General features: G+C 46.1%; 1 protein-coding gene across 1 annotated transcript; it reads left to right on the top strand.

The window, feature by feature from the left end:
* The first annotated feature begins 30,216 nt into the window (after positions 1 to 30,216).
* IGFBP2 (insulin like growth factor binding protein 2) lies at positions 30,217 to 136,117 on the top strand. The gene is made up of 4 exons (XM_077830357.1): positions 30,217 to 30,598; positions 121,810 to 122,033; positions 127,923 to 128,063; positions 135,950 to 136,117. The coding sequence occupies exons 1-4, from the start codon at positions 30,217 to 30,219 to the stop codon at positions 136,115 to 136,117; spliced, it is 915 nt and encodes a 304-aa protein (XP_077686483.1).
* The last annotated feature ends 8,062 nt before the right edge of the window (positions 136,118 to 144,179 follow it).

The raw sequence follows: 144,179 nt of genomic DNA, 5'->3' as shown, positions 1-144,179 counted from the left end.
CTGGGGCTGGTTTTGTTCAATATCTTCATTAATGATCAGGAGGATGGTGTGGATTTCACCCTCAGCAACTTTACAGATGACACTAAACTGGGAGGAGAGGTAGATACGCTGGAGGGTAGGGATAGGATACAGAGGGCCCTAGACAAATTAGAGGATTGGGCCAAAAGAAATCTGATGAGGTTCAACAAGGACAAGTGCAGAATCCTGCACTTAGGATGGAAGAATCCCATGCACCGCTACAGACTAGGGACCGAATGGCTTGGCAGCAGTTCTGCAGAAAAGGACCTAGGGGTTACAGTGGACGAGAGGCTGGATATGAGTCAACAGTGTGCCCTTGTTGCCAAGAAGGCCAATGGTATTTTGGGATGTATAAGTAGGGGCATCGCCAGCAGATCGAGGGACGTGATCGTTCCCCTCTATTCGACATTGGTGAGGCCTCATCTGGAGTACTGTGTCCAGTTTTGGGCCCCACATTACAAGAAGGATGTGAAAAAATTGGAAAGCGTCCAGCAGAGGGCAACAAAAATGATTAGGGGTCTGGAACACATGACTTATGAGGAGAGGCTGAGGGAACTGGGATTGTTTAGTCTACAGAAGAGAAGAATGAGGGGGGATTTGATAGCTGCTTTCAACTACCTGAAAGGGGGTTCCAAAGAGGATGGATCTAGACTATTCTCAGTGGTACCAGATGTCAGAACAAGGAGTAATGGTCGCAAGTTGCAGTGGGGGAGATTTAGGTTGGATATTAGGAAAAACTTGTTCACTAGGAGGGTGGTGAAACACTGGAATGCATTACCTAGGGAGGTGGTGGAATCTTCTTCCTTAGAAGTTTTTAAGGTCAGGCTTGCCAAAGCCCTGGCTGGGATGGTTTAGTTGGGGATTGGTCCTGCTTTGAGCAGGGGGTTGGACTAGATGACCTCCTGAGGTCCCTTCCAACACTGATATTCTATGATTCTATGATAACCTCTTCCATCGCGGTAGTAAGTGTCTACACTACAGCGCTGCAGCTGGGCCGCTGTGGCATTTCTAGGGTAGACAGACCTTCAGACTGAACTCCCAGGTGATATTGAATTCCATAAGCCCTTCCCTGTGCTCACAAGACGGGTTTGCAACTCTTGACTACAAGGGCAGGTACCTCCATAGAGTGATCCCCTCCCACCCCCGCCCCTCAAATCAGTGGGAAACCCAGGGAGAGTCAGCTTGTGAGTCAGCTTCTTGTTCTCCAAAGCTATTTCCAGGCCTAATTCTGCTCTCATTGAAGTCAATAGCAAAACTTCTAGTGTGTTCAGTAAGGGCAGGATTGGAGTCCTTGGGTTTTGGATAAAGTTTGGAAATCATCTGAACTTTGGAGGTTGTAGCAGATAGGAAAATCCAAATGTTTTGAGGTTCACCCTTCCCTAATTAGAGATATATAAAGTCACTAGCGTTTAGGGAGACTTTGGGCAAGTGGATGACACCATCATCATAATTATTAATTTAAGTATTTGTTTCTGCTAGCACCCAGAATCTACCAAGCATTGTGGGAAACATAACAGAAGACACAGTCCCTATTCCAAACCAAGTCTCCTTTAAGTAAAATATTTATTTCCCAGCCATTGTGCAGATGCCAAAGTATTTGTAGTTTAACTGGGCTGGCCCTAGTGCAGCATGATGATGGAGCTGATGGTTGGGATGTTGTACTCATGAAAAGGACAACATGAAAGGAGGATTTAAAATAGTGGTTTATGTGTATTTTTTTATTAATGTATATGGTGCCTTTTGCAAAGTATCCAAGCGCTGCTCAAACCACAGCACAAAATATTTTAAAAATCTGGCCAGAAAGCCAGCCAGCCCCAGGGCACACCCAGCCAGCCTCAACAAAATCTGGCACCAGAAGGAACCCATTTACCATCTGGCCAGCTACCCACCGCCAGAGGGATCATTCTGCACTGGCAAGCCATCCCTGAGCAGAGGGATCCATTCCACACAGATACGATGGGATGGAAGGAGAGGGAGTAGCAAAAGCCAAAAACAGTATGCGCGCAGTGTAGCCCATAACAAACCAGAGAGAATAAATGGACCCTACATGGTGCCCTAAAGACAGCTGAGGTTGGATTCTGACCCGCAGAGTCTGTCCAGGTGGGAGTTCCACAAACATAGAACCTCCTCTGAGTCCTCTTCCTAATCTGATCCTGATTGCATCTGGAGACTCGGAGTTGCCTAGGCTGGTTGACTCTAATTGCTGGGATGACAAGTAGGGTAGGAGGTGATTGCTTAGGCCCTAAGGGCTCTAAGGGTTTTATGTGCTGGCACTAAGGTCTTAGAGTAACAGACATGTTAGTCTGTATTCGCAAAAAGAAAAGGAGTACTTGTGGCACCTTAGAGACTAACCAATTTATTTGAGCATAAGCTTTCGTGAGCTACAGCTCACTTGCATCCCATGAAGTGAGCTGTAGCTCACGAAAGCTTATGCTCAAATAAATTGGTTAGTCTCTAAGGTGCCACAAGTACTCCTTTTCTTTTCACTAAGGTCTTGAGTATCTTTTGCAGATTGGCAGCTGGTGCAGATCAGGTAGGGTGAATGTCACAGACCCCCGTCACTCCTATTTGAAGGAGCAAGTTAGCAGCCGTGTTCTACAAACATTGCTGCCTCTGGACTAGTTTCAAGGGAAGCCCAATTAGGAATGCGTTACCGTCATTTCACCTAGATATGACAAGGTCACGGATGACTTTGTTGAGGTGCATGTCAGAGAGGATTTTCTGCCTCTCGTCGTAAGGTCAAAGTGAGTCTTGATTCTGGCCCTGTGTGTTGTTGACGGAGTGTTTCAGTGGGATATGAATAGTCTTCATATCCCATTCTAAACTGATGTGAAGTGTTGCTCAGCGCTGTGAAACCGCTGCTGCATTCCACCCCAGAAGTGGCTGCACTTCAGTAGCAGTAAAATGATTCTGGTATATGTAATCTGAGAAACGCTTTGGGCACCTTTGGGACGAGAGGTGTGATAGAAATGTAAGAAACCATTCATAATATAGAATAGTATACAATAGCAAGCTGAGGGAATAAACTTTTGAATGGCTGACTGTTTTTAGGCAGGCTTATGACGGAACCATTCTGTGCAGGGTTTAACTGACTCGAAGGGCAAGTAAACACCTCAGAGTGAAAGTGCACGATCTCTATTATATACCTTTCTCAGCTTGCCAAAATTCCCACCTGTAACAAAGAGCCAAAAATGGGGACACGAGAAAAAATGCCATGCTGACAGCTTTAAACCTTGCAAGATTCATTTCCTTAGCATAGTCAGTTTCCTGATTCAGCATTTTTTCTGTAAATAATTACAATAATAAAAGTAAAAAAATACCAGGTCTGTGGAGGCAGAGATAAATCTGCTGTAAGCCAAGGGGCATCTCTTGGGAGAGGTGGAATAGTGTATCCATAACATATTGTTGCATTATTGCAGAAAAAATTACTCACCAAATACTTAGCTAAATATATTTAAAAGGATAATTTCAGCATAAAAATCACACTTTGACTTGAACAGTTTTTACAAACTTGTTACAAGTGGCACCTAAGATGGAGAAAAGGGAAAGAGATTAATATTTCTCTTTGTTTACTCCAGTGTTTACTTTCTCCATTGGACAGCTCTTTGTGCATAGTCAGTTTTATTGTTTCCCCCTGCATAGTCACTTTCCCCTCTTGTTTGTTTTTTTGCACAGCAACAGGGAGAGAGAAACATTTGAAAAAAAAAGGAAAATTTGGTTGTAAAACCACAACAATTGACAGCCAGGACTCAGGATAGGACCTCAAACTCCCTTTAACTCGCTCTTTTGTAAACTGACTAGTTTTGAAGTCAACAATGTGCCTTTTAGCTGCATAAGAATATTCGTAGCATAAGAAGGCTTCAGGAAATGCTCATACTGGAAAAAAGGCATCACACAGTTGCCCCTATGCTATAGTAAATATCTAGGGCTTTGTAGGCAGGTTTCTCAGTGGAAGAGAAATCAGTGATGCAAAGTCAGAGTACATTCTAAGAGCAACTTATTTATTTACATATATGCACCAGTCCTGGAACAGAGGTGGTCACAAACATCATGCAGGGATCCCTTCTTTCAGAAATCACAGCCCAACACCAGTGCGCAGGGAGCTACTCTGCCACCAGAACTGATTCTAATCAGAGACCAAGGCAGAGAGCAAATTGTCCTGCCACTCACACCACTCCCTTTGCTCCTGAACTTTGCATAGTAACACCACACAGCATGTCTTTCCAAGACTGAACATTTGCTTGCATGCTAAGAAAAAGAACCTGGAAGACTTTATGTAACAGCGCCACCTGGTGATGCGTCTTATAACCGTATGGCTTTTGTAAGTATGGCTTTGAAGTAAGGCTTTTAGCACAGTTCCACATGACACTCTCATAAGCAAAATAGGGAAATGTGGTCTAGATGAAATTATGTTAAAATGGGGCAACACTGGTTGCAAGACCTCACTCAAAGAGTGATCAATTTTTCACTGTCAAACTGGGAGGGCAAATCTAGTGGGGTCTGTCAGGGATCAGTCCTGGGTCCAGTACTATTCAATATTTTAATTAATGACTTGGATAATGGAGTGGAGAGTATAAAAATATAAAATATAAAATCTTATAAAATCTGTGGATGACACCAAGATGGAAAGGGCCGCAAACACTTTGGAGGACAGGATTAAAATTCAAAATGACCTTGGCAAATTAGAGAATTGGTCTGAAATCAACAAGATAGAATTCAATAAAGACAAATGCAAAGTACTACATTGAGGAAGGAAAAATCAAATGCACAATTACAAAATGAGGAATAACTGTCTAGATGGTAGTACTACTGAAATGGACCTAGGGGTTATAGTGGATCACAAACTGAATATGAGTCACCAATGTGATGCAGTTGTGAAAAAGGCTAACGTCATTCTGGGGAGTATTAACAGGAGTGTCATATGTAAAACATGGGAGGTAAATGTCCCATTCTACTTGGCACTGGTGTGGTCTTAGCTGGAGTATTGTGTCTAATTTTGGGTGCCACACTTTGGGAAAGACGTGGACAAATTGGAGAGTCCAGAGGATAGAAACAAAAATGAGAAAAGGTTTAGAAAACCTGACCTATGAGGAAAGGTTAAAAAATCTGGGCATGTTTCATCTTGAGAAAAGACTGAGGGGGACATGATAACAGTCTTCAGATATGTGAAGGGCTGTTCTAAAGAGGACAGTGATCAATTGCTCTCCATGTCCACTGAAGATAGGATAAGAAGCAATGGGCTTAATCTGCAACAAGGGAGATTTAGGTTAGATATTAGGAAAAATTTCTAACTGTGAGAATAGTTAAGCACTGGGACAGGTTACAAAGGGAGGTTGTGGAATCCCCGTCACTGGAGATTTTTCAGAACTGGTTGTACACACACCTGTCAGGTTTACCTGGTCCTGCCTCAGCACAGGGGGCTGGTCAAGATGACCTCTCAAGGCCCTTTCCAGCCTGACATTTCTATGATTTTATGTTCTGTGCCCTAAAAGTGAGGGCATTTCCCCAAGAATGTAATAGTCTGCAGTCCCCAAAACGTGAGAGCATGTGCCCCCTCCTCGCCAAGTAAAAATAGCTGCCAGGGGGCAACCCGGGATCAGCAGGGCGTAGGAAAGCCCTGACTAGGTTCCCGACACCAGCAACACGGAAGTGGGGTGATGTAGGAGTTGCTGCGCTGGCTCTGTGCCCCCAAGGAATCGTCCTACCCTGGGGTGATCTCTCGAGAGCTACAAGGACATGCCATTCGGAAGCCACCAGGGGTGTAGCACAGAGAGAGCTGCCATGCCCCACCCCTGGATCCTGGCCAACGTTCATCCAGTTCTGTGAAGATGAAAGGCACTAGAGAAAGGTCACTTTTTGGTAATTTATGTAGCACCACAGATGTACGTGGCACGCTGCAGCTCGTCCGGTGATCGGAGAGACTCAGATGGAAGGTGCTAGAGCAGGGCAAAATAGCGAGCACTGTTAAGTATTGTTACCGTGAAATGTGGGTGAGCCCGTTTGGATACAGTAAGTCTCAACTCTGACTTTTGCCTGGAATTCAAACCACCTTTTTCCTTTTTTTTTTTTTTTTGAGGTTTGAAAAAATTCCTCTGTCTTATTTTAAAAAATATGGTTTTCATTTGCTCCCCTCTCCGACCAGGTCTAGCTGTGTTGGAAAGGGGTGTGATGGTGTGATCCCTGACCGACCGAGCTGGGCCAGCACACCCTCCTAGTGTAGGCACCCTCCTAACTGTGCTTTTGCCAGCATAGCGTATTTCACTTGGGAGGGGAGAGAGGGGGAGGAGGGGAGCTGGAATAAACTATGCTGGGAAAAGTGCAGTTCTGCCAGAATAAATTGCATCCAGACGAGCAGCATTTGGTTGGTATAGGATATGAGTAGAACCATACTGGCAAAGCACTCCTGGAGTCGACACCACACTCTGTGTAACCCACCCACAGCATCTGTGGCTCAGACACTAAAAGGGACACTTAGCACACACGGATCACACAGCTGCATCCCTCTGTGCTTCCTGGAAGTCCAGCAATGCAGAGCCAGATGTTTTGGAGACAACCTGGATACGTCTCCAAACCAGCGCCCTGTAGCTTTTGAGCTCTCCCCACTGCTGGCTAGTTTGCACCAGTCTGACTGTGTTAAACACATTTTCACATTTTTTGTTGCTCTTGCACGTCCTTGTGTGACTATTGTTCTTGAGGGATCACATGCTGGCTCCAGTCCCCCACAGAGCATGCTGCTCCTTTCCGGGTGCTGCGGTAATGGACATGCAAAATGGATAATTGGCAACATGCTCCGGGAATAGTAAAGAGTCTCTGTAATTGATGGCATGGGTGAAAGCACAAACAACCCGGTTCCAGTGCAAATTCCTCACTCTCTGCTGATTCGGAAGCTGAGAATATACACATTGTTCACTTCAGAGTATGCCAGTGTGCACTTTTCCGTTGGAGTGTTCCTACTTCAAGATATTCTGACTAGTGACAAAAAGAAAAGGAGTACTTGTGGCACCTTAGAGACTAACAAATTTATTTGAGCATAAGCTTTCGTGAGCTACTGCTCACTTACTGCTTATGCGCAAATAAATTTATTAGTCTCTAAGGTGCCACAAGTACTCCTTTTCTTTTTGCGAATACAGACTAACACGGCTGCTACTCTGAAACCTGTCTAGTGACAGTAGGCTTGATCTCTCATTGACACCAGAGTAATTCCATCAAAATCCCATGGAAATGAGAATCAGAATCAGGTAAGATGTCATGGGGATGACCCAGGCCTCTGGAGAAAGGGAACAAGAATGACATTTTGAGCTAAAATCTAAGAACCAGCACTTCCCCTGACCAACTGTTATCTCTAAGGTGACAGACCAAAGTTCAGTTCAGTTTCAGTGTGTGAAATAAGGTTGGTCCACCACATTCCTTCACCCCGAGAGTGTGCACCTTGGCACACTCCCCTTGCGCTCACTTGCATTCCCAGCACTGAGCAGGGGATGCCAGTTTCATTCTTTAGGACCCGGGGCATGTTCAGTGTCTCCTGGGTAGAATCCCTAGGCCTTGTGCATACTAACCCTCTCTCTGAAAAAATTCCCAACTCTGGCTAACACTGGTTCACATCCACCGGCATTAGCGGTGTTGGGAACACTAGTGTAGACCAGGCTCCTGTGGCCACCAGCTTATGTCACCATGTCGTGCAGACTGGCTCTGAGCAAGGATCGACGGTACAGTTGTTACATCCTGGGCAATCATCTGGACTCTTCCTTATCCTTGAACTCCCACAGCCTTAAACTGTATTGCCTTGCTGCACAGGGCTTCTGGGTCTTCTGAACCCTTCAGGACCAACTCTCACTTCTGGGATGGAAGGTTCCGTCTGCTGTCTTGCTCCCTCCTGCCCTCGGGCTAATGCCTGGATTTCTCTGCCTGTTCCGCAATTTTTGTAGGCTTGATGCAGCAGGTTTTGCGTTATCTCTGGCGAGCCTGTGCTTCCAGCCAGGGTGATTCATAGGCATGCCTTTGGGTTTCTTCATCACCTCTTCAGCCACATGTACTTCCCACTCTACTCAGGGCGAATGCCATCAACTACCATAAGCTTTGGAATGATTTTGCTCCCCTCCCACTCCAGCACGCTCCTAAGGTGGTGATGCCATCCATGCCAGACCAAGGATTTCTCATTGATTCTTAAGGCTGGATTGCACCACATGGAACCGTTCGATATGGGTGCGATGTGACCAGCCAGGATTCTAGCCTCCAGGATGCTTGAGAATTAGCTACCAACACATGAACGACATCCATTTTTTTTACTGGAAGCATCATGAGGACCTTAGAGACATGGGTTCATTTTCACGACACTCCTGCAAGGAAGCTGAGTGTTACAGATGGGGAAACTGAAGCTCACATGGAGGTTAGGTGACCTGCCAAGGCCATACTAGACCCTCATGAATAATTGAAGTACAGTCTGCATCCGATGAAGTGAGCTGTAGCTCACGAAAGCTCATGCTCAAATAAATTGGTTAGTCTCTAAGGTGCCACAAGTACTCCTTTTCTTTTTGCGAATACAGACTAACACGGCTGTTACTCTGAAACCAGTCATTACAGATGCCCTACGATCCTCTGTCCTGAACCATTCGCCTACATGTCTAGAGCTGGGCCTGAGACTCTGCAACGGAGCTGGATTCCGATCTCGGACTCCCCAAAGTTCACACTCGGGGTTTTGGTTTGGCTGGCACATTGCGGGGTAGGGAGGAAAGGAAGGAAAGTTGCAGTGGATCCAGAGGATGCTGGGACCTCTCTGATTGCAGGCCCCAAGGAGACTGCAGGAAGATGGAGTCTAACTAATTGCTCTCTGCGTGGAATGTGCCTGCCTTGCAAGCAGACCTTTCCGGCTGCTTCTCAGCAGTATTGTTGTGGCTGTGAATAGCTCAGCCAGAGAAGCCAGTGTTTCCCTCGGGCCTTGATTTAAATCTAATGGGGCCCTTGTGCAGGCTGCCTCTATTCTATGTACACAGAGACCCTTGTTATCTCCTATGCGGCTTCATGCTGGGAACGGTGACCTCCACCCTGGTCTGTCCGCTGAAATTAGGGGACACAGAAGCTATTTATTAGGGGACCTTTTGTCTTGTTGCAGGGTTGAGTGGGGCAGGCTAACAAAGAGCCAAAGGTTTTGTTTTTGTTTTAGCAGGGGCAGGGGTAGGAGGGGAAAGCCTCAAGAAGTCAGTTTCAATCCAAGCCCAAGTCCGTGGGGACGCGCCTGGGATTCCAGAATGGCTCTGAGCTTCATTTACCCAAGCGGAGGGTGTTCAGCAGAGCACAGCAAGAATTCTCCTCCGAGCGGAGGAGGAGAGGAAATGGGTGTTTTCACCCCATGAGACAGATCCTGGCAATCCTTGATCATTAAAGATCCCAAGAAGCTCACCATAGAACGATAAGGTTAGAAGGGACCTCCAGGGTCGTCTCGTCTAAAACCCCCATCACCAGAGTTGAGGAGTTAACCCTGGCGTCCTGCCCACATTCCAGCGTTTGGACCAGATCAAGCCCTACCACAGAAAATGCCAGTGAGGAAGGAGAACTCTGAGGCTCCCCTGTGCTGAGGCCCCTTGGTAGGAGGAGTATGGCGTGGGCTGTGGAGTTGAGACCACCACACCCTTGCTCAACGCCCACAGGCTTCATGGTTCCATGGGGCAGGAAACGGATGGTTCCTGGCTCCACTGTCTGTCCCCTCTCCTGTCTCTTTGGCAGAGCTGCCGCAGGTACCTCTGGGGTCAGAGATCAGCAGCAATCACACAACACGCAAGATATTGCACAACAGTGGGACAAGGGGAAATGTAGCCAAATGCCCTGGGGCAAGCTCCTTCTCTTACAGAAAGTGCCCTGGGATCTTCACCACGATGAAGAACAAATAGGGCCTCACTTTTTATGGTTTTGCTGGGAAATTTTGCACATGATGAGCTGGGATATTCAGACCAAACATTGGTTTCATGTCGGTTCTAGAAGCTTCACCAATGATAATTATTGTGTAAGGGGAAAACAATCCAGGAGAATTTACACATTGACGTTCTTTTTTGTAATCCTCTGATATAATTTTATGTACGGTAAGGGCTTTTTAATTCAATGTACGTTCCACATATGGGCAAATATTCCCCATTTCATCCGCACCCTTTGTTTAATTTTCTTTTTGTAATCCCCCTGCTCCCCAGTTATTAGTGCAAGCAGCTATTAGCAAAGTAGCGTTACCCTTTAAATGAGCATGTGGAAAGCAAGGCCCTCTGAAAATTTACCTTGAAATAGTGCTGTGCTCTTGCCATCCAGCAGAGGGCAAACAAGTTAGCTGACAAAGCCTCCGTCTGCTATCCAATTCCACACTATCAACGAAATGTACATAATATAGATTCACAGTTAATTAGGCCATAAAAGGTCCCTGGAGAAACGCAGTCTGAGCCACTACATTTTACTAGACATCATCCTTTATCATGCCCATGATCGGCTTCCCAAACCTGGTCTCGAATCTCTGCTGTCGTGGTGCCCAACTGATCTTACTCAAACAGCTTTTAGCTTCTAGCTAGTCTAAATTTCTCCTTCCTCAGCTTGAAATCTACCACAGGTGGATACAAAAACTTTATTCTGTGGGAATGAGCTGGGTTTTTTTTTAAGGGACACAGCTCTTTTTTCTAGCCCTGGTGGGTCATAAGATATTGGATCTTATAAACCAGGTCCCCTGGCAAAGATTCTACTTCCAAGGACATCTGCTGCTGTTTACACTGACATACACTGGTAGCAAATATGGTCATGTTGAATTCAGCCCAGGGTGTGCAAATAAACTTCAAAAATTGTAATTGCTGGTATTCAAAGCCACAGTGCATGTACACAGCCACGTTATCTTTCATCCACTGAGGTTACTGATGACTGGCTGTAGGATATACAGTTTTTCCTCTTTGCAAACTCTCCTTCTTCTCCTGGCTGCACGAGTCTCAGTAATGTACACTACACATCTGCATTTGACACCAGGAAATAAATCCCAGCACAGGTGATATATGGTCTGACTTACAGGCAGCACTTATACAAAACAGCTATTTTCATAACCAGGCAGCCTGAATTCATTGGATTTAAGCTGTGAATAAAGAAAAGGGGACTTTAACTAAAGCGAGTGCTCTTGTCTCATTTATGGTACAACATCTTTATTCTCTGAATAAAATCCTTGGGGTGTGTTATTGGCATTATGTGGTTCTACTCTCAGAAGTCATTATGCAAAAAATAACAGCTCCTTATTAGCCATTCTGCTCCCGGTGGGTGTTCAGAATCAGATCTTGCTCACTGTGAACTGCGATTTTCATAGCAGCCTAAGGAAATTAAGTGCCCAATTTCCACCAAATTTCAATAGTATTTAGGACCCTACATTCTTTAGACTCCTAAAAACCCCAGCCTTAGCGGCCAAGCTAAGTTTATACAGCTTTTTACTCCTGTTAGTCCTGCAGAAGAGGCAGCTTGATTTCATTTTCCCTTGCACCTCAAAAGAATTGTTTGCTAAGTTCTGCTAATTTATGCCTGTGAAAACATATAGAAAGCAATGGGTTTGCACAGGTGTCACCAAAGCCTGTAGAACCTTTCTTTGTGGTAGGGGAGGGTGAGAAAGAAAGAGACCAGAGTGATTCAGAGTTTGCATGATGGGCTGTTATAAAAAGCACATTTGATCTGGAATCACTGAGAGATCATAGAACTGGAAGGGACCTAGAGAGGTCAGCTAGTCCAGTCCCCTGCACCCATGGCAGGAATAAGTATTATCTAGACCATCCCTGACAGGTGTTTGTCTAACCTGTTCTTAAAAATCCCCAACGATGGAGATTCCACCACCTCCCTAGGCAATTTATTCCAGTGCTTAACCACCGTGACAGTTAGGAAATTTTTTCTAATGTCCAACCTAAACTGCCCTTGCTGCAATTTAAGCCCATTGCCTCTTGTCCTATCCTCAGAAGTTATCCTCAGAGAGATGATAAACAGGGAACCAACCCCACAGTTACAGTTTTACAGTCACTTTTCAGAGTGGCACTGCACTACAAATCCATATGTAGTTCTTGAGCCCCGTTCCTGCTGCTTGCTGCTGGATTTCTAAGGTTTATGTTTGTCCTCAGAGTAACATGATAGAATTTGGCCTACTATAAACGTGGCTCAAAAGTCCTGGCCAAATTTCATTTGGTGTAATGCCATTTCACCTAACTACATTCCCACGGCTGTTTCAACTGGATACATTGTTTTTCTTCACTTTGTATCCTCAGCTATTATGTAGCATTTCTGTGCACTGTTAACCAGCAAGCCAGGTTCCAAAGCAAAAGTGGCTGCCTTTTAGTATTGACGTGATTCCTGTGTATAGTCTGTAAAGTCTCTCAAAATGTGAAGTCACATCACCATTCCCAGTAGGACACTAGAACCTTAAATAAAATAGCAAAAGGGTTGCTAGACACTATATGTCCCATGGCACTTTGCTTGTGAAATATTTCATGCTCTGTTTATTACTTGTGTTATAGGGGTTATAGCCTCCATTGTACATTAACTTTGGATTATTTTATATAGATATAGATTGTTGAGACAGGAGTAGCTAGATAGCACTGTTGTGTGTGGTTATGCAGGTTCTTTTCCTTGGTGTGCAAACTGCACTGTTAGTTTTCTGATGCCTTTTGGGGGTGGGGTGGGGGAACTGTTGCCAACAGCAGCAGAGTTTGATCTCTGCCTTATTCTCTCTAACTAGAATCAGCTCTTGGTGCAGAGTTGCTCTCTGGAAACTGGGCATTGGGGTTTGTGCTGAGATTTCTGAAAGAGGGGTTTGCCTGCAAAAAGATTGGGGGCATACAATGCAAATATACATGTTACACCAAGAAAACTCTCAAATTTCACATAACTTATCTCTCCTCCAATTGGAAGCAACCTTGTCATGCCCCCAAATCAGCTCAGCATTGGGGTGATAATATATAATAGTGAATGAGATTGTATGTATCATCTCCTGCCATGACAGGTAGTGTGCTTTAAAGCATATGATTAAATATCCTGTGTTGAGACCTTGTGGCTGTCTGGATAGTCTTTAGCTAAAGCACTGTTATAAGTATAGTGATTATAATACTCAGAAGAGAGAATTCAACTAGTGCAAGTAACAGAAATAGAAAAATAAAAGGAGAGTTTTCAACATTCACATTTGCATCTAAATATTTTTCTTATCAATACTGCTGATGAACAGAGGGGATTGTGCCCGGGTAGATAAAACCCTGTGCACTCTCCTATCCCTGGATATGAGAACTCCATCAAGAATCTGCACTCTTTCCCATGAACTCAACCATTGGGGCAAGAATGAGGAGGAATGTGACTGGTGCTCATCTGAGTCCACAAAGGAGAGAAAACCCAGGGCCCGATTCTGGAGGGCACCTGTGACAGGGCGTCTGCCCCGCACTGGCCCTGATAGGGTTAAAACCCAGCCTGGAGGGCTACAGAAAAACAGCCAATTAGGGCAGTGGGTGCAGCCAATTAGGGCGGTGGCTGGACTAGCCAATCGGGGCCCAGCCGGCCCATATAAAAGGAAGCTGCAGGCTAGCGCAAGGGAGTCTGCTGCAGGAAGCCTAAGGGAGGGGACTTGCTTCCTAGAGCCCTACAGAACTAGCAGTGTGAAGAGGGCTGCTAGGACTTGCAGGCCCAAGGCCCTGGGAAGAGGCAGGAGCTGAAGGTGCCAGGGCTGCAGGGAAGTGGCCCAGGGGAACTGAGACAGACTGGTGGAGACAGAAAGGAAGGGCAGCGGGAAGCTGTTGTTTACAGGGTCCCTGGGCTGGGACCTAGAGTAGTGGGTGGGCCTGGTCCCCCTCTACCCCACCACCACTCAACGCTGAAGAAGTGGCCGGGCGATGGAAGGGGGGAACCTGGACTGTGACATGGCCAGAGGGCTGTGCCATGAAGCAGAGGCAGTGAGTCTGGAACTGGAGGGGGTCTGCAGGTGGACACAAGGACAGAAGAGCCACCCCCACCAGAGGGCATACCTGCTTACCAGAGCTAATTCCCAAAACGGCCAGAAGGTGAGGGACCCTGGGACAGCACCTTCATCTCTCAGTGAAGGTAGCAGGACAGTAGGGCTCTCAGCCACCCATAGAAAGCACTCTGCATCTCACACACTCATGGAATCAGGCCCATCAAGAGTTACAGTCATTCTGGGATCTGGGAAAGAGGATTTGTGAAATTCCACTTTGGTTATGGGAGGTGGGGAAGGGACAGAATTGTTCTACAAGTTTCCTGTTTATGGAGTATTTCCTACTGTTACCTAACAGCTGGGAGACCCAAGGAGGCATGAGTTTTCTTTCTTGGGGATTTAATTTTGTTATAGTTGCACTATGTGAAGTAGTAACAATTGTCTAAAAATTTATGCTGACTTTTTAAGAATTTGTACCCTGAGTTATAGACTAAATAATTAAAGAACTCAGAGGGTCAGGTTGTCCATTCCTTCTTCCCCTACCCTGCCAAATGCAAGACTGATCCCTACATTTTTTCTAGTGCTTTGTCCAGTCTTGTTTTACTTGTTCCAAGAGATGAGGCTTCTACCCCTGCCCCAGGGCTATTATTCCACAACCTCCTAGATCCCACCAGTTGGAAGCTTTTCTTGACATATATTCATCCTATAGTTTCCTTTTCTGAACTTCATCCCATTCCATTGAATCACACTCTGCTGGATTGCACAAACAATTCCATTCCCTATTGTGATTTTCTGCTCCTTTCAGACATGCAGTGACTTTTTAAACTTTTTAGGTGTTGCATTGTTACTCAAGGCAGTATCATAGCTTGAATTTCTATTGCCTAGGAAAGAGGGCAATCCTTATTGCCAAATTCTTATGCCTCTGACTGTAAATGCATTCATCCTGCTCACTTGATCCAGGACTCCCAGACACCAATGGGAAGCTAATGAGCATAAAAGTCAAGAGTGGCTTCAGTTTCCCAAATTTGTCAGATGGTGACCAAGTGATCTTGCCAGTTTCTTACTGTTATTGCACAGGGGAATTTGGGAGACTGCCTTACATGGAGCCAAGCACTGTAGTATCTAGACACCAAAACCTGTGAGTTTGTGAAGTCATGCACTTCCTCTTATGATAAAAGATAAACACCTAATTATGGTAGATGTCTTTTAGCAGTTTTTCCACATTAAAAAAAATCCTCTAACCTTGTTGAAAGGTGCTGGATTGACTGGCCTGGAGCCTGAAGGCCTCTATATAGCTGCAGCCTGGGCAATGGCAGTGAAAACTCAGAGCGACCGGTCTCAAGGTGAGAGGATACTATTGTTCAGTCCCCATAGCCCATTTAGTCTTTTCAGTCTTTGACCTTTCTGCTTAGACTGTCAACAAAGGTCTAGATAGTACCCAAGGTAGCCCGGGGTTTTGTGATCTGTTCAGCTGTCCACTAGGGACTGGACTGAGAATCTACCAACTCATTTCATATAGGCCGTTTGACAACCAGCAGATGATTTTGGTCTCTACTGATACACTGTGGATTGGAATCAGCAAATGAGATGGAAAAAGGTCTGCATCTCATTACCAATCCCTTTAGCCATCCAGTCCTTCAGCTGTCAGCTCACATATTTCAATTCAAGAATCACTTCAAGTAGAGATTTTTTTTAAGCAAGAATATCCTTGCAAAGACACTCTAGGGCCTCGGACCAGAGCCAAGAGTTTTCCTTCCACTCCCTTGTACAACTCCTCTCAGTGCCCTCCTATTCCCTCCTTCAATCGAAAGACATCCGGGAGTCTCTGGAAGTCATTTATGCTCGCTTTGAGAAGCCTCCATGGGTAACGTATGCCACATGTTTATTTCCCTTATAAGCAACATCACTCTGCCTGAGTTCTTGGAACCCAGCTTGTTTGACCTCCCCCCTGCCCCCCAGTGCACTGTTTTGTTGAGACGTGTTCTTTACATTTCTGGCACCAATTAAGATATTTTTGAAAAGCTTTTAGAAATAGATGCTAGACTTTTGCTACTAATAAGAGTTCAAATTCGCAACCATTGCTATTTACTGCACAACCTCCTGACTGACAGGGACCTCCAACCTCCCCTGGAAAGGCTTCATTGCTAAATAAGTGGCGGCTGGAGGCATCCAACCTCGAGGCCTGATTCTCCACTGCCTGGCACCCTGTGTAGATATTTACAAAGTGCTGTGCAAAGTGGCTGAAAATTGCTGGTATTCAGGCTTGGTTACATCTGACACCAACTTGGCCACACAAGGTACAAGATAGTTGGGAAATCAGGCCTCTTGTGTTCACTCATCCCAAGTGATACTTTCTTTTTACCCTGATAATAGCTAATTGATGCTAAAGAAATCTAAATAATGATCTATCCTGTACAACTCTTTGTTTTTTTTTAACTACCGTACGAATCACCTAGACCAGTGGTTCTCAAACTAGGGCCGCTGTTTGTTCAGGGAAAGCCCCTGGCGGGCCGGGCTGGTTTGTTTACCTGCCGCGTCCACAGGTTCGGCCGATTGCAGCTCCTACTGGCTGTGGTTCGCCGCTCCAGGCCAATGGGGGCTGCAGGAAGGGTGGCCAGCACATCCCTCTGCCCGCGCCACTTCCCACAGTCCCCATTGGCCTGCAGCGGTGAACCGCGGCCAGTGGGAGCTGCGATGGGCCGAACATGCGGACGCAGCAGATAAACAAACCAGCCCGGCCCGCCAGGGGCTTTCCCTGAACAAGAGGTAGCCCTAGTTTGAGAACCACTGCCCTAGACTACGTGTTGATGGGTGCCCTAAAAATACCAGACATAGACAGGGTAAAAACAAGAAAATGTCCTACACAACAAACCAGCCTAGAATGGATCCCTCTTCCCCCTCAGAAATAAACTTTAGGTAGACTATGAACAGAGATATTTCTGCTGGGAAAACAGTTTAATGAAAAGCGACTCCGTGGATCTTAATGAAGAGAGATCTAGCTATGAAATGCTAGATTGGAGGCAATCGTGTATTTGTGTATGATTCACACAAAACTATCCAGCAGTGTTAATGATTTCACTTTTATATAGCTTCCTTGCTGCACAGAGCTCTTTATGCAGAGAGCAAACCAAAACCCAAAGAGGAAAGGAAGGTTCTATGAGAGAATTTAAACAAATGAAATGGTGAGAGAGAAAGAAAAGGAAAGAAAGTGGCATAGACAGATAAGCAGGAAAAGTGAAAAAGTGACCTTTAAGCATTAAGAGCCAAGGACAGGGAATATAGAGAAGTCCAAGACTGGAAAAGCATATGACATTATTCTCCCAGACTAGACTATAATCTCATAGCATTTCTGTTGTAACTGCTGCAAGTTATTTCCTGTAGGCCAACGGTGCGGCTCGTCCAAGAAATTATTCGTTACTGAAGCTTCACTTTGGAAGTTGGGGAGAAAATCAGTCACCTCAAGCGTCTCTGTAATAGCCTTCCTCAAGGCTCAGTTTTGGCTCCCCCTCTTGTTCAATTTGTACACCTACTGGTACACATACACAGCATCCACATACTTCCTGAAACGGAAGCCGAGAAGTAGGTGTATGCGGGTGACATCTATGCTGCTGCCACTGGAAATGATCTCCATAGGGCTGAAGGGAATCTCAGTCAAAGCATGGACATCTTGGCTATTTTCTTCCAGCAATGGAGACTAATTCTCAGTGAAACCAAGAGAGTGGCAACTCTTTTCCAGCTAAACAATTGTCTTTTCAATTGCTCCATGTTGATTCATGTACCAGGCCGGTTACTGCCATTCCAACCAGGGGTCACGTATTTGGGAGTAAAACTTGGACTGTAGCCTGACATATTGGTCTCACATAGAACACCTGAAAATGAAGATCTCTTCCTGTATTTCCTGGATATGAAAACTATTGGGAACCTCATAGGTAGCAGAGCCTTGGTTCCTCGTACATCTGTATTGTCCCTGGTGTTTGCACTAGTGGAATACTGCCTTGTGGTCTGAAGGCACAATTGCCACACTCAGCTTCTTACCAAAGAGCTAAATTTGGCCACTTGTATTAGTGGCTGCTTGAATTATACACCAGCCCCCAGTCTATGTGCTAACGCACAGAGCTCCACCAGACCTTTGATGAGATTCCATTACTGTGTCGTCTGCCTCAAGAGCTGTGACAGATGAAATCAACATATTACATCTCTGATTGACTGATGCCCCACTTTCAGACAGAAAACAACGCATAGTGCCAACTCAAAAGGTCTCCTTATATTCAGGGGAGGAATCCCCTTCTGCGGACTAGGGTCTGATACTAAGGCTGATCTCTTGATATGCCTTTGCTACAGTAGCTCACACACTCCTGGACAAGAGTGTTCCTGGCCCTTTACTATGCACAGATCATCAGCGCCATTAGAGAGCTGAAAACTATGTTCTTACAGAGTGGAAGTATCGGGGGGGAAACAGTCTAACACGCTAAGTAAATTCAGGAGTCTTTCACTGCACCTGCCTCCTTGTCCACTTGAATGCAGATCCTGGACCAGGCTCAACAGAGTACTTGGTAGGTAGCCCAGAGGTGCCACAACTATGCATCGTCTTGGCCTGGTTCCTCTCCACAGTGACCGGGGGGCAGCGTTGCAGACAATAACTCATGTGCAGGGCCGGATTTCCAATTAGGCACATGCCTATGGGTGCTGACATTCTAGGGGAGCCTAAAAAGTGAAAAGTGTATTAAAGTTTAAAAAGTTAATACATACACCACCTCTGCGGGTGGGCAGGCTCCTGGTGTGGGTTGGTGGCCGGCCAGCATGTGGGGCTGGAGCAGGGTGATCGTCCGTGTCAGCCCACCTGGGGGGCTGTGAGCCACAGCCAGGAAGGGCAGCAGCTGAAAGTACTAGGAGCGTCCCAGCCTCTTCCCAACCTTGGCCATGCCTCCACCCCATGCCGGGCAGGGAGAGGGAGGATTGTGGCCGGCACCCCATTCACTTGCACCTGCACGGGTAGAGCCGGAGCGAGGCTGCTGAGCGCCGGGCCGCGGGAGGGATGGAAGACACCTGGGGACCGCTCGCAATGGGGAGAGGTACAGCCCCCTCCTTGCGCCACACCTGGGGTGGGTGGGCTGCACCCCAGTTTGGTCTGGGAGCACCAGGCGTGGTGCAGGGTCTTGTGCCTTCCCAGGGAGGCTGTGTTTGTATTTCTTTTCATTTCATTTTTTACAGAAATCATGAAGGTCGGCTGTAGACGGGGGGTGGGGGGTGTGCTGAAGATGCTGCACCTAGAGGCGTGTAAGATGTAAATCCGGCCCTGCTCATGTGGCAGAGGAGTGCCCAACTCAGCATCTGGAGGGCAGTTAACAACGCCTTGATTTCCATCATACTGAAGCTCCTCTCTTGTTATAGAACCTGGATATTTAGCTCTGATATCAGCTCAGGAGGGAGTAGCCAGGTCCCAGCGCTCTGTTAGTATTTGATTTCAAAATGTTATGGAAAGGAAAGGTGTATTTTCACTCAAGGAAATAACCGTATCCCCCCCTTTCCTCAAATTCATAGCAAGTGGCTTCTCTCTCCTCCCCCCCACAGCAACCACGTGAAGCAATGCACTTATCATGAAGGTTCAATTGCAGCTTTATTTGAACCAGCCCCTTTGTGTCTTCATGGGCGGGGGGGGGGAGGGGGGGGATTCTGTAATTGGATTTCAAGCCCATTTCTTTCCTTTTGTGAGAAAGCCTGGTCTAGTCAACTGAGCATGAAACTGGGAGCCTCAAATCGTCTCATCCCAGCTCTCGCACTGATACAGTTTGTGACCTTGGGCAAGTCACTTCCAAGTAAGTCAGGAGGCAGAGAGGAGGGCAGGGGTAGAAAGCTTTCCAAAAGCAACACGGTGCACAGATCCGAAAGAACATTAGTACTTCTTTCCGTGTCTCCAGGAATTCATATTTGAGAAGCTTTCCTTTGGCTTCTACACATCACTGTGTCCTGTGGAAGTGCCTGTCCCTCTTGTTATGTTGATGTCATTTGAGTGCAGCGTTAGTTATAAACCCCTTTTCTCTCATGATTATAGCCTGCAAAGCTTTCTTTCTTTCTTTCTTTCTTTCTTTCTTTCGACAGCCTTGTGGTCAGGAGGTACTGAGCACTGTGTAGGATTGGTCCCCATGTAGATCCCACGACCTTTTTTCTTGTCACCTTTGTCCTTCCCATCCCTGCTACCCTTTGCATGTCATCCTTGATGTGCTTGTAAGCTCCATGTTGCCTGCAAAATATCTTGTGCGCCTAGAATATGGGGGTATAGAAATAACCAATAATAAGAATTCCTCAAGTTCAGGAAAGAAAAGAGGAATAAATACATTTCCTTTCCTGCAGTAGTTCAGAGTCTTTTTTATTCGTTTTGACCAGGAGAACCTCAGCGCTTGGCCTCCACTTTTTGTCTGCTAGTTCATTTTTCTTAATTCGTCATTGACAAACCACAGAGCCATAAAAGAATCAACTGACAATGTCTGTGGGAAAAACCGGCCTTGAAAAGGGTCCTAGAAATACTGTAGCATTCGCAAACAATTCCAGTGGCTAATGCCTCAGTGAGATGCAGTCTCAGTTATAAGTTTTCTTTCTAGGAACAAGCCTGCATCTGTTTGGCAATGCCATATTTTGTAGCGTAAAATAAACCCTTGAGAACAAACAGCCTAGCTTATACGGAGGGTAAACGCCTGGGAACAGAGCTCACTTGTTAATCCTAAAACTGTCAGCAAAGGCCCACTGGAGAAATTATAGCCAGGCACTGGCACTGATTCTGGTCTCCTGTCCCTCCACGCTTCCCCCACCAAATCAGAACAGCTGTAAAATCTTCATTGTTCTTCTAGAGCCCAAGAGATTTAAAAAGAGGTCTCCTATTTTAACTTTGCCTGACTGGATCAATGAACAGCAACATCAGCAGTACAAGAAACATCAGAATCTATTGTGTTTGCACCATTATTCTTTGGCTGGAGCCAACGCAAACAACATAAATAAAAGGAGGACAGTGGCCCGAGCACCTACTAAAAGAGGCATAGGAACAGGAAATTCTGGTGCATTCCCACATCTGATCTGTGTACTGGTTTCGTCCCTTCAGTATCATTATGTTTAATATCATCCTGCAACACAGGCAGCTGTACCTACACTTTAGTTCCCCTTGCTCCTTCTAACAGATTTAAGAAGCACTCTGTGGAAAAATGATTTGTGCACTCTCTACCTAAACAATCGCTCGCCACAGGAATTTGTCACTGCCAGGGGTTATTAATGGCTTGCTCATAAATACCCACGGCAAAATGAACTGTTGCAAAAATTAAGCGTGTGTTGAAAAATTGGTTTTAAATTGTCCCCTGGGTAATGACCTTTTGCCCACCAAAAAATGCAGGATTTGTTCGCTGTATAATTAAGTTCAGGCCATCTCTTTTACAGACACGCAGAGACAGATGCTATCTAGTTACAAGTTAAAGGGCCATACTGCCTCTGAAATACCTACCATATATCACAGCAGCATAACATCTGTAACTAAAGGGATACCACCTTTGAAAACGTTGAAGCCGCAAAATACGGCTTCATTAGACAAGTGAAAATATTTCATTTGACCCAAATGTCAATAATTAGTGAAACCAACTGCAGTTTGTAAAAAATATACAAAAAGACTCTTTCACCATTCCTGGGGAATGATGTGTGGGCAGTTACATTTATTTGCTACATTTTCTATTGAACATCTGCTTAAATATGAACTTTAAATGGGGATTTTGAATAGGTTGCATCTGAATGTTCACCCCCCCCTATGGTTTATGAGAATCACGAGGCAAAAACTGTGATTTGGGGAGCAGTGGGGGTGTTGTTTTTGTTTTTTCTTCTTAAAGAGACATTCTTAAGTATCTTAGGCCCAGAATTCAGGTTTTGTAATTAAAATGGGTTTCTGTAAAATGAAACTTAATAGAAATATTATTTGTTTTTAATGTCAGTGAAAACGTTATTGTTGGCTTGGATTTTAGGAGAACCCCCAGCACTTCCTGCAAACCAGATGTTGCAGTGCAAGGCTAGTGCAAGAGAACTAGAAAATGAAATTGACTCTCCAAGGTGAAACTGAAAAGTCTGGATGCATTGTCCGTGTTGAGTGAAGTGGAAAAAGTAAATGAACTGCATAAATTTGGAAAAGAAAGCAGACCTTGAAACATCTTCCATTTTTAATTATCTGAGGTGTTATTAGTATCAAGGGAATTTGATTTATAGCACTATATAAATGCAACAAACACAGTTAAAATCACAGGAAGAATCATGAAAAACAAAAGTTAAGGTTTCAACAGGAATGCTCTCTTCGTCCCTCTGCACACTGCATGTGTTTTATGGAATATATCTAATGTCAGAGGCCCAGATCTTGCAGACATTGCCCATGAGTAGTCCTATGCCTAATGTTGTGCAGGTGGGTAAGCATTTGGAGGACCAGACTCATAAATAATAGAACACTGTATTAAGCAACCTATTTAATTTGAAAAAATAACAAATATTACATAAGTACAACACAGCTCCTTAATGTTGCTGTTGGAACTAAAATTTCATTTCCTGACTTTAATTTTAACCGTATAACCTTAATATTGTATTAATGGGGGTCGGGGTGGGATCGGGGGTATTCGTTTACATTAAATTTCTTAGTGTTTTATTAAATAAGTGGAAAAAATAAATTGCCTTTGCTTAAGAATTTTACTATTTAAAAGGTCCCATGTAAACTATGATGTTTATACATCACTGAGTGAGCATAATGGGGATTTTTCTGCTGTTTTACATTTTTATGGCAGAATCTTCAAAATGGAAAAATTGTCCCAGCGGAAGCCCTGGTCCCTGCTGAAAGTCTTTCTGCCTGAGCCTGTTCCAACCTGTCATGTGAATATTTGTGACTCACGAGTAACACTTGGTCAAACTGAAGAGCGGTTTGTAATTCACACAAATGTTCATGAACACTGTTTTTTTTCAGCATCAAATCAGTTTTTATGACTAAAGTCCTGGACAAAATGTCTGTTTGTCCTTCATATTTTAAACCAAGATGTACTGCTTTCTCTCTGAGCAACCTGGGAAGCAGTGCCTGCTTTGTTTGTTTGATCTGGGTTTTCAGACACCAGTGCAGACTGGCTGGATAAGGAAAGGCCTTAAAGTGGGACAGGGAATTAACACGTGGGCTCTTTCATGGGCACACTATACTTCCTTTCTGACAGTTGGAGCACTGAGATCTCATTGACAGGAGCTTTGTTTTGGTTGTCCATGGGGAGCACGAGCTAATTAAAGATCTTGATTTAAACCCACTGGGGAAGCACCAAGATCCTTAACTCAAAGGGGAAAATGACACAGTGTGTCTTTTCCTCTGTTGTCAGAGAGACTCACTCTGCTTTCATTCACCTGTGACAGTACCATACATGAAGAAAAGCAGCAACAGCATCTGACTGACTGAATTCCATAGGAAGGGATCAGAGGTTCAAGTGAAACTGTAACTCATTGGTCAGGGTAGGTTGTGTATCCTTCTCTGTGCCTAGGCCACAGAAGATGTGAGTGTTTAGCGTAAGACAAGGCTCTGTCGCTCAGGCTGCAGTGATTTATGCTTTCAGCTCCAGAGGTCCCTGATTTAGATCTGGTCTACACGACGTTAGGTCAGTGTAAGCCACCTTGCACCGACCTACTTGTGCGTGTCTCTACGCTTAAATTTGCCTCCCACTTTGATGTAAGCACACTGTTACTGTGACGCAGTGACATCACCTCCCTGAAGCAATGAGCCAGGGTTGATGTGCTGAGGTTGATGTTGCATGACTATAGATGCTGCAGTACTTACGTTAACCCTAACAGTCCTCCAGCAGCTGTCCCACAATGCCTGACCCTGACCACTTGGGTCACAACTGGGAACTCCACTGCCCAGAAGGCATGGAGACTGGATCGTTCCCTACCCGTTTAAAGCCTTGTGAATTTTTGAAATGCCATTTTCTGATTGCCCAGTTTGGCGAGCACACCTGGCAGTTCTCCATTGTTGTATGCAACTGCCCAGCTGATGACGCCGACAACACATTTGAGATGTGTTCTGGCTTGGAATAGACAGAAAATATTGGATCTCCTGGGCCTGTGGGCAAATAGGTTATGGACATAGAAATGTGGACACCTCTGAGCATTTTGCACAGGAGATGCGGGAGAAGGTGTATGCCAGGGATTAGTAGCAGAGTTGCATGAAAGGGAAGGAACTGCGTCAGGCATATCAAAAGGCCAGGGATCTGAACAGTTAATCTGATGCTGAGCCGAAGACCTGCCGATTTTACAAAGAGCTGCATGTCATATTTGGTGGAGACCCCACTTCCAGCCCATAGACTACCATGGATACCTCTGAGGAGCCTGAGTCACAGGCCCCGAATGTGAACAGTCAGGAGGAGGATGGTGGACATACAATGGGGGGGTCCAGCTATGCTGCAAGCCAGGATCTCATTGAGACTCCAATGCAGTCCCATCAGGCCCAGAATTCAAGTACGGATGAGCCTGATGTAGGGGAAGAAACCTAAGGTAAGTGTGTAATTGTATTTCCCATTACAGTAATATACTGATGGCACCCCCAACTTAACCAGACCCAGCTATCGACTTTTCATTAATTTACTTGTGCTAGAAGAGATAGCAGCACAATAAAGAGAAGTAGTGTTTCTATCTGCTTTTCATTCCCCTGTAAGTTGGGTGTGTGTGAGGGGGACAACGACCATGCGGAGCAGGTTGTTTATGTTCACAGAGATGTGCTTTGAATCCTCCTGAGATCTCAATGAAACTTTCATGGAGGTACTCTGCAGTCTTCTCCCAAAGGTTTCTAGGGATGGCAGCCTTATTTCTTCCTCTGTGGTAGGCCACTTTCCCATGCCAGTCAGCAATAACTTTGGCAGGTGCAGTACACAGGCTGGAAGCATATGGGCCTGGGTGGCTGCAGGACACCAGCAGCAATTGTGTTCTCTGTACCTTTCTTACCCTCAGGAGTGAGATATCAGCTAAAATCACCACCACCTATGGAAAATGATGCCAGTATTCAGACCCATTGCCCAATATTTATAGATTCATGCAACCAAGCAATTCTCTCCTTATTTTCCTCACCCCTGGCTGTGAGTGGTACTGTGCACAAGCACCCCAAAGCAGAAGTGTCAATAAGCATGTCTTGTTTAAAACTTTAGGGGAACCAGGGAAAGGAGTTCTGAATCTTAACTTTCGCTTTCTGTTGTGACTATACCAACAATGGTACTGCTGTGTGTTTTATCTGCAGCTGCTGCCATAGCAGCCTTGAGGGGTTCCCTGAATGCCTGAGCCAGGCAAGGAGGAGAAAGAAGAGAACACGTTCAATGAAATCCTGCATGCCAGTGAGCAGATATTATGCAGGACACACCATAGGGATGTTTCTTTCACAGAGATCCACTCTTGTGGGTAAACAACGTCAGTGTCCCTTCATTCTACCAAAAGCTCATTCAACTGTAATTCTGCCCCTGCTGAGCCAGTAGTTGAATCATTCCTTAGTGCTGTCAAGCTGGCCAGTGAATGGCTTCATGAGCCAAGGGAGAAAGGGGTAGGCTGGCTCCCCAAGGATTGTTCTTGGCATTTCAACATCACCAATGGTAATCCGCCAGTTGGGAAAGCGTAGCCTTTTATTTTATTTAAAGCGAATTTTGTAATGTGGTATTACACCACTGTGGGTTTGGGCTCTGGTGGCTACAGTTTCAAGCTCAACAGAGTGAAAGTCACCTCTGCTACTTGCTTCAGGTTGCGAGTCCCTGTGAACAAATAAAGACCAAGGATAGTGACTATACATACATTTCACAAGTACAAGGTCTAGTCTGTTTTACAAGTTTTATTAACGTTACAGTTAAGTTATGATTACCCAAGCATGTAGAAATTCTATAAAGACCTATGCACAAGTTACAAATATAGTTATACTCACATCCTTAATGATATTCTTGAGGTCTGATGATTGCCTTTCCAATTGATCATCAGTAGAGGGGTAGTTCCTGCTGGAGTTTCACATAGGGAGTTCAATTTTCACAGTCTGGGCACCCTCTTTTTAAAATGTGATTCTGACTATACCTCATTAGCATTTACGCACATAATGCACCCTGCGGTTAGGGTATGTATTAGAAAAATGTGACTACCACGTATCTTGTAAGCGAAAAATTACTCGTACTGTTAATTTTTCGCAATATCACCCATTGGCACATCTTTTCCTGTAATCTTGTGGCATTGGGTCATTCTTTGATCACTTATTTATGTCAAGCATTTCTTAAGCCTAAGGCCTAGTACGACTCAGCCTGTAGGCCTTGCGTTTTAGCTCACCTTACTTAGATATGTAATGCATAATTATCCCTACTAACTAGTGATGAAACTTATATTTCTATCATTCTACGATTTAACTCTATTTAGCATACAATGGTTATATATGACTTAACATGTTTGTTAATCATAACATCACACAACAAATGAACAATAAACTAAAGTAACTGGCTACAAAATAAAGTCTCTCTTGTAGCTTTCTGAACAATCCTGTGTTCTTAAAGATGTGAGCGTCACGCACCTTCCCTGACCAGCCAACAATGACGAAGTGTCCTCAGTGATCCACCAGCTCTTCCATAGCCACAGAAAAGTAGCCCTTTTTGTTCTCTTGAGCGAGGTGGTGTGATGCCAAAATAGGGATGTGTGTTCCTTCTATTGCTCCACCGCAGTTTGGGAACCCCACTGCCGCAATCCATTCATTATGTCCTGCACATTGCAGAAAATCACAGTCCTGTGTAGCTGGAGACGATTAATGGCCCCGCACACTTGTATGACAGTGTCCCCCACAGTGGGTTTTCCAGCTCCAAAATGATTTCCCACTGACCAGTAGCAGTGCGGTGTTGCAAGTCTCCCCAGTGTGTTGCAAGTTCCCCCAGCCTTCCACATCTGAAAGTTCTGTAGCCACTTCTCTTCATCCTAAACCTGCATTATGATGTAATCCCACCAATCCGTGCTTGTTTCTCGGGCCCAGAAGTGGCGCTCCACCATCTGCAGCTGCTCCATGATTGCCACCAACAACCTGGAATTGGTTCTCGCTATGTCTCACAGCAATCTGTCCTTTTCTGCTGATTCGGTTCTTCATATGACTGCAAATACGGGAGGATCATGCATCCTGTGCTTGCAGCGCTCATGACGATAGTGCAGAGCTGTGCAGGCTCCATTCTTCTGTAAGACATGGCAGACAGCAAGGAGAGCCATGTGGGTTTGTGGCATTTTAAAAAAAAGTTGTGAAAATTATGGGATATAGATAACATTATGGAATAGAGACCGTTGCACGCTGGCAAGTTGAACCCTTGCTCCCAGTCAACCCTACTCAACTCATTTCTGCCCTACTATGCATTGTCAAAACTTCCCAAAAGACAGTGCCCTGGACAGGTTGCACACTGCGATACCTACCATGGTGCGCCGCACTGTGTATTGTCACCAGGAGCACCTGTGTCTACGTGCAGTGCCGACGCAAGTATCCACATACATAAGTGATCAACTAACTGCGGTGACCTTACACTAATGTAACTTGCGTCAACCAAAGTTTGTAGCATAGTCATGGCCTTAGTCCCTGATATATTGCCAGGATGGCATCCATCACACAGCCACTCAAGATACATCTATAAGGCAACTAGACGCCCATGGCTGGCCTGTGCCAGCTGGAGTCCAAGGGTCCCAGAGCTCAGGCTGCAGCCCAAGCCTGGAAGTCTACACAGCCATGAAACAGCCCCACAGCCCGAGTCAGCTGGCATGGGCCCGGCGTGGGTTTTTCTTTGCTGCATAGACCTTAAGGGTACATCCCTAACATAGGGTCCTGATCTTGTTGGAAGCCTCTAGGTAGCTACTGCCATAGAAATAGTAATAATGTAGCTGCAGTTCTCACGCCTTCTCTCACTAACTTTTCTTTTATCTGGCTGAACTTACAATTGGCTCCCCTATTGCAGTGCATTGACTTTCCTTGGAGCAGAGAGAAGGATTGTTCAGGGGTTAGGGCACAAGCCTCGAACTTGGGAGAACAGAATTCTGCTCTGCCACGGACTCCCGACATGATCTCAGGGGTGGAGGGATGGCTTAGTGGTTTGAGCATTGGCCTGCTAAACTCAGGGTTATGAATTCAGTCCTTGATGGGGCTGTTATAGGGATCTGGGGCAAAAATTGGGGATTGGTGCTGCTTTGACAGGGGGTTGGACTAGATGACCTCCTGAGGTCCCTTCCAACCCTGATATTCTATGAAGTCAATTGGCTTTTGTGTGCCTCAGATCCCTATATGTACTAATACTTCCCTTCTGCACCAGAGTGTTGTGAGGATAAATGCATCAAAGATTGTGAAACACTTTGAGATCTACTGATGAAAAGCACTATATAAGAAATAGGTATTATTCGATCTGCTGGGTACTCATCAGGAGTAGGGACCAGGTCAACCTCCAAAGGTTCTGAGGTTTAGTTCCTTAAGCATCAATATCTGGATACCTCTATGAATTTCTGGAATCTGGGAAATATCACAAGGAGAGGGTTTTGGTCATGTGGTTTGGCACTTCCAGTTTCATCTGGATACAACTATGCCTTTCTGTTGCACCCTCCATCTGAGAATCATTAAGTGTATTACAAACACTTAGGGACCCATGCAAAGGAGAAAGTAGATATGCAGAATGTACCTCCCTGCATCAAGACTTGCTGAATTGGAACATCTCTCCAGAAACTTATTTAAGACCAGTGATCTTTAACAGCAATTAATGCTGCTTATGGACTAAGGAGGAAGCACGGTTTTGTGGTTAAGCCAGAAACCTGGAAAGTAGAAGATCAGGTTTATATTCCTGGCTCTGCAAAAGACTTGGGATGTGCCCTTGAAGAAGTCACTTAACTTCTCAGTGCCTTTGTTTCCACCTCTATAAAATTAGGATAGCACTTCCCTACATCTCAGAGTTGGTGTGAGGCGCTGGAATAGATGGGGCTATTAAAATAATGGGTATGGAAGTTCACCTTCTTCGGGAAACAGAGGGGTGCTGAGATTTCTCATGTATGTTTCAGCCTCAAACTGATTCTGCCTACTCCTTTAGTAGCCGCTTTCAGTCCTTCCATAGCTGGGATGTAGACACCAAGTGCCTGGTTTCTTTCAATCTGCCTGGCCCCGCTGTCAATTTGCTTCTTCCACACGGAGTACACAAGCTGGGCATATCTCAGCTGGCACGCAGAAGGGGCAGCCCTTGATCCCAGTCTCATTCACCCTTCAAAACTCCAGTCGCTTGGCTGACATGGAAGCAAACACCAGCCAGATTCCTTGGCACAGGACCTGGAGCAGCCCCATAACCTGGCACTGGGAATGGGGAGGGGCAGCCCCCCCGCCTGGAAGCCAGCACTGGGTGGTGGGGGTATCTCAGCCCTCCGGCACTTGGCGAGACCCGAGCCAAGCGCCCTGGGACTGCGGAGAAGGGTCCAGGAATTTAGCCTGCCGCCCCCGCACTGGGTGAGGGGCAGCCCCCGATCCCGATCCCCCCGCACTGGGCTGGAGGGGGGCAGCCCCCGAGCGCGGCCCCCGCCCCCGGCACTGATCTGGAGGGGTATAGCCCCGATCCCGACTCCCCCCGGCACTGGGCTGGAGGGGGACAGCCCCTGAGCTCGGCCCCCGCCCGCCGGCACTGGGCTGGAGGGGAGCAGTCCCCGTTCCCGGCTCCTCCCGGCACGGGGCTGGAGTGGGCAGCCCCCGAGCTCGGCCCCCGCCCCCGACACTAGGCTGGACGGGGGCAGCCCCCGAGCCCAGCTCCCCCGGCACTGGGCTAGAGGGGGGCAACCCCCGAGATCGGCCCCCCACCCGGCACTGGGCTGGAGGGGGCAGCCCCCGAGCCCCCCCCGGCACTGGGCTGGAGTGGGCAGCCCCCGATCCCGCCCCCCCCCCGGCACTGGGCTGGAGGGGGCAGCCCCCGAGCTCGGCCCCACCCGGCACTGGGCTGGAGGGGGCAGCCCCCGATCCCCCCCCGGCACTGGGCTGGAGGGGGGCAGCCCCCGATCCCGCCCCCCCCGGCACTGGGCTGGAGGGGGCAGCCCCCGATCCCGCCCCCCCCCGGCACTGGGCTGGAGGGGGGCAGCCCCCGCCCCCGGCACTGGGCTGGAGGGGGCAGCCCGCTGGCACTGGGCGGGGGCCGGGGTGGGCGGAGCGGGCGGCTCTAGGACCCGGCGGCGCCGCCGGCTCCCCGGGGGGCCGGGAGGAGGCTGCCACCTGCCCGCCCGCCCGCCCGCCGCCCCGCACTCCCGCGACGATGCTGCCGCGGGTCGGTCGCTGCCGCCCGGCTCCGGCCGCCTGGCTCCGGCTGCTGCTGCTGGCGGCGGCGCTGGCGCGGCCGGCGCTGCCCGAGGTGCTGTTCCGCTGCCCGCCCTGCTCCGCCGAGCGCCTGGCCGCCTGCGCCCCGGCCGCCGCCTGCCCGGAGCTGGTGCGGGAGCCCGGCTGCGGCTGCTGCCCGGTCTGCGCCCGCCTGGAGAGCCAGTCGTGCGGGGTGTACACGCCGCGCTGCGCCGCCGGGCTGCGCTGCTACCCGCACCCCGGCGCCGAGCTGCCGCTGCAGGCGCTGGTGCAGGGCCAGGGCACCTGCGCCCGGAGACGGGACGCCGCCGAGTACGGGGCCAGCGCCGAGCCGGGCGCAGGTGAGCGGAGCCGGGGGGGGCAGGTGAGGGGAGCCGGAGGGGGGCGGGACAGCGGGGGGGGGGGAGCGCAGGTGAGGGGAGCCGGGGGGGCGCAGGTGAGGTGAGTGGGACAGTGGGGGGCGCGCAGGTGAGGGGAGCCGGGGGGGCGGGACAGCGGGGGGCCACAGGTGAGGAGGGCGGGACAGCGGGGGGGGGGAGTGCAGGTGAGGGGAGCTGGGGGGGGCGCAGGTGAGGTGAGTAGGACAGTGGGGGGTGCGCAGGTGAGGGGAGCCGGGGGGGCGCAGGTGAGGTGAGTGGGACAGTGGGGGGCGCGCAGGTGAGGGGAGCCGGGGGGGCGGGACAGCGGGGGGCCACAGGTGAGGAGGGCGGGACAGCGGGGGGGGGAGTGCAGGTGAGGGGAGCTGGGGGGGGCGCAGGTGAGGTGAGTAGGACAGTGGGGGGTGCGCAGGTGAGGGGAGCCGGGGGGTGCCGGGACAGCGGGGGGCCACAGGTGAGGAGGGCGGGACAGCGGGGGGGGAGTGCAGGTGAGGGGAGCCGGGGGGGCGCAGGTGAGGTGAGTAGGACAGTGGGGGGAGCGCAGGTGAGGGGAGCCGGGGGGGGGACAGCGGGGGGGAGCGCAGGTGAGGGGAGCCGGGGGGGCGCAGGTGAGGTGAGTGGGACGGAGGGGGGAGCGCAGGTGAGGGGAGCCGGGGGGGCGCAGGTGAGGTGAGTGGGACAGTGGGGGGGGGCGCGCAGGTGAGGGGAGCGGGGGGGCGGGACAGCGGGGGGGGACGCAGGTGAGGGGTGGTGAGGGGAGCCCGGGACACGCAGATGAGGGGAGTGGGACAGCGGGGGGGCGCGCAGGTGAGGGGGGCGGGACAGTGGGGGGGCACGCAGGTGAGTGGAGCAGGGGCGGGACAGTGGGGGGGGCATGCAGGTGAGGGGAGTTGGGGGGGGCGACAGCGGGGGGGGGCGCAGGTGCCCGGAGCCCAGGAGGGTGGGATGGTGGGGGGGGCATGTGAGGGGAGTCGGGCCCCGGTGGGGTGAGGTGAGGGGGTGTGGGTGTGCATGTGAGGGGATCCCAGTGGGCTGAGGGAAGCTGAGATGAGGGGGAACCTGGAGGGGCAAGTGAGGGGAGTCTGAGGGGGCGGGGGCACTCCAGTGGGGCGAGGAGGATCCCAGTGGGGGAGGGGAGACAGGCTGAGGGGGAACCTGGGGGTTGGGTGAGGAGAGCTGAGGGGGAAGGGGACCCCAGTGGGGTGAGGCTGTCCAGGTGAGGGGGAACTTGGGGGGTGAGTGAGGAAAGCTCACTGTGGGCGAGCCAGGGGATGCAAGTGAGAGGGACCCCAGTGGGGAGAAGGGAGCTGAGGCAGGGGGACCCTGGGGGGGCAGGTGAGGGAGATCTCAGTGTGGTGAAGGGAGCTAGGCTGAGGGAGAGTCCAGGGGGGTGGCTCAGGGGAAGCCCGAGGGAGGGGTAGTGAGGGGAGCTGGGCTGATGGGGAGCCTGGGGAGTGGATGAGGGGAGCCGGGGGGCGTGACTACTGAGGGGAACAATGAAACAGCCCCAAGTTGGCTGGCATGGGCCAGTAGTGGGTTTTTCTTTGCTGTGTAGACATACCCTGAGGGTACATTGCTAACACAATGGCTGTGTCTACACTGCCACTTTCAGCGCTAAAACTTTTGTCGTTCAAGGTTGTGAAAAAACACCCCCCCCCCAAGCAAAAAAAGCTTTAGTGCTGAAAAGCACCGTTATAGACAGCGCTTTATCGCCGGGATAAAGCTACCACCCTTCGTTAGGAGTGGTTATTTTTTATCACTGGGAGAGCTCTCCCCCGGCGATAAAGCGCGTCTACATTGCCCATGTCACAGTGCTGCCTGATCTTGTTTGGAGCTTCTAGGTAGCATAAAGTGTGTAAAGATCTTTAGAAAGCCAGAACTCTTGAGAACACTGTTGATGTGAAATCTTGCTCAGCTTAAAGAAAACAAATGTCAATAGTCTGATTTTACACTCTCCAGAAAATTGTGGACACTTAGGTTTGTCATCTTGAGTTGACTTTCCAGTTTTTACTTGTGCTGTTAGAAGGGGGAGGGGGAGAGAAAAGCACAATAACTTCTGTACAAATTTAAGTGTAAGTAAGGGGTTTCCTTACTGAATGCTGTTTTCTTGCATTTGTGGGTTTCTCTCAGAGCTTTTGTTACTTCAGTGGGGTTTTTTGTCTGGTTTTAAGTTTCTTGTTTCCTTGCAGTTTGTTCAATTTTTTATATATATACACACAGGCAGACACAGACACACACACACGCACGCACACACAATAACAAATTTTAAAAACACTTTAGTGCTCTGTATGTGTTACTCTGTAATGCCCATAGGGATAAATAATGGCAAATGGAGCAGAATAAAGCAGGCTGTTTTACTACTCAGAACTGAGCATGTCTTTGCAAAAGGGGTTGGACATCCTCTTGCACCAAACAGAGAAGGATTCAGTCATTTCGAGCTGCATAAGTTTTAACAGGTTGTTGCAACCATTGCGGGGGAGTTCCTAATAGCAGAAAAAACTGTCAGCTTCCCCAGATGTTCTTTTGTTGAAATTCATACTGTACCTTCTAGCTGCAACATGCACCCAAAATAAGGATGGAAGAGGTTTGTTTTTCCATTTCAAACAGTAACAGAGAACCATGAAATTCATTCTGCTCAGTTCTCAAGTTTGAGGAGTTGGGGAGAATCAAATTCTCTTTCAGCCGCTGATGTCAAATAGTTTGAAGCATGCTGTGTTGTGAGAGCAGTTTTCTCTTGCAAAAAGGCAGGTGCTGATCCTTCCTTTTTATGCATTTCAAGGAATTCACCCTGTCTTCACCCTTCCAGTTTGAAAAGTCTCCTTTTGCTGGTTGGGGATTGGAATGTGAAACTCATATGTTGCTCTTTAAATTAGAGGGTTGGCAAGTTATTTTATATCTGATGAGAGGCAGGAAGGTTGCCCAAGTGAAACAAGGAATAAGACTCTGAAAATTCTCCTGCTGTGGGCTCCAGCATTGTTTAGTCTTCCACTTAGGTCTGCGATGCCAATCCAGAAATGGTTGTAGGCAGAAAGAAACATAAACCACCACACAGCTAGGAAACGTGCAGCGCTGCTCGTTGCACAAGGGGTTTGGAGTAATTTGAAGCTGTTGGGAATGTCGGAAGAAAATAGCAGTCAGTGAAAATCTGTGTGAGAATTTATAGATGTACCCTTGGGGCCTGATGCAACAGGGTGCGGAGTGCTCTCAACTCCCACAGAAGCTGGAAGCTGAGATGCTCAGCCCCTTGCAGGATCTGGTCTGCAGCAATAGTTTTGATGCCATTGAAATTGTACTCTTTTTTTACAGTTTATTTTACATCATTTTATAGTAAATTTTACGCTCTGCTCACTGTAACTGTGTAAGCTAGGGAACAAATTTGTTGCCATCTATCTAAAGTGCTTATATGGCTCCCACCATATCTGAGGATCTCAGAATCTTTAACACATATATCCTTACAGCATCCTTGGGAGGTAGTTAAAATGCTGTTATCTCCATTTTACAGATGGGAAACCAAGGTACAGAGAGACTGAGTTGCCCAAAGTCACACAGGAAGCCTGTAGCAGAGCAGGGATTTGAACCTGGGTCTCCCAAAGGCCAATATAGCTAGACCATTCTTATTCTCTGATCGCTGTTCTAAAGACCATATGAAATGATTTGGTGAGTTTCAGTCTATTTCTGAGAGGATGAGTGTCCAGATTGCTGTTTTTATTGAAATGTCTTTAGCCTTCCAGATCTTTCACAGTTTTCCAGAGGCTGTAGCAGCTAGTCTGATTCTTCTTATCATCTTTACAATTCTCATTCTTCAGTACTATTCCTCCAAGGTCCGCAATTTTTTCCATTTCTTCTAGTTCTTTGTCTCTGAGTTTGACCTTTATCTCTTTCTTTTATCTTCCAGTGGTCATAAGTTTTGTCTTCTCTGTGCTGATCTTCAGACCAAATTTTCTGCTTTTCCAGTCTACCTGGTCAGTTGTTATCTGTAAATCTTCCTCGGTCAAAGCTGTGAGGTCAATATCATTTCGTGAATCTACGAACAAAAATCAGCATACAGGAGACGACTGCCATGCTGATAACCGTTGTATCGGTTGGAATGCGGAAGTATGAGGAAAGCAGATGAACGAAAGATTTTGACCGCAGAAATAAGCTGACTTGGGGCATACTGAGAGTTTCAAGACTGTAGGAAATAAAAATGAAGAGATAGGAAAACAGAGGAAGAAATAACACTGTTACAGGAGATTCAAGAAAGATGACTGCAGTGGTTAGGACATGTGCCAAGAATGGACCCAGAAAGGATACCATAGATGGCAATACATTCCTGTGTGCAAAGAACTAGAAATAGAGGAAGACTGAGAAATAGAGGAAGCTGTGAATCTGGCACCAGATAGAAAATGGTGGGAAGATTTAATTTGGCCCCATTGTCACTGTTGAGCTGATGGGTGTGAATCAAAGAGAAAGGAAAGAAGTGTTCAGATTACAAACACACAACTCCAGTCAAAATAATTGTCTTTCTCTTACACCGTTTTAGAGAGGCCAAGAACTGAATGGGCCATAGAGACTGTTCTTTTGCATTTTTGCCCTTAGAGGTGATCACTCCAGGGCAGGGGTGAGGTTCACTGGTAGGAGGCAGTGTAAGAGAAAGCTTGCTGTAATAATTCAGTGCATAGGAGTATGGGAATGAGAAATACTGGTTTTGCCATGTTGAATTTAAATTATTACTGGGACATCTAGGCAGTGTCTTCACTAGGACAAAAGGTGTGTTCCTAATCTGTGTTAGCTAATTTGAGGCAAAATCTTAGCTGGTTTGTAGTTTTCACATGTTAGCAGGTTGAAATAAAGACTATGGGGAGACTAGACTTTAACTTGACCAGCTAACTTGTGTGAAAACTACAAATTGCTTTGTCTTCTTCACTAGGATTTGATCTTGAGTTAGCTGACCCAAATGGAGAGAACATCTTTTTTTCCTTATTGCAGATTAGGCTTTAGGGTTAAACCATGCTTCTAATACTGAAAAGTGGCTTTAAAGATGGTACTCTGCATTGTAGGGTTCCTTGTTTGTGTCTCAATTATTCTAGCTCAAATTTAGCAAAAAGACTGTTTTTCTAACTGCCAGAGCAGCAGAATCAGCTTGGGATCATGGGATGTAAAAGTCAACCTTTGTTTTTTCTGGCTCATGTATCATCACTAGTAATCAGGGCCTTGTGTACTTTGCAATTCCAAGTCCGTAGAAACTGTCACAGAATTCACCCTTTGCCACTGACTTATGCTCCAGAATATCAGCTTTCATTTAAAAATAAGTTTCTAGGTCTTACGATTGCAAAGCAATCCTTCCAAACGTTAACTAATCAGACAGCCTGAAACAATAGGTTGGAAAGGTGGAAACTGGCCCATTCACCTCAATAGGGTGTTAACTTTGAAAGCTAATAATACAAACATCAGCATCAGAATAGTTAACTTTTTCACTGTGGATCATTGTAACATCCAGCTATAGTGCTTATTTGACAAGCTCCAAATGCCTCACATCCTTGAGGGCCAAAGACCAAAAAAATCTCCATCTTCCACCCAACAACTGCTAGAATACAGTTAAGCATTTTCAATCCAGATTTGTATCTCACATTGACAATTACAAATATAGAGGTAACATAAAATAAATTGAATGTACTATTAACTCGAAAAACACTGGGCAATGTAGTGAGGGTGTTTTTCATTTCCATCTTTGATCCAGTGAAGACCTCTGTGTTTTAATTTCTCTCAAGATGCTGCAAAATCTCCAGTCTTGTGCTGAAGTGCTGCAGAACGCAGGGCTCTTGCCACAAAAATTAGGTTACACTTTGTGTGGACCACGCGTGAGTTTCCAGAAATTAAAATAACTTCAAATGGAATGTATTTAACAACTCTGTTGATGATGCATGAGCCAGAATAGAATACAGCTCATTCTCTCATCCTTGCTGTGTGGTGCTTCCAGAAGGTTGGTCATCTTCTTCGTATGGCTGATGTAGAGTAACTACTATAATTTTACATTCAGATGGTTAAGCCAGGTAATTGTGTCAGGAGTACCGGAGTGTATCACTGTGATGTCTCCTTTGTATTCGTGAATCGGGCATTGAGCAGTTCCATGATCTGTTCAGGGTGATTGCAGTCACACACTGGAGAGTCTTTAATTTTCCATTTGTGCAGCAAGTATGCGCATCTGCTACGATTTGTGCAGATGCAGTTTAGGGTTGCCCAGGAGCTTCGCAGGAAATCAAAGCCAGGGGTCTACTGCATCAGGTCTTTCTCAAGGTGTGTATTTGTGACTTCTTGTGAACTCAGTTTCGCTTTCCAAGCTTCATCAGATGTGAAGTTGCGTTGGCGAAGGTTAAATGCATGGGTCCAGAAAGGCTTACATGACTTCAGGTGGTGGTGAGGGGCATTGTTAAGGTTCCGTTGGATGGGGAGATGTTCATTTTCCACGATCCCGAAGGGTTGAGGCATCACGGCGAATGGATGGGGGAGCAATGTGCGACGCAAGCGGCAGCCAAGGTGTTGGTGTCGACTTGAGGGTTCTAGTAATTCACTGCGTTGCAGTGTTCAGTTGGACATCAACAAGTTCTGGTCCATACGGGTGCACAGAACTCGGCTACGGAGTATATCAGGACCATCACTGATCTCCATATCACTGATGCTGATGCTCCCCAGCTTGTGCTTCCCAGTTTCTGGACCAGGTTGACCCCTGTTTTCATGTTGGCGGTTACCTTCTTCAGATGGTCGTGGAAGGTTTAGTGTGCGATCCAGCTTCACTTGGAGCTAGTAGTGGGTTGGTTAATCTATGTGTGCTTTTTTGGAGCAGGATGTGTCTGTACAGGACCTAGCACAATGGGACAACAAATAATAAATAATTATGAAGCAGCTCATTGAATATAACATAACAATTCCTGTCTCCACACACTTTCTCCTCACTGAGGTGACAGTGGTGGTTTGTAGGAAGGGGTGAAGATTTTGAAGTCTTCAGGACGCTTACTAAAGAAGTGTTTTATTTTTGTCCTGTCCGTTGGCAAATGTTCTGTTTCCTCCTTGTCCCAAGAGGCAATTGTTTCTTTTCCTCTTGGTTCCAGTTTGTTGCTAACTAAAAGCGGTATTTGCTGAGGGAATAGTTAGAAGTTCTGGCTGAGAGAAACTTCATGTCATTTGTTTTATCCACATCCAGGAATTGAGCTCGGATAAACAATGAGAAGGGAGAACAGTGAAAAATGGAGCATAGGGGGTGTATTTATTTATGAAACTTTGCACTAGAGATTGTCAAATGATTAGCTGTGGTTTGTTTATCTGACTAGTTTAGCCATTGCATTTGCTCACAAGTTATTCGTGAACATAATGTGATTTTTACAAATTTGTTTTTTTATTCTAATTGTTTACAGACTCTTTTGTACAAACATTTTAGCTGATAGAACTTCTTGTTTATGAATATTCAGAGTATTTGCTATTTGTGTCATATGCTAGCTCTTGTAAATCACATGATATTTTTTCTGTTCTTGACTGGTTGATCTTAGCTTCATGAAGAGGAGGAAGGCCAAATAAACCATTGGCACTTTGATTCTTTCAGAGAAATTATGTGAACACGTTAGGTAAAGAGAGAGAGAGAGAGAGACGCGCACAGATGGAAGTAAAGTTTGAGGACATTGTAAAGCTTTTCTTTCATACTAGAAAGAGCATTGGATCCAGTTATGTACCTAGATCCAAGATTTAAAACCACCTAGGTTTCTTTCTCTGACTGAGAAAGATATAAGCTATATCTATAGGCAGTTTAGCAGACTTTACATGTGTTTGTTTCTTGTCCTAGTTGCACAAAGTAATTGTGTGTGTGTGTGTAGGTAGAACTGTTTTCAAAGGTGTTTTCACACACATTCACCTGGCTTTTCCTTGGTTGCTGCTGTGTTACATGTCTCATGCACAACAGTATTTAATGCATCTGCCAAGAGTATGAATTGAATCCGTTGGTCTCTCTTATTACACATTATCACCAGCTGCTCACATCTGTTAATAGTTGTAGATGTGTGCTCAGGCTTGCAGTTGCCAGTTGAGGCTTTAAATATATTGCTTTTTCTTGTTGGGTTAGCTGTATTAATGGCAGGTCTCTGGCCCAGGTAATCTGGGAAAGTGCTCTATTAATTGCCCCACTCCCAAACAATAACATGCTGTTTCATATGTCTGCCAAATGCACTTATTTGCTCTAGGACTCTCGCACCCCTCTCAAAATTCACAACAATCGTTTGTATCAGGAAAACGTAATCGTTCTTGTACGTGCATGGTCCAGTGTGAAAAGAGTGAAATATCTGTCATAACTGGGGTGTGCAGAGGTTAGGGGACAAACCCCTCCCCTTGTTGTATTGATGATATTAAGCAGTGTCTCATAGTAATTGCCTGGACTGTTTGGTCAAAAGCACGCATGATGAGTAAACAAGGCAGTTATAGCAAAACTAGAAGTAAAGTGAGGTCTGCGATTTCAAAGATTAGTCCCCGGAAAGATACTAGGGGACAACCCGAAGGTGGTCAGTTCCAGGAAAGCGTCATCCTCACACTCTGTTGTTTGTGGTAGTGGCAGAACACAGCGAACTGCTGCCCAGAAATACCAGTCTTATTTGCACAGGTTGATTGTGAAAAGCAGGAAGTCAGAGGCTAGGGGAGCCTTGTTTTGAGTATTTGTATATAGAAGATCTAGCAAATGTTCTTGTCCCAATACAGAAGGAGGCAGCAGAGTGTATCTGCAGCTGAGTCTGGAGGGGGTTAAACTGCTGGGAGAGAGAAAGATCATGTTACTACCACCACAGGGCAAGTTACTCCTAACGACATGAGGGTCACCTGTAGAATGGCCCTGGGAATAAAAATTACGGCACTTGACCTGCTCCCCTTTCCCCATGTGGCGGGTGAGAGCTTTGGGAAGCAGATGGCTGCTGCCTCTCCATTGCGACAGGTTCCAAGCCATTCCTTTTCTCCCCCTCCCCCCGCTTAAAAAGGCTGCCAGAACTTTGCCAAACAGTGCAGACTGTAATATGGCATGGCGTTGGGCAGTATGAGGGCATGCCTCGCAATGCCTATGGTGTATCTGTTGCTGTTATTTAAACACCCTCTAATTTGTCAATACATTTCTAGTTAAGCGTGCAGTCTCACTCGAGCCGTGTACAGAGGTGCTATTCCCCGTCACCCACCCCGATCCAGGGAATGATGCTTCTTTGTACGCATCTCAGCATCACGCTGACATATTTTTGCTGCCATATCACAATGCAAAATTATATCCAGTTTTAGGCCTGTCACCTTCACGCCACCTTCTTTGCCAGGCACTTTGGAACTGGGAAAGAAGCAAGTCAAATGACTACTCCTAAGGCTTGTACAGTGTCTCTCCATATTCAGTCACGTATGTTCTTGCCACATATGTATTGTGGCAATCTCCCTTGAAGGTGCTTTCTATGTGATTCTCCCGTTATTCATTGGCATGAGCAAAAGTGAGCGCCGTAACTTTTCCCCAGAATTTATCCTTTGACCTGATGGTAGGCTGGTTTTCACCACAGGGAGCTTTACAGTATGCATTAATGGCAATTTCTTCACTCCTCAGAGAATTGTGTAAATACAGTACCTCATTCTATGTGATTCACATAATACAGGCAGGTTTTTGGGACTGGGCTTGGAGGAGCAGGAAGATCTCTCCATTTGAAACTACAAAGGGGATTTGAGGGAGACAGTCTGGAGCTTCCTGAGCTGGAATTTGTCTAGGATGCCAAGGTTGATTTTTCATCTCTTAATGTCCCCAAACAATTTATATCTCCTGTAGGAATGGCATATCTAGCAGCAAAACACCAACCTTACACTATCCCCCCAGCCCTGGGGCTACCACTTCAAGCATCTCATTAAGATTTTCCTTTGTGGGTTCCTGTCCAAGGAACTGGCCAAGCCTAACCTTGTTTAGCCTCAGAGCTCTCTTACAGTAACACGCCAAAGTGGAATGGCTGCTGTAACATGATCTAATAAGGGTGAGGTGAAGGTTCCTTTTTAATGTTACTTAGAATTTTACACTCGCTGCTTCAGTTTGTGTGAAAATCCAGGAAAAATTGAAAATGACGATCTATTATTTTATTGTATTTATTATTTGATCAAATCCAGAGGCTAGCAAGTCCTTGTGTAGAGACCAGCAGAAAGCAAGGTCCTTCCTTTATGAGATTGCAATGGAAGTTAGCTATTTTAAAAAGAAAAGAGTTAGCAATCAAGGTACTTTCTTATGGAAAGAGATGGAATATTGGGCTAAATAACAATGATCCCAAATCACTTTTGCAAATGGTACAATAATGTTTCAGCATTTCAGCCATTATTCATAGCAAAGCTGCGTTGTGCCTCTTGGCTGGTAAAATTATGTATTTGCTGCCTAGTCTGTCTAGTCAAAGATTCTTGTGGCGTTAATTCTTTTTTGAGGAGCACTTTCTTTGTATTTGATTACAGAACCAATAACTGGAGTCTGGTCAGTAGTGACGCTCTTTGTAGATTGTGCATGTGGGAATTGGGCTATGTTGAAATTAGTATTGTTTAGTCTTGCAGTTTTCTGTTCATACAACATCTCTGGAGGGATAGCAGAAATATAATGTTTTTCCTAGAAATTAATACTGTGTCCACATCATATTTGTGTTCAAAGACAATTTTTTGAGAATTTTATGTGAGATTTTGTAGCTTTTTCAGGTCATCCAGTAGATATGGCACATATAGCCCAGTTACATATTGTTGCAAATTTTTGGCCACCATGTTTGTCAATATGTTGCAGGTCTTGGCCACTCAGAAATTTCACAAGGGGACAGTACTCAGATCCTCCTGCTCCAAAGGCCTCTGCCACTTTAAATAAAGGAGAATCACCTTTAGCTAGGAGAAGTATTGTATCTGTGATGCACAGTTGAGCAGTTCTGGTTCCATCCATTAGAGAACAGTGGTCTCACACAGACAGATTGAACCCTCTACACTCACAGCCCCTCTCCCAGACACACCAGTCCAGCGGTATATTTACATATTTCTAAACTCATCTTTGATTTAGGCAGCTGTAAAAAATGGCCATTATGAGCAGAATCACTGCCGTATTGGCAGTGTTGGATGCAACGTTTGACTTCATTCTGTTGGTAAGGAGTTAAACCGTGGTGCGGTTTGTGGGGAGATTGCATGCCAGACCTGTATATTTATAGTCACAGAGCCTAGAGAGAGAGAAATCTGCTAGGTCCAAACTAGTCCATCTCTCTGGGGTCAGTCTAGGATGTCCCTCTACAGTATATTCTCAAGTGTTCTGTCCATTCTAGTTTTAATTGCCCCAGTGATAAAGCACTTTTGCAACCAGTCCATCCCAATAGATTCCTCTCACCTCAGTGTTAGAGGAGTTTTCCTGATAACCATCCTACATTTTCCTTTTGCCATTTCATAGTAAGACAGGACGGGCACTTAAGTCCCAAAGCACTGACAATATGCTTGTCTCAACCTGGCCGGACAGTGCAATATGCAGTAGAGTGAGCTATCAAACTAATTTTTGTTATTTTCTGGGTGTCCTTCAGACCCTTATCAGAACTTAAAAGGTGATGCACACGCCTCTATTTCCTCTCTCCTCACCCGTTGCCTCTTCGTCTTCAATCTAGTGGCACTGCATCACAGCCACTTTGTCTGGAGGGGAGTCTCCAGAACCTGTCATTGCTGCTCTGTGAAGTGTGATTATAACTCAGAATGTGATTCGAAAAATGGCATGGTGGGGCTCCATGTTTACTGGATCGATTTTTCTCTGTTTCTAAGTACAAATATTTCTTTTTTCTAATTGCCAGCCCTGCGTATTCCACCTAGGACATGAGTGTCGAGCTGGGGTTTTGCATTGTCACCAGTAATAAAAGATTCAAAAATTGGAACTTGGAGATTTCTGATGTGTTTTCCAGAGTAGAATCCAGCTCCTTCATGCAGAGCTCTGATTACTCTTTAGGGGTAACAGAGTAAAGGTAGTAAAAAATTATTTTTGTCAGTAAAATCAGCAGATTTAACTCAAAAAGAAAAGGAGTACGTGTGGCACCTTAGAGACTAACCAATTTATTTGAGCATAAGCTTTCGTGAGCCACAGCTCACTTCATCGATGAAGTGCATCTGAGGAAGTGAGCTGTGGCTCACGAAAGCTTATGCTCAAGTAAATTGGTTAGTCTCTAAGGTGCCACAAGTCCTCCTTTTCTTTTTGCGAATACAGACTAACACGGCTGCTCCTCTGAAACCAGATTTAACTCAGATTACACATAGGAAGAGTCTTACCGAGTAAGAAGATGCCATTCTGCATACTCGCTTACCTGACAATAACCACAGTTTAATTATCTGAAGGGATCTCTGCTGAGTAATGGGAGGCGCACTACCTTTCTCTCCTTCCTCCTCTGCCCCATTAGTGAAATTACTCTGGATTTATGCTAGTATAACTGGGACCAGGATCGGGTTCACTGGGCCTGATTCTCCTCTCACTTACTGAGTCACGGACTTTAGTGGAGATGCTCCTGATTTGCATTCGTGTCAGTGAGAGGAGAATCAAGCCCATTGCCTCTAAATAGGATTCAGTTCCGTGTACCTGTTCCTTTAGAATACAGCCCTGGTCTACACTAGGACTTTAGGTCAAATTTAGCAGCATTAAATCGATGTAAACCTGCACCCGTCCACACGATGAAGCCCTTTATTTCGACTTAAAGGGCTCTTAAAATCGATTTCCTTACTCCACCCCTGACAAGTGGATTAGCGCTTAAATCGGCCTTGCCGGCTCGAATTTGGGGTAGTGTGGACACAATTCGATGGTATTGGCCTCCGGGAGCTATCCCAGAGTGCTCCATTGTGACCGCTCTGGACAGCACTCTCAACTCAGATGCACTGGTCAGGTAGACAGGAAAAGAACCATGAACTTTTGAATCTTATTTCCTGTTTGGCCAGCGTGGCAAGCTGCAGGTGACCATGCAGAGCTCATCAGCAGAGGTGACCAGGGTGGAGTCCCAGAATCGCAAAAGAGCTCCAGCATGGACCGAACGGGAGGTACGGGATCTGATCGCTGTTTGGGGAGAGGAATCCGTGCTATCAGAACTCCGTTCCAGTTTTCGAAATGCCAAAACCTTTGTCAAAATCTCCCAGGGCATGAAGGACAGAGGCCATAACAGGGACCCAAAGCAGTGCCGCGTGAAACTGAAGGAGCTGAGGCAAGCCTACCAGAAAACCAGAGAGGCGAACGGCCGCTCCGGGTCAGAGCCCCAAACATGCCGCTTCTATGATGAGCTGCATGCCATTTTAGGGGGTTCAGCCACCACTACCCCAGCCGTGTTGTTTGACTCCTTCAATGAAGATGGAGGCAATACGGAAGCAGGTTTTGGGGACGAAGAAGATGATGATGATTATGAGGTTGTAGATAGCTCACAGCAAGCAAGCGGAGAAACCGGTTTTCCCGACAGCCAGGAACTGTTTCTCACCCTGGACCTGGAGCCAGTACCCCCCGAACCCACCCAAGGCTGCCTCCTGGACCCAGCAGGCAGAGAAGGGACCTCTGGTGAGTGTACCTTTTAAAATACTATACATAGTTTAAAAGCAAGCATGTGAAAGGATTACTTTGCCCTGGCATTCGCGGTTCTCCTGGATGTACTCCCAAAGCCTTTGCAAAAGGTTTCTGGGGAGGGCAGCCTTATTGCGTCCTTCATGGTAGGACACTTTACCACTCCAGGCCAGTAACACGTACTCGGGAATCATTGTAGAACAAACCATTGCAGTGTATGTTTGCTGGCATTCAAACAACATCCGTTCTTTATCTCTCTGTGTTATCCTCAGGAGAGTGAGATATAATTCATGGTCACCTGGTTGAAATAGAGTGCTTTTCTTCAGGGGACACTCAGAGGAGCCCGTTCCTGCTGGGCTGTTTGCCTGTGGCTAAACAGAAATGTTCCCCGCTGTTAGCCACAGGGAGGGGGGAAGGTTGAGGGGGTAGCCACGCGGTGGGGGGAGGCAAAATGCGACCTTGTAACGAAAGCACATGTGCTATGTATGTAATGTTAACAGCAAGGTTTACCCTGAAAGAGTGTAGCCACTGTTTTATAAAATGTGTCTTTTTAAATACCGCTGTCCCTTTTTTTTCCTCCACCAGCTGCATGTGTTTCAATGATCACAGGATCTTCTCCTTCCCAGAGGCTAGTGAAGCTTAGAAAGAAAAAAAAACACACTCGTGATGAAATGTTCTCCGAGCTCATGCTGTCCTCCCACATTGACAGAGCACAGACGAATGCGTGGAGGCAAATAATGTCAGAGTGCAGGAAAGCACAAAATGACCGGGAGGAGAGGTGGCGGGCTGAAGAGAGTAAGTGGCGGGCTGAAGACAGGGCTGAAGCTCAAATGTGGCGGCAGCGTGATGAGAGGAGGCAGGATTCAATGCTGAGGCTGCTGGAGGACCAAACCAGTGTGCTCCAGTGTAAGGTTGAGCTGCAGCAAAGGCAGCTGGAGCACAGACTGCCACTGCAGCCCCTGTGTAACCAACCACCCTCCTCCCCAAGTTCCATAGCCTCCACACCCAAACGCCCAAGAACGCGGTGGGGGGGCCTCCGGCCAACCAGCCACTCCACCACAGAGGATTGCCCAAAAAAAAGAAGGCTGTCATTCAATAAATTTTAAAGTTGTAAACTTTTAAAGTACTGTGTGGCATTTTCCTTCCCTCCTCCACCACCCCTCCTGGGCTACCTTGGTAGTCATCCCCCTATTTGTGTGATGAATGAATAAAGAATGCATGAATGTGAAGCAACAATGACTTTATTGCCTCTGCAAGCGGTTATTGAAGGGAGGAGGGGTGGGTGGTTAGCTTACAGGGAAGTAGAGTGAACCAAGGGGCGGGGGGGTTTCATCAAGGAGAAACAAACAGAACTTTCACACCGTAGCCTGGCCAGTCATGAAACTGGTTTTCAAAACTTCTCTGATGCGTACCGCGCCCTCCTGTGCTCTTCTAACCGCCCTGGTGTCTGGCTGCGCGTAACCAGCAGCCAGGCGATTTGCCTCAACCTCCCACCCTGCCATAAACGTCTTCCCCTTACTCTCACAGATATTGTGGAGCACACAGCAAGCAGTAATAACAGTGGGAATATTGGTTTCGCTGAGGTCTAAGCGAGTCAGTAAACTGCGCCAGCGTGCCTTTAAACGTCCAAATGCACATTCTACCACCATTCTGCACTTGCTCAGCCTGTAGTTGAACAGCTCCTGACTACTGTCCAGGCTGCCTGTGTACGGCTTCATGAGCCATGGCATTAAGGGGTAGGCTGGGTCCCCAAGGATACATATAGGCATTTCAACATCCCCAACAGTTATTTTCTGATCTGGGAATAAAGTCCCTTCCTGCAGCTTTTGAAACAGACCAGAGTTCCTGAAGATGCGAGCGTCATGTACCTTTCCCGGCCATCCCACGTTGATGTTGGTGAAACGTCCCTTGTGATCCACCAGAGCTTGCAGCACTATCGAAAAGTACCCCTTGCGGTTTGTGTACTCGCCGGCTTGGTGCTCCGGTGCCAAGATAGGGATATGGGTTCCGTCTATGGCCCCACCACAGTTAGGGAATCCCATTGCAGCAAAGCCATCCACTATGACCTGCACATTTCCCAGGGTCACTACCCTTGATATCAGCAGATCTTTGATTGTGTGGGCTACTTGCATCACAGTAGCCCCAACAGTAGATTTGCCCACTCCAAATTGATTCCCAACTGACCGGTAGCTGTCTGGCGTTGCAAGCTTCCACAGGGCTATCGCCACTCGCTTCTCAACTGTGAGGGCTGCTCTCATCTTGGTATTCATGCGCCTCAGGGCAGGGGAAAGCAAGTCACAAAGTTCCGTGAAAGTGCCCTTACGCATGCAAAAGTTTCGCAGCCACTGGGAATCGTCCCAGACCCGCAACACTATGTGGTCCCACCAGTCTGTGCTTGTTTCCTGAGCCCAGAATTGGCGTTCCACCGCATGAACCTGCCCCATTAGCACCATGATGCATGCATTGGCAGGGCCCATGCTTTCAGAGAAATCTGTGTCCATATCCTGATCACTCACGTGACCGCGCTGACGTCGCCTCCTCGCCTGGTATCGCTTTGCCAGGTTCTGGTGCTGCATATACTGCTGGATAATGCGTGTGGTGTTTAATGTGTTCCTAATTGCCAAAGTGAGCTGAGCGGCCTCCATGCTTGCCTTGGTACGGCGTCCGCACAGAAAAAAGGCGCAGAATGATTGTCTGCCATTGCTCTGATAGAGGGAGGGGCGACTGACGACACGGCTTACAGGGTTGGCTTCAGGGAGCTAAAATCAACAAAGGGGGTGGCTTTACATCAAGGAGTATTTCAGGCAGGACTTCACGGAGGGTTCCAATAAGAAATGGTGCACCTAAGTTATTGTTCTTATTGGAACAAGGAGGTTAGTCTGGCCTCTGATTGATACATGGCTAGATTTACCTCGCTGCACCTTCTCTGTGAGTGACTGCAGTGTGACCTAGAGGAATGAGTCCCCTAGACAGGGGAGGAGGCAAATGAGTACAAAACAAATCTGGTCTGTTTCTTGTTTTGATCCACTCCATCTATCTTTTACATCTTTGGCTGGCAGCAGACGGTGCAGAAGGACTGTATGCCATCCACATCTCATGCCTGCCTGGCAGAAGATGGTACAATATGACTGCTAGCAATCCTCATCTCTTGCCTGCCTGGCAGAAGATGGTACGGTACGACTGCTAGCAATCTGTATCGCCTGCCTGCTCACCATAAGACGGTTCAATAGGACTGACTGCAGGACTAAAGAGAATGACCTGGTCAAGTCACTCCAAATTTAGTCCCTGCGCCCATGTCTGCCCAGGCACTCCCAGCCGACGTGGCCAGAAGCGCCTCGGACACGACGAGGACGGCTACCAGTCGTATTGCACCGTCTGCTGCCAAAAGGCAAGGGGTTGCTGCTACTGTGTAGCAATGCCATACCACGTCTGCCAGCACCCAGGAGACATACGGTGACAGTGAGCTGAGCGGGCTCCATGCTTGCCGTGGTATGGCGTCTGCACAGGTAACTCAGGAAAAAAAGCGCGAAACGATTGTCTGCCCTTGCTTTCACGGAGGGGGGGAGGGAATGGGGGCCTGACGATATGTACCCAGAACCACCCGCGACAATGTTTTAGCCGCATCAGGCATTGGGATCTCAACCCAGAATTCCAATGGGCAGCGGAGACTGTGGGAACTGTGGGATAGCTACCCACAGTGCAACGCTTCGGAAGTCGACTCTAGCCTTGGTACTGTGAAAGCGCTCCGCCGAGTTAATGCACTTAATGCACTTAGAGCATTTTCTGTGGGGACACACACACTCAAATATATAAAACCGACTTCTATAAATTCGACCGTAGTGTAGACATACCCACAGATGTAGGGCTAGATTGTGATCTGAGTTATCCCGTTGAAACTCTGTAGAAGTCCTTGATTGCACCATGTGATAGGAAAATATTGCTGCACAGTGTGCAGGGAATGCCCTATATATTTTAAGACCTAAATATAACTCCTGAGGCCAGTGGAGCTACTCTGGATTTACACTAGTGTAATCGACCAAAATTTGACCCTGTAGAGAGTTACTTCAGAGTCTCCCTCCTTTTGAATGGAATTGAAGGTGTCTTTTGAGTCGTACAGAGCTGAATGGCGGTTGTGTGTGAAGTGTGAGAGGCAATGTGTGCTAACTTAGGGAAAATGGAGACTGACAAATTTATCAGACGGATGTCAGTTCTCCCACACATCCACTCCCCCATGGATGTGCCCACACCTCAATCCTTTCAGTTAGCTTTCCGCTCTTCCTCTCACCTGGTGCCTTTTACCTTAGACCTGGCACTGGACCATTTAAAAACAAACAAGTGAAAATTAAAAAGTATCTCCTAGTAACAAACAAGAAAAGTAGGACAAGTATCAACCGCTTATACTGTGGCCTTTCCTTGCAAAATAGGATGAAACAACAGCTGAGGTCCCTTCTTTTTGCTAGCTGCTCCTATTCCCTGTCAATTCTCTCCCAGCTACTCCCTAGTGTATTTTTTCATTCTTTGCTAAGTTATCTGTCTAACTTAGATTAGAATTTCCTTGGAGAAGGGATAGTATGTTCTTTCTTCTCTGACCAGTGTCATGGACTTTGATGGGGCGTGCACACATACACATATATATAAAGGAGTTGTCGGTCTCTCTTGAAACTGTTCGACTGCATGAATGGTCCCAGGCTTCCTCCAACCTAAATTTTAGCAGGTTAGGCACGTTCAGCCAAGGCAATGTTATACTTGTCTGAATATCCCTTTCCGCTTTTAATGAGATGTTCTGTGTCATCTCACTTGCAGGGAATAACCTGTCACCAAACTAGCCATTCATATGCCACTTTAGAGATGCTTTGTTTCTTTGGAGGTGCAATGAAAGCAGACAAGTGGAAATAAAAATAACAATACTGATACTGTACTGCAATATACTGAATAGCGTGAATTAATCACTATTTCCTTCTACTGGATGGAAACGGAACTACTTGTTTTTTTGTCATATGCTCTATATTGCTAATGGTGGTTCCCCTTTTGCTCAAGTGTTATAGACCTCTTGCTTTGTAGAAGAAGGATCTTACATCTCTCCCTGCTATCGCTGTTTTGTTCCAAGGGACGCATAGTGACAACTATTGTTTCCTAGTTGGCCATGGTTTTGTTTCAGTATTTGCCCCTTAGATAGCATGTTCCATCTTCTAAGTGCCATATAAATGTTACCCAACTAACTAAATGGGGAGCTGATTTCTCTAAATGCGGAGATGACTTCTCCCCACCTCGCTTTCTGGGATGGCATTAGTCCACCTTGTTGCCATAATGCTTTCATTGCCGTTTTAATTGGGTAGTTATTAATCCACCGTTGTCCAAGATCACACATGCTGTGGGGCAAGGATAGAGTAGCAAATGATGCTTGAAACAATTGACTAGCATTGTAGTTAAACACTTTTATTGACCTGAATGAACAATGCACTGAGGTGTGTGGTTGTTTTTTTAGGAATTTACGTGAATTTAGGAATACCTTTAATTCATTATACAGGGGCCTTCTCTGCAGTCTGTTGTCCTTAGAAAACCTAGCTAGATTCCTTTTGCAGCTGGTTGTGTTAAGAAATACAGTTATGTTTTCTTTGCGTTTATTTTTAGACTTCAAAATTGCGAGGGAAAGGAGGGTTACTTTGTTCAGTAGCCACTGTTACAGGTGTCCACGTGGCTTTGTTGGTAGTACTCACCTCTTTTGGGTCGAAAGGTCTTGGCTTCTAGTCCATACCAGGACAGGCTCATACCAGTGCTCACAGCGAAGGATGGAGGTAGATGCTGTAATGTTGGCTCGTTAGGCTAAACCATTAAGCTAAAACGGTCCAAGTGGAAGTTAAAGTGCTGGTCATCTCAGAAAAGTGACCGTGTGAAATATTAGCGAGACAAGGTAGGTGTGGCAGTATCTTTTGCCTTCTGTTGGGGGGTGTGTGTGTGTGTGTGAGAGAGAGAGAGACAAGATTTTGAGCTTACACAGAGCTCTTCTTCGGGTCCAATAAAAGATATTACCTCACCCACCTTGTCTCTCTAATATCCTGGGACCAACATGCTTACAAATACCCTGCATAGATCATGGGTAAAACATCACTTTCTTACTTAACAGACCTGCTGCCTGTGTGTATTCAGAACCATTTTTGCTGATTTTAGTAACTAAAATAAAGCGTTTACAGCATTTTACTCCTTTAGCCCTGCAGAGTCTGCACAGCGAAGAGGGAGTAAGATGGATTTTATTCCTTCCAGTGCACTATCAAGAGAATATGTCACATTCCAGTTCAAGGGCCAGTCGTTACATGTGTTCAGATATATTGGTGGCAAGGAATTGTATTGTAATTACGCCTGTGGCGTTTAGGGCAGTGACGAAGCTCCTCCACTCCTGTCTGTTTCTGGCAAGTCTTTCAGTGGTTCCCCAGCTGTGCCCCAGGTTTTTCAGCTCGGCTTCCACAGCTCTTTGCCATGTTGTTTTCGGGTGGCCTCGTTTTCGCTTGCCTTCAGGTGTCCATCTTATTGCTACTCTGGTCATGGACTGAGTTTCCATCCAAAGCACATGGCCAATCCATCTCCCACGTCTCCTGGCAATGATGGTGTCTCTGAGAGCATAAATGGAAGACAATCTGATTGCACAGGCGTTAGGGAAGGCACAGTTTGGTCTGAAGAACCTTTAATGCCAGAGATGTTTTGTGAGAAAGAAAAAAACCTCTGCTTGGCTCTGGCTTAGTTGGTAGGACTAAGTCAGTGAAAAACATCTTTTTTTCTTTTAACTGAGCACATTTAATCTGGAATCAATGAGAGAACCTGGATAAACATGGCGCTTCATGATGACATTTTCTGAAGTCATGATGGTGTCTCAGTGACACATTTGAAAAGATGTAAGGCTTTGTTAATTGATGTTGAGCAAGTAATGGCACCTCTGACAGTCTGCATGGTCACTGCACATACACTTTCTATTTGGAGCCTGTTCTTGCACCACTGAAATCCGTGGGAAATTTGCTATTGACCAGAGCCAGATTAATGATCAGTACTGGCAGTTTTTCCAGGTGATAAAGCTTTAGCTACTTTGATAGAATCATAGACTTTAAGGTCAGAAGAGACCATTATGATCGTCTAGTCTGACCTCCTGCACAACGCAAGCCACAGAATCTCACCCACCCACCTCCTGTAACAAACCCCTAACCTATGTCTGAGCTACTGAAGTCCTCAAATCGTGCTTTAAAGACTTGGAGGTGCAGAGAATCCTCCAGCAAGTGACCCGTGCCCCATGCTGCAGAGGAAGGTGAAAAACCACCAGGGCCTCTGCCAGTCTGCCCTGGAGGAAAATTCCTTCCCGGCCCCAAATATGGGGATCAGCTGAACCCTGAGCACATGGGCAAGACTCACCAGCCAGACACCCGGGAAAGAATTCTCTGTAGTAACTCAGATCCCATCCCATCTAACATCCCATCACAGGCCATTGGGCATATCTACCATTAATAGTTGAAGATCAATTAATTGCCAGAATTAGGCTATTCCATCATATCATTCCTTCCATAAACTTATCAAGCTTAGTCTTGAAGCCAGATATGTCTTTTGCCCCCACTGCTTCCCTTGGAAGGCTATTCCACAACTTCACTCCTCTGATGGTTAGAAACCTTCATCTAATTTCAAGTCTAAACTTCCTGATGGCCAGTTTATATCCATTTGTTCTTGTGTCCACATTGGTACTGAGCTTAAATAATTCTTCTTCCTCTGTGGTATTTATCCCTCTGATATATGTATAGAGCGCAATCATATCTCCCCTCAGCCTTCGTTTGATTAGACTAAACAGGCCAAGCTTTTTGAGTGTCCTTTCATAAGACAGGTTTTTCCATTCCTCGGATCATCCTAGTCGCCCTTCTCTGTACCTGTTCCAATTTGAATTCATCCTTCTTAAACCTGGGAGACCAGAACTGCACACAGTATTCCAGGTGAGGTCTCACCAGTGCCTTGTATAATGGTACTAACACCTCCTTATCTCTACTGGAAATACCTCTCCTGATGCATCCCAAGACCGCATTAGCTTTCTTCACAGCCATATCAGATTGGCGGCTCATAGTTATCCTGTGATCAGCCAATACACCGAGGTCCTTCTCCTCCTCTGTTACTTCTAATTGATGTGTCCCCAGTTTATAACAAAAATTCTTGTTATTAATCCCTAAATGCATGACCTTGCATTTTTCACTATTAAATTTCATCCTATTACTATTACTCCAGTTTACAAGGTCATCCAGATCTTCCTGTATGATATCCCGGTCCTTCTCTAAATTGGCAATACCTCCCAGCTTCGTGTCCTCTGCAGGCTTTATTAGCACATTTCCGCTTTTTGTGCCAAGGTCAGTAATAAAAAGATTAAATAAGATTGGTCCCAAAACCGATCCCCGAAGAACTCCACTAGTAACCTGTTTCCAGCCTGACAGTTCACCTTTCAGTGTGACCCGTTGTAGTCTCCCCTTTAACCAGTTCCTTATCCACCTTTCAGTTTTCATATTGATCCCCATCTTTTCCAATTTAGCTAATAATTCCCCATGTGGAACTGTATCAAATGCCTTACTGAAATCGAGGTAAATTAGATCCACTGCATTTCCTTTGTCTAAAAAATCTGTTACCTTCTCAAAGAAGGAGATCAGGTTGCTTTGATACGATCTACCTTTTGTAAAACCATGTTGTATTTTGTCCCAATTACCATTGACCTCGATGTCCTTAACTACTTTCTCCTTCACATTTTTTTCCAAGTCCTTGCATACTACAGATGTCAAACTAACAGGCCTGTAGTTACCCGGATCACTTTTTTCCCCTTTTTTAAAAATAGGAACTGTGTTAGCAATTCTCCAGTCATACGGTAAAACCCCTGAGTTTACAGATTCATTAAAATTTTTTGCTAATGGTCTTGCAATTTCATGTGCCAGCTCCTTTCATATGCTTGGATGAAGATTATCTGGGCCCCCTGATTTAGTCCCATTAAGATGTTCAAGTTTGGCTTCTACCTCGGATGTGGTAATATCTACCTCCATATCTTCCTTCCCATTTGTCGTCCTACCATTATCCCTAAGCTCCTCATTAGCCTCATTCAAGATTGAGGCAAAGTATTTATTTAGATATTGGGCCATGCCTAGATTATCCTTAACCTCCACTCCATCCTCAGTGTTTAGCGGTCCCACTTCTTCTTTCTTTGTTTTCTTATTTATATGGCTCTAGAACCTTTTACTATTGTTTTTAATTCCCTTTGCAAGGTCCATCTCTACATGGCTTTTGGCCTTTCTCACTTTATCCCTACATGTTCTGACCTCAATAAGGTAGCTTTCCTTGCTAATCCCTCCCATCTTCTTATGAATTAAGAATTCTTATGAACTGCTTAATTTTTTTATGGTGAACATCCTTGCTGCTGCCCTAGTGCTGCCTGAAACATTGAACAAATTAAACAGAAAAATCCAAATGGTATTAAAAATACTGATTGGTATCTAAATTGTTTGTAAAAGGAAATCCAGGGCACACAGACACATTAAACCAGAAGCTTTCCCTACTACTATCCTTGGATGTTAGTCATGTTTTCAAATAAGACCTAAATCAAAAGTCCTGACCAGAAGTTGCTCTTAAAGATTCCATGGCATGTCCCACAGAGGTTTTAGATCTCAGTGACCTGCGCATATCCCAGGTCAAGCAATCCTGTCCTGCCTTCCTAAATTCCTCCTGCAGTTTCAGGTTGATATGTCATTCAGTTCCTTAGCTGTTGTGCAGTGTTGCTGTGTACTGTTAAAACATCTGCCACTTTCCAACCCAGAGATGGAGCATTTCAGTAACCCGTTGCCTATCTTCCAGGGTTGTTATGTGATACTTCATTAACGTTTGTAAAGTACTTTGAAATCCTCAGAAGAAAGGCTAGTAAGTGCTTAGTATATTAGTCTTAGTAAATTAAATGCAATAAAAACTGGAGCATGAGACTTTAGCCATTTGCAAAATCAGCAAAGAGATCCAGACTAACACGGCTACCCCTCTGATACTAGCCATTTGAAGTAATAGCATTAGATTGAATAGATAGCTGTGGGCTACTAAAGCAATAATTTTGCTATTGTATTACATTGTAGGTCTGTGCACATCTACCCTGTAAGCTGTTGCTCAGCATTATGAACAGATGCTCTTTGCATATTTAGTTTGATTAGATTTCAATCTCTTTTTAGAAATGGCAAAACTTTCTTTTACGTAGTGGAATTGTAGCCATGTCAGTCTCAGGATATTCGAGAGACAAGATGGGTGAGGTAATATCCAGTAAAAGAGATTCTCTCACCTGCCTTGTGTCTCTAACACTTTCTTCTGGAATTTGCATGATATTAAGGGGTATTATGCAAAATGCATCTTGCTTGACCCATCCATTTATGTGTTTGCTATGCTATTATTACTTCGGATACTTGTGTTTGGACAGGAGTTTTCTCCATTTGTGCCCAGCTTCCCTTTCTTCCTAATCCAGCAATGACGTTAAAACCCGTGTTTGTGATATGTCTGTCTGCTTTGCAAATGAAGGTGATGCACCAAGGTCAGTATTGTGGGCCTGCGTCAAGGAGGGGCGGAGCATTTGTAGCTCCTGTTGAATTTAATGAATGTGGTGTGTTCTCAGCCTCTTTCAGAACTACGTTCCAGGACCTCACTGTGAGATCTAGAAGAGAGACCAGCTGGGCTGAGGAAGGGGTGAAATGTAAATCTTCAATCATTAGCAAAATGTGCCCCGAAAAATAATGAAAAATGAAAGTGAAATGATGGGTCTGTTCTAAGATGAATCCATTTGTAAATTTCTCCCAGAGTATGAAAGTCTCTCTTAGTCACTATTAGTTTGATTTCCTTCACCTTCCTCTGTTTTTGTCTGCTCTGTCTCTCTTCAGGATGTTTAGAAGAATATATCACTTGGCCTCAGCTTTATCATTCCAGGGAATCTCCTTGGAAATACTTTACAAGGACTTCAGAACAACGAAAGAGACTGCCGTCCAGAGAATACATCACTTTACGTGGAGCTCAGTGCATGCTGAGACAGGATTTAGGGAATTTAGCCCATGTTGTCTGAATGCCCACGCAGTGTAGATGTCATCAATAAAAGACATAATTATGTATCTCACTACTGGGTCTCGGGGCTTCAGTTCAGGGAGATCCCACTAGCTGGAGACATAACACCAGACAGAAGACTGTTCCTATAAGATTTCCAGTCCAGTTTTCCTGACCGCAGGATGAGCTCCCAAAAAGATTTGTGCGTAACCAACCCCCCTAATGCTTCTGAGGTGGCCCCATAGTAACTTAGCATACTAACTACCTTGACATTGGTCTCCTCTGGAAAGTCTGACCTTCTGCATGTGCAGCAGCCTAACTCTTTGTGTATGAGACCATCTCTGCTCTTTCACCCCCACAACATGTGACTTTGTTCTAAGACTCCCAAACAAAACTGTCTGCACCTGCGGTGCTCTCCTATCTTCCTGTTTGTGCTTTGGGTGCAGCAGGCGTGGCAAGAGAAGGGCAAATCTGATTAGCTGGGCTGTATCTGGAGGAAAATAGCACGAGTCCAGTCTGTTGTTCCCCTGTGTTATCAACTTGGATAGTTTTGAATTCTCAGCTCCAAGGTGTGTTTGTGTTTAACTATGGAATTCTTTCCCGTGAAACTAGCTTTTTCTAGCAGAGCTGAAATGTTCCAGCTGACCTCAAAAACAGCTCAGCGTTAAAATGCGAGGGAGCTCCTATAAATGTTTAACCAAGACTGTATTTTTTATACCTTCACTTCTCTCTCTATCTCTCTCTAGAATATCAGCTGTGTGTAACCCTTTTGTATTTTAATTATACACCTTCCTTGCTTCCTCTCAGCAAAATTATCCTTGTGTAGGACTGATACCAAGCGAAGTGACCCCATTGTTCCTTAGGTAGTGTTTGTGACCTAGTGGTCCTTTCACTACTATCTAAATTATACCATAACAGATGTGCAACACCAAACAGCTGGAATAAGCTATTGTAACTGTCTCGTTGAAATAGGCTCCTATTCTGAACTTAAAAACTCTTTAGATAAGAGATTCAGAGGTTGACCTCGTTTGGAACCGGAAGTACACAATCAGGCAGCAGCAGAAACAAAAAAACAAAAAAAAACCCCCAAACAAACCCCAAAACAGTACAGTACTGTGTTAAATGTAACCTAATAAAAAAAAGGGAAAGCAGTATTTTTCTTCTGCATAGTAAAGTTTCAAAGCTGTATTAAGTCAATGTTCAGTATTAAACTTTTGAAAGACCAACCATAACGTTTCGTTTAGAGTTAAACATTTCAGAGTTATGGACAATCTATTGCCGAGGTGTTTGTAACTCCGAGGTTCTACTGTATGTCCTGATCTAATGCACATTGAACTTACTGTATTCTGTATTCTTTGCCGGTTTTTATATCCCTTTATCTCTGTCCTTTTACCCTTCACTTGGTTTTGTCTATGGTGTTTGTTTTCTTCTTTACAATTTGGTATGTTCTTTCTTTCTTTCTTTCTTTCTTTCTTTCTTTCTTTCTTTCTTTCTTTCTTTCTTTCTTTCTTTCTTTCTTTCTTTCTTTCTTTCTTTCTTTCTTTCTTTCTTTCTTTCTTTCTTTCTTTCTATGCAGAATTACTTTGTATGTTTTCTGTAAATCTCTGACATGCCTCACTCAGAGAGGACCTGCTCAACCTGTTGTTTTGCCTTCTGAGAAAGCAGGACTTCATGGCTACCCTGAGGGGGGAAGGGTCAGGTTCAGTGTGCTCTGTGTGTGCACATTTGTTAATGGTGAAGGTGGCCTGCGTGTTCTGACACCTGGATTCAGCATAAAGTAGCCCAGGTGAGGAATCTGTGGACATCCAGATCAGCCAGTATATACAAGTCAATAAGCTCTTTGATATTTAATGAAAATAATTCTGGCATACTTTGCCCTTTTTTGGTGACCTTTCATGAGGCCCCTTTGCTTTAATCATGCCACCCGTCCATTGACTTTAATGGAATTACAAAAGTGAGTACAGCAAGCAGCATTTGATTCTTGATTGTCTGACTATGCGGATTTAAGGCTTGATCCCACTCCCATAAAAAGCTTTGCCATTGACATCAGTGAAAGCAGGACTAGACCCTTGCACCTCTCTCTGATGAGAAGAAACCTGCAGTATTTTTTTAAGTGAGGAGTCCTACCTTCCTTTCCCTGTGCTTTCAAAGTGGCTGTGTGTCCCAGGATAAGTCTGCACCAGATAATATGGGAGTCCTGTTTTTAATTACACTCTTAAAGGATATTTTCCATTTCTGATTCCTATGCTCTGTGTAGTTTGCTCCTGTTAGTGATCATAGGCCCTATGCTGCACACACTGAGTGTTGGCCCTCTGCACAGGGGGGTGAATTTCATTGAGCTGAGTGGGAGCAGAAGCAGGCCCCTTGATAATTTTATTATAGAAACTTAGCTGCTCTTTGTACAAGAGAAATGTCACCTCATTACCCTTATCACCAGACTCTGCACTTGTTTAAGTTGATCTCTTCTTGTTCTAAAATTTCAATGCGCTGTAGCTTCTAACTTTTCCTACTTCTTGTCTGCTTGAGGTGTGACCCTGCACACCAAAAAACTTGCACTCACTTGAAAAAGAATCAGAAGGATGGAGAGTATAGGTGTGGATAAGAGGAGTGTAGAACTCTTGTGTTGAGACCTTGGTTAAATGGCAGGTCTCCATCTCTTTCCGTCTAGTAAAACCAGTTCTAACTCCAGCTCCGCACATGTACTGAGAGATTTTCACACGGGGTGGTTATCATGCAAATGCGCACTTGTTTTTAAAGACGTGTCCAAAGTGTTTTAACTGTTCACAGCTTTTAGCGCTCACTTGAGAGCCTTTGAGGAGAACTGCTTTGCCTCACTACAGCTACATGTATCTTTTAGTGACGCTCAGCTCCCTTCCTTTATGAATGAGCAAGACAAAGAATTTCAGGCGGCTACAGAGAGAGCAAATACAATTGAGGCAGGAGATGCAAAATGTTATAGGCCACATGCATGTGCATGTTTCCAAACTGTGATGACAAAGTGGGGAAGAAGGAGACAGAACAGGTGTGGGGGCGTGTTTCTCCTAAAACCAGCTGATTTCTGGACACTTGCAGGGGGTGGGATTGTTTGTGTGGAAGCTTGGTGCTTCTGTGTAGCTCACTGGGATGCCTGGCCCCCATGGTGGCATGGCTCCCTGCTGTCAAGTAGGTGTTTCTAGAACCTCCACTCAGACCGTGAGGGCAGAAACTTTACAGACATGTAAGGAAGTTACTAGTGATCTGACCAACAAGAATCAAGTGGAGCATGCGAAATCGAGCAGCAGCTCCATAGCCTCCAGCTGCTTCATAGTAGCCTCTCAGTTCTTCCCACATGGAGAGTCTTTGCTGGTGGGCAGACGGGCATTCCCCCTCCTGCTGTGGATTTGTCCAGGCTTGCCACAGTTTGCTCCCCTCCAAATCTGGCAGTAGTACAGGGTGGTAGCCTTTGAGCCCATGTCTTAATTTATGGATATCGGAGACTACTAAACAAAGCCCTGCCTCATAATTTTGCACGAGTTTGTATGAACTTTTTCCATGATTTAGATATGTAGGAGTTTGCACCCCTCAGAGATTGGGTTCAAACTCCCAAATTAATTCAGCACATTTAAGTTTCACACAGATTTCCATGCAGTCCACACAGAAGCATGAATTTGGTGGATTTGCATCAAAACCGCATGGATCAGTTCAAGTTCTGAAACTTCTCCGTGAATCGTCTGTTTGTTCTGAAACCCAGCAGGTTTGATGGGTAATGAATTTTGAAGGAAAAGTTTCCAAAGCTGGGAAGTCAGCTGATTGCAAATGCACTTTGTATAGAGGGAAGAAGGAGAAGATGCTTTATCTTTAGGTTTGGAAGGATTGGATTTTTATTGCTGTATGTCGGTAAACGTCAATTTCAATATGCACGCACCAACAGATGAAAAATATTTCCATGAATAATAAACAAAATTTACAGATGGGCAAAGTCAGAAAATGCTGTCCCCCCACCTCCCAGTTTCTTACAACTGAAAATGTAAATGGATAAAAATGAAAAAAATGCTTAAAACGCATAATTTCATGCAACAGTGACTATTTAAATCGATAAAAATCAAAACAATGTTTACAAATAAATTATACAGCTGAAATTATAAAAATCATATTCTGCCAAGACTGTTTATTTTATACCTTCCTGTTAGTGTCTTTTTCTGCTACATTCTCCCCCATTTTCTATCTCGTCAGCATGTAAATTACAGTTGTTTTGCATCTCAAAGAATTCAAGTTGGTGAAATTAGGCTACTGTACTCCTCGTGCTGGTTTTCTGACTTACCACTTATGCCACCACTGAGTCTGGCTCATACACTTCCACGGGGCTGGCACCCACTTACACTGGCTCAGGATTTGGCCCTTTGTGTTCAAGCTATTTGCAGTATCTTGTGAGTTTTTACTTCCTTGCTGTGAGTCTGTTTTGTTTCGCTAATGTGAGCCTTTTTCTGGTGGCGAGAGATTTAGGGTTGAGGGGGAGGTGAGAACACTCCTTGTGCTTAGAGAAAAATGATGAATGACTCTCTTGTGCTCTGAACAAAACCAGGATATAGTTTGCTGTTTCTCATCCCCCCCCCTTTTTTTAAAGAGGCCTCCCCACCTCCATATAAGCACTGGCTCCGCAACATCTGGAGGGAAGTGAAGGGGCTTGTTCCCGAGAGAACCCTCACTTGCCACTTACACAGATCGTCTTTATTGAGGGCTATCAGGACTGCAAAGATACCCCACCCCCGCCACCCTGAGGTGCTTTTCTGCCCCAGGAAATTGACCGGCTTAGCTGTAGCAGAATAGACTATTCCACTCCATCTGTGGCGGATTAACTTCCTGGTGTAGACTCTCTATTCTGGATTTAAAGCCACCTTTATTCCAGAGTAATTATGCCAGTTTTGAAGTAATTATCCCAGAATAAGAGCATGCACGTGAGGAAGTGGACAGGAATAGCTTCACACATGGATGCTCTTATTCCGGAATAATTACGTCAAAAGTGACCATTTTATCCAGAGTAATTATATCTTTAATAAGAGCATCCACACAGGGAGCTACTCTGGCGGATGTCCTTGTGTAGATAAACCCTAACAGCAGTTTAATCAATTCATAGATTCCAAGGCCAGAATGAACCATTGTGATCATGTACCTGATTTCTTGTATAACACAGGCCATAGGACTGCTCCAAAATATTTCCTAGAGCAAAACATTTAGTGTAACATCCAATTGTCAGTGATGGAGAATCCACCACAACCCTTGGTAAATTGTTCAAATGATTAATTACTGTCTGTTTAAAAATTCAGTCCTTGTTTCCAGTCTGAACTTGTCTAGCCATTGGATCATGTTATACCTTTCACTGCTGGATTGAAGACCCCATTTTGATTTGAGTAAGTGGCTCTGTGAGCACTCCACTTCAGGTGCGCCTGTGCCTTTGATCGGGAATTTTTGGTAGCCGTGCCCGTTCAGCCTGTGCAGGGGCTATGCACGGTTGTGCTGGCAAACTTCCGTCATTTTTTTTTTCTCAACCTCCTTGAGCCCAGGCTGGAGTCTGTTGTGTGCCCGTTCTCTAACATTTAGCTCTTTCTCAGATAGTTAACTTATAGGTACTTACCTTATAGTGCTATAGTTGTTGGAACAGTTATTCCCTTTGTTTTTCATTTCTTTCTTAAAAAAAACAAAACCATTTTATTTGTAGAGAGATAGGGGTTAAAATTTCATTCTTTTGCTTGGGAATGCCGGGTTCCCTAGGATTCAAAAGGTGCCTCTCCTGTCATGAGACTGTTCTCATGTTGAAGACCTCACCTTTGGCGACTCAATGCCTTTGGTGACTCAATGGGTTCATCTCTCCACACTTTAAAGGACTCGAGCCACACTGTGATTCCTAGGGATTTATGCTCGTGTAAATATGAGGAGATTTAGTAGGTTTCATGCTGCACAAAGAGTATGCCCAGCCCCATATTTAGCATTTTGTAGACCCAAAACACCAAGATACTCAAAAAAAACCAAAACGAAAACAAAAAACAAAAAACCTCCTTCAGCTATGTTTTCTCAGCCGTCCGTGTCCTCCAAGTGAGTTTTGATAACTTGGTCAAGAGTCTCAACCATCCAACCAACAAGGTCTTACAGCTGCAACATCTTACCTCTCCCCCTCCTTTCTGCTGCTGCCTCTCCCGTTTTCAGGATGCATGAGAGCATATAACATTGGACAAAAGGGTTTTGGAAGCCATAACATCTGGTTATGCTGTTCATTTCAAATCTAGCCCTCCTACCCATGCCCCCTCCCTGTTCCTCTTCAGGAACCCCTTTCTCAGTCAGTTGCTGGAGCAAGAGGGTGACCTCTTTTCCACATTTAGCAGCAACAGAACCGGTTCTGTGCAACAGAGGAGAAGGGGATTCTATTCAAAATACTTCCTGATTCCCAAAAAAGAATGGAGGTGGAGACTTCAGGTCTCTCAACAAATATGTAAAGCAATAAAAATTCACGATGGTGACCCTTGCAGCAATAATTCCTTCATTCGAAGTAGGAGATCGGCTTGCGACTCTTGACCTACAAGACGCATATTTTCATGTCACTATTCGCTCTTCACACAAGAGATTTCTTCGTTTCCTGATAAACAATGAGCACTACCAATACAAGATGCTCCCTTTTGGCCTATCTTTAGCACTGAGGGTATTTTCAAGGTCTCTGGCAGTAGTTTCCTCTCACCTGTGTTGTTTGTTTTCCCATAGCTAGACGATTGGTTGATCGGGGCAGGAAGTGTGGACATCAGTAAAGATCACATGTTCCCTGTTTCACAGCCAGGGCCATCAAATCAACCTCAGAAAGTTCATTTTGACTCCACTACAGTGTCTAGATTTCATAGGAATTTTCCTGGATATAGTGACAGGCAGAGCATACCCACCGCTGAGCAGATTTCTCACACTACGGAATCTCTTCTCAAAAATTCAGTACAATCCTCAAGTCACAGTAAGAGACTGTCATCAACTGCTGCGACACATGTCCACTTGTGTCTTTGTTGTGCAGCATGCCAGATTGTACCTCCGAGGTCTACAGAGATGACTTCGAACAGATTACAAATCAAGCAAACCCAGTCTAGGCAGGTAACGGTCTGTTCACCAGTGGGTTCTACAATCACTCAGCTGGTGGAAGGATCCAATCAAAACATGCACAGCTGTTCCATTCTTACAGATTCCCCCTACCATAGTGGTAACATCAAATGCTTCACTTTTGGGTTGGGGGGCACGTCTGTGACCTCACAAGGTGCAGGAAAACGATCACTACAAGAGTAGCTTCTCTACATCAATCTTTTGGCATTGTGGACCATCAAAAATGCTTGCCTGCACTTCTTACTGCTACACAAATTGAAGTCCATTAAGGTAATGAGACATACATACATATATTATATCAATCATCAGGGAGGCACACATTCCCCATCCATCTGTGCCTACGCGATAAAACTCTGAATTGGTGCATGGCCAACCACATAGTTATCTCAGCTTCTTACCTCCCAGGTATTCAGAACACCATGGTGGACGACCGCAGCAGATGTTTCTTTCTAAATTACGAATGGGAATTGAATTCCAGAGTCCTCTACAAGATATTCTTAGCCCGGGGGTGCCCAGTGGTTGATCTGTTTGCGATGACAGCCAACGCAAAATGCATCTGGTATTGCTCCAGCGGGGTGCTCGATTCCCAATCTATAGGAGATGCATTCCTCATCTCACAGATGAAGGGACTTCTCTATGTGTAGCCACTGAGACCATTACTGTTAAAGGCTCCAAAAAAGATATCCAGCCAGAGTCATACTGATTGCACCAATGTGGCCAAGACATATCTAGTGTCCCTATATGATCAGACTCACTCTTGCCCTTTGTGGAGGTTTCTGATTCGTCCTCATCTACTGACCCAGGATGCTGGTCGAACACTTCACCCCAACCTGCAGATTCTGAGGCTCCAAGCCTGGTTCTTCGATGGCTCTCAAAAATAGAGAGATCCTGTTCATCAGAGGTACAATGTGTTTTATTAAATAGTAGAAAAGAATCTATAAGAAAGACTTACCTCCAGAAATGGAAATGACATCTTTGGTGTAACAGTGGTCCGATTTTGCTGACTCGCTCCTTTTCCCAGGGTATTGGATTACCTATTGGAACTGAAAACACTGGGTCTTTCTATGAATTCCATTAGGATTCACTGAGCAGCAATAAGAAAAGGAGGACTTGTGGCACCTTAGAGACTAACAAATTTGTTAGTCTCTAAGGTGCCACAAGTCCTCCTTTTCTTTTTGCAGATACAGACGAACACAGCTGCTACTCTGAAACCGAGCATCAATAGCAGCTTTTCACACACCCATAGGGGGTTTTTCACTCTTCGCTCACCCAAGTACAGTAAGATACTTCAGGAGGTTTATCAAATATCTTCCTACAAATCAAAGATCCTACTCTGAGCTGGGACTTGAATCTAGTACTTAATTGCCTTGTGAAACACCCTTTTGAGCCACTAGCTACATGTTTTTTATTAGATATATTATTGAAGGCAGTCTTCCTGGTAGCAATCACTTCTGCCTGAAGGGTGGGAGAATTGGGGGCCTTAATGGCAGACCTTCCCCCCCATTTATGATATTCACCAGAGGGCAAGTATCCCTATAGGCACATCCAAGATTTTTACTTAAGGTGTCCTCAGAATTTCATATTAAACCATCCATCTCCCACCTTTTTCCCCAAAACTGCATCGGACTACTCAAGAAGCCCTATTAAATACCCTACATATCAGGAAGACATCATTCTACTTAGATAGGACCAAACCATGTAGAACATCTCCTAGACTATGTGTATCCATTGCAGACAGAAACAAGGGTTCGGAAATTTCAAAACAGAGGTTCTCAAAATGGATCTCTGGTTGTGTTAAGATTTGTCATGAGAGAACTCATGTTCAATCTCTTTTGAGAGTGATAACACATTTCACAAGAGCACTGTCTATGTCGATAGCCTTAGGATGTACCAGTTGCAGACATCTGTAGAGTGGCAACTTGCTCATCTGTTTATACTTTTTCTAAACATAATGCTTTAGTACCTACGGCAAGATCAGATGCTGCTGTAAGAAATGCAATTCTCTCCTCTCTATTGGACTCTGCTCCAAACCTTCCATCTCCTTAATGGTGTTACTGATAAGGAGTCCCCTGAAGTAGAGCACCCTCATGGACACTGCTCAAAGAAGGAGAGGTTACTCACCTTGTTCTGTAACTGGAGTTCTTTAGATGTGTCCCCCTGTGGGTGCTCCCCTACCCGCTCCCCTTCTCCTCTGCTTCAGAATATCTCTTGTGGGTCTCTGTGGTGGAGAAGGACCTGAGGGTGGTTTGCCCACGCAGCCCCACATAGCCTCAGTGCAGGGCATAGGGACGCTGGGGTGTATGCATGGGACAAATGGGCACTACTGCCAAAATCTCTGATCAAAGGCACATGTGCATCTGATGTGGAACATCCACAGGGAGACACATCTCAACGAACTCCAGTTACTACACAAAGTGAGTAACCTCTCCCTATTAAACATTTGTTCCCCATGTAGGTACTTACAGACTGTAATCAAGTCACCCTATAACCTTCTCTTTATTAAGCTAAATAGATTGAGTTCCTTGAGTCTATCATTATAAGGCAGGTTTTCCAATCCTTTAATCATTCTCGTAGCTTTTCTTTGAGCCCTCTCTAATTTTTCAACTTTCTTGTTGAATTGTGGACACCAGAACTGGACACAGGATTCCAGCAGCAGTCGCACCGGGGCCAGTTACAGAGGTGAAATAACCTCTCTGCACCTACTCGAGATTCTTCCTGTTTATGCACAGGAGGAGTGTATTCGCCCTTTTGGCCACAGTGTAGCACTGGCAACTCTCATTCAGCTGATTCGTCACCATGATCCCCAGATCTGTTTGAGTCACTTTTCCAGAATAGAGTCTCCCATCGGGTAAGTATGGCCTACATTCTTTTTCTCTAGGTCATAGAATCATAGAATGTCAGGGTTGGAAGCGACCTCAGGAGGTCATCTAGTCCAACCCCCTGCTCAAAGCAGGACCAATCCCCAGTTTTTGCCCCAGATCCGTAAATGGCCCCCTCAAGGATTGGACTCACAGCCCTGGGTTTAGCAGGCCAATGCTCAAACCACTGAGCTATCCCTCCCCAGATGTATAACATTGACGTTTAGCTGTTTTAAAATGTATTTTGTTTTCTTGAGCCCAGTTTATTTACCAAGTAATCCAGATTGCTGTATATCAGTGACCTGTCATCTTCGTTATTTAACACTCCCACAATTTTTGTGTCATCTGCAAACTTTATCAGTGATGATTTTTGTTTTCTTCCAGGTCATTGATAAAAATGTCAAATAGTGAAGGGCCAACAACAGATCTGTGTGGGACCTCACTAGAAACACGCTTGCTCGATGATGAGACGTATATGTTAGCCAGTTTTTAAACCATTTAATGTGTGCCATGTTAATTTTATATAGTTCTAGTTTTTTAATTAAAATGTCATGGGGTACCAAGTCAAATGCCTTAGAGAAGACTGTTATATCAACACTATTACCTTTGTCAACCAAACATGTAAAAAAGATCTATTTTCCATAAACTCAGGCTGATTGGCATTAATTATATTACCCCTCTTTATTTCTTTATTAATCAAGTCCTGTGTCCGTTGATCTATTGTCTTGCCCAGGGTCCTTGTTAGGCTGACAGGCCTTTAATTACCTGGGTCATAATGTGTACCCTTTTTAAATACTGGCACAACATTCACTTTCTTTTAGTCTTCTGGAATTTCCTTAGTGTTCCAAGACTTACTCAAAATCAGCATTAACAGTCCAGTGAGTTTCTCCACCAGCTCTATTAAAACTTTTGGATGCAAATTATCTGGACCTACTTGCCGATTTAAAAGTGTCTAACTTTGGTAGCTGCTGTTTAGCATCCTCCTGAGATACTAGTGGAAGGAAAAGAGTGTTATCAGCATCATATGATGCTCCTTCCTTAGAAGTTTTTAAGGTCAGGCTTGACAAAGCCCTGGCTGGGATGATTTAGTTGGGGATTGGTCCTGCTTTGAGCAGGGGGTTGGACTAGATGACCTCCTGAGGTCCCTTCCAACCCTGATAGTCTGTGATTGTATGATCAAATGATGAGACATAGAAATATTTATTGAACACTTCTGCTTTTTCTGTTTTCAGTAATAATTGTGTACCCTCAAAACATGTACGTTAAAGCAATGGCACAATCCTACTGTAACTCTTGTCCTCTCTCTCCCCAGTGTTTGTTACCATCTCCCATCAAGTCATGTCTCAATTTAGGTTGTAAACTCTCTGTGGCCAGGATGCTGACCGCATTTTGCTCTGTTATGCACGTGTATCTCCAGAGTAATTTTATTGGCTTTACACTGGCAAAATGGAGAGCAGAGTTTGGCCTTTGAGCTTTTGTCTGTAAAGTGCTATGCCTGTTTATGGCACCATAGAGAGAATTTCTAATGGTAAAATTTCACGTTAGTTAGGTATGGAGGACCCTTCCTTCCTTCCTTCCTTCCTTCCTTCCTTCCTAACATTCTTCTGACAGTTTTAACTGGTTACAGTATTCTCCTTCACTTTCTGTCCTGTAATTTTGTGTAGTTTTACTGTATGTTACTTACCAGCTGTCACCTTCCAAACCAGAGGCATGTGAAATGATTCTTAGATCAGGGCTGTAAAGCTCATTGGGATCATTCAGTATGAAAGGCACCATTGAAATGTAAGTTCTTATTATTAGGAATAGTCCAGGCATTGTGTACTCTTTGGGGGAAGAGGTATAATAGGTGCCATTTTTGTTATGTTCAGGGTTCATGCTTTTCATCAAGTCATAAAATTCTACTCACAGTCCCTAATGACCTGCTGGAATCTTGAATTTCCAGGGCTTTTGTTTGTTTTAACAAGCCCAGAGAGTTTTGTATGTGTATAAAAATATATTGTCATTCACCTTTCAGGAGATGGGGAGAGAGAGTTTCCTTTTGTGAAAAAGGGATACCGTTTACATGGCTAACTCAGTCGTTTGCACTAACTACGCTTCTTAGCACCTTGTGAGGGATTGCTGAGTGAGATCTCATCTAATTAGGTGACTGTTATTTTTTCATCATGTAGCTCTGCTTTCAATATTTCCATGCAGACTTTCTCTAGAAGGCTTGTCGGGGTGTGTGTATTAATAGGTAGGGGAAGGAGGGCATATTGAGGGTAGGCAGCATCTGCCCAGTTGCTGAAGAGTTACAGAACCTTTGCTATCTTGGGAAAAGATGGCAAACAGAATTATAGTAGATTGTTCCTCACCAAAGCAACATCTTTTGGCTTTTCTAACTGGTTAATGATGGGGTCTTATAAAATCCTAGAAATTCAGACCTCTTGCCTGGTGTGTGTATTACACAAAAGCTCACTGGGTTCAAGGGCAATAGCAGTATTGCCTTTGGGTTTATAACAGTTCCTGGGATTGTGCAGTATTTAGAGGAGGACACGATTGCACAATCTCAAGTTATTTTGTCTTTAACCCAGAAGACAATGTTTTATTGCTATTTTTCTTGAACCTGGTCAATATTTATTCAGTTAGCTCTTTGGATTTTTCTCAGAGCTGGCTGTGCACTTGAAAAATATTGTGGGAAGCAAGGAAAACACACACCGTCACCTCTCAGGGATTGTTCTCTGATCGTGGACTACTGACCTGTTGGGTCAGTTTGGGAGCAATCGTCTCAGTTGGTTTTGGTAAAGTAACAACTTTTGAGCCAATGATAATGGTTCAAACAGTCCAAAGAGTCTGTGGATGTGAGAGAAACCCAACCCCCATGTCTCTGAGGCCTGAACAGGCTAGCCATGTGTTAACTAGTTATAGGTAATGATTTGCATGTTGAATGACTGGTAACTATTTTTTCTTTTGTTTGTGCAAACTTGGGAAAGAGACATGAATACACGGGAGGGACAAATGACCCCTTCCTATACCAATGATGCCCACTGTAGTCTGGTGAAGGGTGAGAGGCCTCTTTAGGGAGGGCAGTGTTGTTTCATACCATATCCTCTCTTGGGTGTTATACTGGGGAAAATAATTCACTTTCCAAAGGGAAATCTGTGGCTGGCCACTGAGGGGGTGTGCTGAATTAGCAGCCATTGCTGCCCACAAATCAGACTTTAATGGGTGGGTGTGATGTTGCAGAATCCCAATACTTCTCCCCTAGTTGACTTTTCTCTGTGGGAGACCTTATATCTTGATTCCTGCTGCCAAAAGCTAGCATAAACCAGGGTGATTTGAGCCAAATAGGCTTAATTTATAAAGTGGATTTCCTTAATCAGAAATCCAAGGATCATTGTTTGGTGAAAGTTTGTACAGTGAGAGGCGGATTAAGGTCTCCTGGGGCCCTGGGCCAGAGCAAGTGGGGGGCCTGGTGCCGGACCCAGGGCCCTGCCCCCATCCTACCCCTTTTGCCCATGGCCAGCCCACGACCCCACCCTGTTCCACCCCTTCCCCTGCGACCCCACTCCCGTTCCCCCGGTGGTCCCATTCAGCCTACAGCCCCACCCTGTTCTGCCCCTTCCCCCCACGGCCCTGCCCCTCACTCAATCCTTTTGTCTTCTGCCGCTGCAACCCTGAGGCTGGAGAAGCTCTATGTACGTGCCGACTGCAGTGGGGAGCAAGAGCTCTTCCAGCCCCGTGGCAGGGAGTGACAGCTCCTCCAGCCCTGGGGCCACAGTGAGGAAAGATTTTTCCGGGTGCCCCAAATTGGCTTGGGGCCCATGTGTTAATCCACCTCTGTGTATAGTGCTATGCAAATGTAAAATGTGTATTAGGATAGTGATACAGAAATAGAAACATAAGCGCTCACCCTCCCTGGTGACAGTTTCTTACAGTAAATTTACTAATCCTTTTCAATTTCCATAGCAACAGATTGTTATGTATCTAAATATCCTGGAGTTTTATTAACTTGGCATTGATGACTTTTGTGAGTTAGTTTTGTTAATGGCCAAATTGCATAATGATTAAGGCTATGAGAAAGTTGTGATTTTTTTTTTTTTTTTGGTTGAAAAGTTGCAGCCACGGTTGGTTAAAATCGCAGCCACAGTTTGTGAAAGTTGAGGTTCAAGGCATGCAGCCTACCTTCCAAAGCAGGGCAGCAGTGCAGAAGGGATGCCATGTATCCTACTTGGCTCCTGAAGGCAAGCATGATGCAGGGGTGGCTTTGTGACCTGGCACGTGGGTTGCAATGCCACTTAAATTTGTGGCAACTATGAAAGGTTGCGGTGGGTGTTAAAAGTTGTGGGTTTTGCAACAAAATTACAGCCCACAATTTTCTTACAGCCTTAATAACAGTTAGGCCCTTTGCTTAGCTCCCTGAGAAGGGTAAAAGTAGCTGGGTAAGCTGATATGCTGTGATGGGCCTGGGTGGCTCCAATAGTGGAAGACTGAATTCGTCCCAGGTTGTATAGTGATCAGATGTTACTACCTGCCTTGTCGTCTTGGGACTGCGAAATGAGCTGTTTTCTCCATTCCAGTTCCTTGCGGAAACGTGTCTGCATCTCTCACGCAAATCTAGCATCACAGTTGCTCTCTTTGTAGACAGTCTCAGGAGGGAGGTAAAGGCTAAATGAGCCATGGAGATAGAATTTCCCTGCAACCTCTATGTTGATCCCAGTGGATGCAGAGGTGCACTTCAGGGAACACTGTGAGACTTCAATGGTTTCATAGAGTTTAAGTCAGAAGGGACCATTAGATCATCTAGTCGAACCTCCTGTATATCATTGGCCATTAAGTTTCTCAGTTACCCCTCTATTGAGGCTAAGGGAGCCTGAGAATATGTTAGGCCATAAGCAATGCCATACTGAAACAGACCACGGTCAATTTTGCCTAGTATCCTGTCTCCGCGAGTGGCCAGTACCTGAGCTTCAAGGGGAGTGTACAGAACAGGACAGTTATGGAGTTCTCCACCCCAGTCTTCCATTCCTGGCTTCTGGTAGTCAGAGGTTTAGGGTCACCCTGAGCAGGGAACTGCATCCCTGACTGTATTGGCTAATAGCTGTTGATAGGCCAGTTATACTTTTGGCCCTCTCAGCATCCCACGGCTATGAATTCCACAGATTAGTTGTGTGAAAAAGTACTTCCTTTTGTTTATATTAAATCTGCTATCTATTGATTTCATAGGATGTCCTCTGGTTTTTGTATTGTGTGAAAAGGTAAATAACACTTCTGTATTCACTTTCTCCACACCAGTCATGATTTTATAGATCTCTATCATATCCCCCCTTCATAGTCTCTTTTCTAAGCTGAAAGAAAAGGAGTACTTGTGGCACCTTAGAGACTAACCAATTTATTTGAGCATGAGCTTTCGTGAGCTACAGCTCACTACATCAGATGCATACCGTGGAAACTGCAGAAGACATTATATACACAGAGACCGTGAAACTATACCTCCTCCCACCCCACTCTCCTGTTGGTAATAGCTTATCTAAAGTGATCATCAAGTTGGGCCATTTCCAGCACAAATCCAGGTTTTCTCACCCTCCGCCACGCCCCTCCCTCCCCCCCCACAAACTCACTCTCCTGCTGGTAATAGCCCATCCAAAGTGACCACTCTCTTTAAAATGTGTATGATAATCAAGATGGGCCATTTCCAGCACAAATCCAGGTTTTCTCACCCCCCACCCCACCCCCCTCCAAAAACCACACACACAAACTCACTCTCCTGCTGGTAATAGCTTATCCAAAGTGACCACTCTCCTCACAATGTGTATGAAAATCAAGGTGGGCCATTTCCAGCACAAATCCAGGTTTTCTCACCCCCTCCCCCACAAACTCACTCTCCTGCTGGCAATAGCTCATCCAAACTGACCACTCTCCTTACAATGTGCATGATAGCCCTTCTCTTTATCCGTCCTTTATCTTTCCTGTGTGGAAGCCGTTCCATTTGCCCGTCTCCAGACTTTTTCCAGTTCCACGCCATTGAGATGGAGTGACCAGAACTGGACACAGTATTCAAGGTGTGGATGCACTGTGGATTATATAATGGCATTATGATATTTTCTGTCTTATTTTCTCTCCTTTCCCTACTAGTTCCTAACATACTTCAAGGTTTCACCCCCTACTGCATTTGTTGTGTGGATAAATCGAGTGCTTTGGTCCCTTAGTTCTCAGTAGGCGCTTTTCACCAGCGCATACAATATTTTCGCATTTCAGTCGTGCTTTTCACTTGATCTCAGAGCTAGTAATGGAGTCTATACCAGGACATGAGTGGGGGATCGAGCAGGACTGGTTGAGCTACATCCGGGACGAAACTCAGCTATTGTTGAGCAGCATGCAGCAGCTGAGAGAGCCCATCGCTCTGGCGCTCCATGTGTTAATTACAAACCATTACCAGTTTATTTTGTGTCGGGACTGGATCTCCAACAAAAAGTAAATGTTGCTGATCGCCTCATTTCCTTGGCTGCAGCGTTCGTTGGTACAGTGCGTGTGCAGCCACCGTCCAGGCTAATTCCAAGTGAAAAGTATCAAACTTCAGTGGCCAAGAAAAAAAACACGCTGACCTATTTCAGCCTCTTATTTATATTCAAGAAGCCTGCCCCTCTCTCTCTCTCTCTCTCTCTCTGTAAAAAGTTGTTGTTACTCTTAATTTTTGTAAGTTTGTTCTTCTATAGTTTAAATATTCTACAGTACAGTAAGTAGAAGGCTTGTATAACTATTTTACATTACTCAGAATAAATCTAAGTGGTTTTTTTTTGGTTTTATTTTTTGGTGAAATATTTTTTCTCAGAAGCTCCTTTGCTATTAAAGTTGGCTTTGGGGTTATGCTCCCAAATCTCCTTGGATGCACCATGACAGAATTTTTACATATCCCTGTTTGTTTTTCATTCGTACATAGTTTAGCTTGATAACCAAAAGGCAAAAATGACTAAAAAGTGTCACCACTAGCCTTGAGCCCTGTGCAGGACAAAAAGGTCTCGCATTGTATTATCACAAAATGTATAAAGGAATTAGAGAGAGAGAGAGAGAGAGAGAGGAAAAGTACAGCTCCATGGTATCGTTTATTGACTATTTATCATAGTGCCAAGTACTATGTGCTCTTGTAATGAAACGGAGGACTTGTGGCACCTTAGAGACTAACCAATTTATTTGAGCATAAGCTTTCGTGAGCTACAGCTCTTTTCTTTTTGCGAATACAGACTAACACGGCTGTTACTCTGAAACTTGTAATGAAAGACGCAATTAATATGGTGCCTTCATCCCATTTTACAGCTGCCCATGCAGGCCTTTACGTATACAGCCGTACAGATACTATAGTTATTTTATTATTTTTATTAAATGGAAACAATTTTTTGTTTAATGTTAAGATTGCACTGTTAAAATCATAAAGCAAGAAAAGCAACGTTAAGGTATCTATGTCCAGTAACGTTAAGTAGCTACATTCCCCATTCTGTATATTTTAGGGCTGAGGTTTTCAAAGTCGGGGGTGTGCCCCTCTGGGGGTGTGTGACGAGGTTAGCAGGGGAGCACGAGGACCTGATGGGGCCACAGTCAGTAGAGGGGTCTGTCCTGCAGGAGAAAGATGGGGCTCTGTGTGAGTGGTCTTGTCTGCTCGGACCAGGCTCCCTGCCCATAATGTTGCCAGGTGCCCACTTTTCCACCAGAAAGTCTGGTGGCAAAGGGGACCTGCCAGAGTCCGGTCAGATCTACTGACTGGACACCCAAAGTCTGGTTACTGCAGGCGGGGAGGTGCTGGGTCATCACCTGTGCCAGCTGCTCCTCAGCCTGGGCCACCTCCTACCTGCAACAGGTGGTTGCAGCTCCCAGCCCCGGTTCTGCAGGTGAGCTCCTCCCGACCCGGGGCGGGGGTGGAGGAGAGGGGAAAAGCAGCGTGCAATGGGGGAAGAGGAGCAAATGGGGGCGGGGCTTGAGGGGAAGAGGCGGGGCAGGGCCTCGGGCATGGGGTCTGGGTGGGCCCTCTGGGGTAGAGGCAGGGCAAGGACGAGGCCTCTGGAGGAAGGGGCAGGGTCTCTTGGGGAAGAGGTGGGGCAGGGAAGGTTCTGGCACTCCTGCTGGAGTGTCCAGATTTTAAATATTACAAAGTTGGTAACTTTACCTGCCCCTTAGGGAGGTCACTCTCCCATCCCCAGAATACCAGCCATTCTGGTACTTCCGAGAACAGTGTGACCCCACCCTTGCTGGTGTGACCCGCCCTGACCAGCATGACCTTGCACACACACTGTGTGTGAGGTCATGCTGCATGGAGGGCGCCATTTGGAAGAGAGCACCACCCCGTCCTCGCTGGCGTGACTTTGCACCCACCGTGCATGTGAGGTCCTGGGGGCAGGGCTCTCTTCAAAACGGCATCCCCTGCCTGATACTGGACAAGACACATCTGTTTTTGTCTCAGTACTGGACAGGGAAGAAACCTTAGAAAGAGAGGAGCGTCCAGCCTAAAGCCGGACAAATGGCCGGACGACTGCCCGTCTTGTTCCCTCACTGGTGCAGCTGCAGTAGCCACCAATGGCCGTTATCCACCCTGTGCAGGGGAGGACAGCAGGGACTGTGCCAGAGGGGAGCCTAAGGCTGCACCCTGTGGGTACTGACCATGCTACTGGACAGAGCCCCCTTTTGACGCTGGCCTTTCAGCATGGCCTCAGGGCACAGAGCCCCATCCACTTCCCCTGCCAGACAGAGCCTACACAGGGGAAGTGGATGGGGCAGTGCTGAAAGGCTGGGTTCAAGAGGGGGCTGTGTCTAGCCGGGTACTCACAAGGTGCAGCCTTCCTCTTGCCTCCTCACCCAAGCCCTGTTTGCTTCCTCTGTGCAGTGGAGGAGCGAGACTGGCAGGGAGCTGGGTCCCAGCAGCTGAGCAGCAGTGGAAGGCTTCCTCATCTGCCACATGTACTGGGCACCCCATCCCTTTGCAGCCCCTGTGAGGACAGGGCATATCTGGTCCCCATGAGTGCCGGTAACCCCTTTCCCCATCCCCTGGCTCCTATGAATACAGGGCATCCTTCTCCCATGTTTCTTAGAAAGAGACGGGTGGTGTGTATGGGACTTGAATCTTCAAAGAGGGGCTCAGCAAAAAAAAGTCAATGATGCTCTGATTTAGGGAATGCATTTTACAATGTAAACAATAATATCATAAGCTACACATTAAACTACAGAGGCTTGGCAAATACTGCCTATGTGCAGTGCCGCTGAATTAATATTGTTATAACATTAAACCTTTGCATTTCCTGGTTTGTTTTTTTTAATGTTAAGTTATTGTAGAGGAGTTTTGTATTGAATTTCTTAGATTTTTTTTAAGGAACTAAGAGAGCAATGGAGAAAAAGGAAAAAAAAGTCTGGAGCGACTTGATTTATGGGAGTTACAAGCCCTCTGACCTCCTTAGCCATGCCTGCCAGTTCATTGAACATACCAACATAGTGCTCACATGCACACACAGTGCATCTATAGTAGGGCCATATCCAACTCCCAGTGAAGTTAATGGGAGTCTTTCCATTGTCTTCAGTAGGAGCTGGATTACGCCCGAAGGATGAGGGAAATTTTCTACATACGTATGCTGGTATGCAATTTTCAAATGTATCCTATCTGTAGTCTTCTGTGGCCCGCAATACTGTGGTAACTGAGTGTCTCCTAAAAGTATAAGAAGGTGTGTCTGCAGTCAGTCAGTCAGGGCTGAGCTTTGTTTATGTAGTATGGTTTTTATTTTGTTTAGTTGGTTTTAAGTGTGGTGCAACTGTGGTCAGGCTTGGTCAGAGAAGTGGGTTTTGTGTTTGGCTCTGAAGACTGCTCTGTGCGTGCTCATCCTGTTCTCTTTGGGCAGCAAAGCTCCATATTGGCAGGCCAGTTTCCAAGACCGCTCCATCTCCTGCCCACTCTTGAGGCTGACCATTCTGTTGTTCCACTAGAGTGTACCTGTTCTGGACGGTTGTCTTCAAGGACAAAGTATGACAGTCTAGTCTCTCTGATAACTAGGGCCAGTCCCATGAAGGGCCTTGAAGATGAGGATCGAAATCTTGAATTTGACCCGGTACTCAATGTGAAGATGGGGGGATGAAATGCTCTTAGTGACCTGTGTTGCTGAGCAGATGGGGCTGCTTTGTTCTGAGCAATCTATAGCTCTTTCATTGTTGGTGATTTTGTACCTTGTGCAGAGAATTGTGACAACCAAGCCTGAAGGTCCTGAAAGTGTCAATTGCCATGGCTGAATGTGGATCTGACAGAGGATTTGTGGTACTCTTGACACCTATACACAAAAAAGGGCAATTTTCCTGGCTGCAGCAATTTGGGTTCCAGAAGCAGTGAGAAGTCCAGGGGACACTGAAGCTGCAGATTCTCCTGACGATTAGAGAGTAAAATCTCCTAGGGGAGGGCACTGTTACAGAAGTGGCAAGTTCTTCTCCCCATCAGCAACACCTCTGTTCTTCATTCAGCTGCTGATCTCAGCCATTCCATTGGAGAGCTCAGAGATGGTGCTGTTTGTCTGCTGTGAAGGTGATACAGAGCTGCACGTTCTCTGCATATAACATATAAAGTGAGTGGAATTTTTCAAATAGGAACAGTGGGTGAGATCGTTGTTCGGCTGCCCATATAGAGATTATTGGTACTCTGACACATTGAGGAGAGAGGTCAAATCCAACACGGTGCTGCAAAGCCAAGGAAAACAACCTTTCTAGTGACCTTGGGCACAAGCTTGAATTCCTTATATTGTAGATGTTAATTTCCTACCATTCAGATATTCAGAATCTCCAGTTATCAATGTTCATGTGTGTGTGCTGTTTTGTAATCTCCAGTAGTGCGCAGGTAAATCACAATTAGTTCTATGCACTCTGAAGCTGTAATTTCCAAACACGAGTGCTTAAATAACTTGTCTGATTTTCAAAGTCTCATTGACTTAAGTGGGAGCTCTGGGTCCTTTACTCCTTTGAAAATTAGGCTGTGTGTGTGTGTTTAATATGGAGTACATACTTAATTTTAGACAATCACGTTTCAAAATTTTGGGATAATTTTTTGGTATTCTTGATTATGGGTCTTATTCAGAGGGTGGAGCCTTGAAGTTCAGAATGTGACTTAATGATTAGGGAGGCAGGATATTGGGAGTAGACGAAACCTTTACTGGATTTGCTTTCTCCTTTGTGTGTATTGGACTTTTCATGACTTTTGGAAGAGGTGAAGTGGTTCTATTACCTTGTGCCTCTGATCTGCCAGGCATAGGGGCTTGAGGAATCAATGGTGTGTGAGTTTCAGTTTCCAGCGGTGGGAGTTGTAGCTTCCGTACTGCCTGATACTGGATTTTGTGGAGTTCAGTGCCGTGTCTGTTCTTTCCCTGTGTCACCACTTTGGCGTTTGCATCAAGGCAGCAGGGTTTTGATTAAATTCCATTGCCACTTGGTTAGTGCCTACATAAAGCAGCTCCATAAGCTTCTATTAGAGTCTGTGTTTCATATTTCATTTATTATAGAGAGTTGTAATTATTATTTCTTGTAATTATAAGTAAATGACACTGATGTTCAGAGAAATGAAGAAGATGCATCTCTAGCCACTGCATATGATCCTAAATAAGCACCTATATACTGCTCAAAATTTCCTCTGAAGGTTGTCTAATTTTCATTATATTTTAATGAATTGGCTAGTATGTATGTCACTGCTCTCTATTGGACAGAATCAGAACTGCCTGTGTTTCATAGACCCTGTATGACTATCAACTGATGGAGACACATCCTATACTGCAAGACAAAACTGTGTTTCGTTTATATTAGGCATTACTATGTTTTAATAAGAGATTTCCATTGTTTAGTTGAGGCATTTGATTCCACACATTGCATGCAGGGGGATAAACTGGAAACGGAATGCAAGGACTAATTGGGAATACAGTTGCCTAGCTGAGAAATGGCAGGCCATAGATATTTAATGTAACATTTACTACATTGGGTTCCAAAACACAGTAAGTCATGAGGAGGCAGGGCAAGTTACAGTAGGTCACAAGGCACGTGGCAACTGTTTTACTAGGGGAGAGTTTTATTTTAACCAATAATGAAACATTAATAAGGCTGGGATTTCGGCGAAAGACATGTATGATAATAGTTGTGTTTGCCACTTTGATATTTATCAGCTCAGTCTCCTTGGCCTTTTTTCCTCCCCCTCTCTGTTGGCCGGAGAGAACCCGCAAATGAATGGGTTTGTTTTGATTGCCTGTCTGATAGCTTAAAAGAAAAGGTGGCTCCTTGTCCATGGGTCAGTGCTAGAATTCCAGGAAGAGTGACCTGTCTGTTAGGGAGCAGTGTACCAGAGAGTGCAGGGCGGGTGGCCGCTTTCATGAGGGTTTCTTTTGTAAAATTAACGTTTGTTTTCTGTCACGAAAGCTGTCCTGAGGCTTGACTTACTGAGGTAAACATGTCCAGACAATCAGAGTGCTGCTAAGCATGCGAACAGGGCAGATGGTTATACCTCTAATTAGTGTGTGTGTCTGTAATTTCCCCCCCTCTCTGCTGACAGACTGACGAGTCTTGAAAAGACTTGCAAGATGTGTTGTATGATTCATGGTGGCTGATCAGGTTCTCCGTGAAACCAGAGAGGAGAGGCATTTGGCTGGGATTTGGAGGCTGATGGTAGGGATTAGTCAGACATATTTAGGTCCTGATTCAGCAAAGCACTTAAGTCAGTGGGGCTACTCGTATGCTTAACATTAAGCACTTGCTTAAGTTCTTTGCTTAATGGGGCAGGTGGGAGGGTAAAGGGAAGATGAGCCGTGCTTTTGTTATCATTTTACAGGGCCTTCTGGTGCAGCAGGAAACTGGTCATGTGCAAGCGGCTGGTTTTTTGGACTTTTCATAAGGAGGCTCCCAGATACCAAAGTGATGGGCAGAATATTGGCTCCTCACTCCTCTTTCCAGGCTCAGACTAGGCCACTAGGGATAGGAGGCTGCTGAAGGGATGTAGGCTGGCTCTGGGGTCAGCCACCCATCCCAGCACATGTGCCCCTGAATGTGCTAGTTTGGCTGGGAACACATGGAGATAGGTTACCGGTAGTGGACTCAGTCTGCACCTAAGCAGAAAATGCACAACAGCACCACCTGGGGTATAGTGCTGCACTATACATGCAGGACCCCGACCCAGCTTCAGCTGCGGCCCATTGGGTTCACCCAGATCCTTCCCAGTGTAGGGGAGATTCCCGTGGCTCCAGAGGAAACAGGAAAAGAGGCCAGTCAGCTAATAGCTTTCTCTTGTCCCTCAGCCCAGCAGCCAGGCGTGGTGAGCTGGAGGAGGGATGCTGGACCCTCTCCCAACCCAACTGTAGGCATCTGCCCCAGCTTCCAAACTAGCCAAGCTACCATCCCACCCTTCCAGATCTAGTCCAAGGAAGGGAAACTTTGGGGTGAGCAACCAAAAGTGAAAAGGGTGCTGGGGTTTGCTGAGGGAGAGGGGGCTGTATACATTACATAAATGTGGGGAGTAAGTGATGAAAGAGTGGAGCGGGGCATAGAGATGAAAATAGCAATCAGGGGGTTGTAGCGGTGGTGGGCTTAAATTTTTGGGGTTGTGGCCAGAGAGGAGAGAGCGGAGGGACGAGAGAAGGAATTGTCCAGCTGGAATGGGATCAAGCGTTGACTTGGAATGGTTACTATGTCTGGGCGTGGAGGTGGTTTGCATGAGGGCGTAAGATGTGACATAGAATTTTGGAAGTGCTGAAATGCCTTGTGTAGGGGAAGCGATGGACATTGTGTGTGGGGAGAACCGGGGTCATAAAGATACTTCTGAAGAGAATTTTTTTTTCCTTTGGCCCAAAACATTCTTCAGGGAGTGTTACCATGAGGTCTCCTACACAAAAGCTTTCACCATCTCATCGGCTAATGCCCCTGCAGTCCTCGTGCCCCCTTCTCCTTATGCTTACACGTTATTCAGTGAAGAACCCGTTTGGCCAACTGCTGAACACCCTCTGTTTTGTTTAAAAAAAAAAAAAAAAAAAGCACTGGACACCCTCCGTTGTCATTGCTGTCAGCGTTGACTGAGTGAAGGAGGCACTCAGCACCTCATAGGATTAGGTCCTATTTAGTGGGCTGGTGAAATGATATTGTCTGGATGAGTTTGACCCGTTAGTCTGCTCTGCTGCTACATGACCATGTAAGCAGTGAGTGAGCGAGGTGTGCTGCATTAGCTTGGTGGAGATGGGAGACCCCAAGGCCAGAGTGCCCCATGTCTCGCTTGGCAGCTAAAGCTTTGTAGAAATATCTAGTGAGCCACAGTTAAACCAGCAATTGCCTGGCCCTGGTGAGATACTTAGCATTGTCTTTCCTCTCACCTTCCCTGTCACTCCCACTGCTGAGGGTTTCTCCAGGACGCAGTTACCGACAGGATGCTACCTGCTCCACATGCTAGGGGCTGTCCCAGAACCATTCTCATGGTTAGGGGGCTGGAGCACATGACTTATGAGGAGAGGCTGAGGGAACTGGGATTGTTTAGTCTGTGGAAGAGAAGAACGAGGATGTGGAAAAAGCTAATGTGCTCAATGCTTTTTTTGCCTCTGTCTTCACTAACAAGGACAGCTCCCAGACTGCTGCGCTGGGCATCACAACATGGGGAGTAGATGGCCAGCCCTCTGTGGAGAAAGAGGTGGTTAGGGACTATTTAGAAAAGCTGGACGTGCACAAGTCCATGGGGCCGGACGAGTTGCATCCGAGAGTGCTAAAGGAATTGGCGGCTGTGATTGCAGAGCCGTTGGCCATTATCTTTGAAAACTCATGGCGAACGGGGGAAGTCCCAGATGACTGGAAAAAGGCTAATGTAGTGCCAATCTTTAAAAAAGGGAAGAAGGAGGATCCTGGGAACTACAGGCCAGTCAACCTCACCTCAGTCCCCGGAAAAATCATGGAGCAGGTCCTCAAAGAATCAATCCTGAAGCACTTACATGAGAGGAAAGTGATCAGGAACAGTCAGCATGAATTCACCAAGGGAAGGTCATGCCTGACTAATCTAATCACCTTCTATGGTGAGATTACTGGTTCTGTGGATGAAGGGAAAGCAGTGGATGTATTGTTTCTTGACTTTAGCAAAACTTTTGACACAGTCTCCCACAGTATTCTTGTCAGCAAGTTAAAGAAGTATGGGCTGGATGGACGCACTACAAGGTGGGTAGAAAGTTGGCTAGATTATCGGACTCAACGGGTAGTGATCAATGGCTCCATGCCTAGTTGGCAGCCGGTGTCAAGTGGAGTGCCCCAGGGGTCGGTCCTGGGGCCGGTTTTGTTCAATATCTTCATAAATGATCTGGAGGATGGTGTGGATTGCACTCTCAGCAAATTTGCGGATGATACTAAACTGGGAGGAGTGGTAGATACGCTGGAGGACAGGGATAGGATACAGAGGGACCTAGACAAATTGGAGGATTGGGCCAAAAGAAATCTGATGAGGTTCAATAAGGATAAGTGCAGGGTCCTGCACTTAGGACGGAAGAACCCAATGCACAGCTACAGGCTAGGGACCGAGTGGCTAGGCAGCAGTTCTGCGGAAAAGGACCTAGGGGTGACAGTGGACGAGAAGCTGGATATGAGTCAGCAGTGTGCCCTTGTTGCCAAGAAGGCCAATGGCATTTTAGGATGTATAAGTAGGGGCAAAGCGAGCAGATCGAGGGACGTGATCGTTCCCCTCTATTCGACATTGGTGAGGCCTCATCTGGAGTACTGTGTCCAGTTTTGGGCCCCACAGTACAAGAAGAATGTGGATAAATTGGAGAGAGTCCAGCGAAGGGCAATAAAAATGATTAGGGGTCTGGAACACATGACTTATGAGGAGAGGCTGAGGGAACTGGGATTGTTTAGTCTGCAGAAGAGAAGAATGAGGGGGGATTTGATAGCTGCTTTTAACTACCTGAGAGGTGGTTCCAGAGAGGATGGTTCTAGACTATTCTCAGTGGTAGAAGAGGACAGGACAAGGAGTAATGGTCTCAAGTTGCAGTGTGGGAGGTTTAGGTTGGATATTAGGAAAAACTTTTTCACTAGGAGGGTGGTGAAACACTGGAATGCGTTACCTAGGGAGGTGGTAGAATCTCCTTCCTTAGAAGTTTTTAAGTTCAGGATTGACAAAGCCCTGGCTGGGATGATTTAATTGGGGATTGGTCCTGCTTTGAGCAGGGGGTTGGATTAGATGACCTCCTGAGGTCCCTTCCAACCCTAATATTCTATGATTCTATGAACGAGGGGGGGCTTTGATAGCTGCTTTCAACTACCTGAAAGGGGGTTCCAAAGAGGATGGATCTAAACTGTTCTCAGTGATACCAGATGACAGAACAAGGAGTAATGGTCTCAAGTTGCAGCAGGGGAGGTTTAGGTTGGATATTAGGAAAAACTTTTTCACTAGGAGCGTGGTGAGGCACTGGAATGGGTTACCTAGGGAGGTGGTGGAATCTCCTTTCTTAGAGGTTTTTAAGTCAGGCTTGATAAAGCCCTGGCTGGGATGATTTAGATGATGATGGCCCTGCTGTGAGCAGGGGGTTGGACGAGATGACCTCCTGAGGTCCCTTCCACCCTGATATTCTATGATTCTATGATTCACTTCCCTGACAGTTGTCTGCTTGGAAACTGTTGCACAACTCTGACTTCTTCCCTTCCCCCCCGAGCCTACTTCTGCAGCCCTCCCTCCCTAGGGGCTAGCCTTAGTCAAGTGGGCCAGCAGGAGCCCAGGATGTGCGTGAACTGGCTCTAGCTCCCAATAGAGGTTGTAGTCCTGAAGAGCCTTGGACGTCCTGGCTGGAAGGTGCTAGATAAATATCTGGCCATTATTGCCTGGCAGCTCATTCTGTAAATGAAATGGTAGTATAGCGTCTTCTAAATATTTATTTAATCCAGGTGCACTCAGCACAATAGGTTTTAGTACAAGGCAGATGAGAGAAAAGGGAATTGGAGAGCCTTCTGTAGACGCAAACAGTCCCCTTTCTGACAAGCGCAGGTGCTTCCCCAAGATTTCACGAAAGGATATGAGCATGCTAACAAATGGTCTCTGTGGTCCCACCGATACTGGCTAACATTGGAAAGATTTTACAAATAATCCTAAGAGAATTGTTTCTGGGTATGTCACTGGTGAGCATAAATATATGCCTGTGAGTTGGGGTCAACACGCATGGAAAAGTATAAATCGAGATGTTGCTGACCTGAAGTTGTGTTGAATTATTATTCATAGGGTCACAATATGGAATCCCACTTACCCCACCAAATGCAGAGTTCTTTCCTAGATTTCTAGAGCTTATCATATTTGCTTTTAAATGGCCTGAGAGGGGGGGAGAGCTTCCCACCCCTTCCTTCTGGAAACTATTCCACAGCCTGGGGCTTACTGTGGGGACTTCCTCCCCCTCCCCCTTTTTTTATTTTTGCTTTCAACTTACATTTCTCCATCTGTTTTTCCTGTTGTGAGATTATCCCACATTCTAATAAATCTAATTTAACTATTTGAAAGAAAATATTTGTAATCAGATTTTCTCCCAGTGAATTTCTCATTTTTTTTTTTAATTGCAAAGGTGTAAAATTGACTCAAATAAAAGAAAATGGGCACCTCAGCCATTTATAACGAAGTCCCCCCTCTGCCCTATTGAAGACATCTTTGTCTCTACTGCCATGTGGTTGGCAGGAAAGAGCAGTGGGAGGCAAACAATGGAAACTCAAAAAAGAAAAGGAGTACTTGTGGCACCTTAGAGACTAACCAATTTATTTGAGCATGAGCTTTCGTGAGCTACAGCTCACTTCATCAGATGCATCTGATGAAGTGAGCTGTAGCTCACGAAAGCTCATGCTCAAATAAATTGGTTAGTCTCTAAGGTGCCACAAGTACTCCTTTTCTTTTTTGCGAATACAGACTAACACGGCTGTTACTCTGAAACCAATGGAAACTCAGTTGCATCTTGAAGATTGCAACAGGCATATAAGCAGTTTCTTTAAGAAAAAAAATAATCTAGAAGCCCTTTCCTTAACTAGCACTGAGGAACTGCAGCAAACCTCAACTATGTTGCAGGAATCCCTTTGGTTTGAAAAGAAGTATTCATGCAGTTATGCAATCCATGCTGAATTTTCAATTTGTCACAGGTTTCCCCCCCCCCCCCCCGCCTTTTGTTCACCAGCTTGACTAAGCTTCTAGTGAGTCACTTCATTGACTGACATGGTTTAGAAACAGTAATAATCTTAAGAGCCTTCTCCTGCAGCCCTTCCTAGGACTACTCATGTGAGTAATGGCTGCAATGCAGAAGCAGGCATGAAGTCTTTCAGAAAGTTAATGTTAGCCACACTAAGAGAGAGAAATCATTTTTCATGGTGAATTCTTTCCCTAAAGCAGGCGGTTGCCCGGTGTCTCGGCTTCTTTCTCTGGATCTGCGTGTGGAAGCCACTAGCATTTACAAAAAGAAAAGGAGTACTTGTGGCACCTTAGAGACTAACAAATTTATTTGAGCATAAGCTTTCGTGAGCTACAGCTCGCTTCATCAGATGCATACACTTCATCGGATGCTGTAGCTCACGAAAGCTTATGCTCAAATAAATTTGTTAGTCTCTAAGGTGCCACAAGTCCTCCTTTTCTTTTTGCGAATACAGACTAACACGGCTGCTACTCTGAAACCTAGCATTTATAAGTGGGTCTTGCTCCCTTTGAGAAGAAAATGAGAAGCATGCCGTTCTCTAGAACCAAAATCAATCATGTTCCAAGGCAAAAGGACATTAGATAAAGCTTAGGCATCTTCCCTTCCCTTCCCTCCAGTAATAATGTTGGCTTTAACTGGCAATGCGCAGGTATTGTATTTAGAACTTCATACCAGGTGTGGAGTTGCTCCTTATTTACACCACTGTAAGTGAGGTCAGAATCTGGTCTACTGGTTGGAAGTCCTCTGTCTATCTAGGCAAAATGTTTTTAAAGCTTTGTTTACACTACGGAACTTACCCATTGCTGGCAATGGGTGTCAGCAGTTGGTGCAGCTGAGTCAGTGTGGAAAATGGTTTAATTGCACGTTTGGACCAACTGGTTTTGGCATCATTCTGGAAACTCTTGTTGAACCTTAAAGACCATGTCTGTGCAAGGAATTTTTATCAAAAGTTTCCTATGGGGCTAACACAATAGTTAGGAACCCTAGAGGGTTTCAGCATTGTTACCTAACACTATCGGGTGCTGAAAACCATGCTGGCATGTCATATGTTGTCTACGCTAGGGTTCCTAACACTGTCTAATGTTAGCACTGGAGAAAATTTAGGGATAAAATCCCGTACTGTAGACAAGGCTAACCTGTTTCCAGCACTGTCCACTGTACATGTTGCTGACACCCTTTGCCAACAACATGTATATTTCCTGCTGTAGGGAAGTCTCATGGCAGGCATCTGCCACATTAGGTTCCAATATCAAGCCATTTACATTAATTCTAGTCTGTCTATCTTGTGGCCTCCCTTCTCTGCTGGGCCCACAGAACAGGGGGCTCAGTATTTGGAAATGGAGGGCCTGGTTAGTTGGAGTGCTGACTTTTTCTTTTTCTTTTTAATTTCATTCAGCCTGTGTTGATCTGGGTTGGGAGTAGCATTTTCCTTGGCTGCTTTACTTTCTTTTTGATGTTAGAGGCTACCTACTGTCCAAAAGCACAGATTCCTACCTAAGCTAAAGGATCTTTATTAGCTGTGATCGGCATATGGCCTATGAAACACAGTTGAGCTGATTCTGACCCACAGAAGGCAATGGTGATGCATGCACGTAGGGTGACCAGATGTCTCGATTTTATAGGGACAGTCCCGATATGTGGGGTTATTTTTATATGGGCTCCTATTACCCCCCACCCCCTGTCCCAATTTTTCACACTTGCTGTCTGGTCACCCTACACGCACACGAGCTAATTCACTGCAGTATTAGACACACGTGGTATGTAGGCTGAAGATTGAACATTCATGAGATAGTGTTTATTTGTGCACGTGCTATTATTCATTATAAACAATACAGTCAGTACATGGTGAAAATCTATGGAAGGGTTTGCAGCAGGAATGTGTTTTAAGGGGAGATTTGAATGCAGAGTCGGAGGTTAACTGAAGAATTATAAGTTGTTAAAAAATACCAGTTGTCATTCACTAAAGTGTTAGTTAAAAACACCCCAAAAATGTTCAACAGAAAAAAATCCACTTGCCCATTCCTCAAAAAGAACAGGAGTACTTGTGGCACCTTAGAGACTAACGAAAGCTTCTGCTCAAATAAATTTGTTAGTCTCTAAGGTGCCACAAGTACTCCTGTTCTTTTTGCGGATAGAGACTAACACGGCTGCTACTCTGAAACTTGCCCATTCCTGTTTCCATGGTTCTCCTGCTTTGGTGATGCACAGAGGTTTTGTAACTTCAGGGTCTAATCACATGCAAGCGTTCATTCCTCCTATTATATTGCAGTCAGGCTTTTGCAGCCAGGTGGAAAGAGCTGAATGTGAAATCATCTGCAAGGTGTGAAATCCAGCTCCGGTTTCATGTAATCTTGTGTAGCTTTCTGAATTAAAAAGAAAAATGCAACCTTTGCTGAGATCTCCTGGCCTGGGAAGCAGCAGGCCCCAAATCTGACATCCATCCCTCTACATGATGTTTTGCTGCCCCTCTAAAATGAAGGTTGTAATAAGAGTTAAAATCCCAGCTGCTAGGCAGCAGCCTTGGGCTGTGTTTCAACCCTGCTCCCCTTCACAGGGGCTGTTGACGTGTCTATGCTTGTGTCTTTTGTGCTTGCCCTCCATCCTGACACAGTTCTTTTCTTTCTTTACTCTTTCTCTCTCTTTTTTTTTTTTTTAAGGGTCAGGCTGGGGGCGTGACAAATTTTGGGCCCATCAACCTTGACAGTGTCCTTTGGAAATTACCCTAGCAGTAGGAGAATGGAAAACTTGTTGGAGCATTTGAATTGCCAACTGGTTTGATTGCCTCCTGGGTAAATGTGACAATGGCAAATATCGCTCTTTCCAGACAGGGCTTGATTGGAGACAGCAGTCCTTGCACGGGGAAACTATCCCCAGCATACATAGTTTGCAAGGCAGCAAACGAATGTATCAGTCAGTCTGTGGGGTCAGGCTGTATCTCCTTAGTGCTCCACTCACTCTGAATTAGATTTTACTTTTTTGTTTTGTTAATAAAATCACTTAAAGTTTATTCAAGCTTATTTCGCTTCACATCATCTCCTCCCTTTCTCCCCCGTCTGGATATGGATGGAGGTCTGAGAATGTGGAAACCCCCTTGACGGGACAGGGGGTTCTGAGAGCAGTGGTTAGTGGCACATGCATTGCCAAGGAGCTTGGAGCGGGCCAAGAGAGGCCAGGAGATGTGTGGTGGAAGAGGGCTTCAGTGGATGGTTCTGGTCTCAAGTGACTCTTTGGGGGAATCTGAGGGTTTTGGAGGCTGAACATGTTTCTTCTGGGGGCGGAAAAGGCAACTCCCCCCTTCCCCCCGCTGCCCCCAGGAGAGAATGTAGATCTCAGTGGAATTTCTTACCCCCTTGTGTGGGGTTTTCCCATGCAGCGGATGATCTGGACCAATGCTATTTCCTTTCCCTGACGCAGCTTTAAGGATATATACATGCACAGACAATGCCTCCTTGTTTCACAGGCAAAGGCAACAGCTGGGGGCAGGTGGCAGACAGGCCTCTGCTGTCGTTTTTGCATGACCTACCAGTCAGCTTTGATTCTAAACAGGCCTCTTTAGAATGCCCTAAACCTTCAGCTGCACATCTGCCTCTGCCCATTCACATCCTGAGTGAGCTCTCAGAGGCATTTATTTCCTTTGCTGCTCGAGGGCTTGACTCAGAATCACTGGGATGCTCTGGTGAGCACAGGCAAGCATGTTTGAGGTCTGTTTTGGGAATCCAGCTTCACCAAGCCCCCCCCCCACCTTTAAAATCACTTAATTTCACATTTAGATCCTTTACTATGTGCCTCTTTCTCCCCCATCCCTCCCCCTCATACGCTTCATTTCTCAAAATGCTCTTGGCAGCGTTGGCATGCAACTGAAGACAGAGTCCTTTACAAAAAGAACATTTTATTTTCCCACAGGGGCTTGTTCATTCCACTGCCAGCATCTTAGGCACTTGAGCTCTTCAGTGTTTCCTTCTCCTCTAAAACCTCTACAATGGCCACTAATCTCTGATGGCCTAGCGGTGCCATGAAAAAACAAACGTCTACCAAAATATAAGGAGGAAGCAAATGCACACGATAGAGGGGAAACAGAGATGTTTTTACGGTGGCAGTCAGTAACTGTTCGTATGTCAGGCGAAAACCGGAACTGGTGGTTAACCATTTTTTTTCAAGATTTAAAGTACATTTCAGTATTCGCTGTATATCTATACAAAACACTCATTAGCTACTTAGGTACCACGCAGAGAGGCACAGTCCAAAACCCTGGATAGAGGGAACCAGACCCAATTACTCACATGTATCAGTGAAGTGGACTGACTATACCACCTCCAAAGGCTCCACATTCTTCTGTAATTTAAAGGATGATTTTGCGGCTGTAAGATTACTCAGTTAAGTTACCCATTTTACAGGTGGGATGAGAAGCGCTATGCATTGTTGTTACAGCATTAGTAGGTGTAAAGTAATGGCAGGCCTGCATTGCCCCCAGACGTCAGTTAGCATGTTCGGTTTTAGCAGCATTTAGGAAGACACAGCAAATACTACGCCTTGGCTTTCTCTAGCCCCTTGTACCTGAGGACTTTTAAGTGCTTCATAAATAGTAATAGTTTCAGTCTCACAACCCCTCTATGAGGCAGATTCCGTGGTGAGGAGTTCAGTGTAAATTCTTAGAGAGAGGTCTGTTGTAGACACTTATATGGCCCCCATTTCAGTAGTATCTGAGTATTTACCCTCACTTTCCCTGTGAGGGAAGTCAGTGCTATTATCCCCTTTCTGTAGATGGGGAACTGGGACACAGAAACGCTAAGTGACTTGCCCAAGGTCAGACAGGAAGTCTGTGGCAGAGCAGGGAACTGAACCATGGTCCAGGTTAGTGCCTTAACCGCTGGACGATCTTTTCTTTAGGTAGGTTGTGTAATCCCCATTTTGCAGATAGGGAAAGTGGGGAAATGACTTGCTGAAGGGCACAGAGCAGATTGGTGATAGAGACTGGAATAAGAACCCGTGTTGCTTGACTTCTGATTGGGTTACTTACCACAAGCCATCCCATGATAAGTTCCCGTGGAAAAGACGACAAGCAAAGTGTTAAGATTACCCAGTAAATTGTCCTTCTGCTCTGTGGCCGGATCTTCACTGAAAAACAGTGAGAATTCACCACTCCTTTTATAAGAACCAGCCGATCAGCTGGATACTGCAGCTCCCTGAGCTGTCCAGCCTCTCTATCCCACAGTTACATTTCCTGTGGTGTCAGTAGGATGTAAACTGCTCTATTGTCCCAGCATCACTGGGGGTATTTGTTAGTTTGAGTTTCTACATTAGGGTGAATTTGGGGGATGGCAAATTGGGGTAACTGACATAAGAATGAAAGAAACAGCTGTAAGTGACTCTCTCTTTCTCAGAAGAACATCAAGGCTAAAGCAGTGGGTTCTGTTCTTACGGCTGGCAGTGCACATGGAATAGGATTGCCACCTGCTACCTGTCTTCCTTTTACAGAATAGTCTGTGCTGAGAGGACTTCCCCGTGTCTTATAAATGTATCTTCAGTTAGTTGGGGGTCAGCCTGTCGTCATGTTGCCATGGGCTTGTCCTGCCAAACATACTGTTGAGAGTAGCCTCCCTAATGTCGGGGTCTCTCTGGCTGGTGACTTGATGACTTTTTCCTTCTGAAGACCTGGATTCTATTAACTGTGGATTTGTTGGTCTCTGTATGTGAGACTCCTGCAATATTACGCTGCATCTAGCCAGCGTGGTTGGTTCCTCATTCGCACGGGCAACACATTCACAGAAAGCTTTTGAAAAATATGACGCTCATTTTGAAAATAGAATGACTGTTCTTTATAGAGGGGACAGGAAAGGTGCTTGTCCATCAGTTTCTTTACTGAGGAGTGGAGACGACCTGGTCTGATGTTCCTGCCATAGCCCACTTCCACAGGTGGCAGGATCTCAGACTGCATGGTCTGACTTAGTAGCACAGCTTCTAGAATATAAGAACAGCCAGACTGGGTCAGACCAAAGGTCCATCTCGCCCAGTGTCCTGTCTTCCGACCGTGGCCAATGCCAGGTGCCCCAGAGGGAATGAACAGAACAGGGAATCATCAAGTGATCCCTGTCACCTATTCCCAGCTTTTGGCAAACAGAGGCTAGGGACATCATCCCTACCCATCCTGGCTAATAGCCATTGATGGACCTATCCTCCATGAACTTATCTAGTTCTTGTTTTAACCCTGTTATACTCCTGGCCTTCACAACATCCTCTGGCAAAGAGTTCCACAGGTTGACTCTGCGTTGTATGAAAAAATACTTCCTTTTGTTTGTTTTAAACCTGCCGGCTATTAATTTAATTTGGTGACCCCTAGTTCTTATGTTATGAGGAGTAAATAACACTTCCTTATTTACTTTCTCCACACCAGTCATGATTTTATAGATCTCAATCATATCCCTCCTTAGTCGTCTCTTATTTGATTAATAAGATTGAAAAGTCCCAATCTTATTAATCTCTTCTATTATGGAGGCTGTTCCAACCCCGTAATCATTTTTGTTGCCTCTACCTTTTCCAGTTCCAGTATATTTTTTTTGAGATGGCGTGACCACATCTCCACTAAATATTCAAGATGTAGGCATGCCATGGATTTATATAGAGGCAATATGATATTTTCTGTTTTATTAGCTATCCTTTTCCTAATGATTTCCAACATTCTGTTAGTTTTGTTGACTGGTGCTGCACATTGAGTGGATGTCTTCAGAGAACTATCCACAATGACTCCAAGATCTCTTTCTTGAGTCTTATCAGCCAATGTAGACCCCATCATTTTATATGTATAGTTTGGATTATACATAAAACATATAGTATGTTCTAGTCTAACTCCTACAATATACAGTTGTCCCTACTGAAGAATGTTTAAGGCCTGGGACTGGAGGTCTGGTCTCCAGACCTGACTCTTCAACAGACTTCCCATGTAACCTTAGGCAAGTTGCTTCGTCTCTGAACCTTAGCTCCCCAGCTATGAAATGGGGATAATACTTCCCTATATTAGAGGGATATAGTGAGGTTTGCTTGATTCATTATTAATTTTTCTAGAGTGGTCTTGAGAACCTGTTCTGGAAGGTACTATAGAAGAGATAAGTATTGTGTTAGGAATGTGTACGTGATTATTTTATCTGACTTTTCTTTTACTATATCCAGTGAAGGAGCTATGAATACTGGCCTCATAAAACTATCTGATGGTATTTGTTTTTTAAAAGGCTTGGTATTGAATTTACGTGTTTCGGTCTGCATTTTCAAATTAGGGCTTTTAATTCCCCCTCCCCTGCACCCCTCAGGGCCACTTTTCTTCTTTTGATAACCACTCTTTCTTGGGGTTTCTAGACCTTTATCAGGTGGTCTCCTTTCCATGCTATGCATACTTAAGTCTCCTTCTCTCCTCCATCCAGTCCTCTAGTCCCTTGATCTTTTTGAATATAGTGCACCCCAAAGCTAGGGGCCGATGACTGATAAGGGATAGTGCAGCATCCATGTCATAATCCCATTTGTTCTTTCAAGTGGACATCCTGATTAGCAAATGAGTTTGTACTGGAGTTTATCTGGCACTGAAACAAAGAGAGGGTGGAATGACTAGTATAGGTACTGGAAAGGGAAGTGATAAACTCCCTGACCAGAAGTTAATTGTTGTCTGAACAAGTTGCTTTGCATCATCTTTGTCTAGTTTCATTTTGTGAGGTGGAACTGTGTTAACATCTACGTCTTTCAGATGTATGGATGGTGTTCTCTGCTAGCTCTCACAGGTAGAGGTCACCTCTTTGTTCCATGTTAGTACAGCACCTATCACAAGGGGGCCCTGGATCGTTGTCGGTAATACAAAGAGTAGTAAGTCGGGACTCGGCTCTCTGCGCTGTGCTGGAGGTGCTCCTTGTGTCTCTCTCGCCTAAGGCAGGGACTATGCAAAGGCAGCATGCTTAAGGCCTGACGGGTTCGTGGGGAATGCTTCATGTCACTTAATGGCATCCCTTCTGGCAGATTAAGGGGGGGCACTTCCTGGCTCCATAGGGATTCCTCTCTATCCATTTTTGGCATGATGTATCACCTTGAGATTGTGGGGGAAGGCAGGACTGGTAAGAGAAGTGATGAAAAGGAGGAGGAACCTTGTGCCCAAAATGCGGGTTATGGTTGCTTGTAGCTCGAGGTGAAATAACACTAGATTTAACTGGTGGAGAGTGTCTGTCTGCAGTAGACAAGCATTGTCCTGGCTGAACCCATTAAGTGCAACTGGACTAGGAGCAACTCACCTAAATTTGAGATGCCCTTCAGCACATCTAATCTTCATGCTCTATGAGGGGAGGAACAGGGCTGCTCTCCACTGTGGCTACTTAGTGAAGGAATGACAAGATCTTGTGAGACTGGTAACAACTGTCTGCCATCCTTACAGAGGTGGGCTGTGTTGCTAATTCTGCTTTGTCTTTTATCTGTCTTTCAACCCTGTTGCAGTCAAGGCTGGTAATCTGGACATAAGGTGAGAGAATTCCACATTCACGAGCTCTGAATGAACCCATGGAGCAACACACCAGATTGAGATCTGAGCTCGCATGAAACAAGTTGCCAAGTCCCAAAATCACACTTTTCATTATGGAAGAACACTCTTGTGACTAAAGCCCGGGAACAGGAGTAAGGAACACTGGCTTCTAATCCCAGCTCTGCCACTAACTCCCTGCATGATGCTGGGCAACTGAGTTCACCTTAATTAGCTTCGGTGTCTGCCTCAAGGGGTATGTGGTATCTCTATGATGACTGCAAAACACTTTGAGAACCTTGTTGGAAGATGATATAAAACATGAAAAATATTATGAATCCATTCAAGGAGGGTGTAGGGCTCTCTGTCTTGGGTGGTGCTAGAGGGCTACCCTGTGATACCACCAGTCACTGCAAATGTTTAACGAGACACTGCTAGGGAGGTTCAGAAGGAGGAGTTGAAGTTGTGACAGCTCAGCACTTTGAAAGTTTTGGCCTTTGGGCCTATACCTGCAAATTGCTATATCAAGTTGGATACCTAAAATTTGATATTTAAATCCATCCAACCTGAAGGCAGTGGGAGTTGGGCGTATTCAACACCTCCGAAAATGAGACCAGTTTTTTTCTTTGATTGTGTGCTCTTTGGGGCTGGGATCCTCTTCAAATATGTTTGCATAGCACCTAGTACAATGGGACCCCCATACTGGTTGGGGCTTCTACAGCAAAGCTAAGTCATAACGGTAACACTTCTAGTTAGGTGCCCAAATATGGATATAGGTACCTGCGTTGAGGCAGCAAAAGTTTAAAAATTAAATTTTTGGTTCAAGTTCTCAGTTTCCTAAGAGTTATTTTTTCAGGGCCAAACCCTGGTCTCTCTAGAGTCAGTAGCAAAACTCTCACTGAGTTAACTGGGTCCAAGATTTATCCTTCTGTGAATTAGCAACTCAATGCCCTGCTCACTTTTTTTTTTTCCTTTTGGGTATTACAATTAGTGGTATGTTTGGTGACAGGCACCTTGTGTCATATTGATGCCTTTGACATGAAAAACCACAGTGTTAAAATGCAGATTGCTTGTGCTGAAATGTAGATTCTTGCCACTTAAAAAAAAATGACCCCCAACATTCTGTTGAATCTCCTGAGCCGGGGAGCTTTTGCCCGCTTGTGTTCTGTAATTATGTGCCAGATGCCGAACAAGCCGCAGAGATTAGCGACACTTAACAAAATGATTAGGCCTGTAGGATATGTGGCTCAGGTTACTGCCTTGCACTGGCTGTATCTGTTGACTTTGCATTCTTCCAGTTATTGCAGGCTTATTGTCTTGAGTGAGGCAGGTGAGGTAATTACCACAATGCCTTTCCTTTCTAATTTGCTTATCAGCTGCAGTCATGGAAAGATGGAGATAAGAAACCTGCTCTTTTTGTCCATCTGTAGATTTCTTTGTTTTGCTGTCTAAGGGGGAATGCTCTGACCAGTTACCCTTTAGGTTTTACTGCAGGGATAGCAGCATGCATCACTGAAGTAAAATGGTATCATCTGTATATCACCAAACGTGTGCTCAGTGCCTTAGGGGCAGATACAAAGACCAAGAGGACTTGATCCTATCTCTCTCTTTATATGGCCTCCATCACCATAGTAACCAACTACCCTAAGTATTTATGGCTTTATTCTTACAATCACACTGTCAGGTAAGGAAATATTCCTGTCCCTGTTTTATTTACAGATGGGGGGCTGAGGCATGGAGAGATTAAATGATTGCCGAAGGACACACACGGAGTCTGGGGTAGAACTGGGATTTGAACCACCACCTCTCCTGAAGCCTTGTCCAGTGCCTCAGCTACGAGACTATTGTTATTCACCTTTGATCTCACTTATACTACTGTAAATCAGGAGTGATGTCCATGAAGTAAGACCAGTGTAAACCGGTTTAAGTAAGATCAACATCAGGTCCAGGGCCCCTGGTCTGAAGATGTTACACTCTGAAATAGACAAACTACCCCGGAAAGGGAGTGGTAGTGTGGGATAAGGGGGAAAGGAAGCGACAAGAAGCAAAATATTTGAGCCATGACGTTTGGCACATGGTCTTAATAGTTCCTTGAGGTAGGGAGATTGGTACAGGTCATTCTTCGGGATGCAAGGGTGCAACTTTCTCTTGGCGTAAGTCTTGCCCACAGCCAGCTATTCTTCCACATTTTCCCATTTTTTGATTATTAGGCTTTAATTAAACTAAGAACTAAGGCATGTGTCTAACTTTAATTATGGGACTACAGTGAGACTGCTTAAATGTTTAAAGTTGGGCACATCCTTAAGTGTAGTGCTGAATCAGAGCCTTTTTCCATTGCCCCCTTTTTGTCTGCCCCCCACAGTTGCTGGGGCTGATGGTCACTGATTCAATTCAGTTGCTTCATCTCTAGACCTTTCCTCTGGGTCAGTTCCTTTTTCAGTCTTGCCGTTAAAGCTTCCCTTTCCCTTCAGTCTTGCAGTGATTTCACTGTGCTTTATTTTGTGATGCTACTTGTGAAGGATATGTGTATTTCACAAAACATAATCAAGTGTTTCTGGAGTACCTTCTGTAGAAGTAAATGGTGCTGCCAAGAGACGGAGAAACTCACTGACACCAGAAGATAATTGTTGTTTCATTATTTTTAAAATATCTTGTTGAAAATAGCTTTTGAATATGGTTTTCTCTCAGCACTGTGATTATAGACATCAGCTCTGTACTTCGTGCCGGGGAATCAGAAAACGAAATTGAGTCATCTAGTATCAGTGTCAAACAGGCTGTAATGCAGGAGAGTAATGAGCAACACAAATGATGTTACCCATCAGTTATTAGCAACACAAATAAGAATTTTGTAAATACAAGATCTATTTTTTTTAAATCTTGGCTGTGCCTCTTTAAGATGTGTTTCAGAGTAACAGCCGTGTTAGTCTGTATTCGCAAAAAGAAAAGGAGTACTTGTGGCACCGTAGAGACTAACCAATTTATTTGAGCATAAGCTTTCGTGAGCTACAGCTTATGCTCAGATAAATTGGTTAGTCTCTAAGGTGCCACAAGTACTCCTTTTCTTTTTAAGATGTGTGTCTAACTTGTTGGTGAACCCAGTGTGGGCCCTGTAATTCTTACATCAGCTCGACTTTGCAAAAATAAATTTTGGCTCATAAGATTAAAGTCCAATGATTAATATTTGTCAATTAAATTAAAAAAAAAATGTGTTGTCAGTGTTTGGAGACTAGTTCAAAGTGCAGTCTTCACACGTAAGCTGAAGCACTGTTTATGTTTTGCAATAGGGTTACTGTACTGATTTAAAAAAGAAAATACAGTTGCAGAGATTTTCAAGTTTGCTGTCTATATTGTTAATCCTTTTTTATAGTTATAGAATCCCATTCAGCAATAGGATACTTCATTTCCCCCATTTCTGATTGTTTAAAAGGCCTTTTTATTGCAAGTGTCAGAGGGGTAGCCATGTTAGTCTGGATCTGTAAAAGCGGCAAAGAGTCCTGTGGCATCTTATAGACTATCTGATGAAGTGGGTATTCACCCAGGAACGCTTATGCACCAATACGTCTGTTAGTCTGTAAGGTGCCACAGGACTCTTCGCCGTTTTTATTGCAACAAATCAAAGAGTATGACATACCTTTTCCTAAAGCAATTTTAGATTTATTCTTGAGATTTGAGTACCCAGCTTTCAATGTTACACTGATTGAGCTTTTCAGGGTAATAAAAATTCCCTTCATTTTGTTGTTGGAGCTAGAGTAAAACAAAGCCAAAGATTTGAACACTCCCATACTTCGGGGGCATTTGAATTTGGAAATTTGAACTTTGTAGCCTTGAAGACTCTCTGGTGACAGAACTAGTGAAATGGTGACACCGCAAGAGCCAAGAGAGTGAAAGATTTGCTGTTGAACGAGGAAGGGTGTCTTGTTTGTTTGTTTGTTTGTTCTCAATCCCTGTTAAATTTCAAAGACTAACGTTTTGGAGGAAGGAAGTAATTTATAGATTCAGCACCCCATCATTCAGCTGAGGTTTGGGAGCTATCCATATACGTCCTATGTCCTCCCAAGCACAAGGAAGCAAAGACTAGTGTTGACATTCTTGATATTTGCAATCTAATTTAATCTAAAACAAAACAGAACAAAGCAGAAAAAAAATTCACCTTTAATAGAAAAAAATCCTTTTCAGGCCTCCTTCATACATCATCAAGGTTCACTCCAATTTTTAAAAAATTCTTTGCAGGCGACTTTAAAGTGACTTGATTATTATGACTTGGTAAGTCAGTGGCAGAGCTGGGGTCAGAACTCAAGCATTGGTGGCTTCCGCCCCCAAACGCAGTCTACAAGGGCACGTTGCCTTTGAGTTGAAGGAGTGAGGTGTGCCTCAAGTGCCACGTCGACACTACAAATTTATGTCGACCTAAGTTGTGTTGCCATGCAGCTGCTGCAGTTATTACATTGCTCGTGTGTGTGCATACTTGGCTTCTTGTGTCGGTGGTGCACGTCCTCACCAGGGGTGCTTGTATCGATGCAGTGTGCAGTGCACCCCAGGTAGGTATCCTGCAGTGAAACTCTCCACCGTCCAGCGAGGTGTATTTTGGGAAGTTTTTGCCATGCCTGAGGGGGCTGAAATTAGTCACGCAGGGATGGCTGGGAGCATGGAGTTGACGTCCCATAATACAGTGTTCTCCATCCTATAATTTCCTCTGCATCCCATAATTTTCATGCCTTCTTTTCAAAATCCCACAAACCCACACATCCCTCCTTGCTGTCTGCCATCTGTGACAGACGCGTGGACCCTGCACAGCTTTGCTCTATTGTCACGAGCTTTGCAAGCCCAGGGCACATGATCCTGCAGGGTTTGCAGAGCCGCAAGAGCAGCTGTGGGGAACATGACGATTCCTTGGAGGCTAGGTTGCTGTGGGATGTAGAAAGAAACAATTCAAGGTTGTTGGTGGCATTCGTGGAGCAGCTGGAGATGGAGAAGCACTAGTTCTGGGTCCGAGACACGAGCACTGACTACTGGGATCGCGTTGTCATGCAGGTTTGAGATGACGAGGCGTGGTTGCAGAACTTTCGGATGCACGAGGCCACATTCCTGGATCTGTGCTGAACTCGCCCCAGCCCTCCAGCGCCGGGACACCAAAATGAGAACTGAGCTGACAGCTGAGAAGCAAGTCGCGATTGCATTGTGGAAACCTACAAAGCCAGGTTGCTATTGGTCAGTCGGGAATCAATTTGGAATCAGGAAATCCACTGCGGGAGCTGTTGTCATACAAGTGTGTGGGGCCATTAATTGCCTCCTGCTATTCAGGACGGTGACTCTTGGCAATGTGGAGGACATAGTGGATGGTTTTGCATCAATGGCGTTCCTGAACTGCGGTGGGCCAATAGATTGCATGCATAGTCCTATTTTGGCACCACACCAGCTTGCCAAGGAGTATATCAACAGAAAGGGCTACTTTTCTATGGCTATGCAAGCACTGGTGTATTGTTACCTGCACAAAATTCTCTGTTACTCACTCTAGGGGCCCCCATCCTTACGCTGTTCCTAGGGTTCAGGCGTAACCTGACGCTCTGTGGGTTTGCAGGGTCTTTTACCAATGAAAGAGCCTTACCCAGTAATGCATCACACGCATCCGACGAAGTGGGTATTCACCCACGGACGCTTATGCTCCAATATATCTGTTAGTTTATAAGGTGCCATTGGACTCTTTGCGGCTTTTACAGATCCAGACTAACACGGCTACCCTTCTGATACTTTACCCAGCAATGTCCTACTTAACCTCTCTTTACTACCGATCACCAAAAACAGACCACACACACTACACATACAGTGCTCACCACGCCCAATAAGACAGATGAACTTTTCTTGATGTCAGGATCAGGTCCATCTGGGAGTCTCGTTTCTGCACGGTGTCATTGGCAGAGTGTTGAGGTCTGGCAGCTCTGCTCTTTGGCGCTCTGTCTTGGAGTTGGTTCCCAAAGAACTTTCTTTTGGACCCCAGTTTATACAGTGAAACTTGAGTCAACTATGGTTAGTTATACTTTAACCAATCATTCTACTAAAATTTTACTAACCAATCCTAACATATTGTAACAAAATTCTCTAAGCGATCATACCCCACCACCTTAATTAATTTACACCTAGCAAAATTAATTATGTAACAGACAGAAACAATCAAAGAACCAGATAGATCACACAGACAAACAATAGGGAAGTGGGGACCATGCAGATAAAACAATAAAGAAATGAGGATTTTACAACCACAACTATTGATAAGTGATTTCTGGACAGACAGGATGCTATCGAGCTAAGTTTTCTTTAACCATCTTAAGATCTGTTTCTTTATCTGGTGATAGTGGGTGCTATTAGGACAGGATCTTCTAACAGCCTGATATTACAGTGTTTTAATGTCATTTAGATGGAATGTGAGGATGTGACTTCCCGCCTCTTAGCTAATGGCTGCTGCTCTCCTAACATGGCTGCAGACAAAGGCCTCAGACCTTACAATATGGCTACAAGAAGAGGCCTTATCCTTACAGTATCACTGGGGACGCTTTACCAACATCTGTGTGGGCTGGCCAGAGAAGGTGCATAACGCATATATCTTTAAGAACACAGGACTGTTTAGAAAGCTGCAAGCAGGGACTTCCTTTACTGACCGGCAGATCACCATTGGGAATGTTGAAATGCCAACAGTGATCTTGGGTGAAGTAAGGGAACAGAACTTATGACGGGGAAGGAACAGTCATTTCCATTTCAGCTACACATCCACAAATCATGGCTTTTATAGGTCAGTATTTGTGAGGCTGTGACTGTCTTTCATGTCCCCCTTTTAAAGTGAAGTGGTAAGGGTAGTTCACTGACCCCGGATGCTGTGTGGAATGCTAAGGGAGGATATAGGGAGGTCCTGAGACTGAGTTCTCTGTGGGCTGCAGAGGGAGGTGAGCACAGGATTGTTGAACCTGCAGATCCACCACAGTTCTCAGCATCTTTTTTTCCCTGTCTGTGAAGCGTAAACATCTCCTGTTTCATCTCCCTCTCCTTTGCCTGTGCCTTTCTCCTCTCCACTCTGTCCTTCTCCAGGCTGTCTGCAAGGGTGATCCTCCAGGCCCTGTGCTTGTTCTCTGATGCAGCATTGGCGTGCAGGATCCGGAACATCATCCCAAATTCTCGTCTTTCTCCTTCTTCTCTGGCTCAGGCGTTCTGTGGGTGTGGAGGGGGAGACCCTGAAGGCCACAATGGCAGCAGCTGCAGGTACAGCACACAGAGGTACCATTGCCAGTATATTCACCGCAGAAACCAAAACTTTAAGATGCTGAACTTACTTTCCTTGCTCTCCAAAAGTTGTAAGCACGACGTTCTCACTCCTGCTTCAGACTGATTGAGCATGGTGCCAGTCGCAGCACCAGCTGTGGAGAGTATGGGCCTCGGGGGTGGGGGTAATGAGGAGGTCATAGTTCAGCTGCATGAGTCTAGTTGTATAGGGCAATGGCACTGTTTCCACAGGCGACAGTGATTGTAGCGGATATCTCGCTCCTGAGGGAAACAGAGGCAGAGAGAACACCGCTGCTGACGTCCTGATGCCACGCAGGGCCCATGTGCTGCTAGCATGTCTACTGCAGTGATGCCTGCTGAAATAATCGCTGAGTGGCATGGGAAAGGGGTCCTATCACGGTGGGAAAAATAAGGCAGCCCTCCTCGGAAACCTTTGACAGAGGATTGCAGACGCCTCCATGAATGTTTCAAGGGAATCTCTACAGAGGATTCACAGGACATCCTGGTGAACATAAACAAACTGCTCTGCGTGGCCCCCCCTGTCTCACTCTAGAGGGGAATGAAAAGCAGACCGCAACTCTGCCTCTGTTGATGGTTCCACTACCTCTTAAAGCACAAGTAAAAATGAGTAAATCAAAACATGTAGCCTGCTACTTTGGGGGTTCCACCCCTGTAATTTCAAAGTAAACTGAATGCTGACCAGAGATTCCTTCTCCTGCACCAGGCTTGCCCGTGCTTGACTGGTGGGACTGACCGGACTGCTGAGGAGTCATTTCAATTAGAATTAGGCTAATAGTAATAAGGCCACAGTTCTGCTATTGCTGTTCTCCATGTGCTCTGGCATCTTTCCTGTGCCCGCTGATTGTTCCAAGGCCCTACCGTATTTATGAAAGCTCTGGAAACAGAAGAATTCCTTGCCTTGAAAGAAAAGGGGTCCCAGCTTAAAGCCCAGAAATTGGGTTGCCGTAATTTTCAGAGGCCTGATGGAGACGTGTGTAAAACTCATTTCACCGTAATCCTGTAGTGCGGGTGCACACCACTCTTTAAACATTTGTTTCGGGTGATGCATATACGGATCGGGGGAAAGGCCTTTAAACGTGTTTGAACAGAGTACCAAGGTTTCACCTCTGGTATTCAGACCTCTACATGAACTGGCTCCAACCAGCTGCACATCCCAGCACTATGCTTTAGATCTATCTCTCTCTCTCTTTCTCCGGGGGTGGCCATACTGGGTCAGACCAATGGCCCATCTAGCCCAGTATTCGGTCTTCTGACAGTAGCCAGTGCCAGGTGCCCCAGAGGGAATGAACAGAACAGGAAATCATCAAGTGATCCATCCCCCTGTCGTCCATTCCCAGCTTCTGGCGAACAGAGGCTAGAGACCTTTCAGAGCATGGTTTTACATCCCTGCCCATCTTGGCTAATAGCCATTGATGGACCTATCCTCCACGTGACATTGTTGCACTGGTGATGCCCTTCTGTGCATTGGACTTCTCTCCAAGTCATTGCAGCACTTTCTTCTTTTTAATCTTTATTTTAAAACCTTGTCTTTCACCCATATTTGACACTAACATTATTGTCATGAATCAGATGTGTGTATGTGTCATCAGTGCCCTCTACTGGGTGGAATCACAACTGTTCAACTGTGTGTCACGGGCCCTATACTGCTCACAGGTAACGGAGATTCCCCATTCAAATATGTAAAAGGTTGTTATAAGGAGGAGGGAGAAAAACTGTTCTCCTTAACCTCTGAGGATAGGACAAGAAGCCATGGGCTTTAATTGCAGGAAGGGAGGTTTAGGTTGGACATTAGGAAAAACTTCCTAATTGTCAGCGTGGTTAAGAACTAGAATAAACTGCCTGCGGAGGTTGTGGAATCTCCATCATTGGAGGTTTTCAAGAGCAGGTTAGACAAACACCTGCCAGGGATGGACTAGAAAATACTTGGTCCTGCCGATGAGTGCAGGGGACTGGACTAGACGGCCTCTTGAGTTCCCTTCCAGTCCTACGGTTCTCTGATTCGCAAGTTCTTGAGGCAGCAGGGTCTGGGTTCTGTCCCTGTTGCTGCAGTGGCATTGTTGTGCGCAGCCGTGAAGTCCAATCATAGCTGTTTGTGGTTTAGTTACAATCTGATGTGGCTCTTCCTCTGCTGATGGCTTTGCGCAAACTGAAATATACGGGAACCATGTCACTCACCCCTGAAATACAGCCAGTGTTTAAAGGCATACAGCACAGGGCATGACAGTTTAGTACAGGAAGGTAATAAGAGGCCTGCATCCAGGTGTGAAAGTAACTGAGGGCAGTTACCTGGTACGGGGCCGGGGCGGCTCCGGCCCCCAGGAGGGGCAGGGTCTTGGGCAGAAGGGGCAGGGCTGGTGGGGGTCAGCATCCCCCAGCCAGCCCTTCCAGGGAGCCTGGCCTGCACTGCCCTGGGCTCCCGTGTTGATGTAAAGGGCCTAGGGCTCCAGACGCTGCTGCTGTGGTAGGTGTCTGGAGCGCTGGGCCCTTTTAAATCGCCGGCCCCAGGGCAGCTGCTCCCTTTGAACCCCCCCCCGCCCCCCGTCGGCTCAGGGCAGGGAGTTGGGGGGCAGGAGGGAGTGCGGGGTGTGGCAGGGGGTTGGGGTGAGGCAGGGGGCTCAGGGCAGGGGGTTGGGGTTCAGGCAGGGGGCTCATGGCAGAGAGTTGGGGTGCGGGGTGCAGGAGGGGTTTGGGTTCCGGCCCGGCACCGCTTACCTTGAGCGGCTCTGGGGTGGCAGGGGCGCTCACCGGGGCCAGGGTAGGCTCCCTAACTGCCCTGGCCCCGGCCCCGTGCCGCTTCGCTCCAGGAAGTGGCGGGCATCACTTCCCTGTGGCCCCGGCGGGAGGGGGAGCAGAGAACTCGGTGAGCTCCCATTGGCGCGCTCCCCGAAGCTCCCATTGGCGCGCTTCCCCGTTCGTGGGGCCCTCAGCACCATGGGGTTGGCAAATCCGCAGGCCGGATTCGGCCCGGGGCCGTAGTTTGCCCACCCCTGGCCTGGAGGTAGGCTGGGGACGCGGTGCGCTGCGGGGGGCGCAGGAAGCTTGGCAAGCCGCAGGGAAGAACCCTGTGGGTTGCATGCGGCCCGCGGGCCACGTGTTTGAGACCCCTGCTGTAGTTATAGGGGTTGCTTGTCCACCACTGAAATAAACGGAGCACAGTAACATTGCATAACAGTTTAGAAGAGGAAGTGAAGGATCTTGAGTCCAGATGAGACTGCGTGGAGAATATCGGTATGTAGAATGGTTTCAGAGTAACAGCCATGTTAGTTTGTATTCGCAAAAAGAAAAGGAGTACTTGTGGCACCTTAGAGACTAACCAATTTATTTGAGCATGAGCTTTCGTGAGCCACAAGTACTCCTTTTCTTTTTGGTATGTAGAATGTGATCACAGGAGTTCAAATTTGGCCACTTTTCAATGTGTCATTTAAATGTACCATTTACAGAATCTGTAAACGTGTACTCTTTTGGAGTCAGGACGTCCACCCCAGTAATTTTGTTGTTGTTGTTGAGGATAGGAGTTGCTTTGGCTTTCCAGCTGCGTCTGAAGGGGAGCTGCTGTGGTGTTAAGTGCACATAACTCATCAGCCACCTGAGAGAAGATGCATGGCAGCAGGTGTAACAAATTGTCAAACCAAGCACCACAGCATGAAATTCAGTTGTAACACGGCACTGATAAAGCTGATGCCTTTTGAACATCTTGGTTTTCTGGCATAGGCTGTGGAGGGAGCTATCTGCTTCAGCTTCCTATTGGAAGAGCCAAAAGCCAGCAGCTTACAAGGGAGAATTCTCACATATGCCAGTCTAGCAGGATTCCCTTGTGGGCAGGCAGTGCGCCCTCGTGGGGAATGACTTATCAGGCTCAAAAATGCACGGTCCAGAAAATGGCCATGCGGAAGATGGTGTCTGAGAAGTGCGACACCTTTCCCTGAGTGACTTTGGTCCCAAGGGTCGGGAATGGCTCTCAGTCTGCTGTGTCTGAGAAAGAACTGACCTACAGGTTACTGGCAGAGCCAGTGTTATAGATAGGGTCTTCACAGGTGCTACTGTTACCTGACAACCTCGCGCTTTGCTGGTGAAAGGGGTGAGGATGAGCACTGTCATTGGCAGAACACCAGGTTTTCCAGCCTTTTTGGGCAGCAATACTAGTTTACCAGACTAGAGCCTCAGCTGTAACTTCCAGTCCCAGCTTCCTGCTTTTGAGCTGTGAGCACTCTACCAGCAACGGGATTTGGGATGGTTGAAACCCCAGTCCCACAATTGTGAGTGGCCCAAGCTCCATTGCAAGTTAGCACACCTGGAGTTGAACAGGATGGGATGGTGGGGGCCCAGCAGACTGTTACTGTAGTGAGGGGGAACCTAGATGGATTGCACTAGTATTATCCGTCCCCCAATGATGGGGACCCACTGGTGTGGCTTGGGAATGGGAAGACAATACAGTTTCCAGCTATTGGCACTCTTCTCCACCCCAGACTCACCCCTTCTTTGCCTGTTTGTGATCTTTAATATGAAGGGCACAAGCAGTTTCAGGCTTAAGGCAGTTGTGAACCTCATGTAAAGGCTTCTTAGGGCTGGAAGTTGACAAACAGATTTGCTGTTAACCCTTTTTCCGGCCACTGCATGAAGAACCTTTGCACTTATTGGAAGGGATTTAAAACGCCCCATGCATCGGATGTAGACTTCCTGGGTTTTTGTTCTGACCACCTGGAAGGATGTGCCAGAGGAGTCTCTCAATGTAATTGTTTGTGAGCTGTAGCTGGCATTAGCACAGGACTAAGTGGGCTGATGGAGGGGAGTGTGGGGGCTGTGTTTTGCTTTTGCTTTTCCTGTTTGTTGTATCTTGGCAAACTTGAAGTTTCAGACGCTGCAGGGGCAGCGAGCTTTTTTTTTTTTTTTTTTTTCCTGGCGTTGGCTGAGATGGCTTTAGCCAACAACTCTGATTTTTTTCCCAGGGGGACGGAGGGAGAGTGGGAGGCGGGGGAGTTAGCGTGTTAATGCTCTGCAGATTCAGAGCACGCACTGCCAGAACACTTAGGATCGGCTTCAGAGACTAGAAGGGAGGCTTTCTTAACAGCCGGCTCTGCTCACATGAGTGGCCTGTGGTGGGAGCTTTCATTCCTGGCTGGGGTGGGGCCCCTGTGAAAAAAGGAAAAAAAAAAACAAAACAAAAACCCCTGTTCGGGAGACAGAGGTAAAGCAGGAGTAAAACCAAGAGTTCAATTGAACCAGACATATCTGTTTTTAAAATACTAGCAGATGTGGTGGCGGTGGCAGCAGGAGCCTTAATGAAGTAGAGTTTTATTAACTGAAGGTAATGGAGGCATGTGTATGTGCTTGGTAACGGGTTGGAGCAAGGATTTATTTTAGGAACAATGAAATTTAATATAGCAGGTGCTTGTAGTTCATCTTTTCTTCCATTCTCTGGGACAGTGTTTGCCAACCTTTTCGGTGTGGGGGGGTCACAGTGGAGCTGAAGATGTGCTGTGTTTCAGCCAATGTCGTCCATCTGTGGTCATTAAAGATCTCACGGTGGTGTTCAGAAGAATGAGGGGCACTAGTTACAATGCTCTAGTTCAGTTTCAATTTGGCTACTTACAGTCTGACATCTTAAATTGCCCCAGGTGGCTCAGTTGGATTCTTCTTCCGTTCCTGTCCCAAACTATTGTACAGTGGTGTTACGTGCAGGTAAATAACTGCCCTGTTTCACCCTAGAAATGGCTGCAGTTCAGTGGTAGGTGAAATGGCCGGCTGTATATCTGTTGTAAAGAGTTTTGAGATGCTTCAGGTTGGAAGGTACAGCATAAATGTCATGTAAGATTACATGTGCACCTGTACACATTGCCAATCTGTTTATCTTCAGAATTTATAGGCCTTTACGGCCAGCTTTCTTTCCTCTTCTTTGTGGCAACGCCTAACAATCAGTCTGCCACTGTGGGCATTGTACCTCATGGCCCTGTCTTTCTTTACATAACACCATAATCCTTCCATCTACAACTCTAGACCCATGGAGAATTGAGGGGACTCCAAGGGTAGGTCTGCAGTGCAAATGAAGGTGTGATTGTAGCACGGGTAGCCATACCCTCTGCTTGCTTTAATCTAACAATGTAAACGTGGTGGCATGGGCTTTGGCATGGGCTAGCAACCCAAGGACATGCCATCCGGGAGATGTCTATACTGCAAGTAAAGGTATGACTGTAGCATGAGCAGGCATACACATGTGAGCTTCACTCTGTCGTGGGTCACAGTAGCTGTGTAGGCTTGGGGGCATGGGCTAGCAACCCGAGCACATGCCCAGATTCCCTGAAGGGCTTGTACTCTGGTTGCTAGCCTGTGATGACACTGCAGGTCTTGTTACCCATGCTAGCCAGATGAGAGAGAGAATGGGTATGCCTACCCGTGCTACAATCACACCTTTCACCTGAAGTGTAGGCGTACTGGCTGTGTCATAATGCAAAGGAAAAGCTGGTTCTCTGAGTATGTGTGCTTACCAGGTATGTAAAGAAAGGGTGTGTCAGTTGGGAAACCTGGATGCCTGTGAAGTAGCTGCTGGTGTAGGATTTGTATATGGCTGAGTGTTAGACAGACGTGATAATAGCTGTAATGTGAATGCTGCTCACCTCAGGGGATAAAGTTGGAGCAGTTGTCCCCAACTTCTTTCTTCTGGAGCCTTCTCTTATGGTGGATTGGCAGATAGACCGTGCACATCACGGCTCCATCTTTTTTTCCTATCCATTTTCTCTGTCTCTTTTTCTGCCTTTGTTTTTGGTCTCCCACTTTCCCCCTCATCTTTCCTTTTCCTTTCTGTTTCCTCCCTTCCTCACCTTTCTGGTTTTGTGATTCTCCCTGCCTGCTCCCCACTCAGCAGGAGGATACATGCCACTTAACGTGGAGCCATGGGTGACTCCATGGGTGACCCAAAAAGCAGGAAAATTGGAAACAGTCTAACAAAGACATAGTGAAATCCAGCCTGTTTCTGTACAAATGCAAGAGACAAGTAAAAACACTGTATGAAACTGTAGCTGCACGTTGTCCTGAAGTCTTTCTTGCACTGCTGCCTGTTTGAGAGGAAGTTTCTCCCCATAGAGGGTGAATGACATGGACAATTCCAGGCTGCAGGACAGGTAGGATTTCAGAACTCCAGGACTGCAGCATGAAAGAAGCAACATGAAAGTTAATGTCTCAGAGAGAAGGCTCTCATGAAGGATATTCGCCACGATGGTCAGGAATGCAACATCGTGCTCTGGGTGTCACTAAACCTCCAACTGCCAGAAGCTGGGACTGGATGATGGGATGGATCACTCAGAATTGCCCTGTTTTGTTCATTCCCTCTGAAGCGTCGGGCACTGGCCGCTGTCACAGACAGAAAGAAAAGGAGTACTTGTGGCACCTTAGAGACTAACCAATTTATTTGAGCATAAGCTTTCGTGAGCTACAGCTCGCTTCATCGGATGCATACTGTGGAAAGTGTAGAAGATCTTTTTATACACACAAAGCATGAAAAAATACCTCCCCGCATCCCACTCTCCTGCTGGTAATAGCTTATCTAAAGTGACCACTCTCCTTACAATGTGTATGATAATCAAGGTGGGACATTTCCAGCACAAATCCAGGGTTTAACAAGAACGTCTGAGGAGGGGAGGGAGGGGGTAGGAAAAAACAAGGGGAAATAGGTTACCTTGCAGAGAAGGATGCTGAACTAGATGGGCCATTGATCTGACCCGGTATGGCTGTTCTTAAGGCTTTGAGGTGAATAACTTCTTCTGCCTGGTCAGTCTTTTCTCTCTAGCTGATACTTAGTGAGTGCTTCCTCCTCTTAAATTACTTACGCTTTGAACTGCTTGAGTGGGGATAAAGTAATCCTCAGGTTTTAGCCAGATTGTCTGTTAATATCTTCATTTATAGAGCACCTTTCATCTCAAGGGACTCCAAAGAATTTTGCAGTCTTAGGCCTTGTCTGTAGGAGAGAGTTGCACTAGTTTAACTTAAATCATTTTTAAACTGGTTAAAATTAGTGCAAACCGCATGTGGACATACTTATGTCAGTTTAAGAGTGCTTTATTTTAGTTCAGCTTAAACCAATTCCTAACTGACTTACGATAAATTGAAATAAATCTGGTTGTAACTGAAATAAGAGTCTTCACACGGGGGTTTGCATTGGTTTAATGAAACCATTATAAATCAGCCGTTTAGTTAAACTAGTGAAACTCTGATGTAGACAAGCCCTTATACTATGGGATAAATCTGGAAACCCTTACTTGGGCAAACTTCCTGTTGATTTCAGTGGCAGGTTAGCCTGAATAAGGACCTTGGGCATCAGCCAGAACAGCCACCTCTAGGGTTGCACATGGCCATTGTTTAACAGCACTAGTTGAAGAAGAAGTGAAGAAGAATGTCTCTAGCCATTTGAAACTGTCAGGGGATGTAGGTAGGTGGAATGAAGTGCCAAAAGTCAAATAAAAAGGTTGATTACCTCCTTTCAGTAGTCAGTAGTGCTGATAATAGAGATGTAAATTAAGTTGTCAACTCATTTTATTTAAACACTTGTGGCATGGCTGAGGGGGAAGTGTGTTTCTGGGGAGAAAGCAGATAAGAGATTAGTTTGAGGTCTGGTGCTCAGCCTGAATCAAAGGATATTTTAGTTTCCCAGCTAATCCAGCCCTATAAATCATACTAATGGTCATTGAAATTGGGGTCTGGAGTTGTTCCTGAGGAGAAGGTAGAAAGGAATTATAATAATGTTGCATTTTTAAAAGGCAGACTATGAGGAAATGCACAATGAGATTTGGGTGGGGACGGGGGAAAAACCCTGGATTAAACCACTGTCTGGAAAGGTTTCAGAGTAGCAGCCGTGTTAGTCTGTATTCGCAAAAAGAAAAGGAGTGTTTGTGGCACCTTAAAAACTAACAAATTTATCTGAGCATAAGCTTTCGTGAGCTACAGCTCACTTCATCGGAAAGCTTATGCTCAAATAAATTTGTTAGTCTGTCTGGAAAGTTGACTGTGGAAAAGTGAGATGTTATTTTAAGACTAATAATACCAATGGCTGAAGTCCATTCCATTTGCATGCAATAATCATAACAACAATAGAAGTCAATATGGCTGAAAAGGGAAAATGGAGCAATCTGAAAGATGGATGATTAGACAGCTCTAAAATGCAAGGTGAGGTGTTGCTCTGACTTTTTTTTAAAAAAAAAAAACTTTACTCATAGTATTTTCCTCCTATTTTTCAATCTTCATGCTTCTCTGCAGATCTTTGAGTGGAAGGTCAGACCTTTGGCAGGGCTAGACAGCATCTTTTTCCAAATGTATGCAAAAATATTCTGTCATAGATTCTGAGGGTCAAATTCTGTCTTTAGGCACCTGTGTGCAGCAGCCCTTGACTTCAGTCGGAGTTTGTTTGTGTGTCTCAGGGCAGAATCTAGCCTCTAGAAGTTAGAGATGGAGAAGACCTATTTGGTCAGCTACCCCATCCCCAATGAATCAGTGCAGGAATGATTAGTAGACTCATGGCATTTAAGGCCAGAAGGGACCATTAGACCACCTAATCTGACCTTCTGCATAACACAGGCCAGAGAATTTCACCCAGCTACCCCTGCAGTAAGCCCAATGACTGGGTGTGACTAAAGCATCTCTTCCAGAAGGCATCCAGGCTTGATTTGAAGATATCAAGAGATGGAGAGTCCACCACTTCCCTTTGTAGCTTGTTCCAATGGTTCATCACCCTCACTGTTAAACATTTGTGCCTTCTTTCTCATTTAAATGTGTCTAGCTTTAGCTTCCAGCCATAGGTTTTTGTTTTGACCTTTTCTGCTAGATTAAAAAGCCCTTTAGCACCCGGTATTTTCTCCCCATAAAGGTACTGACACACACAATCAAGTCACTTCTTAGTCTTTTTGATAAGCTAAGCAGATTGAGCTCTTTAAGTCTCTCCCTGCAAGACATTTTCTCCAGCCTTCAAATAATTTTTTGCCTCCTCTCTGCACCTTCTTCTGGTTTTCAACATCCTTTTAAAAATGTGGACACCAGAACTGGAGGCAGTATTCCAGAATCAGTCTCAACAATGCACATCTCCCCTGTGTATACATCCAAGGATTGCATTGGTCATTTTTGCCACAACATCACATTGCGACTTGCTTGTCTACTATGACACCTAGATCGTTTTCAGAGTCACTCCTTTCCAGGGTACGGTCCCCCGTTCTGTAGGTATGGCTTCCATTCTTTGTTCATTAGTGACCTTGCCTTCTGTTTGAATGGGCCTAATTTACCAAGTGACTGGTGATGTAGTATCATCACATTCTCATAGTGAAGCCTGTTAGACTCTAGAGTAGTCAGACTCTCCACAGAAGACTTTTCTAATATACAGCCTATATGGGCTGTCTGACTTTGCAGGGGTTACAATATGGATTTCACATATGAGCTTGCAGATTCCTAGTCTTGGGGTGATACTGGAAAACTGCACAAGTTTAAGAGTAAGGAAGAGAAAGTGATTCACCTGTCAAAGCATGAGAAAACATGTAACTCCTGTTTACAGGAATTAAGGGTTATCTGTATGAGACTCTGATTCAGCAAGGCAGTTCACATGAGTAATCTCATTACCTTCAGTTGGATTACTCATGTGCATAAATACTTTGCCGAATTGGGCCCTTAATCCCTAGAAAGTTCACAAGAGAGAAGGAAAAATCAAGCCCCCTATTATGCAACTCTTCCCTTTGCACAAGGGAGCTTTCATCGGGGCCTTTCAAATCAGAGCTCTTCCTGTTATTAAGAAATACCTAAATTGTGTCTGAGCTGTCTGCTCTTCATAAAGGTCTGGATGCAAACAGCTTCAGACTCCGCATAGAATCATAGAAATGTAGGGCTGGAAGGGACCTTCAGAGGTCATCAAGTCCATCCCCTGCACTGAGATAGGACCAAGTAAACCTAGACCATCCCAGACAGGTGTTTGTCCAACCTGTTCTTAAAAGCCTCCAACGATGGGGATTCCACAACCTCCTTTGTAAGCCTATTCCAGAATTTACTACCCTTATAGTGAGAGAGTTTTTCCTAATATCTAACCTAAATCTCCCTTGCTACAGATTAAGCCCATTACTTCTTGTCCTACCTTCAGTGGACATGGAGAACAATTAATCACTGTTTTCTTTATAACAGCTCTTTGCATGTTTGAAGACTGTTATGAGGTCTCCCCTCAGTCTTCTGCCAAGACTAAACATTCCCAGCTTTTTAACCTTTCCTCACAGCCCAGGTTTTCTAAATCTTCTGTCATTTTTGTTGCTCTCCTCTGAACTCTGTCCAGTTTATCCACATCTTTCCTAAGTGTGGTGCCCAGTGCCAAGCAGAGTGGGACAATTACCTCCCATGTGTTACATACGACACTCCTTGTAACGGGGTCAGCACCCACCTCTCGTGATCGCCCCCTTTTCTCTGGCCGATAGTGCCTGCAAACACAGTTCTTTCTCGTGGGGGAAGGAGGCACCCACCTTTCGTGGATGGTCCCCTCTCTCAGTTAGGTGTGAGCCTGCTTTTCTTTTTTGGCCTTACATCAGGGTGGCACCCACCTCTCGCAAGCACCCTTCCCGGCCGCTGGTTCTCTCTGCTGGTCTTCGGCAGCTCAGCCCTCCAACTGAGCCGCATACGCTGTCCCCCCGTTCTGGGGTATACAGGCCAAGTTCTTTCTCGGCCCTGGTATAGGGCTGTAGCTCTAAGGCGTCTTCCCCGAAGCACTGCCTTCTTCAACCACCCAGCCGGGGCCCATCTCGGTACCCTCCGCGGGTGTCCTGTTCAGCAGCCCTCCCTGGGCTCAGTCTGCAACCAGACCAGCAGGGCCTATCTCAGTATCCTCGCCTGGTCTGGACAGGTCCTGGGCTCAGTCCCTTGGGCTCAGCCTGCCCACACTGACCTTTTCATGGTCCTGCTGCTACTCTATCCAGCCACCCGGCACTTGGTCTCGGGCAGCCTTCCCTGGGCTCAGTTCTGCCTGGTGAGCTCTCTGCAGTGAGCTGCCCGTGGCCTGCTGTTCGTCTAGCCAGCCGGCACCCAGTCCTCCCTTGTCACGCTCCACATAGCAACTGACCTCTCTGCTCTGCTGCTCGTCTTATATAGGGTTCTTCTGGCCCCGGATTGGCCGCCCCTCTGCAGCCACTCTAGACTGGAGGACTTCTCTCTGCTCTCTTCTGGGGTAGGGTGATGCAGGGCCACGAGGCCTCCCACAGGGGGCCTCCGGACCTAGTCCTCCCTGCCGCACTCCTATTAATACATCCAGAATGGTATTAGCATTTTTCACAATTGCATCATATTGTTGACTCGTATTCAATTTATGATCTACTGTGAGCCCCAGCTGCTTTTCAGCCGTACTACCACCCACACGGTTATTCCCCGTTTTCTAGTGGTGCATTTGATTTTTTCATTCCTAAGAGCAGTACTCTGCACTTGTCTTTATTGAATTTCTTCTTGTTGATTTCAGACCAGTTCTCCAATTTTCCAAGGTCATTTTGAATTCTAATCCTGGCCTCCAAAGTGCCTAAACCCCTCCCAGCTTGGTGTCATCTACAAATTTTATCAGCACACGTTGTCCAGGTTATTAATGAAAATACTGAGTAATACCAGACCCAGGCCTGACTCCTGCAGAGCTCTACTAGATCTGCCCTCCCAGTATGACCGTGAGCTATTGATCACTCTTTGAGTGAGGTCTTTCAACGAGTTGCGCACCCACCTTGTAGTAAATTTCACCTAGACCACACTTTCCTAGTTTGCTTATGAGAATGTCACGTGGGACTATGTCAACAGCTTTATTAACATCAAGATGGATCACATCTACTGCTTCTCCCCATCCCCTAGGCCAGTAACCCTGTCACAAAGGATTTGTTCTTAACAAATCCAGGCTGGCTATTCCTTATATTCCTGTTGTCCTCTAGGTGCTTACAAATTGTTTAATCATTTGTTCCAGTATCTTTCCAGATATCAGAGTTAGGCTGATTGGTCTATAATTTCCCTGGTCCTCTTTGTTTCCCTTTTTAAAGACAGGTACTATGGTTTGCCATTCTTGTCCTCTGGGACCTCACCTGTCCTCCATGAGTTCTCAAAGATAACTGCTAATGGTTCCAGTATTGCTTCAGGTAGTTCCTTAAGTATCCTATGATGAATTTCATCAGGCCCCGCCAACTTGAATGCATCTAACTTATCTAAATATTCTTTAATCTATTCTTTCCCTATTTCCTTATATTAATTGTGTTGAGCATCTGGGTCCCATTAACTTTTTGAATGAACACTGAAGCAAAATAGGCAGTAAACACCTCAGTCCTCTTGATGTCATCAGTTATTCGCTCCTGCTAAGTAGGAGCCCTCTACTTTCCTTCATCTTTCTCTTGCTCCTAATATATTTAAAGAACCTCTTCTTATTGCTTTTTGTGCCTTAGCCTTTCTGATTTTGTCCCTTACGTGCCTGTGCTGTTGTTTCGTACTCCTCTTTAGTAATTTATCTGAGTTTTCCCTTTTTGTACGATTCCTTTTTGATTTTCAGGCCATTAAAAATGCAGCCATGTTGGCCTTTTACTATTCTTCCAGTCTTTCCTTCGCTTCAGACTAGTTTGTAGTTGTGTCTTTAATTTTGTCTCCTTGAGAAACTGCGAGCTATTCTTAACTACTTTATCCAGGGGTTCTCAAACTGGGCGTCAGGACCCCTCAGGGGGTCGTGAGCTTATTACATGGGGGGTCGTGAACTGTCAGCCTCCTCCCCAATCTCACGTTGCCTCCAGCATTTATAATGGTGTCAAATATGTTAAAAAATGTTTTTCATTTATAAAGGTGGTCACACTCAGAGGCTTGCTATGTGAAAGGGGTCACCAGTACAAAAGTTTGAGAACCCCTGACTTTATCCATTAGATTTTCTTCCCATGGGACCTTACTTACCATTTCTCTGAGTTTATTAAAGTCTGCTTTCTTGAGATGCATTGTCCTTATTCTGCTGCTCTCCTTCCTTCGCTTGGAATCATGAAAGCGGTCACTTCATGATCCCTTTCACCCAAATTGCCTTCCACTTTCAGATACACATTGGTCAGAATCAAGTCTAAAATGGCTGTCCTCCTGGTTACTTCCTCCACTTTCTGAAACAAAAAGTTATTTTAAATTTGGGGTCAAGGGTCAAATGGGGAAGTTGCAGTCCAGTTATATTAAGCTGGGCTGTGGCAACAGTCTTAAAAGTAATTAGTTTCTTTTGGTCTGGGGAGATTGCAGCTTCTTTAAGGCTTTTCAGAACAGTGTCAAGAAAGCGCAGGATATGCTTCAACACTGAGGTAGAAATCTTTTATGGTGTCACGGCCAGGGAGCTCAGCGGGGATTTAGGCCCAATTCAGCAAAGCATTTAAGCACATGCTTAAAAAGAAGCACATGCTTAAGTGCTTTGCTGAACTGGAGCCTTTGAGAGTCCACAGCATCAGGACTTGGCTTTTCGGTCGCCCTTCACATCTTCAGAGCACTCCTCGCAGTGTACTGTAAGAGAGGGAAGTGGCACTCAACTCATTTTACAGGTGGGGAAACTGGGGCAGAGTAGCTTGCCCGCAGCCCCATACAATGTGGCAGAGCTAGGAATGAAACCTGGGAGTTGCTGCTTCTCAGCTGTGAGCTCAGTGCACTAGATCGTGCAGCCTTTACCAGGGATTTAGATTTGCAGTCAAAGGATCACTTGAGGGTTAAGATCTTACCTCTGCAGTTATGTGCTAGGGTGGAAATTCAGCAGACGGGTTAGAAGAGAAGGGACAATGAAGAAGAAAAAGAGCAACTACAGTGGTAATTTTTTTAAATGAGGGGATATGAGAATAATTTGCTGGATGCTCCAGGGATTTGAATGGGGTTCTTACTTTGTCGTTCTCTGTCCAGAGGTAATGTTGTGGATAATGAGGTACTGCAAGCAGGATTGTCAGGTTTGCAGTTGGATATAAAAGGGTTAGATCAGAAGTTCCCAAATGGTGGTCTGTGGACCACTGTTGGTCCATGGAGAGCTGGATGGTCACATGATACTGGCTCATCTTCCATATGTCCACCTGTAAATCCTATTAAAAGGAAGCGAACGATACTTAAATCCTTCCCTAATGTTGTTTTTCCATGTAAGCAATTGTTGTAGTTGCCATAGGGATACTATGTGCCCATGAATGGGAGAAGTGTCCACAAGACAATTTCTGAATTACTTTGGGTTAAACGGCTCAAATAGCAATCGAGGCAACACATGCTAAGTTGCCAGTTTTGTTTTCTTTACTTCACTGAAGGTGTATATTGGGATGATCAAGCAACTGTTCTTTCAGATCCATTTCCTGGCTGGTGTGGTGTTGCACCTTTCATCCTAGCGATTAATCTAGACCTGGATCTAGCATATGCGATGTAGTCCATGCGCAGAGCCTCTTCAGATTCATAAGGTGGCATCGGTTATGCATCGTCACACATTGGTTCCTTCTTTGGTATGGGGAGAGCACGTATCTGATCCCGAAAAAGAGATCCAATAACTGGAGAGGGAAGATGAGGGCCTGGGATGACCTCCCCTCTCCATCGTCTTTGTTCCAAAAGCTCATTATTTTATATTGAACTGCTAGCACCCACACTGCCGTTGTTGAACAGTGATTGTCAAGTCCGTGAGCTTTGAAGGATTTTAAACTGTTTCCCGTGGAATGCTACAGCCAAAGGAGAGCACTGGGCACCCTTTGGATCACCCCCGTGCCAGCAGCCCGGGACAAGAAGAGGAACTTGCTAAGCAACAACCAGCCAGAACATACCGTTCTCCTGCTTAATCATTTACTCCCTGCTTGCATAGATAGGCTGAAAAGAGTGGACAGTAGAAATTGTGTGTTTTTATGCAGTGCCTTTCAGACAAAAGGATCTCAAAGCACTTACAAATTATGGGTTGTTCACCAGTTCTCACACGGGCAGCTTTTAAACACCTTTTGACTTAAATGGGAGTTTTATGGATGCCAAGACTGCAACATCAGGCTGTGTGAGTGAGTTTACACATGTAATGAATGATTGTTTAATGAGTTCTATCAACTAAATCACACAAGGACTCTGCAATCCTAGAGAACATTATGGAACCTGCCCCAAGGAGCTCACAAACTAAACTAGACAAACAGTACAGTTCAGATACATCAATGGTGGATTAAAACCCTTCTCTGAAATCAGTGCAGGTTATGTATAATAGGGTTTCTTCTGTGGATCATCATGGGACAAGTGTGCTTTTAAGGAGCGATTTGAATGAAGAGAGAGTGGCTGTGTGGGGCACAAGAAAGGGGAGGGCGTTCCAGGGAGTGCATGGAAGACTTGAATGGGAGAAGGATACAGGAGGGACATTTCAGAGTCCAGCTTGGGGGAACAGGTGGAAGTGAGAGCTGAGCTGTGGAGGGCAGTCAGAGCACTGCCCAACCTTGATGGTCAGAATGAGGATCTTGAGTTTGATGGGGAGGACAAGAGGAGTCAAAAAGAGGAGTAACATTGTGTGGGTGGTGGGCAAGGAAGACAGATTTACCAACTGCATTTTGTATAGGCCACACAGGAGGAGGGCGCAGTGGTCAAGGCCAGAGTTTGTCAAGGTATGGGTCAGGGGTTTTGCAATGGAAACAGAGAGGAGATGGTGGATTGTAGAGGAAAATGTGACCGTGTCTGGTAAGAGCCAGAATGTGGAAGCAGAGGAGTAGGGATACTTGAATCTGGAGCCTGCATGGTAGGGAAGATAGTGGGAAGGGAGGAAACAGGAAACTCATTTTTTGCCATATTAAATTTGAGAGGGCAGCAAGACATCCAGGGGGAGATGGTGGAGACTGGACAGAGGGGGTCCAAGATAGATAACACAATGAGGGGCACTAGATTTGAGTTAGTGGCAGAAAAATGGTAGCCAAAACCACAGGAGTTCGGGGCTGATCCAAAAGAGAATATAAAGGGAAAAGGGGAGGCTCGGAGAATGGAGTCCTGAGGGATCTAGCTGAACCATTTTTGATAGGAGCCCAAGGAGACTCTGAGGCAGCAGTCTGACAGGTACGTGGAGAATCAAGAGAGGGCAGAACTGTCGAAGCCAAGACAGGAGACTGCATGGAACAGGAGGTGGTGACTATGTGAAAATCAGCACCCAGAAGAGGATGAGAGATGAAATTACAGCAGTAGCCTCAGGTGGCACATGGCACCATCACACAGCAACACTGCACGATACTTTAGGACAGGAAGGGAGAATACTGTATCCAATTAAAACTGCCAAGAACTTTTAGGTAGGGAAAATAAAATTGAACACACTGGAATGTGTCCAAGGCACTGGGGTTAATTAACTATCTGAGAGTTAACCAACCCTCTCTGAGCCACTAACTCACTGTGTGACAGTAGGAGAACCCAGTAGAGTTCCTAGTGCCTCACTCACCCTAGCTGGAGAAACTGAACAAGAGTAGGAGCCCCAGTGGCAAAGTTTGAGTGGCTAATCAATAAAAACATGTAGAGAGAGGGGCAAGTCTCTCTCCTTTTGCATTTCCAGAATCTGGCCCCAAGGGAAGGGGGCCTTATCACATTTCCTGCAGCAAATGAGAGACTGTGGTCCAGGTGACACCAGTTCTTCCCTGCTAGGAAGCCTCTGGGCTGCTTTCTGAATGAACAGAACTAAAAAGGCAAAGGCGACACTTCCATTGACTTCAGTGGGCATTGGAGTTCACCCAGATCCTCTCTCTCTCCTCTTCCAATTCTCTCCTTTCCTCACAACTCCCCCCGACTTCCCCTCACTCTCACAGCCACCCCATTCACCTTGCCCTCCTCCTTGCTGGTTCTGTTCTTCTCTCTACGGCCTTTCCCACCATCCACATCAATCCCCCCGTGTTTCTTTGGAGTGAGTAGTTGTGGGGTGATAGTAAATGCTGAGCTGTAACCCGTTCAGGGAGATATAACAAATCCTGCTTGCTTCTGCAGCTGAACTGTAAGAAAGTGCTTCCAGAGAAGACCAGGTGGCATATAAAAGGTGACATGCATCAACCCAAAGCCCTGTGTTTGTGAGCAATGTCAGTGAGCAAACAAGCCGGGGATTTTGTGTGGGTGTGTGTGTGGGTGGAGAGATCACATGGGAACTTTTGTTCTTTGAAGCGCCTGTTTCAAGGAAATCGGAACACTGATATGACTGCTGCTGCCAACCTCTTTCTCGGCTATCTGAATTCCACGTGAGCAAAATCTTTCTCTGGAGCCACTGCACAGGAACCTTTGCCCAAGTTGCTCCTGAAAACGCTAAGATGACTTCAGAAGAGTCACAGGGGACAGCTGGACGGGTGGGTGTGATGTTTATGTGCTCCCTCCCCACCCTTTTCCGTGTAATCTTTCTGCAGCCATCCCTATGGCTTTCATTCAAAAACAGTGTCAAAAAGACAGCTTTGCTTTAATGAATACTGGCTTTTTTGGTGTTTTGCTCCACCTTGATTTCATATTTATAATGACTCTCTTGTGTTTTTGTGGGTGGGAGTGTGGTCTAGTGATTAGAGCAGGGAAAGAGGATTCAGGACTCCTGGGTTCTCTTCCTCTGTCACTGATTTGCTCTTTGTCCTGGGGCAATATGCTTAACCGCTCTGTGCCTTAGTTTACTGATGTGCAACATGGGGACAATACCACTCTCTCAGGGATGTTGTGAGGCCTAGTTAATTAATTGTAAAATGTTTTGATGTCCTCAGATGAAATTTGATGTAGCAAGCAGAGTGCCATTATTCAAGAGAGAAAATAATGTATACTTTTGGGCCTCTAAGGCCCTGATCCTCCAGTGAGTTCACTGTAAGCAGCTCCCTGTGCAAGTGCAGAACCCCACTGAAGTCAAAGGGTCTCTGGGTGAGTGCTGTGCTCCATGTGAGTGGAGTTCATTGCAGGACTGGGGCCTACATCAGCACTTAGGCATTCTGTAAACATGTGAGATAGACAAAGTCGTTGAATTTGTCACAGTGCATGTGAGCTGTTGCTAAAGAAAAACAAATAGACACAGAATGGTGCTCAAAGGAAGGACAGGAACACATTGCATGCTGCCCATGCAGCTCGTGGTTCAGGTTGGAGCTGTTGCCCTAAAGGAATGCTATTAGCAGAAGTCCAACCTGCAATTCAGATGTGTTCGGGAGCTGATACAATTCATCCTCGTTGTCATAATAATAACGGTTTTTGTTATAGTGAGACTGATTCTGAGGGCCTCAATGTTATATAGGTATTCTACCTGAGCCCCCTAGAGAGCACGAATTGGCCTCCCAAAGACAGAAGCAATGGAAATTGGTGCCCGCTTTTGGAAGTTTTGGTCAGACTATGTAATGCATTACAGACATTAGCTGATGTACTTTTTAAATGGGCTTTAATTGCAGCCAAATCTTAACCTTAACCTTATTGAAGCTAATGGGAAGTTTCTATAGAGAAAGTTGTGAGAACTCATTTTCGTGGCGCTCCCGGAGGTATTCCATGGACTCCCCATCAATGCATATTAGGTAGCACTTCTGCTATCTGCTTTGACTTCTACAACAAGTGACCCTGCCCTGTGTGAAACACTCTACCTTTTGGTCCAAAAGAGAACAGGAGACGTTTTCCACATGCCATATGAAAAATGAAGAACTATAAAACATAATAGTTTTGAATCTTAGCACTGCTTTTTTAGTAGATATATTTAGTGTACATTGAAATTGGTTGGCAGAAGGGTATATGACAGATGGGTTAGAGATGTATCACAAAGGCAAACCAGTGCTTGCCCCACCCAATACCTCAGGGTCAATGGGTGGCATACTTGGTTCCTGGATAGATTCATAGTGGTTTTCAAAATGAATCGCTTCTCTCAGGCAACATTAAAAAAACATTTGGCTGTAAAAAGTCACTGTTTATCTCAGTCTTCTGTGTGCTCTTCCAGCCTTGAGTTCTTTTTCTCTCTTAGCTTTTGCTGCTGCATACCGATTCCTGCACTAGGGATGCTTGCTTTCTCTTTGAAATGGATTCTGTCAAATGTAATCCTCATCCAGGCCAGTCTGCCCCACGCACATACACACACAGCTTGAACACATTACAAGTATTAAAGGACTCGCATTGCTTTCCAAGCATGGGCCGTCTTCTCTGCTTCCTCATTTAGCTCTTATTTCTTCGCTCATTGTAGAGCGGAAGTCCTTGTAGCTGATTTTAACGCAGCGCAGCAGCTGGAAACAAGGAAAGTCAGCTCGATATGTCCAGCCAGCTCTTCGGAGGCCACCAGCAAATACTCCATGGACCATTGGGGTCTACCAAGTATAGTTTTAGAACCACTGATCTAGGGAATGGAAAAAAACAGGCTGGCCACTTTGTCGCCTCCCCTACTGAGGAACAACCTATGCAAAGAAATATGTCCCACATGATGCTCTGAGAAAATCAAGATCTGAACTTTGATGATGGTGATCCTTCCTCCCCCCCTAAGAGCTTTATTCTAACGTCTGTCAGCTGCATTGTCATGCCACAGCCCACTTACAAGACTTTGACAAGAAGAACTGGAACTGGACATGGAGCCGTACAGAGTCTGCAGCCCTGCCCTAAGAAAAATTGCTACAGCTTGCACGTAGCCCTTGCAATCAGCCCCAGGTAGGGCATGTTCTAGGAGGCCAGTCCAAAGGTGATGAAAGCAAGGATCACCATGGACAGATCTGCGTCAGAAAGGAAGGGATGCAGTCTCTACCAGCTGGAGATTTCTGGCTCCTGCTGCAGTTTAACTCTTACGATCACATTGTTTCCAAAACCATTCTCTCCCATCTCCAGCGTCTGTGCTCACATCCAATGTTTTCTTTGGTTTTATATTTGTTAGCTTTGGGGGGAAAATGGTATGAAAATATCAGAAGCAGATTTTGTGAATGAACTAGCTGACAAGATGTTTACCATCTGGCCTTGTTTTACTAGAACAATGCTTACTTGGGCAAATTTATATATATATATATATATATATATATATTTCAGTGAGAAGCAGGAAGCAACAGGAGTTGATCAGGAAAGGACTGGCTAGCCCTGCAGATTTACTTGCTTTCCATTAGCTCGTGCTCATGGGTTTTTTCTGAACGAAGCCATGGAGAAGCTTGAGTGAAAAAATAGCACCATTTCATTTTCTCTGTTGGTCGTAAATCCTGACCTTATTGGCAGGCACACCACTCATTCGCAACTGTAATTTACCAGCATCTAGAGTTGAGTATGTCTAGGAAATGGGTAAAACTTGGTCGTGTTTTTGAGTTCTGCTTTATAACACTAAAAGGCTAAAATCCTCAAATGACTTTCAGAAAGCTGGGGCTTGGCACAATATTTGTTTTTTAATTCTATTCATTTTAAAGGCAATTTAATTTGCCATCGTCCCCCCACACCATCATCTGTTTCTGATTAAATTGGAGACTGTGATATGTAAACAATTAAGATTCTTATTGGAAAGTAATCCTTGCCCAGCTCCTAGGATGACACGGAGAGCCTTAAGTATTTTCTCTCTGTGTCTTGAGAGCACACTTATGTCCTGACGTAACATCATGTTGTAGAAATACGTAAATATTTTACAAGCTTAGTCTCCTAGGAAGCAGGACAGAACCATAAAATTAGGACTGTTTTGTGAACTGTGGTATAGCCCATGCATCTATATTCCATGACACACAGTTCTATACATGTTGAAAGATACTGTACGCATGTCTCTTTTGAGAGATGAATAAGGCCTAGCTTTTGTCACAGTGGTAGCTAATATGAGCTCCAGGCTCCTAAAGAATGGAGAAAAATCTACCAAATATTAGACTGTTGTAATGACTGGTTCATGTGTGTGCATTCCACTACTGTCAACTGAACTGCTCCTCTGTGTCTCCTCGGCACTGTACAGCCAACAGCTAGTGAAGGTTCTCTTTAGCAGTGAGAGTTGTCAGGGCTTGTGCTTTTGAAGCAAGCTGGAGAACCCATTGCTACCGCATAATGCCTGTGGTTTGCAGCAGAGTGACAACCATGACCTAGGTGGCAATAGATTGATCGCAATGTTACACATTCTATTGTAGGAGAAACAAAAGGTGTGCAGAGTTTTGGAGTAAGCCCAACTGTAACCTTGAGTTTTCCTGTTGCTTGAGTCTGATGATGCTAAATTATATTTTAGGTCTTGAAGCTGAAAACAGTGGCATGTTTAGCCCAGATCACCTGCACTTGTGCTGGAGTCGAGAGAAGTAGCCAAATGTAGCATATTTGGTTGAAGTTGGACCTGTCAAGAAGTATCATTGAAATGGCAGGTTCTACCAAAAAATTATGGCAAAAATAAAACAGTGCCGGCTATTTTAGAGAACAGTCTTGAACGTTTACTTTAACACATATGGAGTAAGTATTCCTGTAGATACACTGGGTGATGATAGATAGAACCAAAGTATCGTTACTAATCGCTTCAGTTTTAAACTTTGAAGCTAAAATATAATTGGCACCGTAAACCCAACTGGGCTTCTGATGGGAAAAGTACATGCCTAAGTAAGTAATTTAGAAGGGCAAATAAAACCAGAAAGAATATCTCAAAAATGATTTCCCCCTCTGCTCTAAACTATCTTTTAGAGAGGTAATTACAAGCTAATGAAAGGAGCCATCCTTACTTTCCAGATTAAAGGGCTAATGTGATTTTAAATTTTGCATTAAACATTTGTGGCTTGGTAATGTGCCAGCCTTGAAACAATCAAGGAAGGAATTGTGTGAATGATTGGAATTTTTCTTTTCCTTCCTTCTGTCTTACGCAGACAATGGTGATGATGAGCCTGAAGAAGTCCTTACGGGGAATTATGTGGATGGCACCCCCGGGGTGGTGAATGGAGGTGGCGGGAGAAAGCCCATGAAGCCTGGCATGAAGGAGCTTGCTGTTATGCGAGAGAAAGTGAATGAACAGCAGAGACAGATGGGCAAAATCGTCAAGCACCACCACAACCATGAAGAGTTGAAGAAATTACGGCCATCGTCCATGAGGGTCAGTTGGCAAAACCTGTGTGTTTATGCAGGGGGGCTGGGAGAGAATCATCATTATCCTAGTTCCAGCTGCAGACTCCCAGGGGAAAATGTCAGTCGTATTTGCAACAAGCATTTTTTAAAAAGGGCAAACAAATGAAGCAAACATTTGTTTTGGCCTGAAACTGGGCTCAAACACACAAATAATGAACTTTGTGTGCTAGTGAGAAGGCCTTGCTTTCCTTGTACCTACAGGGTTATGCAGCAAAGTACTAAAAGAGACGCAGAGCATCCACCTTCGTAGGAACAGAACCTGTTCCTACTAAACAGCAGTAGGTGACAGTGGTGTCTCCACACCCTTTTCTCTAGATGACTCCAGTGAACATCCCTGTGGGAATCTTTGATTAATTCTTGTACAGTACAGGTTCACTTCAGTTCACTGAAGACCACTGTAGCCCACCACATGGTTGTCTGCCCTCACAGCACCCAATGTGAATACATTTACTGGGTGAGGGATTTATGGTAGAGGACACGTGGCGAGCTTCATGGTCTTCAGAGAAAGTGACAACTAATTATCTTGTCTCGGACCCCACTTAATGTCAACCCGGGTTTGATTGACCACAAAGGCAATGGAGCCTTCTGAACCGGTTTCGTACTGGGCATGGAATTTGTGCTGCAGCAGAATTTCGCTGGTGTGTTAGAGACAGTCCACTATGTCAGTGTGGGCAGCCATAAATCATGACGCATACTGTTGAGGACTGCAAAATGACTCAACTTCCTGGAGGCCTTCGTGCTTTGAACATGGTGGATAAGAATGCTGTGGCTTGGCTTGACCAGATTGCATACGCAGAATAATAAATAAATACTACAGGCAATGATGGCAGTCTGTAAAGTGGGCGGTGGGCGGTCATCTTCCCTGTAGAGGCATGCCCCACGGAGACCACAGATCCCAACAGGCCACGGTTCTCCTTATTTCTGCAGACTGCAATTTCTGAATGACAGAGAAAGAGCACTGTAACCTGCTACATTTGGTAAAAGTCCTGTCCCCAGTGTCCATGGCCTTAGAAGAGCCAGTACAATGATTCTGTGCAAGGCACTGGATCTGGGCTCAGGGAAGTCCTGTAGGGAGTGTATACCTGCACTGGCATAGAAGGCAGATAGGAGTGGGCCAGGGGAGGGAGGATGAGCCTATGAATCTGCAGCTGTATGGATCCATCAGTCCTCCATCCCACATTTTGCTGGCTTGAATGGAATGTATAGGGTTGGCTGAAGTAGCCTCTGATAAACAGCTCTGCCTATCTTCTGCAGCCTGGCAGGAGAGGATTCCTCCCTAGTCCCCTTTCCCATGTGTGGGGATGTGTCCCTAAGGATCTCGATAAGTGGCCACTTCATCCCTGTAGTGGACAATTTAGGCATAGCTTCTGTACAGTATTATCATGAAAATCTTTTCTAATCCACCATGCACCTTGTTGGCTGGCTATGTAAATTGTGGGGCGCTTGAGGGAGCATAGAGCAAGCTTACCATTGGGTGAGCTGTCATCTTCTCAAAGGGAAATCAACGCAAAACAGGAGAAGCAGGGCAAAGGGATTCGGTCTGTCACCTGTCCCTCGTGGTTTATCAGCCCAACAGGCTTTGTTGCCAGAGACCCTGATTCACACTACAGTACTGTTTCTGTCTGTAAAACGTACGTCACTCAGGGCCGTGGAAAACATCCCAGAAGCGCCCGTGTGGACAGTGCTATGTCGCCGGGAGATGCTGTCCTGCCGCTCAATTGGGGTTGATATAAGCATGCTAGTGGGAGCGCTCTCTCCTATCAGCATAGAGCGGCTACACGGGACACCTTACAGTGGTGCAGCTGCATTGTAAGGTGTCTAGTCTAGACATAGGCTTCGACTTGTGTATGGCAGGAAACCCTGCTGCAATGTGCGTGGCTTTGTTACTTGTCAGTGATACTTAGACACTACAGTGGTGGGTGTGGCATAAACACACCGAGAGAAGGGGTTTAAAATCCCTGCCAAGCAGGGGCTTAAACGGCTGATGCCTGCAGAACTGAAGATTTTATTAAAAATATTTAACTGCCAGGGTCAATCTAACAGCTGCAGTGCGGAGACTTGACGGGGACCCACAGCAGTAGACTAAGGGCATTGGGTTTGGGCATCTAGCGCTACAGGAGAATGTTTGTTTACATCCAGACCCGGGTGAGGTTGAGGGGTGCAGCACAGAATACACAACTCCTGGAGGGGGGCAAAGGTGACTTACTGCTGCCTTTCCGTCTCGGTGTCTGGGCGCCAGCATGGCCTAGAGTGTAAACTAGAACAGTTCCACGCGCAAAGCACCATCCAGTCCCCCTCTCACCTGGCCTAGGAGACTCCTTCAGCGCACCTCTCTACAGGGCTTTATTTGTTTTATTTATTTATTTTTTTACACCCTTTCCCTGCCCTGGTGCTGGCGATGTTAGCCAGGTGCCAGTTATGACAGTTTTGTGTCCTCTTTATGGTGGCTCAGAGGCCACAAAGGGACTGCAGTAAAGCCTGGAATCGGGCCCTTCGTTTGGGGTGCAGGGGGAAGGATGATGAAAACATCCCTACTCCTTGTAAGGTCCGTGAATGCTCCCTCTCTTACTAATCAAACCCTAACTTGCGCTGCCTACACTCTGCGAGCGACACACATTCTTTGTGGGGGGTAAATCCTGCTCACCACAGGGGCGTTGGAAAGGCTCTGAGCCTGGTGGAACGGGCGCAGTTTTTTATACACCCCCTGTGCACTGGGAAGCCCAGATCCTCTGGGACTCTTTCCACTGCCCTGCAGGGAGCTTGAGGAATAGATGGTCTTAAGGAGGAGGGAAGACAAAGCCAGCAGATCCACTGATATTCAGATTCTTTATTAATCTCCCACCCCCATGGCAGGGTTTGCCCCTGTGTGTGTGTGTGTGCCATAGCCCTGAGGCTGGAGAGTGCAGAATCTTTCAACCCCCTGATCCTCAGCAAGTTCCCCTGCCTCCAAACTGGGTATGCTGGCTGGGCACAGGAAAGAGGATTGGCCCCTTAATGATCCTGGATATCAGTCAACTCACTTACTGGTTTAGTTCACCCAGCAGAAGTGAGAATCCCAGGCAGTCTCTGGTCCCTCCTGTGATGACTTTTCTAATTCAGGTTTTGATCTTCTCCGGTTTGCTGAGTTGAGGCAACACAGGCCGCTCCTGTGCTCACTTCTTTTGGATCACCCTGGAGCAGCCATGTTACAAGGGGCTTTCCTCCCACTCTGTCTGTTTATAATTGCTAGAAACACTGATCTAGTTGGCTTCTGCCTGCTCTGCCTGGCCTTGTGCCAAGCTAAGTTTGAGTCCCTGAAAGTTTTTGACACAGACTGGCAAAGTAGAGCATTAAAATGATTTTAAGACTCGCTCCAAAGCGTTTGTGCTCTGGGAGTGTGTGAGGGGCCTGGGGAGCTCGCTCCTCGCAGGTGGCCTTGCATTTTCCAAATCGAAGGGGAGGTAGAAAAGGGAAAGGGTGGCAGCAAGTTGTAGGCTGTGCCAAGTAATGGGAAAAGGTAGCTGATTAGTAGGGGCTGTGGGAAATTGTGCAGTCAGACATTCCTTGTATAATGGGCCTTGGAACTACCCAAAATCCAAAGAGGGAGGAGGCCATAGGGAAGAATCACTGGAGCATCTTAAAAGAAATACAGTCCGATGTGATTCTCCTCCAGTGCCATGTAACCTACATAGATGGGAGGTAAATCGAGTTACTTACCCTTCTGTGCTACAGAACTCCTCTGGCTGACTTAAGGTGTCTGCACAGACCATGAATTCATATCCCTGTAAGACACAACAGCTGGACTTTCTATAGGAACACTCTCAATATGAAAAAATAGGGTTCACTTTCTTCGCTCCTTTTAGGAATCAAGTACGAGTCTTTCCCATAAGACAGCTCTACACACACAGAACTAGCAGTTACAGGTTTCTTTTTACTGAGTAACATTCCAAAGATAAAACAACAAGGAGTCCCTCTGGCACCTTAGAGACTAACCAGTTTATTTGGGCATAAGCTTTTGTGGGCTAAAACCCACTTCATCAGCTGCATGGCGTGAAAAATACAGCAAACAGTATATATATATTACAGCGCAGGAAAAGATGGGAGTTGCCTTACCAAGTGGGGGGTCCCTAGCGAGGCCAATTCAATGAAGGTGGAAGTGGCCTATTCTCAGCCGTCAACAAGAAGGGGTGAATATCAGAGGGAAAATTACCCAAAGATAAACCATTTCAGCACAGCTAGCTAAACTAACATCACTAACTAGAGATTTGTTATTTTCCTTGAAAATGAACAATATAACACAGGGCCTAAATCCTAAAATATATATATTTAAATAAAATAAGTACAGGGATTGGGACTTTTGACTATCAGAAATCTTCTTGACAAAATCAGGCTTGACAAAGCCCTGGCTGGGATGATTTAATTGGGGATTGGTCCTGCTTTGAGCAGGGGGTTGGACTAGATGACCTCCTGAGGTCCCTTCCAACCCTGATATTCTATGATTCTGCTTTCACATAGTCTCACTTGGATATTATATTGACAACAAGATAAAAAATTTAATTGTACCATATAACCACTTATTTCAGCAGCCGCAATATTGAGTGTATACACAACTTCCAAAAAAAAAAAAAAAAAAAAGTCAATTTCTGTAGCTGTTAGGTGCACATAGTGTTTTTATTTCTATGCTGTGATGCAACTCACAGACATTTTGTTCATAGAATCATAGAATGTCAGGGTTGGAAGGGACCTCAGGAGGTCATCTAGTCCAACCTCCTGCTCAAAGCAGGACCAATCCTCAATTTTTGCCCCAGATCCCTAAATGGCCTCCTCAAGGATTGAACTCGCAACCCTGGGTTTAGCGGGCCAATGCTCAAACCACTGTTTTTTTTGTAGCGTGGGAAATCTTCCCGCCTATGCCTGTGGAACCTTTTTGGCCAGTCCTCGTTCCATCCAGCTCCCTGGACATCCCAGAATATATTGCTGGTGCTCTTTTTGAACATTTGGCCTCCAGGCTACGATTTCTCTGTTACGGTGTTTTCCCAGATTTTATCCCACTGAGTTCCATAAAATTGCAGGAGACTGCATTGAGATCCACCCCATAGATTCAGTCTGGATTACCTTGGGCAGTGCAATCTTTTTAATTCTACCTAATAGAGGCCTAAGGCTGGAATTGTTAAAGGTGTCTAAGAGTGTTAGGCCTCTAAATCCTATTGAAATTTAATAGGAGTTAGGCATTTAACTTCCTTAAATTCCACTGAAAATCCCAGCCTGCTGCAGTAGTGTTCGTAAAGAGCTGTGCCTTCTGTCAGTGTGAAGCCCTCTCCCCCCAACCCTCCCCCCAGTAAAATTGGCTTAAAGACAAAGCTGTTGCTGTGGGTATTTTATTGCTAGTGAATTCAACCCACAGGCAGTTTCTGTTAATCTATCAGGGGAAATACAAGTAAAGCTAATGTTAAAATGATTATGTATGAAGGCTTGATTGCTGTATGAAAGTACACATGCTAATATAGTGCTAATATAGTAACACATGCTCTGGGCAACTTGCCAATGTGTCATAATGTTTGAGGGACCCTCTTCGAAGGTCGAACAACCTTGACAGAGGGCCCCTTATAGGAAAAATTAGCTGTGCTGGTAAATGCTCCAAGTGCTTCTGAAGGGATTTTTTTTTTTGTCTTTGCTTGTTGAGAGCAACCTGAAGGCTGTGCTGAGTGAGAATAGTGAAACAATACCTCTTCCTGCTAGGTGGCTGTCAGGGGCCTTGACCTTCCCCTGCATACGTCAGAGAAAGGGGAAAGGATTTGTCCTCTCTTTTGTTTTGGCTGAAACCTGCTGTTTCCCTGATTTTAATTTTTTTTCCCTCGCTTTCTTGGCCTTTTTTCAGACCCCCTGCCAGCAGGAATTGGATCAGGTCTTGGAACGTATCTCCACCATGCGTCTGCCAGATGAGCGTGGCCCGTTGGAGCACCTCTACTCCCTGCACATCCCCAACTGTGACAAGCGAGGCTTTTACAATCTCAAACAGGCAAGTGCGGAGAGCGGCTGGGCTACCCTGTGCGTATGTCGCCGCAAGCGTGCGCCTTCGCTTGGGGTTTGACCGTTCGGTGTTGCTTTGAGGTCAGTGTTCAGCCATTCCTCCATTGGAGGACGTGGGCGAACAAAATGGCAGCTCACACCAGCCCTCAACTTGTGTACGTAGGTGCTGCCCTCAGAAAACATGGGTCCTAGCATGCAATGCTTCATCATAACCCCAGGAGCCAGGCCACAGGTCTAGACAGGAGCTAGGGACATTAACTGTCATTTTACTTGGCATTTATATGAGCCAGAAGAGCCCTAGCTGGTCACAGGTAATCTTTCCCCAGGGGCCAGTGCAGGATTATTCCCTAGTGCTCTGTGCAGGCTACTCTTTAACATGCAGAGCAATTGGGCTTCCACCCCTTCCTTTAGGAGATTATCCCACAGCCTTCTAGCTCTCGCTGCTTGGAAGTTTCTCCGGATATTGAGCCTTAACTTTCTCTTTCTTCTCATCCGAGACCCTTTGGTTTATAACTTTGGGTGTCCAATCATTACTCTCTCTTACAAGCCCTTCCCACACTTGTGTAAAGGTTGTCAGACACCACGCATTAACTCCTTTTGCTCTCCCCCATAAATCAATTCCTCTAGCTCCTTAATCATAGCAGGATTGTTTGATAATTACTTAAACGTGTTTGTGCGGCTCTTTCAGTGCAGAGTTCCACACTTACATACTTGTGACTTGGCACAGGAAAGAGGAAGGGTTTTAGTCTCCCATTCTCCCCAAAATGGGAGAAAAATGAAACGTTCAGACCTTTGGTCTGATTGGGTCCCACTAAACTGTGCATGGGGGGGGGGAGAGGAGGGGGAGGGGAGGAGGACAGCTCTGTGGTGTGTTGTACAACCCTACAGATGCCCTAGCCTGTGGAAACCCTGAAAGAATGACAGGAAGTTTGGGGAATAAGGATTTATGCCAAAGTTCAGTAGTTTTCTACTACAAGAGTGATGCCGATTCCAAGTTACCAGGATTCTGTGAAGGATGTTGAATTGGAGTCCTGGGGTACATCCTTCCAAGAAAATCATGGCTGAGATCTGTCACCCTTCTGAAGACATCTATTGGGCCGAGAGTCCGCTAAGTCAGTAGATGGGTTTGACCCCTTGGCTAGTGAGTTGTAGTAAGAAAGGTGGATGGGCCACACAGGAAAAGGATGACTTTGGCCTGATAGGCCCTCTGCTTTTAGCATTTATACAGCAGCTTTCATCCCAAAGCCCTTCATAACCTACATACATACAGCACCTTTGATAGGGAGCCCAGCACCCAGTGTTCTCGCACCGCTGCACAGGGAAAGAAAAAATTGGCCAAGGACACCAGGAAAAACCTCAACTTTTACCAGAAGTGTTCTGGGATCTTTAATGTGCAGGCAGAACAGACAGACAGCCCATTCCTGCACACAGCACCAGACTCCGTGAATAAGCCTCAGAAAGAGGGAGGACTGAGCTGGCCCTTCCATGTCTTGAACCTGTGGCTTTACGGTGTCTGGGTGTTTTAGATACAATGCTTTAACCACAAACGCAGCCTCTTTGGCAATAATAATAATTGAAGGCTGCATTACAAGACTTCCAGGCATGAGTAACATGGTGGTGTGCAGCAGTTAGCAAAGGTAGCGGCAGACACTGTGCCGTGCTTTTCAACACCTGACAAGGAGTAGGACTTCTGACAAAATGGGTATCGGTTCCCTTTGGCTTTGCGACTGAAGAGCTAGACCCGAGTCCAGCTGTGCCATGCAGCGGGGTTATGAATCACTCTGCATGCCCTCCCTCTGTAGGGGAGCTGTGGCAACTGTGAGGCCCATGATCTTTTTGCTCCTGGGTACATGTACTGCATTGTGAATAAAGACGCATTGGGATCCCAGCTGAAGAGGTGGGGCCTAAACATGCATTGTAATTTCATCAGTGCCAGTTCAGTGGGATACATAGAATCATTGCGCGTGTTTTGCAGCACAGTCTGCTCGGCGGTGCTTAAAAACAAAAGATTAAGAAATGATTATGCTACCTGAGATATGACTGTTTCTGAATTGCTCATGAATCTTGACTTCTGCCATCATTACACGGTTAATACATAATTAGTATTACAGGGGATTTTAAAATTTCTGCTAGTGCAAAAATGGAAGTTTATACACTTTAAAAAAACCAACAATGTGGAACTGAATGTTAATAACTATCAAAACTGATAAAAATGCACATTTTTCCCCTCCCCACCCTGAATACTGTACTGGATCCATAGTCACTTAGGAGTATCGTGACTGTTACTGTGCAGTACACCATGGCCATGTGGAGCTTCACAAAAGCAGCGGGGGATAGAACTTGCATCTACCATGCTCCAGAAGGATGAGTCCCTAGCATATGAGTTCCATTAGATTTTATCAGTATAGGGCTTCTGACACACAGCTGAGCAGTTCTGAGTCCATTCAATAGAGGGCAGTGCATGTTAGCCTCAGCAATGTTTAGTCTCTGGCTCCACAGAGAGCTGATTGGGATGGGAATGTGTCGTCTTCTGTATTTGGAAAACACATGCTACCATTTGGGTGCTACTGCAAAAGGAATATTAAAAAAATAATTTTCTAACTGCCTCTTTCTCTGCGAACCCCTGCCATGCATAGCTGTCAAAGTGAATGCAATTGACCATCGATCAGTGCAGTCCTTTAGAAGGTAAATCAATCTGGATATGGGAAAGTGTTATAAAGGCCAGTTCTCCATGCAGCCAAATTCTTACTACAGGCTTCAAAGAAGCATTTATCAACAGGGATCAAGAACAGGCTCTCTCCACCAACATCGGGTGCTCTTGAGAGGGGGCATTCGGTGCAGTGGAGTAATCCATGTTAAATGCCCACATCTCCTCCTTTAATCTAAATTTACCTTGTCTCACTAATATCCTGGGACCAAAACAGCTACAACAACACTGCATGTGTGTGTCTCCCTGTCCTTTGTAACACGAATGGAGTGGCCTGAACCCTCACTGCTACTTCACACCCCCCAGCCCATCAGATCCCCAATGGCTAGCTTTATTCTGCCTTGTTAGTCACCTGCTAGTGCCCACTTAAAGCATTTCACGGGGTTGTCCCAAGGAGACATGATGTAATAGCAAATAAAGGGATAATGAACAAAGAGGAGATAGATAGCAGGAGGACAAGGGTTAGGACAGGAAGAGATTTAGAGATGTTTTATTACATATGCATTTGATCAAGTGCTGGGATATTGCATTGTATTTATTTTGTGGGGATGAGCAAAGAGAGCGGAATCTGTATATATGCTAATAATTATAATATGAAGGAAGAATCAGGGAACAGGTCAGGCAGGAGTGCGGACTAGTAGTCAAGCACCATCCACTAGACAAAATAGCTGCATCTGTTGTGTGGTGTAACCCAAATCGTTTCATTTGAATGTTGTCCTAGGATAAGTCTGCTACTTTGAAAACCAACCTCTTGACTTTGGGCCTGCCATTCATCTGTCAGCAGGAGACCAGTGTGAACTTCATGCCACCAGCCTGCCCCAACCCCTCCCCACTAACGGGATTTCCGTGATCTTGTAAGCTAGCCGTAAGCTAGCAGGCTCAGGTGAAAGGTCTCCACAGGAAAGAACAGGTGTTGCCTCCCAGTACAGTGTTGGGGGATTATGGGCTGTTGTGATAGGTGGCAGTAGACAACCCGAAGATAGGGAAAAGCAGTCTTGTTGACTCAGTAGTTGGGGAGTGTAACCAGCACGCAGTCTAGTTTTAAAATTCCCAAAGAGGCTTCCATTTCTTTCCTTAGACCTCATTGATAAGAAGCATATCCTGTCATTCAGTTTATATTTTCCTTTAGTTATTTTGTTCCATTACCCATTTGTATCACCCCAAATAATTCCTCTTCCTCAGTGTCTCACTAGCTGGGCAGATAAGATTCTCTTAATCTCTCTGTAATACCGAGATCTTTTATAACACGTTATCAGCAGATCTCAAAGCACTTTACAAAGGAGGTCAATATCATTATCCCCATGTTACAGGTGGGGAAACTGAGGCACAGAACAGTAAAGTGAGTTGTCCGAGGTCACTCAGCAGGCCAGTGGCATAGCTAGGATTAGAACCCTAGTCTCTTAAATCCCAGTCCACTCTTGTAGCTACTAGGCCACACTGCCACTCATCAATCTATCCTTCCACCTCCTCATCATATCTATTGTTTTTCTCTCTACTCCTTCCTATCCATGCAATATCTTCTTTGTAACTAGAATAACAGGACAATCTTCCCTCCAATCCCTGCCAAAAACTGAAGTGAACAAGTGAGCTTTACACCCTAGCCTGTAGGTCAATAAACTGTCAGCACTATCATACCAACAGGCAAAGCAAATTCCATAGCCAGACACCCTCTGTAGAGAATGCCTTGTCCCCACCAGGTCAGATCTAGCCACTGTTCGGGAGAGCATCCAGACATGCCAAACCCATGAAAAAATGGTGAAATTGGGCTTGTTTTTGGCTTAATTGGCTTGTGAGTTGCTTGTTGGCTTGTTTTTGGCTTGTAGCTTGTTGCTTCTTTTTTTTTTTTTTTGGATTGGCTCCCGGCAAGCAGGGGCAATGTGGGGAGAGAGAGAGGCAGGGGTGCCCAGTGGGCCCACCACAGTCCCAGACTGCATGCCCGGGGGATCTAGTCACATAGAGTGTTGGAGATTGGCTTGTTTTGGCCTTGTTTTGAAATGGGATTAACTTGATTTTTGGCTTATTCTGAAAGTCGGGGGGCTTATTTACTGCGGGAAAGTTGGCAACTGAGAGAGCATCCCATCTAATCTCAACTGCCACGATGGCGCATTGGGAAGAGCGGTGTCTCTCATGCCGTCAGGATCCAGATCATATGGGACTTTGGACTGCACCTGGATGTGCATGCCATTCCCTCAGTGGCCTCTGTATTATCAATACCTAGGAGATGCCTTAAGGAGACATGTCCCAGTGCTTGATCATTCACTTTCCCTTAGGCACTCCCTTGCTGAGCTGGGGTCTGGACTGACCACTGTGGATATGAGCATGACAGAAGGGTGTGGTGGCTCTGAGGTAATCTCAACTCCTTGCCCTTGGGGCTATGAAGCGGCACATGGCCCAGCTGGATTTCCAGGGCTGTAATTATCTTGGAATGACTACACCCCATCGACCTGGCTAATTCCCCTGAAACGGATTATCTGTCTGAAGGAATCTAGGCTAGAATAAGCCCTATGCAGTACAGGTTTCACTTGCATTGGGAAGAAAAAGCCTCTCTAAAAAGTGGATTTCTGAGAGGAGACCATGCCTGAGAAATGGCAGGGGGGGCTTTGCACTAAAGGACAAACAGCTAGATACTGGAAATAGCAGCGAATCCTTCCCCAGAACTCCCTAGTGAAGAGAGAACTGTGAGACAGGCCAGCTGCTGCATTCTGGCCTCCTCTGTGCTTGGAGCTGCCAGGGGACCAGCCCGCTGGGGAACGTTTCACTTCTCGTCCAATCTGGGCTGATCCTGCTGTCATTGATTTTTAATGGGAGTTGAGAGCACTCAGCCCTGGTTGGAGACTCTCCGCTCCTTGCAGGACGGAGCCCTAATTAGGTCTGATCCTACCTCAGTAAAGTCAATGGGGGCTTTGCTCTTGGTGTCAGTGGGTGCTGGAGCAACCTGTAGAAAGGTCCTCAGCTGAGCTGTGGGCCTCTGAGCCTGCTCTCGGAGGCAAAAGGGTGATGATACCCCAGGCTCATGGCCCCCGGCCCTGCTTGGAACTTTCCCATCGTCTGAACAAAGTACTGGCCCAAGTAACCTATTCTTCCTATTTCCTGACTGAGTGCGTCTCCCACTGATACCCCTGGGGACTGGCTGGAGATGGGAAGGGCAGGGGCAGTGTGAGAGCTGTACCTTCCGAAAAGGGAGGGCACAATATAGACAGGGGAGGATAATTAACGAAGCTTCTGCATGTGCTGTCCATCACCATGGGCATTTTAACAAGGCCTAAGGGTGCGATTTTTCATCTGCACTCAGCATTGGCCTAACATAGCTCCTAGTGCAGTTCCACTGACTTCAATGAAAGCAGAGTTTGGTTGGAGTGCGGTTTTCAACCACACTCCATGTTATCCTAAGACCTACCTGGGCAGCCCTTCCTCATCTGAACATTGCAGCCCCGTGGACTCCAGGAAGGGTCCTATCATGAGAGTAAGGGCTGCTGGATTGGGCCCTGAGTCCCTGCAGGATGTTCACTGTAAATGCCCATAAGCCCTCTTGCTGCTGTGTGGCGAGGAGGGCATGCGCAATACCATCCAAAGAGTAGGCACAAAACCCCAGCCCATGCCCTTTCAATGGCGAAGGGTTAGTCTTGTGGTTAGGCCTGGTCTCAGGACACTTAAGTTCCAATCCTGGATCTGCCACAGGTGAGCTGTGTGGCCCTCGGTAAGTCCCTACCTCTCTCTGGGCCTCAGTTTCCCCATCAGTAGACCTAACTCCCGGGGACAACAAAAGGCTCTTTTAATTCTTGTTTGTTAAGTGCTTTGAGATCTTTGGTGGGGAAGGACAGCATGTTGTTGTTACTGCTGTTGCAGAGCTTGTCTGGGAGACTTTAGCTCTCGCTGGGAGCTTTTCGTCCCCGAGCCTGGAGCACTGCTCATGGCTGTCCTTGGGTTCCATCTGGCCCAGCAGTCCAAGGTCACCTTGCACTTTCCTTCCATCTGTGTTTCCAGAGCCAAGTGCCCTGGGGTCAGCTCCTTTTTGTTTGCTGCCCTGAGTCTAGAAACCTAATTGCCAACAAAAGCAGTTCCAGTCCCTCCTGTGTCCCAGCACTCAGGACCGGGGTGCCTGGAAGGGGTCTCGCATGAGGGACTCCCTTTGTTTTCCTGAATGGCTCGTGTTTTGTCCCTCAGTCCAGCTGCAGAAAGTGGCTCCGGTTCAACTTTAAAGTGTACACAGGCTCCAAGTCTTTCTGACTGAACCTCTGCCGTATATATTGACAGCGCCGGTCACCATAGGCGCCTGGTGCTGCGGGGGTGCTGCCATGCAGGGCAGGGCCTGGGCCTGGGCCTGCTGCCCAGGGCCCTCTCCAGGCAGGGGCAGGGAGCCAGAGAGTTGCAGGAGCAGAGAAATATTCCCTCTTCTGCACTAAGACGCTGGGGCTGTAAGCTCCCCATGAGGCCTAGTGCAGCTGCTAAGGGCATCGGGCCCCACAGGGTGCTACTCGCTGCTGCAGGAGAATTGGCACTAAGCTGTTGCAGCCAGGAGAGGGCGTGTCCCTTTGCAGGGTGTCACCCTACTGCTTGGCCCTCCAGAAGTCTCAGGGGGATGTGGGTGGCAGTGGCTCACACTGAGAAAGGATCCAGACAGGGATGTTTTGCCCTGTCTGCTCTGTGTAGACGCTAAAGATCTCATGCTCCTTTTAGTAAGAGCAGGGTTTGCTTGGTGCCCTTGGCCAGTGCTTATTCACCAGTGTGCAGTGTTATGGCTGCCGTTCTCCACCCCCGAGGTGGTTGCGTTGCAGTGTGTGTGTGTGTGTGTGTTCAGGCCCAAAGCATCTTGGGCTCTTTCAGAAGGAAAGATATTATAGTAAAGACAGAGATGGGCCTGAACAAAACACTCCCATCTCCAAGCATGCCCCTGTAGCAGCTCTGTCATGGGTCAACGTGTCAGATTGGTTCCAAGCTTCTCCTCACTGGGAGGAGTCGGGATCCAGGCTGCAAACCTCAGTGTTAATTATTATTAGTGTAAGCAGCGAAGGAGTCTGTATCCGTTTCTTACCAGGCTTCTGATTTCATTCTTCAGCTGGAGGCCAGTTCTCCGACATGTGGGCTCTGAAGCTATTTGCTGTTCAGTGTCTTTTCCACCCGGTAACCATGTCCATCTCGCCCCTCTTCCCCCCCCCCCCCCCCCCCAGTGCAAGATGTCTGTGAATGGTCAGCGAGGAGAGTGCTGGTGTGTGAACCCCATCACTGGGAAAGTGATCCAGGGAGCGCCTACCATCCGCGGAGACCCTGAGTGCCACCTCTTCTACACGGCCCATGAACAGGAGGAGCAGGGAGCACATGCCCTGCGCGCGCAGTAGATGGATGTGTTCCTGCTCACTGGAGACAGCTCAGCCTGGCCCCGGTGCTGGATTTTACATGGGTTTCAGCAAGTCTATTTATGTCCTGGAAAAGACTGGCTTTGTGCATTGCCTGTGGCCCTCTTCTCTTGCCTTCAGCCTGCTGGGGAAGGACCGGGGTGCAGGGTGGTTTGCAAGGGGGGAAGGAGCAGAAATTGCTTTTCTTTGGTCTTTCGTGTAAAGTCAATGAGAGACAAAGCTTTGTCTTCTGTCAGCTCTGCCCTGTGGCAGCGTACTAAGCATCCACGTGCTTCCAGAGTCCCCCTCGGCCCACTTAGCCCCACCACTGCAAAGCGATAGCATAGTGCAAGGAAAACACAGCTTACGCGGGAGGCCCAGGTGAAAACCAAGCAGCCCTGTTGAATGTAGAGTCCTGAGCTCCCCGGGTGTCTCCAAAGAGCCTAAGTCATAATGCTCAAAACAAGATGAATGAAAATCTTTGCCCCCCCCAAGACCAAAGAATGTAAATAATACGCATCACCTCCTGCTCGAGTCCTGTCAACCTGTCCCTATTGCCAAGCTGCTCTTTCGGTTTGTCATGAAGCGGGTTGTGGTGGTGGGGTAGGAAAGGAGGGGAATTCCCAGCTGGATCACGCCAGTGTGCAGCTCCCATCCCCCTCCTCCAGGGAGGCAATGGAGAGAGAAAGGAATTGAGACTGTACAGCCAGCCCCATGCATTGCACTTGAGGCAACCTCCCCAGAGATGCTGAGCACTTTCAGTTCTCATAGACTTCCCTGAGAGTGGATAGTTCTCAGTATCTCTCGGGACCAGGCCCTGAATTATAACCTAAATCTTAACAATCCAGTCCCGCAATCTCCTGGGCAATCTCACTTCTTGTGGATAGGAGCCTTACTGATAAGGTGGTAATTAAGGGCCTGATCCTGAGAGATGCTGACCACCTGCAATTTAATTTAATTGCAGGTGCTCAGTATTTCACAGGATCGGGCCCTACATTTTTTTAATTGAAGGAGCAAGAATTAAATTGCAGAGAGAGGAGGGCTCTTGCAGATTTAGGGTAACAATCCAGGGAGTGTCTGTCTGTCTGTCTCTCTCCCCCTCTTTTTCTAAATAGCAAAAACCCATCTAAAACCCACACTTCCAAGTGGCTGCCAACGTCCCTCATATGTTGCCGGGGGCATCAGCCATTCAGCACACACCTTTTGTAAGTAAAGTGCAGTATATAGAGAGTGCTTTGGAAAGCCCCGCCACACTCCCTTCCCTGCGTGCACACGCACATGCTCACACTCTGTGTCTGTCTCTCTCTCTGTCTCTCTCATAGATTTAATAAACACAATTCCAGGAACTGTTGGTGATGTTGCACTGGAAGATCAGTTCCCAGGAACAGATGATGTCTCTCTACCGTTACTTTACACATTGATTTGTTTCTGTATGAAACACACACAAGCTGAGAATAAGCCATGAGATTTTCTTTTCATACCTGTGACATTTGCAGGACAATTACTAGGTCCTTACACTTAGAGTAATCGTTGGATTTTAAAAAAAATATATTCAAAGAGGAAGATCAGACATCTCCACCGCTTCCTTGTGTCGAACTCCTCTGAGTAACTTGTACAGCAGCTCGCATGTGGAAGTTGGTTCATTTCTAAGGTGGTGATTAGTTGAAAGGAAAGGAATGGGATTTAAAAGATAGGGCAAAGCACGTGGACTGCCCGTGGGGAGTTTGGAGCCAACAATGGCTCTGCCGGACAGGCATGCTGAAGATGGACAAGTGCTTTGGAAGAGCTTTCAGGTGGCAGAATGTCTGCTCATGGGGAAACGTGCAGCAGCTCAATGGGGAAGCAGCCTAAGGCGTAAAAGAGCCACCATCCACTGATGCATCTGAGTCATTTTGAGGAGCTGCTGCGTTATCTTGTGTGCATCATGTGCTGCCCATAGAAGTGGGAGAGGGGTTAAAGCTGCACAAAATTGTGACCAGCTGAAATGAAAGGAGGGCGTGTGAACTGACCTTCACTGTGCCGAACCATGTAACACACCTCTGGGCTTAGGCTTTCTGTCCACTTCCTTGCTGTATAGTAGTTGAACTGAAACCGTACTTGGTAAATCCAAGAACACCATCCTGGGGTAGGAAGTGAGACCAGGCTTAACATTTGTTCTTTTGCTCTGTGAATATTTGCTGCTCCATTTAATGTACTTTCTTGTGATCTAGTTTGTAGTTAGTTACCAGTGCCTTCAGTTGGTAAATATCACCTGCACTTGAACACACACACACACAAAGATGATCTTAGTTACCAATAACAACTGCAGACTCTTCTTAAATGCAGATGCTGAGCTGTAACGGACAAAAGAAGCATCAAGGGGGAGGGCGAAATCACACCCAGGTTTAGCGTTGTTAATATGAACAGAAAAAAAAATTCTGGAAGGGATCAAAATGTCACATGGAAACAGCATGGGCGCTGCTCTCTGGAATTAACCCCCCAGCTCACCCATCTGTGAGATGAAGTGTGAAGGAGATTAAAAAGGGTGGGGGAGGAGTCATCTCTTGTGTATGTTGTGTGTGTGTGCGTGTGCACTCGTGCAAAACCTAGTCATTGTAAAAATCGGTGCTACCTGATTTCTGTTAACATCAAAGGGGAGGTGGTTCTGCTTTTCACATAAACCTCGGGAGCATCTGATCTCGTCTGCAGTTTGTACCTTTTGGTTTGTTTAGAAATCATGATGCTTTTTTCTTTCTCTTTTGGAAAAGCTGAACTGCGTAAAGTTGGAATAAATTAAATGGGATGCCAGAAAAGTGTCATCTTTTTTTCCCCATCCGTTCATAGAACACGTGTGTGTGCCTGGTGCATCACACACAAATGCTGGCCCGTAAACATGAGGCAATGGGCAGCAAGGAGACAGTGGCCATTTATTATTATTATTGGTCCCATTTGTATAGGGTGAGAACAGAGCGATACGTTAGCCAGCCTGCCCACTGCATTTATTCAGTGCTCATGGCTTATACCAGTTATGCTCTCATTTTGAATCAAGATAAGTCTTTGGCCCGCCTAGTTGCAAAGAAGATCTTCCATGTATGAGCCACGTATAACCCAAAGCAGGGAGGCTGTTGAGGGCCTGAAACGATAGCTCTGAGCAGTGTGAGCCCTCCTGCCACCCCAGCTTTCGCTGAGAGGTTAACTCCGAAGTGGGCGGGTGGAATTTTAAATGGCAGCATTTGTTCAGTGATCATTGTAGCAGACAGACTGGGGAGGAAAGGAGGTGTGAAGGCTAGGAGGGATGGGAGTTGCAGGGAAGGAAATACAGACCCAAAGGAAGGAAGAAAGAAATACAGGAAAAATAGAGGAGGCTTGGGAAGGAAGAGAACAGGGCAGAAGCTGAGATTGTCTTGGTCACAGCTAAGGACAACCACCTGTATTTCCCCTCAGTGGCCCAGCACGAACACCCATTCATGCTTCCAGCTCCCCAGCATTGCCTGTCTGCACAGTTCCCTGCCTTCGTTGTGTTATTCCTAGCAAAGCCCAAATGCCCAAGGACACCTGTTTGCTTTCTCTTCAGAGCTGGTTAACAAGTGTGATTGCTACGGTTATTGGTTCCCACACAGCACTTCCTATGCAAGCCTACTTTATTCTTATGGGAAAAGCATTAGAGAGGAAACATCTTAAAACAATAAAAGAACTTACACACATGCTAATGAGCTAACCAGAGTTAACCCCAACCCTGGCATGGATTCTGGCAGGAGCAGTCCTTCAGACCCCTACCCCGGGGGAGATTCCTTGTGGTTATATGTTCAGCAGGGGACTGGACTAGAAGACTTCTCGAGGTCCCTTCCAGTCCTGCACTTCTCTGATTCTATCACAGCTTCAGCTCAGAGCAAGCCCCAGTCTTATGGGGGCTCAGTAGGCCCAGTCTTTCCAACCCTACCCTAATAGTTGGAGGAGCGCTCCATGGCTCATGGTTCTTGTCCAACTGTTGGATCGGGAAGCATGGCTCATGGTTCTTGTCCAACTGTTGGATCGGGAAGAAGACCCTGAGCTAGTTTAAAACCAGGCTATTTGCCCAAAAGCCCTTTCTTTGTCTATTGGTCCCTGGTGAATCCAGTTTGACCGAGTGTGTACACCTCTCCAGGGGTGGGGTTCAAAGGGTTGGTAACGGAAGACCTACATGAGCATTCTCCCTCCCTACTCGAGGAAGTACATACATGACCCCAATAACACACATCCAATTGCAATTTTAATGCAAAAAACCCCCAAAGGTATTAACCCGAATTCAATAAGGTTTAGCTTAATTCCCAGTAAAGTTGATCTTAATTCCCCAAGGATATTACAGGCCTGAAGAAGAGCTCTGTGTGAGCTCAAAAGCTTGTCTCTCTTACCAGCAAAAGTTGGTCCAATAAAGGATATTACCTCACCCACCTTGTCTCTCCAATATCCAGGATAACACGACTACAATGCCGCTGAGTATTACAGGATATTGGCTGTCCGTCACAGTGCTGGCCAGGGGCACGTTTTCTAATGAACGATGTGGAATGTGACAACCAAGATGCTGAACAAATAATAGTGATACCAGCCTAAAGTTCGTTTGCTCCGTGAAGGCCCCGTGCTCCCAGGGGTTGCTATGTGCCAGCCTCCTGTTGAACATCAGTGGGCTATCCGCTGCCATTCATGGAGGCCTAAGCGTCTCCCGTATCATTAGAAATGGAAGCTGCCCTGTCCTCTGCTGCTTTAAAGGAGCAATCCCGCTTAAAAGAGAGACTCTTTTGCCCCGGAAACCATCTCTTTGGTTATTAATTGTCTTTGATGTCCAAGGGAGTTTTGGGTGTTCAGCGCCTCAGGATCAGGGCCACTACATATTATTTGCCGAGCACCCCAGTTCTGCTTACATAAGACACCATGACTATCCAGGCCCACACCAGAGTCATCAGCGGGGATCAAACTTTGGCCCTTTAGAACAAGCCTCTAATGAGCACAGTAGCTCCGGCACAGCTAAGTAAGGAGCAGATTGGTAGCCTCATTGTGGCTGGCCAATTGCAGGGTCTGTGATGCAGACCCTACACCAGTGGTTCTCAACCTATTTACCATTGTGGGCCGCACAGGCAGCCCACAATGTGTTATGTGGGCCGCATCCAATAGTACATGCATGGCCCTGAGGATGTCACATGGGTCGCAGCTGCGTGCTGACTGGGCTGCAAGAGGCCCACGGGCCGCAGGCTGAGAACAAACTGCCCTGAACCAATGCATTGTACTGGAGAGGTTGTAGAACAAAGCAGACACTGGCAATCTGAAATAACAAATAGTCCCGGTTTAACAGGGATTTTGCCAGATGGTACCATGCCATGTCAGGAACCAACTAGTTATTACACTACTTAGTCCCGCTTTGCGTGCAGGGGACTGGACTAGATGACCTAGTGAGATCCCTTCCAGCCCTATGATTCTGTGTGCTGACTGAGGTTTCACAGTGTGTTCCAGGCGAGGCTGGGATATACGCTAGAAGAGGGTCAAAGACGGTTTATCCCCACTCCCAAATTTACGGTGGTCGGCAAAGCAGGTGAGTGTAGGTGACCCACTCGTTTCCAGCTCAGGCAACGTTTGACAACGTGGGGAAGGTGGGGTTTGGTCAATAATATGTGACTCTTAAAGGCTGATTCTGGGAGCTGTCCCACTGACTTCAGAGGGAGTGGGAGCAGACTCAGATAAAGGGCATTGCAACAGGACTCTGCCTTAATGCTTGTGTCACAGATACTCTCTGAACCCTGATGGAGTGAGGCCACAATCCAGTGGGTGGCGTACGCTCACCAGAGCTGTTACTTATTCAGTGATGCCCGAGTACAGATTTTTGCAAATCAGCCCCAGCCCTGCCAGTATATGGCTGGTGCCTACGCAGGGCTGTCAGCCACTGGTAATTTCTCATTCCGTTTGGTGGGATCACCCACGGCATAGACGGGGCTTAACCTATCGTTTTGTTCCTCATTGTCCTCTGGACTTCAGCAGAGCGGGTCAGTGGTTAGGGCGCCAGGCTTGGGTTCAATCCCTGTTCTGTCGCACACATCCTGGCAAGACATCGTCTCTCTGTGCCTCAGTGTGCCATCTGTGAAATGGGGCTACGAGCCAGCCCGTCGCTTACTGGGGTGGTGGGAAGCTAAATGCATAAAGGTGGTGCGTGCTCAGCTACTTCAGTAATGGGTCCCATATATTTGCAAGTGCCAGCCAGCCTGCCTTGAGCAAAGATGGCCACTGCCTCTCCTTGTTTTCCAGGGGGCTGAAGCTGGCCTGCCCTGAAGGAAAATAATAGCGGCTCCCCGTGAGGGGCAGGCAGAGGCCAGGGGAATGTAAAGAGGCCGGGAATGAGCCTGTGGGCCAGCAGGTTCGGGGGTGGGAGCTTGGGAGCAGGACAGGGAAGGTGTCAGGGAATGTGGGGGGCAGGAAGCAGGCCGACTGAGGGGGTGCAGGGGACGGTGGGGGGAAGCAGAGATGGAGCCAGTGGCACCAATTAGTGGGGTGGGGGGGGATGAATGCCCCTTGTGCAAAGGTCCCTAGGCCACATAGCCAGGCAGGGGGCTGTGGCCTGACCACTTTTAAGCAGGGGTCCCGCACTAAATCCGTATAGCGGCTACCGGCGTGGGCCCGAGCATCGCTCCGGCTGGTGGGTCCCAACGCCTTTGAAATGTGTGGCCAGGCCAAACCATGCTGGGCCCTGGCACCCGGGGGGGCCTGTTCCTGTACAGCGAAGAGCCAGGGAGTCCAGCCAGAATTCGACTCCTGGCACCGATCCGAGGAGGGGCAATGAGCAGGGAATGTAGGGGGCAGGAGACTGTGGGAAACCTGGAGAGAGAAGGCCAGTGGGGCAGTTGCTAGGGATGGGTATAGCAATGGCTGGCAGGGCAGCCACCCCTCACCCCCACCACAGGGATGGGGGCAGTGGCTTCCCCACAGGGTGAAGGAATGAGGAAGTGTCAAAGAGCAGTGAGAGTGAAAAAATCTCATGATTTGGGGGAGTCCTGAGGCATGAGTTTTGACTGCTCAGGACTGGTGACCCTGCACACGTAAACGTATGCACACACACACACACACACACACACACACACACACACAGGTGCATATACACACTCCCCCCCCCTCCCCCCCATGCACACATGTATCAGCTCTCTATAGTGCATTTACAAATGGCAATACAGCCTGGCCCAATAACCAAGGGAGGGAGGAGGGCATGGAAAACACGAGCCCTCCCAGACCTGAGGAAAAAGGAACGAAGCTCGCTCTGAGCATCAGCCCCAGCCTTTCTTTGACCTCTGCGGCTGCATCAGTCCCTAATGTGCTAATAGCCCAGCTGGCTCTGGTTGCCAAGGGCCGTGGTGGGGCGCTGCGGGGCACAGACGCCCCGCTCCCTGTCTGGGCCCATTGCACATTGGCTCCACTCTGGGCTGCCTGTGTTATGGAGGCCCCTAAACAAAGGAGAGGTGTGTGTGGCTGGGGGGGTCATCAGGCAGGCAGGCAGCTGGGGGGGGGATGGGCTGGCGACATCTGCAGGGTCAGTGGTGGGACGAGACCTGGGTGGGTCCCTGATGGCTTTAAGGACCCAAAAAGCCAGAGCCGGCTAGTCAGGTCTGTATGAAGAGTGGCCGTACGGGTCATTGTCACCCTTCAGCACCTATAAACCTTACCGGCCCGCCTTTGCTTTGTGCAGGTGGGTTCAGCACCCCTCTGCCCAGGTGTGGTGGACAGGGGAAGGGAGGAGAGGGGCTGGAAATTGGGTTGTCACACGACTTCTTTTAAGGAGAAAAGCAATACCGGCGAAAGGAGCTTGGCCCAGCGAGTCTGCTGAGCCACAGACCAGGGCCAGCGCCACACGTGAGTGAGCGAGACCACCCTGTGCTGGAGGGCTGATGAGGAGCAAGCCAATGGCCAAGGGGCATGTGCTTGACGGGTCAGCCCCGAGAGCTGGCCTCATCCCTGAAGCCCAAGGGAGAGGGAGAGACAAAGCCAGTTGCCGGCTGCACCCTGCTCCCCTCCATCCTGCTGCACCAAGGGGGCACCACCCTGCCCCGGGGGGGGGGGGGGAAGGGGGGCTACA

Source organism: Eretmochelys imbricata, chromosome 11 (genome assembly GCF_965152235.1).
Source record: "Eretmochelys imbricata isolate rEreImb1 chromosome 11, rEreImb1.hap1, whole genome shotgun sequence".
Lineage (NCBI taxonomy): Eukaryota > Metazoa > Chordata > Testudines > Cheloniidae > Eretmochelys > Eretmochelys imbricata.
The sequence above is the reverse complement of the archived record's forward strand: the minus strand, read 5'-3'. Positions and strand labels throughout refer to the sequence as shown.

What these genes read in the sequence shown, in the direction of transcription:
- IGFBP2 (XM_077830357.1), top strand. Translation starts at nt 30,217, where the DNA reads ATGCTGCCGCGGGTCGGTCGCTGCCGCCCGGCTCCGGCCGCCTGGCTC. An exon ending in TACGGCCATCGTCCATGAGG is followed by an intron (nt 122,034 to 127,922) that starts GTCAGTTGGCAA and finishes GCCTTTTTTCAG; the next exon opens with ACCCCCTGCCAGCAGGAATT. An exon ending in GCTTTTACAATCTCAAACAG is followed by an intron (nt 128,064 to 135,949) that starts GCAAGTGCGGAG and finishes CCCCCCCCCCAG; the next exon opens with TGCAAGATGTCTGTGAATGG.